Raw genomic sequence first — 144,179 nt, forward strand, 5'->3', positions numbered from 1 at the left:
GATCTGGCCTGGTTTCTTAGGGTGGTATACTCCGAACATGGGTAGGAACCAGCATTCTTCAGAGTCTTTGAGAGTGGGAGCTAGTTCTGTGTGACGGTTTTCAAAAATCTTTGACATGAAAGAAAAAAAGTGATCTTTCATCTCTGGTTTCTTTTGCAGATTACGTTTGAGAGAGGAGAAACGTTGTAATGCCTGATTTCTGTTGTTCGGTAGACGTGGTCTGTGGGTTTTGAAGGGAAGAGGTGCGACCCAGCTGTTGGTCTCATCTTTAACGAGTCCCTTGTCCATTACCTCTAAGAACAACTTGTCCTCTACTGACATTGCCACTTGGTTGTCCTGCTTAGTTCTCTGGAAGACTGTGCCCCCTAACTGATCCTCATAGCTTCCCGACACTATACTGCTGTCGTGAGTAAAGTCTATTAAATGATCAGGTAGTTGGATGCTGTGTGGCAGTTCCCTGACATGGAACTCATTGTTACAAGGTTGAAACAGAGATGGACGTCCTTTCTCCAATGTATTTGTCAGCATGCTTGTCACAGAAGATGGGGCGTGCATGCATCCCAAGCATACGTTGCCAATTATGACCCATCCTAGGTCTAGCCTTTGGGCATAGGGAGCATTGTGGAGTCCGTTGATATGACGTCTCACTTTATGAACCTGTAGGATATCTCTCCCCAACAGCAGAATTATCTGGGCCTGATGGTCGAGTTCCGGTATGAGGTGTGATATTTGTTTTAAGTGAGCGTTATGGATTGCTACATCTGGCGTAGGGATTTCAGATCTGTTGTCTGGGATCTGGTTACATTCGATGATCGTAGGTAGTGGTAGGCAGAATTGTCCGTCTAAAGACTCGATCTGGTAGTCAGTAGCTTTCCTGCCTGCTGTTGTCACAGTACCTGCACACGTCTTTAAGGAGTAGGGAGTGCTTGGCCCTTTGATGTTGAATAGGTCAAAGAACGTTGATCTAGCCAAGGATCGATTACTTTGATCAACCAAGATAGCATACAGTCTTACAGCTTGGTCTCTATGGCCCTTCGGGTATACTTTGACGAGGCATATTTTTGAACAGGACCTACTGTCTGTTGTCCCTTTGCAGACCTCGGTACATTGTGAAGTGATCTCCGGCATAGCTGTATCAGTGTTCCTTTCCTCCCCGCCATGCTCACTGTCAGCTGGCGTGTTTTGTGTACTCCATGGAGCTGGGCCAGGGTGTAGAGCGGTGTTATGATCTGTTGTGCCACATTCTGTGCATTTTACACTGACCTTGCAATCCTTGGCGAGATGAGCTGTGGACGAGCAGCACTTGTAGCAGATACCGTTTTCTTTCAGGAAGCTTCTGCGATCTGGCATAGATTTTCCTCTGAAGGCTCTGCATTTCAGGAGAGGATGAGGCTTCTGATGAAGTGGGCACTGCTTGTCAGGGTCCTGCACCTTTGTCTCTGATTGGGAGCAGCCAGCAGACCTGTAATTAGAACCTGGAGAAGAAACATAAGTCTTGTGTACTTCCACAGATGTTCTGCGTGGATTTGCAGGTGGTGACGGTGTGGCATATGGTATTGCAAAGTCAAAGCTGGGATCGTTTCTAATTCTTGCTTGTTGGTGTATGAAGTCAACAAAAACGGAGAAGGGAGGGAATGGAACGCTGTGTTTGTATTTGTACGTGGAACCATGTGTGAGCCACCTCTCCTGTAGATTGTAGGGCAACTTCTGGACTATAGGGTTAACACCTCTGGCTGTGTCGAGAAATGCAAGTCCCTGTAGGTCGTCCTCGTATTTGGCAACTTGGACTTCCTTTAGCAAGTCGCTTAACTCTCTAAGTTTCTGGAGACCTTTGTTAGATATTTTAGGAAAGTCATCGATTCTTTTGAACAAGGCTCTTTCTATTACTTCTGCTGAGCCGTAACACTCATCCAGCCTTTTCCAGATCTCTTTGAGGCCAGTCTCAGGGCGGTTTATATTAATGTCTCTGATCCTTACTGCGTGTTTGACTGACTCTTCTCCCAGGTATTTGACTAACAGGTCTATCTCTTCCCTGTGTTGTAGCCCCAAGTCTCTAATGACATTTTGGAAGGAAGCTTTCCAAGCTCTGTAACCTTCAGCTCGGTCAGTGAATTTCATGAGTCCCTTGGCAACCAGTTCACGTCGTGTGAAGAACTTGGCAAATTCTGTCGTGAACCGGTTGTCAGCAGAGTATACTGGTGATGGGTCGCCCTGATAGTGATGTGAGGTGCGTTCGTACCTGCTAGTGTCCTCATGGTGGCGCCAGCCGGTGTCGTATTGCTTCGGCCTGATGTACGGTGCGTCAGCAGGGTGATCCACGTTGGTTACCTGATGAGGGGCAAGGTAGTCATTAGCAGAGTTGTTTTGCCTCACATTTTCGAGTTTGTTTCTGTCCTGAGCCTCGTGACGACTCTCGCTCACTTCGCTGGAGGTGTCGTATTCTGGTTTTGGTACTGGTTCAGGGTTATAGTTTGGATCAGGAAGGTCATTAACATACTGAAATGTGCGTTGTGGTGAGTCTTGCAGTGGAAACTCCAGACTCGATGTACTGCTTTGGCTATGCAGCTTGGGATTTTGCGCGGCTTCTAGCGATTCTGCTTCGGCGAGGGCTGCGGCAGCTTCCCTTTTTGCTGCTAGGCTTTCTAAGGCGGCATCCACACGTGCCTTCTCTAACTGCGTTCTTCTCTCTTGGTCGGCTCTCTCTAAGCGTGACCTTCTCTCTTGCTCGTCTCTCTCTAAGCGCGACCTTCTCTCTTGCTCGTCTCTCTCTAAGAGTGACCTCTCTTCGTCATCTAGGCGTGCTTTTTCTAATTTAAGTTGCATCTCTTGGTCAGCAAAGCTCGCTCGTATTTTGGCGGCTTCAGCATTTGCGCGGGCAATGGCGACCGCGCTGCTGATGGATGTTGTCTTTGAGGAGACGGAAGTAACAGATCTTGTTCTATGTGATTTGTGAGACATGGTGTCTTGGGAGAGTGCTTGGCTGTGCAGAGATTGCTGCAGCTGTATTCAGTCTCTGTGTAGCCGGTGACTTGAATCCCACTAGTTGGATGGCTGCCGTTTCACTGTTGAATCCCACTAGTTGGATGATTGCCGTTTCACTGTTCTGTCCTCACTAGCTGAGGCAGGCTCATACGTAGCTATACAGTCAGCTAAACCGCTATACCGGGGTCCAACAAGGAGACTGTGGTTGAGTCTGTGCTTTATTAAACGTAGTGGTATATTGATGCGGTGAAACTGTGAACAATGATATACATAGAATCAGTGCATGGCATAGAACAGATACATAATACACATGATATACATTATGCATAACATTTAGAAAGCTAGTGACTAAACTGGGAGTACAACTGGTTAAACTAAGCTAAACTAAGCTAATATAGAGCAGGAATATCTATATGAAGCATAAAGACATACCGGCAATGCAATCGCAAGGGGGATGAAGTGAAGCGTCTTTCCTTGAAGGCAAACTGAAGAAAGTGAAAGGAAAAATGGAGGGAAATGGAGGCTGAGCTACCATAATGCATTGCAAAGGAGGAGGAGTATCAGACATGGATAATACAAAAACAAGATTGAACTGCCAACATAACTCTGACCGCTAGAGGGAGCCAAAGCATCACAGATGAATAAAGGCATGAATATATCAATACTGTATACTGAGGAAACTGCAATTATGCAAGCAAATAATCAGGGTAACAATATTAGATGGCGGAGACAGAACAAAGACACCTATCCATTATTAATCCAATAGTAAGAAAGGGTTAATAAAACACGCACACATTAGGAAAAAAGTGTTTTAATATTCTTCATTTAACCATACTTACCATACTTCAGCGCCTGCAAAAAAGTAAAATAATAAACCGTATACTACCTGTCTGCCGTAGTCCAATTAATAACGAGTGTCCCACGACGATCTCCCCTATAGAACAGTGACATTGGGTAATGCCACTGCTCTATAGGACCCTCAGTGACACACTGACAGGAGACAATGGCTCCTGCAGTGCATCACTGAAGTTCCTAAAGTTCAAAGTCTTACTTTATGGCAATTGCTGCGTGGGAACATGTCTCACCCAGCAATGCCATAAGTCAGACTAGGGACTATTTTTTTACAGCGGCGGAGGAATACCTTCCTCCCGTCATTGTGTTTCTGGGACCCCTGGAGAGCGGTTGCAACAGCTGTTGCTGCCGTTCTCTACGGGAGATCGTTGTGGGACACTCGTGGATTTCTGCGGACAGGGAGTATATTGGTTGTTTTTTATTTTAATCTTTTTTACAGATGACACTGGCTTCGGGGATCAAACAAGTAATGGTGAGTATGAACTCTATGTTTAATGTACTGTATGTCTATATATATGTACTGTATGAGTATGTATGGAGTTTTTTTTTTTTTTTCATTCAACACATTAGCCAGATGATGGGACTACTACTGTCCCATCATTGGCTAATGTGTCAATCACTGTCAGTGTAGCAGGCATCGTCCGATGGGACTTGTATTCCCATCGGGCGATGCCCGCACAGAGCCCCAGCATGCTGCACAGAGACACCCCGCACAGAGACACCCCGCACAGAGACTCCCCGCACAGAGACCCCTCATGCCGCACAGAGACCCCGCACAGACACCCCGCACGCCGCACAGAGACCCCGCACAGAGACACCCTGCATGCCGCACAGAGACCCCGCACAGAGACACCCCGCACGCCGCACAGAAACACCCCGCACAGAGACACCCCGCACAGAGACACTCCGCACAGAGACCCCGCACAGAGACTCCACACAGAGACGCCGCACAGACCCAAGAGAGCCCTGGTAGGCTCATACAGAGCCCCAGCAGGCAGGTATACATCCCTGGTAGGCCCGCACAGACCCCGCCCGCACATGCAGACACTCACAGTGTCCGCCCACGCACCGCCCATGCACCGCCCACACTTCATTATACTGCATAATTGCACTATAGCAACTTCCAATTCCAATTTCCGATATGGCAAAAATATCGGAACTCGGTATCGGAATTCCGATACAGCGAATATCTGCCGATACCTGATATTTGCAGTATCAGAATGTTCAACTCTATTCACAACACCTTACCAGCTCGTGCTGGCGCTACCACAGCTCCTGCTGCAGTTACAAGCTGCCAGTGTATCCGAGTGCTCATTACAAGCTGCTGCTGCTGCAACTGCAGCTCCTGCTGCTGCAGAACCTCTTGCTGTAACTGCAGCTCCTCTTCACAAGGCTCTGCATGGCTCCGAACCACAGACTTCATGGACCCGTAGATCCACAGCAATCTTTGTAACCCCGCCGAGTTACAGCAATTACCTCCACGCGTGCTTCCTGGACCATTGCCCGCAGTCTAGCACCAAATGTGTCATTGCACCTACTGTTTGTGTTGGGGAACACTTGCTTGGCAACGGACTAACGTAGTCAGGCACGGTTTTTCACACAAAACAGTCCATATGGTTTATTTAAGCGTCATAAACTGCACCGTAAGCCATGTTGCACATCACCGGCTTACACATAGTCCATTACTTCATCACATATGGCTTTACAAAGCATTCACTAGTCACACCTGTATCTCTCCAGTCACCGGGCAACTGCACAATTCGGTAACTGTCCTTTGTCAGTGCACATAGTTCTTTCCCCATACCCAGGGTTAACTCTAAAGAACTCCTGCTCCACAGGCTGACTCCTTGTCAGTCCTGGCTTTGCCAACACAGAAGCCATCCCAGGATCTGCAGGTAAGTGGTTTCACCTGGTACTTCCAGGAAGTCTCCATTCTCAGGAGCTTCCAACACAGACCATCCAGGTCCACGGTCTCTCCACGTGCTCTTCAGGAAGTCTCCACTAGCCGGAGCTTCCAACATAGACCTGACCTCTTTCAGGACCAACAACACAGATCATTCAGGTCCAAACACTCTCATCATGTGACTAGATCTCAGTCACATTACTTGGTTGTAACCACCCCCCATGGATGGGCGGTGCATGTTTGGTTAGCCAATTCCCGCCCAGCTCTTTGACTAACCTTAAAAGCCCCCCTTAAAAGTGAACACAACAAACACTTGTGGATCTATAAGTCCCAGCATAACCATATCATTTTTGACTTATAGTGCAGAGAACCTCTGCGACATATACCGGCCATTTACAATAATGCCAGTCCCTAATTCACCATCATAATTATGCCTCCAAGCAAATTGGAATACTTGGGTGAGCAACGAGCCCAATGTAAGTCTAAGGGAAACCTGAGTATTTTTACCGCAATCCCCCCCGGAGTCCTTTTAAGGTCTAAAAACATCAGAAAATTATGGAAACACTGCTCAAATGACACAGGAAAATCATGGGGATCGCCCCTGGAAGCATTTCTAACTCCTAGGTCACAGCTGTAAGCAATGTTGTCAGAGTTTCACACAATTTTTATAGGTGCACCAAAAAACATACAAAAACGTAACCAAGATGGATTTTACTTGGAAATATGTGAAGGTACATCCTTTCCAGGGTAATGACTTGTATATAAGGCAAAATAATTAACCCCAGACCAAAACATTCCTCCACCACTTTGCCTATGTTCACATGCAGCGTTTTTGATGCGTTTTTCAACTTTAACATTGTTTTCAACCAATACAAATGCATTCACTGGGAAATTTCATTGTAACATTTAACAACCCTAGCTGGCCATGAGGTGTGTGACACATAAGGAGGCATATCTTGTTTCATTTATGAAGAAGGAACTCTTAAAGTCACAAAGCCTTTTTTTATAGGGGCATCAAGCAGCATTAATATTCTTAAAGGGCCATTATTAAGCAGTGGGTCTCCTATGCTGTTATTGCCTATGCAGTGAGTAGCTGGGCTGCCAAGATTTACAATGCACCCCAATACCCCTTTCACTAGAGGTACAGGAGGGCCTCCTGAAAAAATGTTGCATTGAATGAAAGGCCTGCCCTGCTATCAAGTCATACGCACCCCATTAAGCCTTCAAACCCAGATACTGGATGGCCACAGGAAAATTTACTTCACATTCTTCAGTTCGTCCTGCCATACAGTTTCCTTATGCATTGAATACAAGGGCCGCATTGACCCAAATTTGCATGCACTCCATTCCCCCCTCGGAAGAAACATGGAGGAGGGCCTCCTAAAAAACTTGTCCCATTGCAAAGGAGTGTGTCTCCTAGACTTGTAATGCCCATACATGAAGTGCATGGGCTGACAAACATTGCCCCATGGGGGTACATTTTTAAAAAATATTTTATGGGCATCAGAGACACCCTTGCCAAAAATTGGACTGGCAGTAGCAGCACAGAACACATTAACCCTGGTGATCTAGTTGCAAAGAATGAGGACACATTGTCGAAGGTCTCTTTAAAAACTAGGCCCAATGTAAAGGAGCAGGTCCCCTAGACTTGAAATTCCCGCACACGAAGTGCATGGGCTGACAAACATTTCCCCATGGGGGTACATTTAAAAAAAAATATTTTATGGGCATCATAGACACCCTTACCAAAAATTGGACTGGCTCTAGCAGCACAGAAGACATTAACCCTGGTGATCTAGTGGCGGATAATGAGGAGACATTGATGAAGGCCTCATTAAAAACTAAGCCCAATGTAAAAGGAGTGTGTCTCCTAGACTTGTAATGCCCATACACGGAGTGCATGGGGTGACAAACATTTCCCCATAGGGGTATATTTTTGAAAAATATTTTATGGGCATCATAGACACCCTTGCTTAAAACTGGACTGGCTGTAGCAACACAGAACACGTTAACCCTGGTGATCTAGTGGCGGAGAATGAGGAGACATTGATGAAGGCTTTCATTAAAAACTAAGCCCGATGTAAAGGAGCATGTCTCCTAGACTTTTCTGTTATACTTTTCTTCTAATTGTTCCACTCCTGGTTTTGGCTTACAAATACTGATGTGAAATACTGACCAAATACTGCTAGTGTGACGACAGCCTTAGATTTGCACGCTCCTGTATTGTAATGACCTGGCTGTAGTCTGCAGCGTGACCAAGCAAATAAATGTAGAAAAAAGAGGGCTATGGATTGCTTTATAATAAAATGAGCAGTAATAAACTGAAAAAAAAAACTACCATTGATAACTGCAGCTAGTTATATATAAAATAAGCAGCAGACAGTAATGGAGCTTTTTGAGGTATGCAGTGAGATCTATGTACTCACATACAGTGCCTGCAGGCCTTGCACTGATGTGGATATGTGCACATAGACTCCCCTGCCTACCTAGCGCTGCAATCTATGTACCCCCGAATTAGAAAGAAGGAATATAAATGAGCTCACCCGTGGTGCATAAACCAATCTTCAGGAGCAAGGACCCGCTGTGTCCAAGCGTATAAAGTCCAAAAAAGAAGAGAATGTCCAGCTTCACTGAATCCGTAAAAAAGACCAAGGGATCATGATTAAGGGAGCTTAGTCTCCAGAAACGCATTGAGTTTCTTACCCATATGGTTTGTGCTGAAGTCTGTATCCTCTATGTTTAAAGTTTGTGAATAAAGAAAACTCTTTTTTACGGATTCTGTGAAGCTGGACATTCTCTTCTTTTTTGGACCCCCGAATTAGCCCTAAAAAGGACTGTTGGTTTATCAGGATTTTGTGGATTAAACACTAGTAGACCCACACTAACTAGTAAAAGAAGGAATCTGACCCTATCTCAGCAGCAGCTCTCCGTACACTAGCTGAGTCCAGAGCAGAATGCGCCGAGCAGGACGGTGCCACGTCTCTTATAGACCGGATGATGCTGTGTGGTCAGCCAATCACTGTAATACCACAACAAAGATGGTTGCGGCATTACAGTGCATGGCAGACAATCCCTGCATGGTCAAGAGTGCAAAAAATTGCAGGGCGGAGACCCGAGCTCCTGTCGAATAATCCCGGAAATACTCGGTGCTCGCCGAGTACTACAAGAATAGTGATACTCGGGCAAGTACCGAGTAGTGGTGAGCACGTTCACTCATCACTATACCTGAGAAATTGAGAACCAAAATTCAGAGATTTTGATGTTCCTTTTGTCCACTTTGCACAACATAATTAAGAAGTTTACAAACCATGGCACATTTTACTTAGTTACAGCAGGTTTTTTGCTCATTTTTTCTCTTTTAGGTTTTATATGTTTTATGGCCAATGTAAATTTGTGTTTAAGTGCTGCATGTGTTTTGGGTTTTTTTAAACCACGGCACTGTAGCTAATCTTCCTGGAAGTGGACGGCAGAGAAAAATTGATGAAGGGTTGCAATGCAGGATAGTCCGAGTGGTGAATAAGGAGCCCCAATCAAGTTCCAACAAAATTCATGCTGTCCTGCAGGCTCAGGGTGCATTACTGTCAGTGCAAACTATCCGTCGAAATGAAACAATATGGCTGGAGACTGAGGCGGACCCACTGCTGACACAGAGTTATAAAAAAGCTAGACTGCAGTTTGCCAAAATGTACATGAATAAGTCAAAATCTTTCTGGAAAGCATCTCATGGACAGATCAAACCAAAATAGAGCTTTTTGGTAAAGCGCATCATTCTACAGTTTACTAAAACTAGAATGAAAAGAACACAGCACCTACAGTCAAATATGATGGAGGTTCAAAGATGTTTGGGGTTGTTTTGCTGCTTCAGATACTGGCAATGAAATTTGAAGATTACCAAAGTATGTTGGGTTACAATGTAGAGCCCAGTGTCAGAAAGCTGGGTTTATCCATCAAGAAGCACCCAGAAATGGATGGATACAAATTGCTGGAGAGATATGAAGAGGCCAGGAAAGAGCTCAGTTCTAAATCCCATTGAATACCTGTGGAGAGATCTTAAAATTGCTGTTGGGAGAAGGCACTCTTCAAATATGAGAGACCTGGAGCAGTTTGCAAAAGAAGAGTGGTCCAAAATTCCAGTTGAGAGGTGTAAGAAGCTTGTTGATGGTTATAAGAAGCGATTTAATGCAGTTTTTTATTCAAAAGGGTGTGAAACCAAATATTAAGTTTATGGTATTTTATCTCACCCATTTTTGAGGTTTTGTGTGAAATGATGTCCTATTTGCCATTTTTTCTAGTTTTTTGTGTTGTTGAAATACAGACAAAGGAACTTCATTTTCTGGAACAATTTCAATGGTGCCATCATTTTTAGCCATGACTGTATATAAAGAAATGTGTTTCCTGTTGATCTGCAGATTATTCAATTTTTATTAATTTTCTATTACATTAGGAATATTTGAACTATACTGTTTCTTACTCTTATGATAAGATGTTAATGTAAATGTATATTAGGCTTAAGCAGGTTTATGAAACAAAGAAGGAAATTTGAAGATAATACAATGATGGAGATGATTCCAATGACTGGCGTAAATGGAGCAGCTTTGCAGTACAAAGCTACATTCCAACAATGAGGTTTTTGGTGAGTTTTTGATGTTGCATAGTTTCTGCACTATTTCTGTACCCATTAAGTAAGATATGTTATTTACATTTTTTCAAAAATAAGCAGCATAATAGACTAACCAAAAACCCATGTTGGAAACAAAGCCCAATAATTTATGAACAGTCAGAGGAAAAGTATAATAGAAACACGTCAAAACTTCTGCATTTTTTTTCCACTCCTGGCTTTGGCTTACAAATACTGAGGTAAAAAATTCATAAAATACTCAACGTGTGCACATGGCCTTAAGCTACGTTCCCACTATGAGTTTTTGGTGAATTTTTACACTGCATATTTTCGAAAAAATGCATGTAACCTCTTTTACTTAATTGGTATAGAAATGGAACAGAAAATCTGCAACATCAAAAACTCATCAAAGGCTTATAATGAGAAAATACCAATAGGCCGGCATCACACTACTGTAAAATATGGGAGAGTGTTATATGATAAAGCATTGCATAGCCTTCGGCCCAGTGTTAATCCATGGGGCAGCTCACATCATCGTTTATTTTCTCGGGCGTATTCAGCGTGCATGTAAAGTCGCAGCATGCTGCGATTGTAACCGAGACAAGTATTTGATCCCTCTAGCAAGCAAGGCTTAATACTTGGTGACCCTTGTTGGCAAGCATAGCAGTCAGATGTTTTTTGTAGTTGATGATGAGGTTTGCGCTCATGTCAGGAGGAATTTTGGTCCACTCCTCTTTTCAGATCGTCTCTAAATCATTAAGAATTCGAGGCTGTCGCTTGGCAACTTGGAACATCAACTCCCTCTATAAGTTTTCTATGGGATTAAGGTCTGGAGACTGGCTAGGCCACTCCATGACCTTAACCCCTTTCAGACATCGTCGTACATTTACGCAGATGTCAGACTCCCACCTTTTAATGTTTGCTCCAGCGGTGAGCCCACATATTTCCCGGTACATGTCCGTTGTTTTGAACAGCTGATATGTGCCCGGAACAGCCTCGGGTGGAATCTCGATCCACCTGCGGATATTAACCCATTAAATGCCGCTGTCAAATGCAGACAGCGGCATTTAACTCAGGACATCAGGCCAGAAATCCGCCCACCGGTGACCATCGTCACGTGATCGCGGGTCACTGGTACATTGGCATGACAACCAGAGGTCTCATGGAGAATTACTTTTTTTTGATCGACGCATAACTGGCGATCAAAAGATCGTATCTGCATCAAAATGGTATAATTAAAAATGTGAGCTGGGCATGCAAAAAAATTAGCCCTCATCCAACCCAAGATCAAGAAAAATGGAGATGCTACGGGTATTGGAAAATGGCGCAATTTTTTTTTAAAACAAAGTTTGAATTTTCTTTCACCACTTAGATAAAAAAGAACCTAGCCATGATTGGTGTCTATGAACTCGCAATGACCTGGAGAATCATAATGGCAGGTCAGTTTCAGCATTTAGTAAACCTAGTAAACAAGCCAAGCAAAAAACAATCTCACCACACTGGGAATTTTTTTTACCATTTTCTAGTACACGACATGGTAAGACCAATAGTGTTGTTCAAAAGTACAACTTGTCCCACAAAAATCAAGACCTCACATGGCCATTTTGACCAAAAAAATAAAAAAGTTATGGCTCTGGGAAGAAGAGGAGCAAAAAAGAAAATGAAAAACCAAATGTGCTTCTTTTTGAGCAACTCCTTTGTTAAGTTGGCTGTATGTTTTGGATCATTGTCTTGCTAGAAGACCCAGCCACTACCCATTGTTATTGTGCTGGCAGAGGGAAGGAGGTTGTCATTCAGGATTTTACGGTACATGGCTCCATCCATTCTCCCATTGATGCTGTGAAATAATCCTGCATCCTTAGCAGAGAAACACCCCCAAAACATAATGTTTCCACCTCCATGCTTGACAGTGAGGACGGTGTTTTTTGGGTCACAGGCAGCATTTCTCTTCCTTCAAACACGGTGATTTGACTTAATGTCAAAGACCTCAGTTTTTGTCTCATCTGACCAGAGCACCTTCTCCCAATCCATCACAGAATCATCCAGGCGTTCATTGACAAACTTCAGATGGCCTGCACATGTGCCTTCTTGAGCAGAGGGACCTTGCAGGCACTGCAGGATTTGAAACCTTTATGGCGTAATATGTTACCAATGGTTTTCTTGGTGATTGTGGTCCCAGCTGCTTTGAAATCATTAAAAAGATCCTCCTGTGTAGTTTTAGGCTGCTCTCCCACCTTCCTCATGATCAAGGATACCCCACGAGGTGAGATTTTGCATGGTGCCCCAGATCAATTGATTGACAGTCATTTTGTATTTCTTCCATTTTCAAACCATTTCACCAACAGTTGTCTCCTTCTCACCCAGCATCCTGCTAATGGTTTTGCAGCCCATTCCAATTTTGTGCAGGTCTATGATCTTGTCCCTGACATCCTTAGAAAGCTCTTTGGTCTTGCCCAAGTTGTTGAGGTTAGAGTCTGACTGATTAATTGAATCTGTGGACAGGAGTCTTTTTATAAGGCCGGTGTCACACTTGTGAGTTCAATGCAAGAAACTCGCGAGAGTCTCTCGCATCAATACCTGGCACTGCCACTGGCACTCAGACTGGAGCAAGCGGCTGCATGTATTTCTATGCAGTCGCACACTCCGGTCCGAGTGCCGGCAGCAGGGTATTGATGCGAGAGACTCACGTGAGTTTCTTGCATTACACTCGCAAGTGTGACCCCGGACTAAAGGTGACTATGTAAGACAGCTGTCTTTAATGCAGGCAACAAGTTGATCAGGAGCATCTAATTTATCTGTAGGAGCCAGAACTCTTAATGATTGTCAGGGGGTCACATACTTATTTCTAACTGCAAAATGCAAATAAATTTATGTAGTTTATACAATCTGATTTTCTGGATTTTATTTATGTATTCTATCTCTTAATGTTAAAATTAGGCTACCCTTAAAATTATAGACTGTTCATGTCTTTGTCAGTGGGCAAACTTACAAAATCAGCAAGGGATCAAATACTTATTCCCCTACTGTGTATGTATTTATATTACATAGATAGCAGAAAAACCAGCAAATCATCTGCTGTCTACTGTAAAATCACTGCAGGAGCCTACACCATAAAGGAGATGGATTACATACAGTATATACACATAGAATAGATAGTTATACAGATGTCATTGACAAATACAATTAGTACAATGTGTGTGCAGCTTACTGTACATGTATTTAAAAGATTATTTTTTGGAAAAAATGGCATGGGTTCCCGCGCAATTTTTGTAAACAGCAGAGGGAAAGTTGATGGCTGAGGGCCGATGTTTATAGCCTGGGAAGGGGGTAATACCCATAGAGATTCCCAGGCTACTAATAACAACTCACAACTGTATACTTACCCTTTACTGGCTATGAAAATGGGGGACAGTAAAAAAAATGGCCTTGGGGCCCCCTATAAATAATATCCAGCAAAGGCTATGCAGACAGCTGCAGGCTGATATTAATAGCCTAGAAAGGGGACATAAATACTGGCCCTCCACGCTAAAAACATCAGTATGCATTCCTCCTGGAATGGGTCCCTCAACCAAACAGTGTACATAGAACTAAAGTACCTGTCCCAATACAGTCCATCACCTATTCCTAAAGAACACACACAAAGTTCATTCCCTCGTATTGGCCAGCAGTCTACATGTCATGACAGTTTACAGAAAAATATACCATTTTTACAGCAATATCAATTTTATATTAAAAAAAATCAAAACTTACTATAGTTTTGTCCTCCATACAGCCACATATCCTCTTGCGTGAGTATTCTAGCATGATACAATCTTGTGATCAATTGTGAAATTTCTGGAAAAAACAGACATAGTATTAATACATTAAAATCAGAAATTTTTTCAAAAAAACATTTTTTTTTTATCCCTAAATAAAGATAAAAACAAGTATTATAAGGGTACTTAAACCTCATAACTATACCCATGTGAACGGGACTTTCTAATAGTAGGCAACCAATTTTATATAATTGAGTGAATTTTGAAGTCCACATTTAACCCCATCTGTTTCAATGTTTTCAGTTCAAAGATGCATTTTAATTCCATTTCCTTAAGGAGTCGTATCCTATCCTCCCCTCTTTTTTGTACCGGTATTGTATCAATAATGCTAAATTGTAACTGTTTCTCCGTATGGTTGAATTCAGTAAAATGTTTAGAAACAGGGAGGTCCAACCTTTTCTTCTTAATAGTATGCCTTTGATGATTTAGTCACGTTTTAAATTCACACGTAGTTTCCCCAACATATCATAGAATACAGGGGCATTGGAGGAGATAAACGACAAAATCAGAGTTACACGTTAAGAAGTGGTTAACAGTATACATTTTTGAAGAATGTGGATGTTGAAAGCTAGACCCTTTGATCATGAGAGGACAATTCACACACATTGGACAGTGATAACAGCCTTTTCTTTCCTTACCCGTCAGTGAGGCTTGCAATGATTTCTTAATTGGACCCTGTGAGGTAGTGATCCCTGTTACAGCTAGGGGACGCTGTTTGTACTCCCCAGGTTGTGCATGCAGACGGATGAAGTCTATAGGTGTGCATGGGAGTCACGGATTTCCGATCTGGGTTTTCCATATGGCTGAAGGCCACAGGTTTGTGTGTGTTAAAAGCCATGCAGTAAAAGGTAAGGGTGTGTCAGGTGTCTGGTGTGTGAGGTGCACGTCAGTGTCAGTCTGGTGTGTGCTGGTGTGCAGAGCAGATGCCTGCAGAGCGCTGGCTGAGTGCATGGAGGCACAGGCCAGGGGAGCCAGCACCCAGGGCTGCTGAAAAGCATGGCACCCACAGCATATACAGTGATGCAAGTCGTCCATGGTACTGGTCTCGAATGTGGACAGTCCTGTGCCCGAAGGAGTCAGATGTGGACAGTCCTGTGCCTGGAGGTGGCTGTCCTGTGCCCGAAAGAGACGGATGTGGACAGTCCTGTGCTAGAGGTGGATGTCCTGTGCCTGAAAGAGGACTAGCATGTGTAACGATTGCAAACAGGTGGATATAGTGCCCAGCTGCTATCCGGAGGATATCCTGGGCTGTGTACGGCTGTGTGAGTAAAGAGACTGTAAGAGACTGTGATACAGTGATGCATGGACACCCGCGGGAACTAGTTGGAGGGGGCTGGCATGTGTAGTGTCGGCAATGTATGAGGCTGTGTATATGGAGATTGTAATATGGCGTGCGGTCGCTCGGGGAAACTGGACAAGGGAAGTCTGGCCTGTTTAGGGACTGTAAATCTAAAGCCATTTGATTTATGTTGCTATGAACTGGTGTGAAATGAACACTGATAATATACACTGAAGTTATATGCATTTGTGTGAATTGGACTTTAATGCTGTGAGGAAACACATTAAAGAGACTTTTGTGTTGGAACTTTGTGGGTCACTGCCTCTTCACTGCGTGCGATGCTACTACAATCTTACAACCCATAGTATATCGTTCTGGATATCGTTTCAACTACTAGTAAAAACAGTATATTTGGACCCTAATGAGGTTTGAGGGTCCTTATATCTATGGAGGTCACTCAGATTAGGGTACTAATATACTGCAGACTCAGGTCTTATTGAGTATTGATGTATTAAGTACTGGAGTTTGACTACTCTAATTTGTGGAGGTGGCACCCAAGTGGCATGATCCTGGATTGACATTCCCTTGTTATCCTGTTCCATGAAGTGATTTTCTATATCGAATACCAGTGAATCACAGAGCCAACTGGCAAGAAGAGGCTTTAGACCTCAGGAACTATTTTTTTGGGGACGTACTTACCCCACTGTTATAGTGCCTACCCCACATAAATTTTTACTGTCATCTGTCTTATGCACCTTGCACTTTCTGTAGTTGTGTGTTGTCGTATTTACTGTTTTTACTAGTAGTTGAAATAAAGATTGATTTTTTATCCAGAACGATATACTATTTACTAGCAGTTTGGATTCCACTACTTGCTGAACTTAATCTTACAACCCATATCTGATTTAACTAAAAGGTCTTTAACGTTTCTGTTTCTCCTATATGACAGGAGAGGTGGGTTCTTATATCCTATTATTTTAGGTAGACATTTAGTAATGGACAACACATGTAAAGTGTTTAAATTAACAACCATGTACTGTGGAAAATCTGTTAATGATGGTGTTTTTGTAATTTAAATATATTATGAATGGCCACACAAAGCATGAGTTACTACCCGGAGCAGTTTCACAGTTTCAATTACATTCTAGCAAATGTCCCGATGTCACTTGAGGTACGGTTTGATAACTTTTAAGCAAGAATAAAATAAGCATTTCAACATAATTTACACCTCATCTGAGCAGAAAATTTGCTACGTTCTCACTAGTGTTCTCTCTGAAAAATGTTTGAAGATGAAAACCATTAGAAACAAATTATTCTGATTGTTTTCCTGATCTGAAGCAAATGCTCTGACAGTCTAGCTTCTGAATCGAGCAGTTATACTGTATTCCATTTATATTTATGTCTACTCCTCTTATATCTATATTATTTTTCTGTAGTAGGGTGTCTGCCTTCACTCTTTGGTAGACATAATGTTCTGGTCTTTTGGCTGATAAAGCTCCCCCTACTGCCTGATCTATTAAATCTTTCCACAGCTGCTTAGAGCAATTACATTTATCTACTATATAAAGCTGAATGTGTGTATGTGTGTATGTGTGTATGTATGTCCGGGATTGGCATTTGCACCGTCGCAGCTACAGCCACAAAATTTTGCACAGTCACACGTCTGGACCCCGAGAGCGTCATAGGCTATATTGTGAGGCGAAATTTTAACCCCGCGCATTCCAATTCACCAAACAATTTTGCCCCTATCTACATAATGGGGAAAAAAGTGAAAGGAAAAGTGTTGGAAGCGTCACAGCTACAGCAACAAAATTTTGCACAGTCACACGTCTGGACCCTGAGAGCATCATAGGCTATGTTGTGAGGTGAAATTTTAACCCCGCGCGTTCCAATTCACCAAACAATTTTGCCCCTATCTACATAATGGGGAAAAAGTGAAATGAAAAGTGTTGGAGGCGTCGCAGCTACAGCCACAAAATTTTGCACAGTCACACGTCTGGACCCTGAGAGCGTCATAGGCTATGTTGTGAGGTGAAATTTTAACCCCGTGCTTTCCAATTCACCAAACTATTTTTCCCCTATCTACATAATGGGGAAAAGTGAAAGGAAAAGTGTTGGAGGCAAATTGACAGCTGCCAGATGTGAACAAGGGGGACTTAAAGAATGAGAGCGATGGCGCCAAAGAGTATATACCGTACAAGTGCTAAGGTGGGGCCCCGACATGAGATACTCACCACACATGGGGATATGAACACACACACAAAATGCGCCACACACTACCACGTGCTTGAACACATATACCACCCTCAGCACACATTTCACCACACATACACCAACCTCGCCACATAAAAGTCAAAACACAAAAGTCGCCGCTCAAAACTCACCACGCGCAAAACTCGCCACATGCAAAAACTAGGCTCAGGCAGAACTCGCCACATGTGCAAAACTCACCTCATGGAAAACTCGCCACACGCAAAACTTGCACACGGGGAAAAATTGCCACATGCACAAAATTTGCAACACATGCAAAAGTTGCCTCACACAAAACTTGCACATACTCAAAAGGCACCAGACATAAAACTCACCACGCGCAAAACTCGCCATGCGCAAAACTTGCTGCACACAACTTGCTACACTAACCTGTCACATGCAACTTGACACAAAAAGTTGCTACACGCATGTTGCCACACAAAACTCATCTCACAAAAGTCGCTACATGCATGTCGCCACACACAACTAAACACACCCAACTTGACAGACGAAACTCGCCCTAAAACACACACAAGTCTGGTATTAGCCTTCAAAAATAAAAATCTGATTAATAAGCAGACAAACTACAAGAGCAACAAATGTACCATATAGGAAATACAGCAGCTGTCAGTCACATGACCTGTCTATTATGTGTATGTGTGAGCTAATATATACTGCCAGGGGGAGGGCTTCCTGTTGGCTGGGGATTTATCAGGCTGCCAATTTATCTTACAAATACTGAGGTAAAAATACTGAGCAAATAACGTGTTAACGAGGTCTATACATACTATATACAGGAGGAGATGACATACAGGTATATACTATATACAGGAGGATATGACACACAGGTATATACTATATACAGGAGCAGATTACCTACAGGTATATACTATATACAGGAGGAGATGACATACAGGTAAATGCTATATATAGAAGATGACATACAGGTATATACTATACACAGGAGGAGATGACACACAGATATATACTATATACAGGGGAGATGACACACAGGCATATACTATATACAGGAGGAGATGGCATACAGGTATATACTATATATAGGAGGAGATGACATACAGGTATATACTATATATAGGAGGAGATGACATACAGGTATATACTATATATAGGAGGAGATGACATACAGGTATATACTATATATAGGAGGAGATGACATACAGGTATATACTATATACAGGGGAGTTGACACACAGCAGGTATATACTATATACAGGGGAGATGCCATACAGGTGTATACTATATACAGGAGATGACATACAGGTGTATACTATATATAAGGGAGATGACAAACATGTATATACTGAGGTGAAAATGAGAGGTGTGAGGTGAAAATGAAAAGGTGTGAGTGCAAAATGAGAGGAGTGAGGGAAAATAGTGTAGTGATCGGAAAATGACAGATGTGAGGTCGAAATGACAAGTGTTAGGCGGGAATGAGAGGAGTGAGGGAGAAAATGAGTGGAGTGAGGGAGAAAATGAGAGATGTGAGGGGGGAAAATGAGAGATGTGATGGGGAAAATTAGAGATATGAGGGGGAAAATGAAAGATGTGATTGGGAAAATGAGAGGCGTGATGGGAAAATAAGAGATATGAGGTGCTATAACTAACCACAGATATTTACTATGCCCAGGCAACGCCGGGCTCTTCAGCTAGTACATTACATATAGGAAAAATATGTCTTTGTACTGTATTAGCCAGTAGATAAAGGTATAAAACACAGAGGATTCTCAAAGTTTAATATATTTCTACATTACAAATGCGATTTCATTCCTTAATACCATAGGATAGTCAAGGCTGTTACTATAAGACCACTATTTTCTGTTCAGCTCTGTAGCGTTTTGACAGGAAGAATAGCACATAGTGTTGAGCGATACCGTCCGATATTTGAAAGTATCAGTATCGGATGGTATCGGCCGATATTCGAAAAATATCGGATATCGCCGATACCGATATCCGATACCAATACAAGTCAATGGGACACAAATATCGGAAGGTATCCATAATGGTTCCCAGGGTCTGAAGGAGAGGAAACTCTCCTTCAGGCCCTGGGATCCATATTAATGTGTAAAATAAAGAATAAAAATAAAAAATATTGATATACTTACCCTCGGACGGGCCCTGGTTGTCAACCGCTGCAATTGCCATGCTTTTCTTCCTAAGAATGAGCGCTTTAATGACCTTCGATGACGTCGCGGCTTGTGATTGGTCGCTAAGCGGTCATGTGACCGCTCACGCGACCAATCACAAGCTGCGACGTCATCGAAGGTCCTTAACGCACTCATTCTTTGAGCGCGTTAAGGACTTTCGATGACGTCGCGGCTTGTGATTGGTCGCGTGAGCGGTCACATGACCGCTCAGCGACCAATCACAAGCCGCGACGTCATCGAAGGTACTTAACAAGCTCATTCATAGGAAGGAAAACATGGTGATTGCAGCGGTGACAACCAGGGACCGTCCGAGGGTAAGTATATCAATATTTTTTATTTTTATTCTTTATTTTACACATTAATCTAAATCCCGATACCGATTCCCGATATTACAAAAATATCGGAACTCGGTATCGGAATTCTGATACCGCAACTATCGGCCGATACCCGATACTTGCGGTATTGGAATGCTCAACACTAATAGCACATTCTAAGCCCCTATAAAATGGAAATCTGATAAAAACTTAACAGAACCATTGTAATTCCATGGAATTTTGCAAGTATCATTAGGATCTAATTTTATATGAACAGGTCTTAGAAAAGGCATTTAAATACTTCCTAAAATGTCAAAGGAGGCAGCTTTCCTATTCTTATCCAACAAAAGACTTAATTAATATTAACCCTTTTACCTCCAAGCCTGTTTTCACCTTCATGATACTTAGGCCGGAGTCACACTCAACATATAAAAAATCGGTCCGATTTTGATGGCCGAGAATCGCACTAATGTTCTCCGTATGGTGATCCATGTGTAATCTGTTTTAAATGCGATGATGCGATTTCCTCGCATCTACGTAGTATCCATGTGACATCCATATGCAATCCGTATGCAATGCGATTTTTAACATGAGCTTCTACATACAGCATTTCTCTGTCATTGACACATCATTTTAAAATGAAAAATTCTTCAGAACATATATATACAGTATGTGCTGCTGTGGCCGCTATACAGACAAAGAGTGTTTTTTTGGAGCGATTTGTCAGAGAGATAGGTTTAGGGAGTCGGTAGGAGTCGGGACTAGTTGTAATATCTGCCCTTTTCAGGGTAGGTTACAGCAGTTCATAGCACTGTTTGCCAGGCAGGTCTGTGCCAGTGCTGTGCAAGTGTTTGTCACAGCATTTGGTGTAATCTAGCTCAGTCAATTCTTTTGGCCTAGTAGCATTGTCTGATAGTCATTTGAGTAGCCTGCCTGTGAAACTAACTACACCGCCTGCGTATCTCTATTTTCACTGCATCTAATCCAGTTAATAGTTTATGGCCTAGGAGCAGTGTCTGCACGTCAGCAGAGTAGCCCGCCTGTGAAACAAACTATACCGCCTGTGTATCTCTATTTTCACTGCATCTAATCCAGTTAATAGTTTTGGGCCTAGGATATTATGACCTGGTGGTTAAGAGGCCACACTGATATGACCTGGTGGCTAAAACGCAACATGGAGCGAGCTCTGAGAAGGTGGTATCTCTACTGACCGCAGTCCCTAATCCTAACAACAACACTAGAAATAGCCGTGGGATGTTCCTGACTCTCCCTAGACACCTCTTCACAGCCTAAGAAATAACTACCCCTAAAGAAGGAAATAGAAAGCTATCTTGCCTCAGAGAAAACCCCCAAAAGGAAAGATAGCCCCCCACAAATATTGACTGTGAATGGAGAGGGAAATGACATACACAGAAATGAAATCAGAATTCAGCAAAGGAGGCCAATACTAAACTAGATAGACAGAGAGAAAAGGATACTGTGCGGTCAGTATAAAAAACTACACAATCCACGCAGAGTTTACAAAAAATGAACTCCACACTGACTCACGGTGTGGAGGGGCAAATCTGCTTTCCCAGAGCTTCCAGCTAGCCTGAGTAAGACATAGTGACAAGCTGGACAAAAAGAGACATATTTGCAAAGCAAAAGAGTCCAAACAAATGGACAAACAAAAACTAGCAAAAACTTATCTTTTGCAGACAAGGACTGGCCATAAGAAAATTCCAAGGAGAGAACCATATCCAACCAAGAACATTGACAGCAAGCATGGACTAAAGCCCAGAGCAGGTTTAAATAACAAACCCAGGCAAGGCGATTAGTGAAGGCAGCTGCTACAGCTACCTAAAGGAGCAGCAGTTCCACTCGAAACCACCAGAGGAAGCCCAAGGGCAGAACTCACAATAATACCATTAGCAACCACAGGAGGGAGCTCCAGAACGGAATTCACAACACTAGGAGCAGTGTCTGCACGTCAGCAGAATAGCCCACCTGTGAAACACTCTACCGCCTGTGTATCTCTATTTTCACTGCATCTAATCCAGTTATTAGTTTAGGGCCTAGGAGCAGCGTCTGCACGTCAGCAGAGTAGCCCGCCTGTGAAACAAACTATACCGCCTGTGCATCTCTATTTTCACTGCATCTGATCCAGTTATTAGTTTTGGGCCTAGGAGCAGTGTCTGCACGTCAGCAGAGTAGCCTGCCTGTGAAACAAACTATACCACCTGTGTATCTCTACTTTCACTGCATTTAATCCAGTTATTAGTTTTGCGCCTAGTACCACAGTTTGGCCACTCAGTTCAGCTCGGTTTTCATCCATCGGTTATTGTGCCAACAACTACAGATACAGAGTTGCCAATTAGTTAAGCACTAAAATGAGTGGCAAAAGGCCTGCTGCTGATGGAAAGGGGAATAGGCGTGTTGGAAAGGGAAAAATGGTTGTGTCCGTGGGGTAGGTGGTAAAGCAACAGTAACATCTGCAGAAGAAAGACCATCTTCCAGCCAAAGTAAGATGTCTACTTCTTTTCGTGGACAATCTGATATGATCCCTTTCTTACGACCATCGCTACAAGCATCGCCAAAAATTCCAGATGAGGCACAAAAACAGCAGGTGCTTGAACGGATATCAAGTGCTCGTTCAAGTGGGCTCTCCTCATTGTCAACTTAAACATCACAACTACTCCAGTCCTCAGAGTTGTCACCCCAATCGCACTTGCTTCCTCACAGCTCCCAAGTCTCCAGCCGCCCGTCTGAGCATGGGGTAACACACGGTTGAGTCTGTAGAGCTGTTTACGCATACTATAGCCTGGGAATCAGAGGTCTGCTCCAGAGCTTCTGTGAATCCAGATGAGGAAATGATCTGCACTGATGCCCAGAATCTTTGTGAGTCGGATTCAGGCCCAGATGAAGAAGGTTCTGAGCATAATGTAGACCCTTGTTCCCAAACTGTAACTGCTGTTGATGGAGACAATGAGGAAGATGATGATGAGACTGAGAAACCTGATTGGAACGAAAACTTGACTTTTCGGTCAGGGCAAGAAGAGGTTGGCTCTGAGGACGACGGGTGTGAGAACACACAGGATGATGATGACGAGGTTGTAGACCCCATTTACTGTCAACCCCCAGTCCGCCAGTCCATGAGGTCAGCAGAGGAGGTGCAGGAGGATGCTAGTGACGAGTCTGACGACAAGGTAACGGTGCGCCTTACTGGACAGAGACGGAGTACTGGAAGCACGTCAACAACTGCATCCTCAACCCCAACTGTGCCTCCGACCAGAAGTTGTGGTGGCTCTTCAGGTCGCACGGGCTCTAAGCCTTGCAAAGCCTGGGCATTTTTTTACATCGTAAAGGATGACCCAACTCATGTTGTCTGTAAGATTTGTCAACAAAATCTCAGTAGAGGCCAAAAAATCACTAGCTTGAGTACTTCATGCATCAACCATCACATGGATATGAGGCATAAGTTGTAGTGGGAAGCTCACTGTGCCACAATGCGGCCTAGTGGGCTGGGTCAACCACCATCTGCCCCATCAAGTGCATCCGCATCCTCTTCATCCTCTGTGACTGTGGGGACAGCAGTCGCACATCGTTTTGAATGCAGACCTTCCACCTCTTTACCCGCAACAGCCAGTGTGATTGGCAGGTCATCAGGACATTTGCAAGTGGAAACTCCTGCTGGTGTTGAGCGCTCTCCGACATCGACACCAAATTTTGATCAAGGCAACATAACCTCTCCGCCTGCACCTTCCTCATAGACCAGCAGTTTGCCGGCCATCCCTCAGTCCCTCAGATGTGTACAAGTAAAAGACCATTTCCTCCTAGCCATGACAAAGCTAAGAAGTTGACTTCCTCCTTCAGCAAGCTGTTGGCTACAGAAATGCTGCCTTTCCGCCAGGTGGACACAGAGGATTTTCGAGACCTTATGTCCATCACAGAGCCTCAGTACCAGATGCCCAGTCACCACTACTTCTCAAAGAAATCTGTGCCTGCGCTACACCAGCATGTCGCACACAACATCAGCACTTCCTTGAGAAACTCTGTGTGTGATGGGGTACATTTCACCACAGACACTTGGACGAGTAAACATGGACAGGGGTGTTACATGTCAGTGACTGGGCACTGGGTAACTACGGCGACATCAGGGGAAGGGGCTGCTGTCCAAGTCTTGCCATCGCCAAGAGTTGCTCGTCGATCCTCTGTATCTAGAAGCTCCTCCACTGCTTCTGCCTCCTCAACCTCCTCTCGGTCCTCCTCCTGCACCCAAAGCCTGTCTGGTAATGCCACCCACGTTGTAACTGCGCAGAAAGAATCCTGCACACCTCCTCACTATGCTGTCACCAGGGCTCAATGGCATCAGGCAGTGTTTACATTGAAATGTCTGGGAAATGTGAGTCACACAGCAGAGGAGTTGTGGTCAGCTCTGAAGACCGAGTTCCATCAATGGTTGTCTCCACTCAACCTGCAGCCAGGGAAGGCTGTGTGCAACAATGCTGCAAACCTGGGTGCGGCCCTTCGCTGGGGGAGTGTCACACATGTGCCTTGTATGGCTCACATTTTGAACCTGGTTGTCCAGCTATTTTTATCCCACTATCCCGGACTAGATGGGCTTATGCAGAGGGCATGGTCGCTGTGTGCTCCCTTCCGCCATTCACATCCCGCAGCTCGATGACTTGCATCTCTACAGAAGTCGTTGGGCCTGCCAGTTCACCGGCTGAAATGCGATGTGCCCACACGGTGGAATTCAACTCTGCACATGTTGCAGCGACTGTGGCAGCACTGACAAGCCCTGGTGCAATACGTTATGACGTATAGCCTGGGCCAACGAGATCAAGAGGTGGGGCAAATCACGCTGCAGGAGTGGTCTCAGATCAAGGACCTATGCACCCTTCTGCACCGTTTTGAAATAGCGACGAAGAAGTTTAGTGCTGATGATGCCATTATCAGCATGACCATTCTGGTGATTTACATGCTGAAGCACACCTTACACAGTGTTCGGAGTCAGGTGGTGGAAAAAGAGGAGGAGGAGGAGGAACAGGAAGAGTCGTATGTGGAAGGGATCATATCTCCAAGGTCAAGAAGGTTGGCAGCACCAAGGCAGCTGGCATTGGAGGCTGGGGGAGAGGGGTTACCGAGGGCGCATGGTAGCAGCCAAACTGTTGAGGAAGGTGCAGGAGGCGAGGAAGAAGTGGAGGATGAACTGGCACTGGCCATGGAAGACTCATCAGATGAGGGAGACCTTGATCAAATTTCTGTTGTGTGAGGTTGGGGGGAGAGGGCAGACAAAGGAAGCATGATTCTCACCTTGCCACCACTAAGACAACAAGGACTTGGTCCTCCTGGATGCGCAAGACACATCAGTGCCTTCTTGCTGCACTACTTGCAACATGACCCTCGGATTGTCAGAATCCGAAGTAATGCCGACTACTGGGTTGCCACACTCTTAGATTCCCGGTACAAAAGCAAATTTAGCTAAATAATTCCTGCCGTAGAAAGGGATTCACGCATGCAGGAGTATCAGCAGAGACTGTTACAGAATCTATCATCTGCTTTTCCACAAAACACAAGTGGTGCACGTAGTGAATCTCTGAGTTCTAACTTGCCAACCGTGGGACTATCGAGTCATCACTCAAACCGTAACAGTAACATTGCATCTGGTGGTAACAGCAATTTTTTCCAATCGTTTCAAAATTTTTTTAGACCATCCTTTGCAAGGCCACAGGAGAAAAGAAGTCTGACGCACAGCTAACGCCTAGAGAGGATAATACAAGAGTATCTCCATGTTAACATCGATACCATGACTGTGGAACTGGCCCCTTGCTCATTTTGGGCTTCCAATCTTGAAAAATGGCCTGAGCTCGCCACTCACACCTTGGAGATCTTGTCGTGCCCCGCAGCCAGTGTTCACTCTGAACGTGTGTACAGCGCAGCTGGTGGTGTGCTGACAGATAAGCGCACGCGGCTGTCCAGTGACAATGTAGACAGACTAATGTTCATCAAGATGAACAAATCCTGGATCCGCAAGGACTTTTCTACGCCTGTGTCATCTTGGGGAGACTAAAAGCTTGATGATTTTTGAAAATCACCTCACCAACCGTTTTAAAAAACTCTGGCGAAATTGATGCCACTTAAGTGGTGTTTGTGGCCGAATTTTTGGAAAAAATGGAGACTCTTTTATTTAGTCCCCTTGCTGAGTTTTACATGACGTTGCCATCGTCAATTCCAGGTGGGTGGGGTCGTCTGCAGAGTTGTTTCCTCATACTATGGCCTAGGATTCAGAGGTCTGCTCCAAAGCTTCAGTGTCTGCTAGTCAGCAGAGTAGCCCAGCCATCCACCGCCTGTTTAACTAAGTACTATTTTTAACGGCATGTAGCCCAGGAAATCCTTTTGGGCCTAATAGATTTTGGTGCTACTCAGCAGCGTACTTCACCCATGAAGCAAGCTACCCCGCCTGTTTACCTAAAAACTATTTTTTAATGGCATCTAGCCCAGGTAATCCATTTGGGCCTAGTAGAATTTAGTGATACTCAGCAGCGCACCCCACTCATGAAGCAAGCTACACCGCCTATTTACCTAACTACTATTTTGTAACGGCTAGGGTTGAGCGAAACGGATCAGACAAATTCAAAAATCGTTGTCTTTTGGCAACAATAATATTGTTATAAAGCAAATTAAGTTTGTCATGCTTAAGTAATAAGAATTGATGTTTTTGGCATTAAAATAGGCACTGTAGGTGTTTTCCTGTCCTCCACTCATTGCCAACTTTGATTCCCAATTGACTTGCATTGGGTTTCGTGTTTCGGTCGGCCCCCGACTTTTCGAAATAATCGGCCGATTTCACCCAACCCGACTAGGGTTCCGGAAACCCGACTATCTCAAAAGTCGAGTCGAGTGAAATCGGCCAATTATCGTGAAAAGTCGGGGATCGACCGAAACACGAAACCCAATGCAAGTCAATGGGGAAATATAGTCGGCAGTGAGTGGAGCCAGGAAAACACCTACAGTGCCCATTTTAATGGCAAAAACATCCATTCTTGTTACTGAAGTTTGTCAATCTTAATTTACCTTATAATAATAGTTAGGCATTGGAAATTGGGGGTCATTTGGCTAAAGTTGTGGGGGGTATGTGTTGTGAATTCTGTTATCGAACTCCCTCCTGTGGTCATGAATGGTACTTCGGCGAGTTCTGTCCATGGACTCCCTCTGGTGGCTGTGAGTGGAGTTGCTGGTTCTGAGGTTCCTTCCACAGGTGACCTAGGTTATTCTTAGGCTGGCTTCTCTATTTAACTCCACTCAGATCGTTACTCCATGCCAGCTGTCAATGTTCCTGTACTGGTTCAGTGCGCTCTTGGATCTTTCTGGTGACCTGTCTCTTCCTGCAAGAAGCTAAGTCCCCGATTGTTATTTTCTGTTCTTTGTTTCCTTGTCCAGCTTGCTTTCATGATTTTGTCTTGCTAGCTGGAAGCTCTGGGATGCAGAGTGGCACCTCCGCACCGTCAGTCGGTGCGGGGGTCTTTTTGCACACTCTGCGTGGTCTTTTGTAGTTTTTTGTGCTGACCGCAAAGATACCTTTCCTATCCTCTGTCTATTTAGTTAGTCTGGCCTCCCTTTGCTAAAACCTGTTTCATTTCTGTGTTTGTGACTTTCATCTTAACTCACAGTTAATATTTGTGGGGGGCTGCCTTTTCCTTTGGGGAAATTTCTCTGAGGCAAGGTAGGCTTTATTTTCTATCTCTAGGGCTAGCTAGATCTTAGGCTGTGACGAGGCATCTAGGTCATGTCAGGTACGCTCCACGGCTATTTCTAGTGTGTGTGATAGAATTAGGGATTGTGGTCAGCAGAGTTCCCACTTCCCAGAGCTTGTCCTGTATCGGTTTAATCATCAGGTCATTTCGGGTGCTCCTAACCACCAGGTCATAACAGTACAGCTGGCCCAAAGTATTAATGCATCTCAATAGAGGGATAAGAGAAGTTCTGAGACCATTTTTTTTTCTCTCTGCAGTGTGTTTTGTCTTTCTTTTCCCCTTAATCTCTGGGTGGTTCAGGACACAGGTGTAGATATGGACATTCAAGGTCTGTCCTCTTGTGTGGATCATCTCACTGCAAGGGTACAAAGCATTCAAGATTTTGTAGTTCGGAATCCGATGTTAGAACCTAGAATTCAAATTCCTGATTTGTTTTCTGGGGTTTAGATCTAGGTTTCTGAATTTCAAAAATAATTGTAAACTGTTTCTTGCTTTGAAACCCCGCTCCTCTGGTGATCCCGTTCAACAAGTGAAAATTATTATTTCTTTCTTGCGTGGCGATCCTCAAGACTGGGCATTTTCCCTTGCGCCAGGAGATCCTGCATTGCGTGATGTTGATGCGTTTTTTCTGGCGCTTGGATTGCTTTATGATGAACCAAATTCAGTGGATCAGGCAGAGAAAGTCTTGCTGGCTTTGTGTGAGGGTCAGGATGAAGCGGAGGTATATTGTCAGAAGTTTAGAAGGTGGTCTGTGCTTACTCAGTGGAATGAGTGTGCCCTGGCGGCAATTTTCAGAAAGGGTCTTTCGGAAACCCTTAAGGATACTATGGTGGGATTTCCCACACCTGCTGGTCTGAATGAGTCTATGTCCTTGGCCATTCAGATCGATCGGCGTTTGCGTGAGCGTAAAGCTGTGCACCATTTGGCGGTACTCTCTGAGCATAGGCCTGAGCCCATGCAATGCGATAGGACTTTGACCAGAGCTGAACGGCAGGAACACAGACGTCAGAATGGGCTGTGTTTTTACTGTGGTGACTCCACTCATGCTATTTCCAATTGTCCTAAGCGCAATAGGCGGTTCGCTAGGTCTGCCACCATTGGTACTGTACAGTCTAAATTTCTTTTGTCCGTTACTCTGATTTGCTCTTTGTCGTCCTATTCTGTTATGGCATTTGTGGATTCAGGCGCTGCCCTGAATTTGATGGACTTAGAGTTTGCCAGGCGCTGTGGTTTTTTCTTGGAGCCCTTGCAGTATCCTATTCCTTTGAGAGGAATTGATGCTACGCCTTTGGCCAAGAATAAGCCTCAGTACTGGACTCATTTGACCATGTGCATGGCTCCTGCACATCAGGAGGATATTCGCTTTTTGGTGTTGCATAATCTGCATGATGTGGTCGTTTTGGGGTTGCCATGGCTACAGGTCCACAACCCAGTATTGGATTGGAAATCAATGTCTGTGTCCAGCTGGGGTTGTCAAGGGGTACATGGTTATGTTCCATTGCTGTCAATTTCGTCTTCCACTCCTTCTGAAGTCCCTGAGTTTTTGTCTGATTACCGGGATGTATTTGATGAGCCCAAATCCGATGCCCTACCTCCTCATAGGGATTGTGATTGTGCTATTGATTTGATTCCTGGTAGCAAGTTTCCTAAGGGCCGACTGTTCAATTTATCTGTGCCAGAACACGCCGCTGGGTAAATCTGACAGGGAGAAGGACTTGGGGATCCTAGTTAATGATAAACTTACCTGGAGCAGCCAGTGCCAGGCAGCATCTGCCAAGGCAAACAGGATCATGGGGTGCATTAAAAGAGGTCTGGATACACATGATGAGAGCATTATACTGCCTCTGTACAAATCCCTAGTTAGACCGCACATGGAGTACTGTGTCCAGTTTTGGGCACCGGTGCTCAGGAAGGATATAATGGAACTAGAGAGAGTACAAAGGAGGGCAACAAAATTAATAAAGGGGATGGGAGAACTACAATACCCAGATAGATTAGCGAAATTAGGATTATTTAGTCTAGAAAAAAGACGACTGAGGGGCGATCTAATAACCATGTATAAGTATATAAGGGGACAATACAAATATCTCGCTGAGGATCTGTTTATACCAAGGAAGGTGACGGGCACAAGGGGGCATTCTTTGCGTCTGGAGGAGAGAAGGTTTTTCCACCAACATAGAAGAGGATTCTTTACTGTTAGGGCAGTGAGAATCTGGAATTGCTTGCCTGAGGAGGTGGTGATGGCGAACTCAGTCGAGGGGTTCAAGAGAGGCCTGGATGTCTTCCTGGAGCAGAACAATATTGTATCATACAATTAGGTTCTGTAGAAGGACGTAGATCTGGGGATTTATTATGATGGAATATAGGCTGAACTGGATGGACAAATGTCTTTTTTCGGCCTTACTAACTATGTTACTATGTTACTATGTTATATAAAGGAGTCCTTGGAGAAAGGGCATATTCGCCCGTCGTCATCACCGTTGGGAGCAGGGTTCTTTTTTGTGGCCAAGAAGGATGGTTCTTTGAGACCTTGTATTGATTACCGCCTTCTTAATAAGATCACGGTTAAATTTCAGTACCCTTTGCCGCTACTGTCTGATTTGTTTGCTCGGATTAAGGGGGCTAGTTGGTTCACCAAGATAGATCTCCGAGGGGCGTATAATCTTGTGCGTATTAAACAGGGCGATGAATGGAAAACAGCATTTAATACGCCTGAGGGCCATTTTGAGTACCTGGTGATGCCATTCGGGCTTTCTAATGCTCCATCTGTGTTTCAGTCCTTTATGCATGACATCTTCCGAAAGTACCTGGATAGATTCATGATTATATATTTGGATGATATTTTGGTCTTTTCGGATGATTGGGAATCTCATGTGAAGCAGGTCAGAATGGTGTTCCAGGTCCTTCGTGCGAATTCCTTGTTTGTGAAGGGGTCTAAATGTCTCTTTGGTGTTCAGAAGGTTTCATTTTTGGGTTTCATTTTTTCCCCTTCTACTATCGAGATGGACCCTGTTAAAGTTCAGGCCATTTACGATTGGACTCAGCCTACATCTGTGAAGAGCCTGCAGAAGTTCCTGGGCTTTGCTAATTTTTACCGTCGCTTCATCGCTAATTTTTCTAGTGTTGTTAAACCGTTGACTGATTTGACCAAGAAAGGTGCTGATGTGGTCAATTGGTCAACTGCGGCCGTTGAGGCCTTTCAGGAGTTGAAGCGTCATTTTTCTACTGCCCCTGTGTTGTGTCAGCCAGATGTTTCGCTCCCGTTTCAGGTCGAGGTTGATGCTTCTGAGATTGGAGCAGGGGCTGTTTTGTCTCAAAGAAGTTCGGATGGCTCGGTGATGAAACCATGTGCTTTCTTTTCTAGAAAGTTCTCGCCTGCTGAGCGCAATTATGATGTTGGCAATCGAGAGTTGTTGGCTATGAAGTGGGCATTCGAGGAGTGGCGACATTGGCTTGAAGGAGCCAAGCATCGCGTGGTGGTCTTGACGGATCACAAGAATTTGACTTATCTCGAGTCTGCCAAACGGTTGAATCCTAGACAGGCTCGATGGTCACTGTTTTTCTCCCGTTTCGATTTTGTGGTTTCATACCTTCCAGGCTCTAAGAATGTGAAGGCTGATGCCCTTTCAAGGAGCTTTGTGCCTGACTCTCCGGATGTTCCTGAGCCGGCGGGTATTCTCAAAGAGGGGGTAATTTTGTCTGCCATCTCCCCTGATTTGCGGCGGGTGCTGCAGAAGTTTCAGGCTGATAGACCTGACCGTTGTCCAGCGGAGAAACTGTTTGTCCCTGATAGATGGACTAGTAGAGTTATCTCTGAGGTTCATTGTTCGGTGTTAGCTGGTCATCCTGGAATCTTAGGTACCAGAGATTTGGTGGCTAGATCCTGTTGGTGGCCTTCCTTGTCACGGGATGTGCGTTCTTTTGTGCAGTCCTGTGGGATTTGTGCTCGGGCTAAGCCCTGCTGTTCTCGTGCCAGTGGGTTGCTTTTGCCCTTGCCGGTCCCGAAGAGGCCCTGGACGCATATTTCCATGGATTTTATTTCAGATCTCCCTGTCTCTCAAAGGATGTTGGTCATCTGGGTGGTTTGTGATCGCTTCTCTAAGATGGTCCATTTGGTACCCTTGTCTAAGTTGCCTTCCTCCTCCGATTTGGTGCCATTGTTTTTCCAGCATGTGGTTCGTTTGCATGGCATTCCGGAGAACATCGTCTCGGACAGAGGTTCCCAGTTTGTTTCAAGGTTTTGGCGGTCCTTTTGTGCTAAGATGGGCATTGATTTGTCTTTTTCTTCGGCCTTCCATCCTCAGACAAATGGCCAAACCGAACGAACCAATCAGACTTTGGAAACATATCTGAGATGTTTTGTTTCTGCTGATCAGGATGATTGGGTGTCCTTCTTGGCTTTGGCTGAGTTCGCCCTTAATAATCGGGCCAGCTCGGCTACTTTGGTTTCGCCTTTTTTTTGTAATTCTGGTTTCCATCCTCGTTTTTCTTCAGGGCAGGTTGAGCCTTCGGACTGTCCTGGTGTAGATTCTGTGGTGGACAGGTTGCAGCAAATTTGGACTCACGTAGTGGACAATTTGACATTGTCCCAGGAGAAGGCTCAACGTTTCGCTAACCGCCGTCGCTGTGTGGGTCCCCGACTTCATGCTGGGGATTTGGTTTGGTTGTCGTCTCGTTATGTTCCTATGAAGGTTTCCTCTCCTAAATTTAAGCCTCGTTTCATTGGCCCTTATAGGATTTCTGAAGTTCTCAATCCTGTGTCATTTCGTTTGGCCTTTCCAGCTTCTTTTGCCATCCATAATGTGTTCCATAGGTCATTGTTGCGGAGATATGTGGCGCCTATGGTTCCCTCCGTTGACCCTCCTGCCCCGGTGTTGGTCGAGGGGGAGTTGGAGTATGTGGTGGAGAAGATTTTGGATTCTCATATTTCGAGACGGAAACTCCAGTACCTGGTCAAGTGGAAGGGTTATGGTCAGGAAGATAATTCCTGGGTTGTTGCCTCTGATGTTCATGCTGCCGATCTGGTTCGTGCCTTTCATTTGGCTCGTCCTGATCGGCCTGGGGGTTCTGGTGAGGGTTCGGTGACCCCTCCTCAAGGGGGGGTACTGTTGTCAATTCTGTTATCGAACTCCCTCCTGTGGTCATGAATGGTACTTCGGCGAGTTCTGTCCATGGACTCCCTCTGGTGGCTGTGAGTGGAGATGCTGGTTCTGAGGTTCCTTCCACAGGTGACCTAGGTTATTCTTAGGCTGGCTTCTCTATTTAACTCCACTCAGATCATTACTCCATGCCAGCTGTCAATGTTCCTGTACTGGTTCAGTTCGCTCTTGGATCTTTCTGGTGACCTGTCTCTTCCTGCAAGAAGCTAAGTCCCCGATTGTTATTTTCTGTTCTTTGTTCCCTTGTCCAGCTTGCTTTCATGATTTTGTCTTGCTAGCTGGAAGCTCTGGGATGCAGAGTGGCACCTCCGCACCGTCAGTCGGTGCGGGGGTCTTTTTGCACACTCTGCGTGGTCTTTTGTAGTTTTTTGTGCTGACCACAAAGATACCTTTCCTATCCTCTGTCTATTTAGTTAGTCTGGCCTCCCTTTGCTAAAACCTGTTTCATTTCTGTGTTTGTGACTTTCATCTTAACTCACAGTTAATATTTGTGGGGGGCTGCCTTTTCCTTTGGGGAAATTTCTCTGAGGCAAGGTAGGCTTTATTTTCTATCTCTAGGGCTAGCTAGATCTTAGGCTGTGACGAGGCATCTAGGTCATGTCAGGTACGCTCCACGGCTATTTCTAGTGTGTGTGATAGGATTAGGGATTGCGGTCAGCAGAGTTCCCACTTCCCAGAGCTTAACCATCAGGTCATTTCGGGTGCTCCTAACCACCAGGTCATAACAGGTATGGCTGGTTCAAGTATTTAGTGGGCCCAGGAAACGTGGACCACGTCATGGCAGTGGAGCAGGGAGAAGTAAGTATTTCAACTTTGCAAGTGCTGTGATCCTGAGCAAGCAGGGGGGGCCCACACGTTCGCATTGGCACTGGCACGGGGCCCCTCAAAGTACGGCGGTGTGTTTGCACGGCGGGGGCGCCTCCCACCGGCAGCGACACTTTTGCGTACTATGAGGGGCCCTGTGCCAGTGAGTATTTCCCCCCCCCCACCTGATGAGTGAACCTGCACTTTCATCTGCACCTTCCTCTTTGTCCCCGTGTAAGGTGATATAGTATGCGGGAAGAGGAAACTGACTTTCAGCAGGGTCAGATTCTGGCTGTGTAGCATGCAAGGGAAATGTAGTGGTCTGGGTCAATGTACCAGCAGACTCATCTAGCACTGGCTGGGCAATGGGCAGGATGAGGAGGAAACACAGATATAGGCCCAAATAATAAAGTGGGCTAAATGCATTTCAAAATTGGTAACAGGACTAACCAGGCGGCATTGCTTTGTTCAGTGGAGGACAACTGTAATGAGAGGCTGACACAGTGAGTAGGCCCAAATCAGTAAGCAGGCTAAATGCAGTTCAAAATTAGTAACAGTAGTAAACAGGCGGCACTGCTTTGTTCAGTGGAGGAGAACAGCAAGGAGCGGCAGACACCGTTAGTAGGCCCCAACCAAACTAGTAGGCCAAAAGCAGTGTAATATTAAAACTACTTAATGAAAGCCTGAAGATAGAAGCTCAGGAAAGGAAACCAGGAGAAAACCTTGGAGCGGCAGACACCGGTAGTAGGCCCCAACCAAACTAGTAGGCCAAATGCAGTGAAATCTAAAAACTACTTAATGAAAGCCTGAAGACAGAAGCTTGGAACACCTTGGAGCGGCAGACACCGTTAGTAGGCTGGAGTGTACGGGCGAACGGCGGATGTGCGAGCAAAGTCTGCGCACCTTCAGGAACAGGTCGGGTAACCCCAGATAACAATTCAGGAAGCACTGCACCACCAGGTTCAAGGTGTGAGCCAGGCAAGGAATGTGTTTCAGTTGTGAAAGGGCTATGGCAGCCAAAAAATTCCTTCCGTTACCACTCACTACCTTGCCTGCCTCAAGATGTACACTGTCCAGCCATGACTGAGTTTCTTGCTGCAAGAACTCAGACAGAACTTCCACGGTGTGTCTGTTGTCGCCCAAACACTTCATTTCCAACACAGCCTGCTGACGCTTGCCACTAGCTGTTCCATAATGGGACACCTCGTGTGCAACAGTGGCAGCTGCGGATGGAGTGGTCTTGCGACTGCGGTCTGTGGACGGGCTCTCGCTTCTGCTGGAGGACGAGGAGGAGGAGGGCACACGCCTACAGCCAACTGTTTCCTAGACCGTGGGCTAGGCAGAACTGTCCCAATATGGCTGTCCCCTGTGGGCCCTGCATCCACCACATTAACCCAGTGTGCTGTGATGGACACATAACGTCCTTGGCCATGCCTACTGGTCCATGTATCTGTTGTGAGGTGCACCTTTCTACTGACAGATTGCCTGAGTGCATGGACAATGCGGTCTTTTACATGCTGGTGGAGGGCTGGGATGGCTTTTCTCGCAAAGATGTGTCGACTGGGTAGGTCGTAGCGTGGTACTGCATAGTCCATCAGGGCTTTGAAAGCTTTGCTTTCAGCTAACCGGTAGGGCATCATCTCTAACGAGATTAGTCTAGCAATGTGGGCATTCAAACCCTGTGTACGCGGATGAGAGGATGAGTACTTCCTTTTCCTAACGAGAGTCTCTTGTAGGGTGAGCTGGACTGTAGAGCTGCATATGGTGGAACTAGCCGATGGTGGACATGGCAGACTGAGAGAGGGTTGGTGATGGTATTCTTGCAGTGGGCCTACATACAGTGTTTCCTACCACGAACCTGGTGATTCCCTGACTGCTTTGGCCTTTGCGATGAAACCTCCACATTTGCTGCAGATGGTGTCGTAGACGGTGGGCTTACAGTGAGGGAAGGAATGTAGCATTGCTGACTAGCTTCATTGTGAGAGGGTGCAACAATGTTACGGGACGTTTGGTAGTTAGTCCAGGCTTGCAAGTGCATGGTGGTTAAATGTCTACGCATGCAAGTTGTATTTAGATTTTTCACAATCTGACCTCTGCTGAAGGTCCTTGAGCATTTCTTACAGATGACTTTGCTCTGATCATTTGGATCTTGGTTAAAAAATTGCCAGACTGCACTCTTCCTACTATCGAATACCTTTTCAGGCATTGCACACTGAGCTACTTTAACCGGATGGCCACGGTGTCCTACAACTGTTTTTGGTTTTGACACACGTTGTTGGCCAGATACCGGCCTGCCAGTTGAAAGCTGTTGCGATGTTGATGCCTGCTGCGGCTCCTCCTCCTCCGCTTCAGAGCTACTGCCGGCGGCACCCTGTTCACCCAATGGCTGCCAATCGGGGTCAACAACTGGGTCATCTATCACCTCCCCTTCTATGTCCTGTCAACCTTCCTCTGTGTCACCGTGTAAGTCGGTGTTAGGTGCTATAGCGTTCGGGACGGGGCACCATAGTCTCATCAGGGTCAGATTCTGGCTCAGTACACTGCGAAGGCAATGTTGTGATCTGAGTCAATGGAACAGCATAATAATCTAGCTGTGGCTGTGCATCTGTGCACTCCATGTCCGATTCATCTTGTAATGGGCATGGCCTGTTAACAATTTCCCTTTCTAACCCAGGCACTGTATGTGTAAAGAGCTCCATGGAGTAACCTGTTGTGTCGCCTGACGCATCCTTCTCTGTTGCTCTGGGTGAAGGACACAAGGATGCAACTTGTTCCTGACCGGGAGCATCCACTGACGACGCGCTGCTTTTAAATTTTGCACTTTCCGAAGAGGAGGCGAAAGAGCTAGAGGCTCTTTCCGAAGAGGAAGGCTCTTTCCAAAGAGGAGGCGAAAGAGCTAGAGGCAGAGTCAGCAAGGAAAGCCAAAACTTGGTCCTGCTGCTCCGGCTTTAAATGCGGTTTTCCTATTCCCAGAAAAGGGAGCGTTCGAGGCCTTGTGTAGCTAGACAATGACGCTGGCTCAACAACTCGAGACTTAGGTGCTATATTGCTTTTCCCATGACCACCTGATGCTCCACCACCACTACCATAATTACCAGCTGGCAATGACCTCTTCCACCAAACTTCCTCATTCTTGGAAAAATGTAACCAAACTAACAAACGTTATATGGTACTGTAAAACCAGTTAGAAGATGTACTTAAACTTGTTGTGAGTTTAAATCTCCCTTAATAGGTGTGTGAGACTGCTAGGAAAATCAGGCCCACTGTATTACACTACACAGTTTGAGTGGCAGAAAGTGGATGACAGATGCCACAAACAGGACTGACGCAGATGAACTCAATGGCAATATAAATCTCCCTTTTTATGTGTGGGAGAATGCAGGAAAAAATCAGGCCCACTGTATTACACTACACAGTTTGAGTGGCAGAAAGTGGATGACAGATGCCACAAACAGGACTGACGCAGATGCACTCAGTGGCAATATAAATCTCCCTTTTTTATGTGTGGGAGAATGCAGGAAAAAATCAGGCCCACTGTATTACACTACACAGTTTGAGTGGCAGAAAGTGGTTGACAGATATATCAAAAAATACAAGGGCTGTAGTAGAATTTCAATCTCCCTACAATGATCAAAGGACACGTATGGCAGCAATAAAAAGGACTGCTGCACACAAGAATGTGGACAAAGAAACAAGAGAACTGTGCAGAAAAGAAGGAGCAGCAGGATTTTTGCTTTGAAAAAAGCAGTTGGTTTGCACAGCGGCGTACAAACAGCAATGCAGCTATCAGGAAGCCTTATAAGCTACAGACCTGATGCACAGAAATCTAGCCTCCACTGTCCCTGCAAAGAGAAGGTGGTGTTGGACAGTGGAAATCGATACAGCACAAGCGGTTTGGGGGTTAATATTCACTTCCTAACAATATCCCTGCTTCAGACGAAGCTACAGCAAACATTCCCTATGCTCAGATCGGCAGAAGTAAGATGGCGGTCGGCGTGCACGCCCCTTTAAAGCCCCTGTGACGCAGCAGAAAGCAAGCCAATCACTGTAATGCCCTTCTCTAAGATGGTGGGGATTGAGACCTATGTCATCACGCTGCCGACACTCTGCGTCTACCTTCATTGGCTGAGAAATGGCGCTGAACGCATCATATGAAACGCGACTTTGGCGCGAAGATCGCCGACCGCGTGGCCGATCCCACACTGGGATCGGCTCGGGTTTCACAAAATCCGTTTCTCTCAACCCTAGACCCGACTTTTGACAAAGTCAGGTTTAGCGAAACCCGACTCGATCCTAAAAAAGTAAAAGTCGCTCAACTCTAATCCCCAGTACTTTGACAGAGGTTGCTGTACTTGGCAAGTGTAAATACAGGCTGATTTTATTACAGAGCTAATGGTGTGTAGAAAGGGGAAGGAGCAAACTCTGTTAACAATAGTAAGTACAGCAGGAAATACCTTGTAAAACAATTCTGTACAGAGAAGAAATAAAACAAATGTAAAGGTATTTTGTTGATGCGATACATTTTCAGACTGTGGTAGCAATTATCAAAAAATACTTTATAATTGAGGTACAGATTATCTACTGTTACGAAAAGAGTGAAGTCTGCTTAATTGTTAATTAAAGTGAGATTATGCAATCAAATAAATGTGTCTTTCGTCACTTATTAACAAATTGAGCGCTGTTTGGTGAATAAACCATCTAGCTTCATAAAAATCAAGTAAACTGTTTGCAGATCCTTGTGCAAATGTGAGTTTCTTATTATTCAATTATTATATTGCAGTCATCTTTTACAGTTTTTTTTAATAAAGCAACAGAAATCTGGCATGTCAAGCTTGAGTAATCAGCTGCCTTCTGCAGTCAATTGGGCCGCCCGCAACACACCCTAGCAAAGCTATCAGCTTACTGCTGCAGCTATAGCTTAATCTACTCTAGTTCAGTCCATGTGAACTCTTGCTTCTGCTTGCTTTTTTATCTTCCTGTTATCTGATCGTGGCCCATGTCTTGACTGTTCTATTACATCCTTATTTTGTGCCTTGGCGCTGATTTTGTACCTTACCTTGCAGAATGGGCAAATCAAAAAATGGAACAGGAGCCTCAGTTTATACAAACAATATTTTCAGTGATGAGTAGTGTTGAGCGATACCTTCCGATATCGGAAAGTATCGGAATCGGATTGGATCGGCCGATATTCAAAAAATATCGGATATCGCCGATACCGATACCCGATCCCAATGCAAGTCAATGGGACCAAAATATCGGAATTAAAATAAACCCTTTCTTTCCTTGTAGGTTCATTCTACATGAAGGAAAACAACTAAGAATAATGCAGGATGTATTTGGGGAGTTGGCGGAGACATTAAAGTCATAGAGGTTTAGCCCAATCAAATAGAATAGCATATTTTTTTTTTTTTTTTTAAAGACGTTCGGAGTGACAAAGATATTGACTATGTAATTTTTTTTTTTTTTTGTCAGATATTGATGTTTCACTATTCCACGCCCCTCCCCTTCTTTTTTTTTTACTTTTCCCACACTTTCATCTTCTTCATCATCAGCATCTTTGACATCAACTTCTTCACCTTATTCATCTTCTTCTTCATCTTCTACCTATTTTCTTTTTATTACATTCTTCATATTCATTTTATTCAACTATTATTATTCTTCCTATTCTACTTCTTCATCATATTCTCATTTGTGACAGGCATTCCCGTAGTTGTTATCTATAAAAGTTTGAAGATTACACCTTCCGTTCTGCCAGTTAGGCCGGCTTCACACTCAGCGTATGAAAATACGGTCCGTATATTACGGCCGTAATACGCTGAAAAGTCCCGAAAATAGTGGTCCATAGCTCCTCCGTAGGCAGGGTGTGTCAGCGTTTTTTGTGCATGGCATCCTCCGTATGTAATCCGTATGGCATCCGTACTGCGTGGTTTTCTCGCAGGCTTGCAAAACCAACATACCGCTATAGAAGTGATCCATGTGTCCCAAAAAGAAAAAAATATATATATATATACTGTCTATATATATATATATATATATATATATATATATATATATATATATATATATATATAGTCAGTAGACACATATATGTATATATATTAATATTTTTTCCAGCGCTATACAGCTTGAAAGCCGGTAATTCAATTACCGGCTTTTTCTTTCTCCTTCCTAAAACCCGACATGATTTGAGACATGGTTTACATACAGTAAACCATGTCTTCTCTCCATTTTTTTTTGCAGATTCCACACTACTAATGTCAGTAGTGTGTATCTGCAAAATTTGGCCGTTCTAGCTCTTAAAATAAAGGGTTAAATGGCGGAAAAAATTGGCGTGGGCTCCCGCGCAATTTTCTCCGCCAGAGTAGTAAAGCCAGTGACTGAGGGCAGATATTAATAGCCTGGAGAGGGTCCACGGTTATTGGCCCCCCCCTGGTTAAAAATATCTGCCCCCAGCCACCCCAGAAAAGGCACATCTGTAAGATGCGCCTATTCTGGCACTTGGCCACTCTCTTCCCATTCCCATGTAGCCGTGGGATATGGGGTAATGAAGGGTTAATGCCAACTTGCTATTGTAAGGTGACATTAAGCCTAATTAATAATGGAGAGGCGTCAATTATGACACCTATCCATTATTAATCCAATTGTAGTAAAAGGTTAAATAAAACACAAACACATTATTTAAAATTATTTTAATGAAATAAAAACAATGGCTGTTTGAGTATTTTATTCTACGCCCAATCCAGTCACTGAAGACCCTCGTTCTGTAAGTGAAAAAACATAATAAACCAACAATATACTTACCCTCCGCAGATCTGTAACGTCCAACGATGTAAATCCTTCTGAAGGGGTTAAAACATTTTGCAGCAAGGAGTTCCGCTAATGCAGGCTGCTCCTTGCTGCAAAACCCCGGGGAATGAGGCTAAATATAGGTCAATGATCTATATTTAGCTTCATTTGCGGTGAGGCGCCCTCTGCTGGATGTTCATAGATCGTGGGAACTTTCCTAGAAAGCCTGCTGCAAAATGTTTTAACCCCTTCAGAAGGATTTACATCGTTGGACGTTACAGATCTGCGGAGGGTAAGTATATTGTTGGTTTATTATGCTTGAGACATGATCTCTGCCCGCTCGTCATCACCCCACCCTCGCTGTACACACTGACCACTGGACAATTGTGTCGCTCCCTCCTCTGGACGGAGCTCTTCCTCCTCCATTGACTCCTCCTCATCCTCCTCACAAAGTGGCCCCGGCGTAACCCTTTGTGAGGAACCACGTGGAGCTGACTCTCCAGAAGCTGATGGAAAAGGTGACTCCTCATCCTCCACCTCTTCCACAACATCATCCCTTAACGCTTGCAAAGTTTGTTGAAGCAGGCAGATAAGGGGGACAGTCATGCTGACTAGTGCATCATCTGCACTTGCCATCCGCGTGGAATAATCGAAAGGACGCAAAACCTGGCAGACGTCCTTCATAGTGGCCCACTCTGTGGTTGTGAAGTCTGATCGGCGCTGACTGCGACTTTTTAGTGCCTGATGCAGCTGGTACTCCATTACTGCTTGCTGCTGCTCACACAACCGCTCCAACATATGTAACGTGGAATTCCACCTGGTAGGTAGGTCACATATGATACGGTGTTCCGGAAGGCGGAATCGGCGCTGCAGAGCAGCAATGCGGGATCTTGCCAAGCTGGAACACCGCAAGTGAGCACACTCTAGACGGACCTTGTGCAGCAGTGCATCAAGATCCGGATAGTCCCTCAGAAAACTCTGCACAACCAAATTGAGCACATGTGCCAGACATGGGATGTGAGTGAGGTTGCCAATGGCCAAAGCTGCCACCAGATTTCGGCCATTGTCACACACTACCATGCCTGGCTGGAGATTCGCTGGCACTAACCACACATCGCTCTCCTGCTTGATGGCATTCCAGAGCTCCTGCGCTGTGTGGCTTCGATTCCCCAAAGAAACTAGTTTCAAGACGGCCTGTTGACGTTTGGCCACGGCTGTGCTCATGTCAGTCGTAACAGGTAAAAGTTCACGGGTCCATGTGGAGGTGGACTGTGACGGCTCCTGCAGCGATGATTCTGAGGAACTTGTGTATGAGGAGGAGTCAATGCGTACAGACTGGATTCCTGCAATCCTTGGAGTGGGCAGGACACGTCCTGCGCCACTCGCACAATCTGTACCTGGTTCAACAACATTAACCCAATGGGCAGTGAGGGAAATGTATCGCCCCTGTCCGTGTTGACTGGTCCACGCATTGGTGGTGAGGTGGACCTTGCTACTGACAGCATTCAGTAGCGCGTGTTTTATGTGTCCCTCCACATGCTTGTGCAGGGCAGGGACAGCTTGCCTGCTGAAGTAAAAGCGGCTGGGCACCTTGTACTATGGGACTGCCAATGCCATCAAGTCACGGAAGCTGTCAGTCTCCACCAGCCTGAATGAGAGCATTTCCAGTGACAGAAGTTTGGCAATGCCTGCATTCAGAGCCTGTGCTCGGGGGTGGTTGGCCGAGAATGCCCGCCTTTTCTCCCATGCCTGTACTACCGATGGCTGTAGAGTAGACTGGGAGTGGGAGGATGACTGGGAATGTGGTGCTGTGGGTGGAATTACACTAGGTCTCTGGACAACAGTCCCAGAGGTTCTTCCATGGCGATCCTGGGAGGAAGCCAAACCAGCTGTGTGTGAGCTGGAGGAAGAGGCAACACGAGCTGAAGAGGTGGTAGCTGCCGCTGTTGGTTGGCCTAGGTCTTCAGTGTGTTTTTGTAACTCCACCGCGTGCCTGGTCCGCACATGTTTCCACATATTTGTGGTATTGAGGTTGCTGACACTTTTACCTCTTTTGACTTTCTGATGACACAGCTTGCATTTGACAAAACAAATGTCATCTGCAACTGTGTCAAAAAAGGACCAGGCACTGCAAGTCTTGGGAGCGCCCTTTTTGGCTTTTGAAAGAGACAGGCTCCCAACGGGTGCCAAAGTGGAGGCTACAGGCTCTGCAGTCTTCCCCCTCCCTCTCCCTCTTTGGCCCGTTAGGGGAATCTCTTCCTCAGAGCTGCTCCCACCACCTTCTGTTATGATAGGCAATTCAGTAACACAATGTACATAGCGATCAGAGCACATACAGTGATCTGACAATAACCCAAAATAATAGAACGAGCTCTGAGACGTGGAAACTCTGTAGACCGCAATTCCTGATCCTCTCCAAACACAACTAGAGGCAGCTGTGGATTGCGCCTAGCGCGCCCTATGCAACTCGGCACAGCCTGAGAAACTAACTAGCCTGAAGATAGAAAAATAAGCCTACCTTGCCTCAGAGAAATACCCCAAAGGAAAAGGCAGCCCCCCACATATAATGACTGTGAGTAAGATGAAAAGACAAACGTAGGGATGAAATAGATTCAGCAAAGTGAGGACCGATATTCTAGACAGAACGAGGATAGGAAAGATAACTTTGCGGTCTACACAAAACCCTAAAGAAAACCACGCAAAGGGGGCAAAAAGACCCTCCGTACCGAACTAACGGCACGGAGGTACACCCTTTGCGTCCTAGAGCTTCCAGCAAAACAAATAGACAAGCTGGACAGAAAAAATAGCAACAAATAGCAAAGAAGCACTTAGCTATGCAGAGCAGCAGGCCACAGGAATGATCCAGAGAAACACAAGTCCAACACTGGAACATTGACAGGAAGCATGGATCAAAGCATCAGGTGGAGTTAAGTAGAGAAGCAGCTAACGACCTCACCAGATCACCTGAGGGAGGAAACTCAGAAGCTGCAGTACCACTTTCCTCCACAAACGGAAGCTCCCAGAGAGAATCAGCCGAATTACCACTTGTGACCACAGGAGTGAACTCTGCCACAGAATTCACAACAGTACCCCCCCCTTGAGGAGGGGTCACCGAACCCTCACCAGAGCCCCCAGGCCGACCAGGATGAGCGACATGAAAGGCACGAACAAGATCGGGAGCATGGACATCAGAGGCAAAAACCCAGGAATTATCTTCCTGAGCATAACCCTTCCATTTAACCAGATACTGGAGTTTCCGTCTTGAAACACGAGAATCCAAAATCTTCTCCACAATATACTCCAATTCCCCCTCCACCAAAACTGGGGCAGGAGGCTCAACAGATGGGACCATAGGTGCCACGTATCTCCGCAACAATGACCTATGGAATACGTTATGTATGGAAAAAGAATCTGGAAGGGTCAGACGAAAAGACACAGGATTAAGAACCTCAGAAATCCTATACGGACCAATAAAACGAGGTTTAAACTTAGGAGAGGAAACCTTCATAGGAATATGACGAGAAGATAACCAAACCAGATCCCCAACACGAAGTCGGGGACCCACACGGCATCTGCGATTAGCGAAAAGTTGAGCCTTCTCCTGGGACAAGGTCAAATTGTCCTCTACCTGAGTCCAAATCTGCTGCAACCTGTCCACCACAGTATCCACACCAGGACAGTCCGAAGACTCAACCTGTCCTGAAGAGAAACGAGGATGGAACCCAGAATTGCAGAAAAACGGCGAAACCAAGGTAGCCGAGCTGGCCCGATTATTAAGGGCGAACTCAGCCAAAGGCAAAAAGGACACCCAGTCATCCTGATCAGCAGAAACAAAGCATCTCAGATATGTTTCCAAGGTCTGATTGGTTCGTTCGGTCTGGCCATTAGTCTGAGGATGGAAAGCCGAGGAAAAAGAAAAGTCAATGCCCATCCTACCACAAAAGGCTCGCCAAAACCTCGAAACAAACTGGGAACCTCTGTCAGAAACAATATTCTCTGGAATGCCATGCAAACGAACCACATACTGGAAGAACAAAGGCACCAAATCAGAGGAGGAAGGCAATTTAGACAAGGGTACCAGATGGACCATCATAGAAAAGCGATGACAGACCACCTAAATGACTGACATCTTTTGAGAAACGGGAAGGTCAGAAATAAAATCCATAGAGATATGTGTCCAAGGCCTCTTCGGGACCGGCAAGGGCAAAAGCAACCCACTGGCACGAGAACAGCAGGGCTTAGCCCGAGCACAAATCCCACAGGACTGCACAAAAGTACGCACATCCCGCGACAGAGAGGGCCACCAAAAGGATCTAGCCACTAACTCTCTGGTACCAAAGATTCCAGGATGACCAGCCAACACCGAACAATGAAGTTCAGAGATAACTCTATTCGTCCACCTATCAGGGACAAACAGTTTCTCCGCTGGGCAACGATCAGGTTTATTAGCCTGAAATTTTTGCAGCACCCGCCGCAAATCAGGGGAGATGGCAGACACAATTACTCCTTCCTTGAGGATACCCGCCGGCTCAGATAAACCCGGAGAGTCGGGCACAAAACTCCTAGACAGAGCATCCGCCTTCACATTTTTAGAGCCCGGAAGGTACGAAATCACAAAGTCAAAACGGGCAAAAAACAACGACCAACGAGCTTGTCTAGGATTCAAGCGTTAGGCAGACTCGAGATAAGTCAAGTTCTTATGATCAGTCAATACCACCACGCGATGCTTAGCTCCTTCAAGCCAATGACGCCACTCCTCGAATGCCCACTTCATGGCCAGCAACTCTCGGTTGCCCACATCATAATTTCGCTCAGCAGGCGAAAACTTCCTGGAAAAGAAAGCGCATGGTTTCATCACTGAGCAACCAGAACCTCTCTGTGACAAAACAGCCCCTGCTCCAATCTCAGAAGCATCAACCTCGACCTGGAACGGAAGAGAAACATCTGGTTGACACAACACAGGGGCAGAAGAAAAACGACGCTTCAACTCTTGAAAAGCTTCCACAGCAGCAGAAGACCAATTGACCAAATCAGCACCCTTCTTGGTCAAATCGGTCAATGGTTTAACAACACTAGAAAAATTGCAGATGAAGCGACGATAAAAATTAGCAAAGCCCAGGAACTTTTGCAGACTTTTCAGAGATGTCGGCTGAGTCCAATCATGGATGGCTTGGACCTTAACCGGATCCATCTCAATAGTAGAAGGGGAAAAGATGAACCCCAAAAATGAAACCTTCTGCACACCAAATAGACACTTTGATCCCTTCACAAACAAAGAATTAGCACGCAGGACCTGAAAAACCGTTCTGACCTGCTTCACATGAGACTCCCAATCATCCGAGAAGATCAAAATGTCATCCAAGTACACAATCAGGAATTTATCCAGGTACTCACGGAAGATGTCATGCATAAAGGATTGAAACACTGATGGAGCATTGGCAAGTCCGAACGGCATCACTAGATACTCAAAATGACCCTCGGGCATATTAAATGCAGTTTTCCATTCAACGCCTTGCCTGATTCTCACCAGATTATACGCACCACGAAGATCTATCTTAGAACCCTGCTCCTAATGGCGACGATGACGGGCGAATATGCCCCTTCTCCAGGGATTCCTTCACATAACTGCGCATAGCGGTGTGCTCAGGCACGGAGAAATTAAACAGTCGACCTTTTGGGAATTTACTACCAGGAATCAAATTGATAGCACAATCACAATCCCTATGCGGAGGCAGGGCATCGGACTTGGGCTCATCAAATACATCCCGGTAATCAGACAAGAACTCTGGAACCTCAGAAGGGGTGGATGACGAAATTGACAGAAATGGAACATCACCATGTACCCCCTGACAACCCCAGCTGGACACCAACATGGAATTCCAATTCAATACTGGATTATGGGCTTGTAGCCATGGCAACCCCAACATGACCACATCATGCAGATTATGCAACACCAGAAAGCGAATAACCTCCTGATGTGCAGGAGCCATGCACATGGTCAGCTGGGTCCAGTATTGAGGCTTATTCTTGGCCAAAGGTGTAGCATCAATTCCTCTCAATGGAATAGGACACTGCAAGGGCTCCAATAAAAACCCACAACGTTTAGCATAATCCAAGTCCATTAAATTCACGGCAGCGCCTGAATCCACAAATGCCATGACAGAATACGACGACAAGGAGCATATCAAGGTAACGGACAGAAGAAATTTTGACTGTACAGTACCAATGGCGGCAGACCTAGCGAACCGCTTAGTGCGCTTAGGACAATCAGAGATAGCATGAGTGGAATCACCACAGTAGAAACACAGCCCATTCAGACGTCTGTGTTCTTGCCGTTCAACTCTGGTCATAGTCCTATCGCACTGCATAGGCTCAGGTTTAATCTCAGGTAATACCGCCAAATGGTACACAGATTTACGCTCACGCAAGCGTCGACCGATCTGAATGGCCAAAGACATAGACTCATTCAAACCAGCGGGCATAGGAAATCCCACCATGACATCCTTAATGGCTTCAGAGAGACCCTTTCTGAAAATGGCTGCAAGCGCAGATTCATTCCATTGAGTGAGCACGGACCATTTTCTAAATTTCTGGCAATATAGCTCTATCTCATCCTGAGCCTGACAAAGAGCCAGCAAATTTTTTTCTGCCTGATCTACTGAATTAGGCTCATCGTACAGCAATCCAAGCGCCAGGAAAAACGCATCGATATCACTCAATGCAGGATCTCCTGACGCAAGAGAAAATGCCCAGTCCTGAGGGTCGCCACGCAAAAAAGAAATGACGATCCTAACCTGTTGCGCTGGGTCACCAGAGGAGCGAGGTTTCAAAGCCAGAAACAGTTTACAATTACTCTTGAAACTCAGAAATTTAGTTCTATCTCCAAAAAACAAATCTGGAATAGGAATTCTCAGTTCTAACAAAGAATTCTGAACCACAAAATTTTGAATATCTTGAACTCTTGCCGTGAGCTGATCTACACATGAAGACAGACCTTTAATGTCCATTGTAACACCTGTGTCCTGAACCACCCAAATGTCTAGGGGAAAAAAAAGACAAATCACAGTGCAAAGGAAAAAAAATGGTCTCAGAACTTCTTTTTTCCCTCTATTGAGAATCATTAGTACTTTTGGCTTCCTGTACTGTTATGATAGGCAATTCAGTAACACAATGTACATAGCGATCAGAGCACATACAGTGATCTGACAATAACCCAAAATAATAGAACGAGCTCTGAGACGTGGAAACTCTGTAGACCGCAATTCCTGATCCTCTCCAAACACAACTAGAGGCAGCTGTGGATTGCGCCTAACGCTCCCTATGCAACTCGGCACAGCCTGAGAAACTAACTAGCCTGAAGATAGAAAAATAAGCCTACCTTGCCTCAGAGAAATACCCCAAAGGAAAAGGCAGCCCCCCACATATAATGACTGTGAGTAAGATGAAAAGACAAACGTAGGGATGAAATAGATTCAGCAAAGTGAGGGCCGATATTCTAGACAGAACGAGGATAGGAAAGATAACTTTGCGGTCTACACAAAACCCTAAAGAAAACCACGCAAAGGGGGCAAAAAGACCCTCCGTACCGAACTAACGGCACGGAGGTACACCCTTTGCGTCCCAGAGCTTCCAGCAAAACAAATAGACAAGCTGGACAGAAAAAATAGCAACAAATAGCAAAGAAGCACTTAGCTATGCAGAGCAGCAGGCCACAGGAATGATCCAGAGAAACACAAGTCCAACACTGGAACATTGACAGGAAGCATGGATCAAAGCATCAGGTGGAGTTAAGTAGAGAAGCAGCTAACGACCTCACCAGATCACCTGAGGGAGGAAACTCAGAAGCTGCAGTACCACTTTCCTCCACAAACGGAAGCTCCCAGAGAGAATCAGCCGAAGTACCACTTGTGACCACAGGAGTGAACTCTGCCACAGAATTCACAACAACCTTCCTGTTCCTCACGCCACGATGGGTCAAGGACCTCATCATCTCCACTACCCTCTGCCACCAACTGCTCCTCCTGGGTAGTCTCGGCAGCACAGTACGCACCAGAAAGCGGCACCTGAGTTTCATCATCAGATGCGTACTGCGCTGTGGTCACCGCAGGTACTGGCCCACCCGCCTCTTCAGAGTCAGAGAGACAAAGCTGTTGGGCATCACTGAACACTGCCTCTTCTTCCATTTCTCCAATGCTGCTTGGCTGGCCCCCTGTTTCCAAGCCAAGAGATTCAGAGAACAGAAGTAGAGACGGCTCCTGTCCTGGGCTCTCTGACTGCCTGGCCAATTTGGCAGGTGGTGAAGAGACAGATGGCTGCTCTCCAGTGGTCTGTGCCTGGGAGGATGTGGCACTAATTGAAGTCGATGCTGATGCGTTAGCTGCCATCCATCCGACAACGGCTTCAATTTGATCTTCACGCAGCAGCGGTGCACGGCGCTCTCCGACAAAGCTGCGCATGAAGGACTGTTCCCTGCTGAAACTGAGTGATGATGAGTCACCGGTGCCCGCAGCAGGCACAGAATCACCACGTCCTCTCCCTGCTCCTCTCCCTGCTCCGCGCCCACGCCCACGTGCCTTACTCCCTGCCCTCTTCATCTTGGTTGACAGATAAAGATAAGCAGAAAAGTACTAGGGCCTTAGTGTGCTTATTCCTGAAATGCTCCTCCTAACAGGTGTAAGAAACACTAATGTTGTAAGGTGTGGACTAGATTTTATTATTGATAAAATGTGGCCTACACAAGTGTTAAGTGGTGTTTGGTGAACTTAACTTTTTTTTTTTCTGCAGATCGGGCTACAGAGCGACTTTAACTCACACGGGGACCGTGCAGTCAGCCGTATGTAGTGTTTTTCCACTATTTAGCTGGAGACGGGTGGAAAGACACTAATAGGAAATTTTTAAAAAACTTTTCAACAGGCTGCACTATTTCAAAAAAAGGACAAGTTATTTAATGGTATGAGGCAGTAACGCACCCTGAGCTGAATACAACCGGCTGTGGCTGCACACAGACTACAGGGCGAGCTGCGCTCACACGGAGACCGTGCAGACAGCCGTAAACGGCGCTGCAAGGCCCAAAAACCCTCCTCTAGGTTATCCCATGTAGTGTTTTTCCACTATTTAGCTGGATACGGGTGGAAAGACACTAATAGGAAATTTTTAAACAAATTTTCAACAGGCTGCACTATTTCAAAAAAAGGACAAGTTATTTAACGGTATGAGGCAGTAACGCACCCTGAGCTGAATACAACCGGCTGTGGCTGCACACACACTACAGGGCGAGCTGCGCTCACACGGAGACCGTGCAGACAGCCGTAAACGGCGCTGCAAGGCCCAAAAACCCCACTCTAGGTTATCCTATGTAGTGTTTTTCCACAATTTAGCTGGAGACGGGTGGAAAGACACTAATAGGAAATTTTTGTAAAAATTTTCAGCAGGCTGCACTATTTGAAAAAAAGGAAAAGTTTTTTCACGGTATGAGGCAGTGACGCACCCTGAGCTGAATACAACCGGCTGTGGCTGCACACAGACTACAGGGCGAGCTGCGCTCACACGGAGACCGTGCAGACAGCCGTAAACGGCGCTGCAAGGCCCAAAAAAAACCCTCTAGGTTATCCTATGTAGTGTTTTTCCACAATTTAGCTGGAGACGGGTGGAAAAACACTAATAGGAAATTTTAGAAAAAATGTGCAGCAGGCTGCACTATGAGCAAAAAACGACAATGGATAGAACTGTATGAGGCAGTGTGAACCCCCCATGAGCTGAATACAACCGGGTATATGGCTGCACACAGACTACAGAGTGAGCTGCACACACACACACAGAGAGACCTTGCAGAACGCTGTTAAAACAGCGCTGCAAGGCAAGAGCAAGGTGAACAGTGAACAACACACAGCGTTTGCTAAATTAGCCTTGGAAAAGCAAAATAAAGCAATTAGCTATCTCTACTGGCCCTCAGTTAGAACACAGCGTCCTGTCCCTAACTGAAATCACAGCAGAATGAGCGCAAAATGGCGGCAGCGTTTTTTATAGTACATGGTGACATCATTTCAGCAGCCAATCACAGCCTTGCCAGTAGTTACATGCCCACCATGCTAAACAGGTTGTGCCCACACTTCCATTCATTCCTCATTGGCTGCTGCGTGCAGTTTGAATTCTGGGAACTTCCGATTCCGGTATCCGATACGCGGGAAGTATCGGAATTCGGTATCGGAATTCCAATACCGCAAATATCGGCCGATACCCGATACTTGCGGTATCGGAATGCTCAACACTAGTGATGAGGCAAACTTTTTTGGGTGGGCCATTTATATGGATACACCTAAATAACATGGGAATGGTTACAGTTTTCTTGCATAGGGTGTCTTGCATTGAAATCTGCTGAAGTGACCCGGGTACTGCGTTCACCAGACATCAACGCAATTTCTATCGGCTCCTCACATGTTAACCTCTGCGGCATGCCAATAGCTGTAAACAAAGAAAAACTTGTCAATAACTCATGAAAGAATAAAGCCAAGCACACCATTGTTTTTCTTGTGAAATTCTGAATAAGTTTGATGTGTCACATGACCCTCATCCCATTGGAAAAAATTAAGTTGAATCCCAAATGGCCAACTTCAAAATAGCCGCCATGGTCACCACCCATCTTGAAAAGTTTCCCCCCTCTCATATACTAATGTGCCACACACAGGAAGTTGATATCACAAACTGTTTCCATTTTATTTAGGTGTATCCACATACATGGCCCACCCTGTACTCAAAAAAATTGTTCAAAAATGTTTTGTCGCACCAAAACAGTTAAATCAAGGAAAAATTAAACCAGAATAGTGAACATATAATCCCTTTAAAAACAGCTTTAATAATGATTTAAAAAAAAAAAACTACTCAGTGAAAAAAATGGTAAATACCATCAATGAAAAAATTGGCCACACACCTACAAAATACCCTGCAGTACACCTGTCTTGCACCTGCCTTACTGCCTTGGCCTTATATTGATACACTGTTTATGATATTTTTTTCAACTCTGTTCTATCATAACATAGTTTCCCCACCTAATATTAATAGGGAATTAACAGGGGAGTGAGGTACAGTCCTCGTTGAGTGGGGGCACCAAAATTCGCTCTTATTAGGGTGTCAACCTCCACAGTTAGGAAGGTACAAGACAGGTGTACTGCAGGGTATTTTGTATGTGTGTGGTCGATTTATTCATTGATGGCATTTACCATTTTTTTTCACTGCGTAGGTGCTTTATTAAAAATTTCATTATTAAAGCTGTTTTGTAAAGGTATTATATGATCACTTTTCAAAAGTTTTTTGCCATTATATTGCTCAACCATAGAGTATTACATGTTGTGTAGTACATTTTGGTAGTATATAGCAGAGGTCCCCAACTCCAGTCCTCAAGGCCCACCAACATGTCATGTTTTCAGGATTTCCTTAGTCTTGCCCAGGTAATAATTGCATCACCTGTGCAATGCAAAGGAAATCCTGAAAACATGACCTGTTGGTGGGCCTTGAGGACTGGAGTTGGGGACCTCTGGTATATAGGGTTGAGCGACCTTGACCTTTTTAGAGTCGAGTCGTGTTTCGCGAAACCCGACTATCTTAGAAGTCGAGTCGAGTGGAATCGGCCGATTATGGCGAAAAGTCGGGTATCGCCCGAAACACAAAACCCAATGCAAGTCAATGGGGGAGCATAGTCGGCAGTGAGTGGAGGCCAGGAAAACACCTACACTGCCCATTTTAATGGCAAAAACATCCATTCTTGTTACAGAAGCTTGTCAATCGTAATTTAGCTTATAATAATTGGAAGGCATTTTAAATTGGGGGTCATTTGGCTAAAGTTGTGGGGGGTAGGGCTGGTTCAAGTAATTAGTGGGCCCAGTAAATCTGGACCACGTCACGGCAGTGGAGCAGGGAGAGGTAAGTATTTCAGCTTTGCAAGTGCTGTGATCCTGAGCAAGCAGGGGGGGCCCACTCGTTGGCATTGGCACTGGCACAGGGCCCCTCAAAGTACAGCGGTGTGTTTGCAAGGCGGGGGCGCCTCCCACCGGCAGCAACACTTTTGCGTACTATGAGAGGCCCTGTGCCAGTGACGTCGCCAACTAGTATTCCTCCCCCACCTGATGAAGGAACCTGCACTTTCATCTGCACCTTCCTCTTTGTCCCCGTGTAAGGTGGTATGGTATGCGGGAAGAGGAACCTGACTTTCAGCAGGGTCACAATCTTGCTGTGTAGCGTGCACGGGGAATTTTGCGTTATGGGTCAATGTACCAGCAGACTCATCTATCACTGGCTGGGCAATGGGCAGGATGAGGAAGAAACACAGATATAGGCCCAAAGAATAAAGTTGGCTAAATTCAGTTCAAAATTGGTAACACAGGACTAACCAGGGGGCATTGCAGTGGAGGACAACTGGAATGAGAGGCTGACACAGAGAGTAGGCCCAAATCAGTAAGTAGTCGAAATGCAGTTCAAAATTGGCAACCGTAGTAAACAGGCGGCACAGCTTTGTTCAGTGGAGGAGAACAGCAAGGAGTGGCAGACACCGATAGTAGGCCCCAACCCAACTAGTAGGCCAAATGCAGTCTAACATTAACAACTACTTAACGAGAGCCTGAAAATGGAATTTCAGGACAGGAAACCAGGAGAACAGCAAGGAGTGGCAGACACCGATAGTAGGCCCCAAACCAACTAGTACGCCAAATGCAGTTGTTCCATTTAACCACAATTTAATGAGAGCCTGAAGATAGAAGTTCAGGAAAGGCAACCTGGAGAACACCTTGGAGTGTAACAAACCATCTCTCTACACCCCATACCCAATTTGTAGGCCTAATGCAGCGTAGTTTCCAACAACTACTAAACGAGAGCCGGAAGATCGAAGCTCAGGAAAGGCAACCTGGAGAACACCTTGGAGTGGAACACACCATCTCTCTACACCCCATACCCAATTTGTAGGCCTAATGCAGTGTAGTTTCCAAGAACTACTAAACGAGAGCCGGAAGATCGAAGCTCAGGAAAGGCAACCTGGAGAACACCTTGGAGTGGAACACACCATCTCTCTACACCCCATACCCAATTTGTAGGCCTAATGCAGCGTAGTTTCCAACAACTACTAAACGAGAGCCGGAAGATTGAAGCTCAGGAAAGGCAACCTGGAGAACACCTTGGAGTGGAACACACCATCTCTCTACACCCCATACCCAATTTGTAGGCCTAATGCAGTGTAGTTTCCAAGAACTACTAAACGAGAGCCGGAAGATCGAAGCTCAGGAAAGGCAACCTGGAGAACACCTTGGAGTGGAACACACCATCTCTCTACACCCCATACCCAATTTGTAGGCCTAATGCAGTGTAGTTTCCAACAACTACTAAACGAGAGCATGAAGATCGAAGCATTGGCGAGGAAACCTGGGGAACACCTTGGAGTGGAACACACCATCTCTCTACACCCCATACCCAATTTGTAGGCCTAATGCAGCGTAGTTTCCAACAACTACTAAACGAGAGCCGGAAGATCGAAGCTCAGGAAAGGCAACCTGGAGAACACCTTGGAGTGGAACACACCATCTCTCTACACCCCATACCCAATTTGTAGGCCTAATGCAGTGTAGTTTCCAAGAACTACTAAACGAGAGCCGGAAGATCGAAGCTCAGGAAAGGCAACCTGGAGAACACCTTGGAGAGGAACACACCATCTCTCTACACCCCATACCCAATTTGTAGGCCTAATGCAGTGTAGTTTCCAACAACTACTAAACGAGAGCCGGAAGATCGAAGCTCAGGAAAGGCAACCTGGAGAACACCTTGGAGTGGAACACACCATCTCTCTACACCCCATACCCAATTTGTAGGTCTAATGCAGCGTAGTTTCCAACAACTACTAAACGATAGCATGAAGATCGAAGCTCAGGAAAGGCAACCTGGAGAACACCTTGGAGTGGAACACACCATCTCTCTACACCCCATACCCAATTTGTAGGCCTAATGCAGTGTAGTTTCCAAGAACTACTAAACGAGAGCCGGAAGATCGAAGCTCAGGAAAGGCAACCTGGAGAACACCTTGGAGTGGAACACACCATCTCTCTACACCCCATACCCAATTTGTAGGCCTAATGCAGTGTAGTTTCCAAGAACTACTAAACGAGAGCCGGAAGATTGAAGCTCAGGAAAGGCAACCTGGAGAACACCTTGGAGTGGAACACACCATCTCTCTACACCCCATACCCAATTTGTAGGTCTAATGCAGCGTAGTTTCCAACAACTACTAAACGATAGCATGAAGATCGAAGCAATGGAGAGGAAACCTGGGGAACACCTTGGAGTGGAACACACCATCTCTCTACACCCCATACCCAATTTGTAGGCCTAATGCAGTGTAGTTTCCAAGAACTACTAAACGAGAGCCGGAAGATCGAAGCTCAGGAAAGGCAACCTGGAGAACACCTTGGAGTGGAACACACCATCTCTCTACACCCCATACCCAATTTGTAGGCCTAATGCAGTGTAGTTTCCAACAACTACTAAACGAGAGCCGGAAAATTGAAGCTCAGGAAAGGCAACCTGGAGAACACCTTGGAGTGGAACACACCATCTCTCTACACCCCATACCCAATTTGTAGGCCTAATACAGTGTAGTTTCCAAGAACTACTAAACGAGAGCCGGAAGATCGAAGCTCAGGAAAGGCAACCTGGAGAACACCTTGGAGTGGAACACACCATCTCTCTACACCCCATACCCAATTTGTAGGCCTAATGCAGTGTAGTTTCCAAGAACTACTAAACGAGAGCCGGAAGATTGAAGCTCAGGAAAGGCAACCTGGAGAACACCTTGGAGTGGAACACACCATCTCTCTACACCCCATACCCAATTTGTAGGTCTAATGCAGCGTAGTTTCCAACAACTACTAAACGAGAGCATGAAGATCGAAGCAATGGAGAGGAAACCTGGGGAACACCTTGGAGTGGAACACACCATCTCTCTTCACCCCATACCCAATTTGTAGGCCTAATGCAGCGTAGTTTCCAACAACTACTAAACGGGAGCATGAAGATCGAAGCAATGGAGAGGAAACCTGGGGAACACCTTGGAGTGGAACACACCATCTCTCTACACCCCATACCCAATTTGTAGGCCTAATGCAGTGTAGTTTCCAAGAACTACTAAGCGAGAGCCAGAAGATTGAAGCTCAGGAAAGGCAACCTGGAGAACACCTTGGAGTGGAACACACCATCTCTCTACACCCCATACCCAATTTGTAGGCCTAATGCAGTGTAGTTTCCAAGAACTACTAAACGAGAGCCGGAAGATCGAAGCTCAGGAAAGGCAACCTGGAGAACACCTTGGAGTGGAACACACCATCTCTCTACACCCCATACCCAATGTGTAGGTCTAATGCAGCGTAGTTTCCAACAACTACTAAACGAGAGCATGAAGATCGAAGCAATGGAGAGGAACCCTGGGGAACACCTTGGAGTGGAACACACCATCTCTCTACACCCCATACCCAATTTGTAGGCCTAATGCAGTGTAGTTTACAAGAACTACTAAACGAGAGCCGGAAGATCGAAGCTCAGGAAAGGCAAGCTGGAGAACACCTTGGAGTGGAACACACCATCTCTCTACACCCCATACCCAATTTGTAGGCCTAATGCAGTGTAGTTTCCAACAACTACTAAACGAGAGCATGAAGATCGAAGCATTGGCGAGGAAACCTGGGGAACACCTTGGAGTGGAACACACCATCTCTCTACACCCCATACCCAATTTGTAGGCCTAATACAGTGTAGTTTCCAACAACTACTAAACGAGAGCCGGAAGATCGAAGCTCAGGAAACGCAAACTGGAGAACACCTTGGAGTCGAACACACCATCTCTCTACACCCCATACCCAATTTGTAGGCCTAATGCAGTGTAGTTTCCAAGAACTACTAAACGAGAGCCGGAAGATCGAAGCTCAGGAAAGGCAACCTGGGGAACACCTTGGAGTGGAACACACCATCTCTCTACACCCCATACCCAATTTGTAGGCCTAATGCAGTGTAGTTTCCAAGAACTACTAAACGAGAGCCGGAAGATCGAAGCTCAGGAAAGGCAACCTGGAGAACACCTTGGAGTGGAACACACCATCTCTCTACACCCCATACCCAATTTGTAGGTCTAATGCAGCGTAGTTTCCAACAACTACTAAACGAGAGCATGAAGATCGAAGCAATGGAGAGGAAACCTGGGGAACACCTTGGAGTGGAACACACCATCTCTCTACACCCCATACCCAATTTGTAGGCCTAATGCAGTGTAGTTTCCAACAACTACTAAACGAGAGCCGGTAGATCGAAGCTCAGGAAAGGCAACCTGGAGAACACCTTGGAGTGGAACACACCATCTCTCTACACCCCATACCCAATTTGTAGGCCTAATGCAGTGTAGTTTCCAACAACTACTAAACGAGAGCATGAAGATCGAAGCATTGGCGAGGAAACCTGGGGAACACCTTGGAGTGGAACACACCATCTCTCTACACCCCATACCCAATTTGTAGGTCTAATGCAGCGTAGTTTCCAACAACTACTAAACGAGAGCATGAAGATCGAAGCAATGGAGAGGAAACCTGGGGAACACCTTGGAGTGGAACACACCATCTCTCTACACCCCATACCCAATTTGTAGGCCTAATGCAGTGTAGTTTCCAACAACTACTAAACGAGAGCCGGTAGATCGAAGCTCAGGAAAGGCAACCTGGAGAACACCTTGGAGTGGAACACACCATCTCTCTACACCCCATACCCAATTTGTAGGCCTAATGCAGTGTAGTTTCCAACAACTACTAAACGAGAGCATGAAGATCGAAGCATTGGCGAGGAAACCTGGGGAACACCTTGGAGTGGAACACACCATCTCTCTACACCCCATACCCAATTTGTAGGCCTAATACAGTGTAGTTTCCAACAACTACTAAACGAGAGCCGGAAGATCGAAGCTCAGGAAAGGCAAACTGGAGAACACCTTGGAGTGGAACACACCATCTCTCTACACCCCATACCCAATTTGTAGGCCTAATGCAGTGTAGTTTCCAAGAACTACTAAACGAGAGCCGGAAGATCGAAGCTCAGGAAAGGCAACCTGGGGAACACCTTGGAGTGGAACACACCATCTCTCTACACCCCATACCCAATTTGTAGGCCTAATGCAGTGTAGTTTCCAACAACTACTAAACGAGAGCCGGAAGATTGAAGCTCAGGAAAGGCAACCTGGAGAACACCTTGGAGTGGAACACACCATCTCTCTACACCCCATACCCAATTTGTAGGTCTAATGCAGCGTAGTTTCCAACAACTACTAAACGATAGAATGAAGATCGAAGCAATGGAGAGGAAACCTGGGGAACACCTTGGAGTGGAACACACCATCTCTCTACACCCCATACCCAATTTGTAGGCCTAATGCAGCGTAGTTTCCAACAACTACTAAACGAGAGCCGGAAGATCGAAGCTCAGGAAAGGCAACCTGGAGAACACCTTGGAGTGGAACACACCATCTCTCTACACCCCATACCCAATTTGTAGGCCTAATGCAGTGTAGTTTCCAAGAACTACTAAACGAGAGCCGGAAGATCGAAGCTCAGGAAAGGCAACCTGGAGAACACCTTGGAGTGGAACACACCATCTCTCTACACCCCATACCCAATTTGTAGGCCTAATGCAGTGTAGTTTCCAAGAACTACTAAACGAGAGCCGGAAGATTGAAGCTCAGGAAAGGCAACCTGGAGAACACCTTGGAGTGGAACACACCATCTCTCTACACCCCATACCCAATTTGTAGGCCTAATGCAGTGCAGTTTCCAAGAACTACTAAACGAGAGCCGGAAGATCGAAGCTCAGGAAAGGCAACCTGGAGAACACCTTGGAGTGGAACACACCATCTCTCTACACCCCATACCCAATTTGTAGGTCTAATGCAGCGTAGTTTCCAACAACTACTAAACGAGAGCATGAAGATCGAAGCAATGGAGAGGAAACCTGGGGAACACCTTGGAGTGGAACACACCATCTCTCTACACCCCATACCCAATTTGTAGGCCTAATGCAGTGTAGTTTCCAACAACTACTAAACGAGAGCCGGTAGATCGAAGCTCAGGAAAGGCAACCTGGAGAACACCTTGGAGTGGAACACACCATCTCTCTACACCCCATACCCAATTTGTAGGCCTAATGCAGTGTAGTTTCCAACAACTACTAAACGAGAGCATGAAGATCGAAGCATTGGCGAGGAAACCTGGGGAACACCTTGGAGTGGAACACACCATCTCTCTACACCCCATACCCAATTTGTAGGCCTAATACAGTGTAGTTTCCAACAACTACTAAACGAGAGCCGGAAGATCGAAGCTCAGGAAAGGCAAACTGGAGAACACCTTGGAGTGGAACACACCATCTCTCTACACCCCATACCCAATTTGTAGGCCTAATGCAGTGTAGTTTCCAAGAACTACTAAACGAGAGCCGGAAGATCGAAGCTCAGGAAAGGCAACCTGGGGAACACCTTGGAGTGGAACACACCATCTCTCTACACCCCATACCCAATTTGTAGGCCTAATGCAGTGTAGTTTCCAACAACTACTAAACGAGAGCCGGAAGATTGAAGCTCAGGAAAGGCAACCTGGAGAACACCTTGGAGTGGAACACACCATCTCTCTACACCCCATACCCAATTTGTAGGTCTAATGCAGCGTAGTTTCCAACAACTACTAAACGATAGAATGAAGATCGAAGCAATGGAGAGGAAACCTGGGGAACACCTTGGAGTGGAACACACCATCTCTCTACACCCCATACCCAATTTGTAGGCCTAATGCAGCGTAGTTTCCAACAACTACTAAACGAGAGCCGGAAGATCGAAGCTCAGGAAAGGCAACCTGGAGAACACCTTGGAGTGGAACACACCATCTCTCTACACCCCATACCCAATTTGTAGGCCTAATGCAGTGTAGTTTCCAAGAACTACTAAACGAGAGCCGGAAGATTGAAGCTCAGGAAAGGCAACCTGGAGAACACCTTGGAGTGGAACACACCATCTCTCTACACCCCATACCCAATTTGTAGGCCTAATGCAGTGCAGTTTCCAAGAACTACTAAACGAGAGCCGGAAGATCGAAGCTCAGGAAAGGCAACCTGGAGAACACCTTGGAGTGGAACACACCATCTCTCTACACCCCATACCCAATTTGTAGGCCTAATGCAGTGTAGTTTCCAAGAACTACTAAACGAGAGCCGGAAGATCGAAGCTCAGGAAACGCAAACTGGAGAACACCTTGGAGTCGAACACACCATCTCTCTACACCCCATACCCAATTTGTAGGCCTAATGCAGTGTAGTTTCCAAGAACTACTAAACGAGAGCCGGAAGATCGAAGCTCAGGAAAGGCAACCTGGGGAACACCTTGGAGTGGAACACACCATCTCTCTACACCCCATACCCAATTTGTAGGCCTAATGCAGTGTAGTTTCCAAGAACTACTAAACGAGAGCCGGAAGATCGAAGCTCAGGAAAGGCAACCTGGAGAACACCTTGGAGTGGAACACACCATCTCTCTACACCCCATACCCAATTTGTAGGTCTAATGCAGCGTAGTTTCCAACAACTACTAAACGAGAGCATGAAGATCGAAGCAATGGAGAGGAAACCTGGGGAACACCTTGGAGTGGAACACAACATCTCTCTACACCCCATACCCAATTTGTAGGCCTAATGCAGTGTAGTTTCCAACAACTACTAAACGAGAGTCGGAAGATCGAAGCTCAGGAAAGGCAACCTGGAGAACACCTTGGAGTGGAACACACCATCTCTCTACACCCCATACCCAATTTGTAGGCCTAATGCAGTGTAGTTTCCAAGAACTACTAAACGAGAGCCGGAAGATCGAAGCATTGGCGAGGAAACCTGGGGAACACCTTGGAGTGGAACACACCATCTCTCTACACCCCATACCCAATTTGTAGGCCTAATACAGTGTAGTTTCCAACAACTACTAAACGAGAGCCGGAAGATCGAAGCTCAGGAAAGGCAAACTGGAGAACACCTTGGAGTGGAACACACCATCTCTCTACACCCCATACCCAATTTGTAGGCCTAATGCAGTGTAGTTTCCAAGAACTACTAAACGAGAGCCGGAAGATCGAAGCTCAGGAAAGGCAACCTGGGGAACACCTTGGAGTGGAACACACCATCTCTCTACACCCCATACCCAATTTGTAGGCCTAATGCAGTGTAGTTTCCAACAACTACTAAACGAGAGCCGGAAGATTGAAGCTCAGGAAAGGCAACCTGGAGAACACCTTGGAGTGGAACACACCATCTCTCTACACCCCATACCCAATTTGTAGGTCTAATGCAGCGTAGTTTCCAACAACTACTAAACGATAGAATGAAGATCGAAGCAATGGAGAGGAAACCTGGCGAACACCTTGGAGTGGAACACACCATCTCTCTACACCCCATACCCAATTTGTAGGCCTAATGCAGCGTAGTTTCCAACAACTACTAAACGAGAGCCGGAAGATCGAAGCTCAGGAAAGGCAACCTGGAGAACACCTTGGAGTGGAACACACCATCTCTCTACACCCCATACCCAATTTGTAGGCCTAATGCAGTGTAGTTTCCAAGAACTACTAAACGAGAGCCGGAAGATCGAAGCTCAGGAAAGGCAACCTGGAGAACACCTTGGAGTGGAACACACCATCTCTCTACACCCCATACCCAATTTGTAGGCCTAATGCAGTGTAGTTTCCAAGAACTACTAAACGAGAGCCGGAAGATTGAAGCTCAGGAAAGGCAACCTGGAGAACACCTTGGAGTGGAACACACCATCTCTCTACACCCCATACCCAATTTGTAGGCCTAATGCAGTGCAGTTTCCAAGAACTACTAAACGAGAGCCGGAAGATCGAAGCTCAGGAAAGGCAACCTGGAGAACACCTTGGAGTGGAACACACCATCTCTCTACACCCCATACCCAATTTGTAGGCCTAATGCAGTGTAGTTTCCAAGAACTACTAAACGAGAGCCGGAAGATCGAAGCTCAGGAAAGGCAACCTGGAGAACACCTTGGAGTGGAACACACCATCTCTATACACCCCATACCCAATTTGTAGGCCTAATGCAGCGTAGTTTCCAACAACTACTAAAAGGGAGCATGAAGATCGAAGCAATGGAGAGGAAACCTGGGGAACACCTTGGAGTGGAGCACACCATCTCTCTACACCCCATACCCAATTTGTAGGCCTAATGCAATGTAGTTTCCAAGAACTACTAAACGAGAGCCGGAAGATTGAAGCTCAGGAAAGGCAACCTGGAGAACACCTTGGAGTGGAACACACCATCTCTCTACACCCCATACCCAATTTGTAGGCCTAATGCAGTGTAGTTTCCAAGAACTACTAAACGAGAGCCGGAAGATCGAAGCTCAGGAAAGGCAACCTGGAGAACACCTTGGAGTGGAACACACCATCTCTCTACACCCCATGCCCAATTTGTAGGTCTAATGCAGCGTAGTTTCCAACAACTACTAAACGAGAGCATGAAGATCGAAGCAATGGAGAGGAAACCTGGGGAACACCTTGGAGTGGAACACACCATCTCTCTACACCCCATACCCAATTTGTAGGCCTAATGCAGTGTAGTTTCCAACAACTACTAAACGAGAGCCGGAAGATCGAAGCTCAGGAAAGGCAACCTGGAGAACACCTTGGAGTGGAACACACCATCTCTCTACACCCCATACCCAATTTGTAGGCCTAATGCAGTGTAGTTTCCAACAGCTACTAAACGAGAGCATGAAGATCGAAGCATTGGCGAGGAAACCTGGGGAACACCTTGGAGTGGAACACACCATCTCTCTACACCCCATACCCAATTTGTAGGCCTAATACAGTGTAGTTTCCAACAACTACTAAACGAGAGCCGGAAGATCGAAGCTCAGGAAAGGCAACCTGGAGAACACCTTGGAGTGGAACACACCATCTCTCTACACCCCATACCCAATTTGTAGGCCTAATGCAGTGCAGTTTCCAAGAACTACTAAACGAGAGCCGGAAGATCGAAGCTCAGGAAAGGCAACCTGGAGAACACCTTGGAGTGGAACACACCATCTCTCTACACCCCATACCCAATTTGTAGGCCTAATGCAGTGTAGTTTCCAAGAACTACTAAACGAGAGCCGGAAGATCGAAGCTCAGGAAAGGCAACCTGGAGAACACCTTGGAGTGGAACACACCATCTCTATACACCCCATACCCAATTTGTAGGCCTAATGCAGCGTAGTTTCCAACAACTACTAAACGGGAGCATGAAGATCGAAGCAATGGAGAGGAAACCTGGGGAACACCTTGGAGTGGAACACACCATCTCTCTACACCCCATACCCAATTTGTAGGCCTAATGCAGTGTAGTTTCCAACAACTACTAAACGAGAGCATGAAGATCGAAGCATTGGCGAGGAAACCTGGGGAACACCTTGGAGTGGAACACACCATCTCTCTACACCCCATACCCAATTTGTAGGCCTAATGCAGCGTAGTTTCCAACAACTACTAAACGAGAGCCGGAAGATCGAAGCTCAGGAAAGGCAACCTGGAGAACACCTTGGAGTGGAACACACCATCTCTCTACACCCCATACCCAATTTGTAGGCCTAATGCAGTGTAGTTTCCAAGAACTACTAAACGAGAGCCGGAAGATCGAAGCTCAGGAAAGGCAACCTGGAGAACATCTTGGAGTGGAACACACCATCTCTCTACACCCCATACCCAATTTGTAGGCCTAATGCAGTGTAGTTTCCAACAACTACTAAACGAGAGCTGGAAGATCGAAGCTCAGGAAAGGCAACCTGGAGAACACCTTGGAGTGGAACACACCATCTCTCTACACCCCATACCCAATTTGTAGGTCTAATGCAGCGTAGTTTCCAACAACTACTAAACGATAGCATGAAGATCGAAGCAATGGAGAGGAAACCTGGGGAACACCTTGGAGTGGAACACACCATCTCTCTACACCCCATACCCAATTTGTAGGCCTAATGCAGCGTAGTTTCCAACAACTACTAAACGAGAGCCGGAAGATCGAAGCTCAGGAAAGGCAACCTGGAGAACACCTTGGAGTGGAACACACCATCTCTCTACACCCCATACCCAATTTGTAAGCCTAATGCAGTGTAGTTTCCAAGAACTACTAAACGAGAGCCGGAAGATCGAAGCTCAGGAAAGGCAACCTGGAGAACACCTTGGAGTGGAACACACCATCTCTCTACACCCCATACCCAATTTGTAGGCCTAATGCAGTGTAGTTTCCAAGAACTACTAAACGAGAGCCGGAAGATTGAAGCTCAGGAAAGGCAACCTGGAGAACACCTTGGAGTGGAACACACCATCTCTCTACACCCCATACCCAATTTGTAGGCCTAATGCAGTGTAGTTTCCAAGAACTACTAAACGAGAGCCGGAAGATCGAAGCTCAGGAAAGGCAACCTGGAGAACACCTTGGAGTGGAACACACCATCTCTCTACACCCCATACCCAATTTGTAGGCCTAATGCAGCGTAGTTTCCAACAACTACTAAACGAGAGCATGAAGATCGAAGCAATGGAGAGGAAACCTGGGGAACACCTTGGAGTGGAACACACCATCTCTCTACACCCCATACCCAATTTGTAGGCCTAATGCAGTGTAGTTTCCAAGAACTACTAAACGAGAGCCGGAAGATCGAAGCTCAGGAAAGGCAACCTGGAGAACACCTTGGAGTGGAACACACCATCTCTCTACACCCCATACCCAATTTGTAGACCTAATGCAGTGTAGTTTCCAACAACTACTAAACGAGAGCATGAAGATCGAAGCATTGGCGAGGAAACCTGGGGAACACCTTGGAGTGGAACACACCATCTCTCTACACCCCATACCCAATTTGTAGGCCTAATACAGTGTAGTTTCCAACAACTACTAAACGAGAGCCGGAAGATCGAAGCTCAGGAAAGGCAAACTGGAGAACACCTTGGAGTGGAACACACCATCTCTCTACACCCCATACCCAATTTGTAGGCCTAATGCAGTGTAGTTTCCAAGAACTACTAAACGAGAGCCGGAAGATCGAAGCTCAGGAAAGGCAACCTGGGGAACACCTTGGAGTGGAACACACCATCTCTCTACACCCCATACCCAATTTGTAGGCCTAATGCAGTGTAGTTTCCAACAACTACTAAACGAGAGCATGAAGATCGAAGCATTGGCGAGGAAACCTGGGGAACACCTTGGAGTGGAACACACCATCTCTCTACACCCCATACCCAATTTGTAGGCCTAATGCAGCGTAGTTTCCAACAACTTCTAAACGAGAGTCGGAAGATCGAAGCTCAGGAAAGGCAACCTGGAGAACACCTTGGAGTGGAACACACCATCTCTCTACACCCCATACCCAATTTGTAGGCCTAATGCAGTGCAGTTTCCAAGAACTACTAAACGAGAGCCGGAAGATCGAAGCTCAGGAAAGGCAACCTGGAGAACACCTTGGAGTGGAACACACCATCTCTCTACACCCCATACCCAATTTGTAGGCCTAATGCAGTGTAGTTTCCAAGAACTACTAAACGAGAGCCGGAAGATCGAAGCTCAGGAAAGGCAACCTGGAGAACACCTTGGAGTGGAACACAACATCTCTATACACCCCATACCCAATTTGTAGGCCTAATGCAGCGTAGTTTCCAACAACTACTAAACGGGAGCATGAAGATCGAAGCAATGGAGAGGAAACCTGGGGAACACTTTGGAGTGGAACACACCATCTCTCTACACCCCATACCCAATTTGTAGGCCTAATGCAGTGCAGTTTCCAAGAACTACTAAACGAGAGCCGGAAGATCGAAGCTCAGGAAAGGCAACCTGGAGAACACCTTGGAGTGGAACACACCATCTCTCTACACCCCATACCCAATTTGTAGGCCTAATGCAGTGTAGTTTCCAAGAACTACTAAACGAGAGCCGGAAGATCGAAGCTCAGGAAAGGCAACCTGGAGAACACCTTGGAGTGGAACACAACATCTCTATACACCCCATACCCAATTTGTAGGCCTAATGCAGCGTAGTTTCCAACAACTACTAAACGGGAGCATGAAGATCGAAGCAATGGAGAGGAAACCTGGGGAACACCTTGGAGTGGAACACACCATCTCTCTACACCCCATACCCAATTTGTAGGCCTAATGCAGTGTAGTTTCCAAGAACTACTAAACGAGAGCCGGAAGATTGAAGCTCAGGAAAGGCAACCTGGAGAACACCTTGGAGTGGAACACACCATCTCTCTACACCCCATACCCAATTTGTAGGCCTAATGCACTGTAGTTTCCAAGAACTACTAAATGAGAGCCGGAAGATCGAAGCTCAGGAAAGGCAACCTGGAGAACACCTTGGAGTGGAACACACCATCTCTCTACACCCCATACCCAATTTGTAGGTCTAATGCAGCGTAGTTTCCAACAACTACTAAACGAGAGCATGAAGATCGAAGCAATGGAGAGGAAACCTGGGGAACACCTTGGAGTGGAACACACCATCTCTCTACACCCCATACCCAATTTGTAGGCCTAATGCAGTGTAGTTTCCAACAACTACTAAACGAGAGCCGGAAGATCGAAGCTCAGGAAAGGCAACCTGGAGAACACCTTGGAGTGGAACACACCATCTCTCTACACCCCATACCCAATTTGTAGGCCTAATGCAGTGTAGTTTCCAACAACTACTAAACGAGAGCATGAAGATCGCAGCATTGGCGAGGAAACCTGGGGAACACCTTGGAGTGGAACACACCATCTCTATACACCCCATACCCAATTTGTAGGCCTAATACAGTGTAGTTTCCAACAACTACTAAACGAGAGCCGGAAGATCGAAGCTCAGGAAAGGCAACCTGGAGAACACCTTGGAGTGGAACACACCATCTCTCTACACCCCATACCCAATTTGTAGGCCTAATGCAGTGCAGTTTCCAAGAACTACTAAACGAGAGCCGGAAGATCGAAGCTCAGGAAAGGCAACCTGGAGAACACCTTGGAGTGGAACACACCATCTCTCTACACCCCATACCCAATTTGTAGGCCTAATGCAGTGTAGTTTCCAAGAACTACTAAACGAGAGCCGGAAGATCGAAGCTCAGGAAAGGCAACCTGGAGAACACCTTGGAGTGGAACACACCATCTCTATACACCCCATACCCAATTTGTAGGCCTAATGCAGCGTAGTTTCCAACAACTACTAAACGGGAGCATGAAGATCGAAGCAATGGAGAGGAAACCTGGGGAACACCTTGGAGTGGAACACACCATCTCTCTACACCCCATACCCAATTTGTAGGCCTAATGCAGTGTAGTTTCCAAGAACTACTAAACGAGAGCCGGAAGATTGAAGCTCAGGAAAGGCAACCTGGAGAACACCTTGGAGTGGAACACACCATCTCTCTACACCCCATACCCAATTTGTAGGCCTAATGCAGTGTAGTTTCCAACAACTACTAAACGAGAGCATGAAGATCGAAGCATTGGCGAGGAAACCTGGGGAACACCTTGGAGTGGAACACACCATCTCTCTACACCCCATACCCAATTTGTAGGCCTAATACAGTGTAGTTTCCAACAACTACTAAACGAGAGCCGGAAGATCGAAGCTCAGGAAAGGCAAACTGGAGAACAAATTGGAGTGGAACACACCATCTCTCTACACCCCATACCCAATTTGTAGGCCTAATGCAGTGTAGTTTCCAAGAACTACTAAACGAGAGCCGGAAGATCGAAGCTCAGGAAAGGCAACCTGGAGAACACCTTGGAGTGGAACACACCATCTCTCTACACCCCATACCCAATTTGTAGGCCTAATGCAGTGTAGTTTCCAACAACTACTAAACGAGAGCCGGAAGATCGAAGCTCAGGAAAGGCAACCTGGAGAACACCTTGGAGTGGAACACACCATCTCTCTACACCCCATACCCAATTTGTAGGCCTAATGCAGTGTAGTTTCCAACAACTACTAAACGAGAGCATGAAGATCGAAGCTCAGGAAAGGCAACCTGGAGAACACCTTGGAGTGGAACACACCATCTCTCTACACCCCATACCCAATTTGTAGGTCTAATGCAGCGTAGTTTCCAACAACTACTAAACGATAGCATGAAGATCGAAGCAATGGAGAGGAAACCTGGGGAACACCTTGGAGTGGAACACACCATCTCTCTACACCCCATACCCAATTTGTAGGCCTAATGCAGTGTAGTTTCCAACAACTACTAAACGAGAGCATGAAGATCGAAGCATTGGCGAGGAAACCTGGGGAACACCTTGGAGTGGAACACACCATCTCTCTACACCCCATACCCAATTTGTAGGCCTAATGCAGCGTAGTTTCCAACAACTACTAAACGAGAGCCGGAAGATCGAAGCTCAGGAAAGGCAACCTGGAGAACACCTTGGAGTGGAACACACCATCTCTCTACACCCCATACCCAATTTGTAGGCCTAATGCAGTGTAGTTTCCAAGAACTACTAAACGAGAGCCGGAAGATCGAAGCTCAGGAAAGGCAACCTGGAGAACACCTTGGAGTGGAACACACCATCTCTCTACACCCCATACCCAATTTGTAGGCCTAATGCAGTGTAGTTTCCAAGAACTACTAAACGAGAGCCGGAAGATTGAAGCTCAGGAAAGGCAACCTGGAGAACACCTTGGAGTGGAACACACCATCTCTCTACACCCCATACCCAATTTGTAGGCCTAATGCAGTGTAGTTTCCAAGAACTACTAAACGAGAGCCGGAAGATCGAAGCTCAGGAAAGGCAACCTGGAGAACACCTTGGAGTGGAACACACCATCTCTCTACACCCCATACCCAATTTGTAGGCCTAATGCAGCGTAGTTTCCAACAACTACTAAACGAGAGCATGAAGATCGAAGCAATGGAGAGGAAACCTGGGGAACACCTTGGAGTGGAGCACACCATCTCTCTACACCCCATACCCAATTTGTAGGCCTAATGCAGTGTAGTTTCCAACAACTACTAAACGAGAGCAGGAAGATCGAAGCTCAGGAAAGGCAACCTGGAGAACACCTTGGAGTGGAACACACCATCTCTCTACACCCCATACCCAATTTGTAGGCCTAATGCAGTGTAGTTTCCAACAACTACTAAACGAGAGCATGAAGATCGAAGCATTGGCGAGGAAACCTGGGGAACACCTTGGAGTGGAGCACACCATCTCTCTACACCCCATACCCAATTTGTAGGCCTAATGCAGTGTAGTTTCCAAGAACTACTAAACGAGAGCCGGAAGATCGAAGCTCAGGAAAGGCAACCTGGAGAACACCTTGGAGTGGAACACAACATCTCTATACACCCCATACCCAATTTGTAGGCCTAATGCAGCGTAGTTTCCAACAACTACTAAACGGGAGCATGAAGATCGAAGCAATGGAGAGGAAACCTGGGGAACACTTTGGAGTGGAACACACCATCTCTCTACACCCCATACCCAATTTGTAGGCCTAATGCAGTGCAGTTTCCAAGAACTACTAAACGAGAGCCGGAAGATCGAAGCTCAGGAAAGGCAACCTGGAGAACACCTTGGAGTGGAACACACCATCTCTCTACACCCCATACCCAATTTGTAGGCCTAATGCAGTGTAGTTTCCAAGAACTACTAAACGAGAGCCGGAAGATCGAAGCTCAGGAAAGGCAACCTGGAGAACACCTTGGAGTGGAACACAACATCTCTATACACCCCATACCCAATTTGTAGGCCTAATGCAGCGTAGTTTCCAACAACTACTAAACGGGAGCATGAAGATCGAAGCAATGGAGAGGAAACCTGGGGAACACCTTGGAGTGGAACACACCATCTCTCTACACCCCATACCCAATATGTAGGCCTAATGCAGTGTAGTTTCCAAGAACTACTAAACGAGAGCCGGAAGATTGAAGCTCAGGAAAGGCAACCTGGAGAACACCTTGGAGTGGAACACACCATCTCTCTACACCCCATACCCAATTTGTAGGCCTAATGCACTGTAGTTTCCAAGAACTACTAAATGAGAGCCGGAAGATCGAAGCTCAGGAAAGGCAACCTGGAGAACACCTTGGAGTGGAACACACCATCTCTCTACACCCCATACCCAATTTGTAGGTCTAATGCAGCGTAGTTTCCAACAACTACTAAACGAGAGCATGAAGATCGAAGCAATGGAGAGGAAACCTGGGGAACACCTTGGAGTGGAACACACCATCTCTCTACACCCCATACCCAATTTGTAGGCCTAATGCAGTGTAGTTTCCAACAACTACTAAACGAGAGCATGAAGATCGAAGCATTGGCGAGGAAACCTGGGGAACACCTTGGAGTGGAACACACCATCTCTCTACACCCCATACCCAATTTGTAGGCCTAATGCAGCGTAGTTTCCAACAACTACTAAACGAGAGCCGGAAGATCGAAGCTCAGGAAAGGCAACCTGGAGAACACCTTGGAGTGGAACACACCATCTCTCTACACCCCATACCCAATTTGTAGGCCTAATGCAGTGTAGTTTCCAAGAACTACTAAACGAGAGCCGGAAGATCGAAGCTCAGGAAAGGCAACCTGGAGAACACCTTGGAGTGGAACACACCATCTCTCTACACCCCATACCCAATTTGTAGGCCTAATGCAGTGTAGTTTCCAAGAACTACTAAACGAGAGCCGGAAGATTGAAGCTCAGGAAAGGCAACCTGGAGAACACCTTGGAGTGGAACACACCATCTCTCTACACCCCATACCCAATTTGTAGGCCTAATGCAGTGTAGTTTCCAAGAACTACTAAACGAGAGCCGGAAGATCGAAGCTCAGGAAAGGCAACCTGGAGAACACCTTGGAGTGGAACACACCATCTCTCTACACCCCATACCCAATTTGTAGGCCTAATGCAGCGTAGTTTCCAACAACTACTAAACGAGAGCATGAAGATCGAAGCAATGGAGAGGAAACCTGGGGAACACCTTGGAGTGGAGCACACCATCTCTCTACACCCCATACCCAATTTGTAGGCCTAATGCAGTGTAGTTTCCAACAACTACTAAACGAGAGCAGGAAGATCGAAGCTCAGGAAAGGCAACCTGGAGAACACCTTGGAGTGGAACACACCATCTCTCTACACCCCATACCCAATTTGTAGGCCTAATGCAGTGTAGTTTCCAACAACTACTAAACGAGAGCATGAAGATCGAAGCATTGGCGAGGAAACCTGGGGAACACCTTGGAGTGGAGCACACCATCTCTCTACACCCCATACCCAATTTGTAGGCCTAATGCAGTGTAGTTTCCAAGAACTACTAAACGAGAGCCGGAAGATCGAAGCTCAGGAAAGGCAACCTGGAGAACACCTTGGAGTGGAACACAACATCTCTATACACCCCATACCCAATTTGTAGGCCTAATGCAGCGTAGTTTCCAACAACTACTAAACGGGAGCATGAAGATCGAAGCAATGGAGAGGAAACCTGGGGAACACTTTGGAGTGGAACACACCATCTCTCTACACCCCATACCCAATTTGTAGGCCTAATGCAGTGCAGTTTCCAAGAACTACTAAACGAGAGCCGGAAGATCGAAGCTCAGGAAAGGCAACCTGGAGAACACCTTGGAGTGGAACACACCATCTCTCTACACCCCATACCCAATTTGTAGGCCTAATGCAGTGTAGTTTCCAAGAACTACTAAACGAGAGCCGGAAGATCGAAGCTCAGGAAAGGCAACCTGGAGAACACCTTGGAGTGGAACACAACATCTCTATACACCCCATACCCAATTTGTAGGCCTAATGCAGCGTAGTTTCCAACAACTACTAAACGGGAGCATGAAGATCGAAGCAATGGAGAGGAAACCTGGGGAACACCTTGGAGTGGAACACACCATCTCTCTACACCCCATACCCAATATGTAGGCCTAATGCAGTGTAGTTTCCAAGAACTACTAAACGAGAGCCGGAAGATTGAAGCTCAGGAAAGGCAACCTGGAGAACACCTTGGAGTGGAACACACCATCTCTCTACACCCCATACCCAATTTGTAGGCCTAATGCACTGTAGTTTCCAAGAACTACTAAATGAGAGCCGGAAGATCGAAGCTCAGGAAAGGCAACCTGGAGAACACCTTGGAGTGGAACACACCATCTCTCTACACCCCATACCCAATTTGTAGGTCTAATGCAGCGTAGTTTCCAACAACTACTAAACGAGAGCATGAAGATCGAAGCAATGGAGAGGAAACCTGGGGAACACCTTGGAGTGGAACACACCATCTCTCTACACCCCATACCCAATTTGTAGGCCTAATGCAGTGTAGTTTCCAACAACTACTAAACGAGAGCGGGAAGATCGAAGCTCAGGAAAGGCAACCTGGAGAACACCTTGGAGTGGAACACACCATCTCTCTACACCCCATACCCAATTTGTAGGCCTAATGCAGTGTAGTTTCCAACAACTACTAAACGAGAGCATGAAGATCGCAGCATTGGCGAGGAAACCTGGGGAACACCTTGGAGTGGAACACACCATCTCTCTACACCCCATACCCAATTTGTAGGCCTAATACAGTGTAGTTTCCAACAACTACTAAACGAGAGCCGGAAGATCGAAGCTCAGGAAAGGCAACCTGGAGAACACCTTGGAGTGGAACACACCATCTCTCTACACCCCATACCCAATTTGTAGGCCTAATGCAGTGTAGTTTCCAAGAACTACTAAACGAGAGCCGGAAGATCGAAGCTCAGGAAAGGCAACCTGGAGAACACCTTGGAGTGGAACACAACATCTCTATACACCCCATACCCAATTTGTAGGCCTAATGCAGCGTAGTTTCCAACAACTACTAAACGGGAGCATGAAGATCGAAGCAATGGAGAGGAAACCTGGGGAACACTTTGGAGTGGAACACACCATCTCTCTACACCCCATACCCAATTTGTAGGCCTAATGCAGTGCAGTTTCCAAGAACTACTAAACGAGAGCCGGAAGATCGAAGCTCAGGAAAGGCAACCTGGAGAACACCTTGGAGTGGAACACACCATCTCTCTACACCCCATACCCAATTTGTAGGCCTAATGCAGTGTAGTTTCCAAGAACTACTAAACGAGAGCCGGAAGATCGAAGCTCAGGAAAGGCAACCTGGAGAACACCTTGGAGTGGAACACAACATCTCTATACACCCCATACCCAATTTGTAGGCCTAATGCAGCGTAGTTTCCAACAACTACTAAACGGGAGCATGAAGATCGAAGCAATGGAGAGGAAACCTGGGGAACACCTTGGAGTGGAACACACCATCTCTCTACACCCCATACCCAATTTGTAGGCCTAATGCAGTGTAGTTTCCAAGAACTACTAAACGAGAGCCGGAAGATTGAAGCTCAGGAAAGGCAACCTGGAGAACACCTTGGAGTGGAACACACCATCTCTCTACACCCCATACCCAATTTGTAGGCCTAATGCACTGTAGTTTCCAAGAACTACTAAATGAGAGCCGGAAGATCGAAGCTCAGGAAAGGCAACCTGGAGAACACCTTGGAGTGGAACACACCATCTCTCTACACCCCATACCCAATTTGTAGGTCTAATGCAGCGTAGTTTCCAACAACTACTAAACGAGAGCATGAAGATCGAAGCAATGGAGAGGAAACCTGGGGAACACCTTGGAGTGGAACACACCATCTCTCTACACCCCATACCCAATTTGTAGGCCTAATGCAGTGTAGTTTCCAACAACTACTAAACGAGAGCCGGAAGATCGAAGCTCAGGAAAGGCAACCTGGAGAACACCTTGGAGTGGAACACACCATCTCTCTACACCCCATACCCAATTTGTAGGCCTAATGCAGTGTAGTTTCCAACAACTACTAAACGAGAGCATGAAGATCGCAGCATTGGCGAGGAAACCTGGGGAACACCTTGGAGTGGAACACACCATCTCTCTACACCCCATACCCAATTTGTAGGCCTAATACAGTGTAGTTTCCAACAACTACTAAACGAGAGCCGGAAGATCGAAGCTCAGGAAAGGCAACCTGGAGAACACCTTGGAGTGGAACACACCATCTCTCTACACCCCATACCCAATTTGTAGGCCTAATGCAGTGCAGTTTCCAAGAACTACTAAACGAGAGCCGGAAGATCGAAGCTCAGGAAAGGCAACCTGGAGAACACCTTGGAGTGGAACACACCATCTCTCTACACCCCATACCCAATTTGTAGGCCTAATGCAGTGTAGTTTCCAAGAACTACTAAACGAGAGCCGGAAGATCGAAGCTCAGGAAAGGCAACCTGGAGAACACCTTGGAGTGGAACACACCATCTCTATACACCCCATACCCAATTTGTAGGCCTAATGCAGCGTAGTTTCCAACAACTACTAAACGGGAGCATGAAGATCGAAGCAATGGAGAGGAAACCTGGGGAACACCTTGGAGTGGAACACACCATCTCTCTACACCCCATACCCAATTTGTAGGCCTAATGCAGTGTAGTTTCCAAGAACTACTAAACGAGAGCCGGAAGATTGAAGCTCAGGAAAGGCAACCTGGAGAACACCTTGGAGTGGAACACACCATCTCTCTACACCCCATACCCAATTTGTAGGCCTAATGCAGTGTAGTTTCCAACAACTACTAAACGAGAGCATGAAGATCGAAGCATTGGCGAGGAAACCTGGGGAACACCTTGGAGTGGAACACACCATCTCTCTACACCCCATACCCAATTTGTAGGCCTAATACAGTGTAGTTTCCAACAACTACTAAACGAGAGCCGGAAGATCGAAGCTCAGGAAAGGCAAACTGGAGAACAAATTGGAGTGGAACACACCATCTCTCTACACCCCATACCCAATTTGTAGGCCTAATGCAGTGTAGTTTCCAAGAACTACTAAACGAGAGCCGGAAGATCGAAGCTCAGGAAAGGCAACCTGGAGAACACCTTGGAGTGGAACACACCATCTCTCTACACCCCATACCCAATTTGTAGGCCTAATGCAGTGTAGTTTCCAACAACTACTAAACGAGAGCCGGAAGATCGAAGCTCAGGAAAGGCAACCTGGAGAACACCTTGGAGTGGAACACACCATCTCTCTACACCCCATACCCAATTTGTAGGCCTAATGCAGTGTAGTTTCCAACAACTACTAAACGAGAGCATGAAGATCGAAGCTCAGGAAAGGCAACCTGGAGAACACCTTGGAGTGGAACACACCATCTCTCTACACCCCATACCCAATTTGTAGGTCTAATGCAGCGTAGTTTCCAACAACTACTAAACGATAGCATGAAGATCGAAGCAATGGAGAGGAAACCTGGGGAACACCTTGGAGTGGAACACACCATCTCTCTACACCCCATACCCAATTTGTAGGCCTAATGCAGTGTAGTTTCCAACAACTACTAAACGAGAGCATGAAGATCGAAGCATTGGCGAGGAAACCTGGGGAACACCTTGGAGTGGAACACACCATCTCTCTACACCCCATACCCAATTTGTAGGCCTAATGCAGCGTAGTTTCCAACAACTACTAAACGAGAGCCGGAAGATCGAAGCTCAGGAAAGGCAACCTGGAGAACACCTTGGAGTGGAACACACCATCTCTCTACACCCCATACCCAATTTGTAGGCCTAATGCAGTGTAGTTTCCAAGAACTACTAAACGAGAGCCGGAAGATCGAAGCTCAGGAAAGGCAACCTGGAGAACACCTTGGAGTGGAACACACCATCTCTCTACACCCCATACCCAATTTGTAGGCCTAATGCAGTGTAGTTTCCAAGAACTACTAAACGAGAGCCGGAAGATTGAAGCTCAGGAAAGGCAACCTGGAGAACACCTTGGAGTGGAACACACCATCTCTCTACACCCCATACCCAATTTGTAGGCCTAATGCAGTGTAGTTTCCAAGAACTACTAAACGAGAGCCGGAAGATCGAAGCTCAGGAAAGGCAACCTGGAGAACACCTTGGAGTGGAACACACCATCTCTCTACACCCCATACCCAATTTGTAGGCCTAATGCAGCGTAGTTTCCAACAACTACTAAACGAGAGCATGAAGATCGAAGCAATGGAGAGGAAACCTGGGGAACACCTTGGAGTGGAGCACACCATCTCTCTACACCCCATACCCAATTTGTAGGCCTAATGCAGTGTAGTTTCCAACAACTACTAAACGAGAGCAGGAAGATCGAAGCTCAGGAAAGGCAACCTGGAGAACACCTTGGAGTGGAACACACCATCTCTCTACACCCCATACCCAATTTGTAGGCCTAATGCAGTGTAGTTTCCAACAACTACTAAACGAGAGCATGAAGATCGAAGCATTGGCGAGGAAACCTGGGGAACACCTTGGAGTGGAGCACACCATCTCTCTACACCCCATACCCAATTTGTAGGCCTAATGCAGTGTAGTTTCCAAGAACTACTAAACGAGAGCCGGAAGATCGAAGCTCAGGAAAGGCAACCTGGAGAACACCTTGGAGTGGAACACAACATCTCTATACACCCCATACCCAATTTGTAGGCCTAATGCAGCGTAGTTTCCAACAACTACTAAACGGGAGCATGAAGATCGAAGCAATGGAGAGGAAACCTGGGGAACACTTTGGAGTGGAACACACCATCTCTCTACACCCCATACCCAATTTGTAGGCCTAATGCAGTGCAGTTTCCAAGAACTACTAAACGAGAGCCGGAAGATCGAAGCTCAGGAAAGGCAACCTGGAGAACACCTTGGAGTGGAACACACCATCTCTCTACACCCCATACCCAATTTGTAGGCCTAATGCAGTGTAGTTTCCAAGAACTACTAAACGAGAGCCGGAAGATCGAAGCTCAGGAAAGGCAACCTGGAGAACACCTTGGAGTGGAACACAACATCTCTATACACCCCATACCCAATTTGTAGGCCTAATGCAGCGTAGTTTCCAACAACTACTAAACGGGAGCATGAAGATCGAAGCAATGGAGAGGAAACCTGGGGAACACCTTGGAGTGGAACACACCATCTCTCTACACCCCATACCCAATATGTAGGCCTAATGCAGTGTAGTTTCCAAGAACTACTAAACGAGAGCCGGAAGATTGAAGCTCAGGAAAGGCAACCTGGAGAACACCTTGGAGTGGAACACACCATCTCTCTACACCCCATACCCAATTTGTAGGCCTAATGCACTGTAGTTTCCAAGAACTACTAAATGAGAGCCGGAAGATCGAAGCTCAGGAAAGGCAACCTGGAGAACACCTTGGAGTGGAACACACCATCTCTCTACACCCCATACCCAATTTGTAGGTCTAATGCAGCGTAGTTTCCAACAACTACTAAACGAGAGCATGAAGATCGAAGCAATGGAGAGGAAACCTGGGGAACACCTTGGAGTGGAACACACCATCTCTCTACACCCCATACCCAATTTGTAGGCCTAATGCAGTGTAGTTTCCAACAACTACTAAACGAGAGCCGGAAGATCGAAGCTCAGGAAAGGCAACCTGGAGAACACCTTGGAGTGGAACACACCATCTCTCTACACCCCATACCCAATTTGTAGGCCTAATGCAGTGTAGTTTCCAACAACTACTAAACGAGAGCATGAAGATCGCAGCATTGGCGAGGAAACCTGGGGAACACCTTGGAGTGGAACACACCATCTCTCTACACCCCATACCCAATTTGTAGGCCTAATACAGTGTAGTTTCCAACAACTACTAAACGAGAGCCGGAAGATCGAAGCTCAGGAAAGGCAACCTGGAGAACACCTTGGAGTGGAACACACCATCTCTCTACACCCCATACCCAATTTGTAGGCCTAATGCAGTGCAGTTTCCAAGAACTACTAAACGAGAGCCGGAAGATCGAAGCTCAGGAAAGGCAACCTGGAGAACACCTTGGAGTGGAACACACCATCTCTCTACACCCCATACCCAATTTGTAGGCCTAATGCAGTGTAGTTTCCAAGAACTACTAAACGAGAGCCGGAAGATCGAAGCTCAGGAAAGGCAACCTGGAGAACACCTTGGAGTGGAACACACCATCTCTATACACCCCATACCCAATTTGTAGGCCTAATGCAGCGTAGTTTCCAACAACTACTAAACGGGAGCATGAAGATCGAAGCAATGGAGAGGAAACCTGGGGAACACCTTGGAGTGGAACACACCATCTCTCTACACCCCATACCCAATTTGTAGGCCTAATGCAGTGTAGTTTCCAAGAACTACTAAACGAGAGCCGGAAGATTGAAGCTCAGGAAAGGCAACCTGGAGAACACCTTGGAGTGGAACACACCATCTCTCTACACCCCATACCCAATTTGTAGGCCTAATGCAGTGTAGTTTCCAAGAACTACTAAACGAGAGCCGGAAGATCGAAGCTCAGGAAAGGCAACCTGGAGAACACCTTGGAGTGGAACACACCATCTCTCTACACCCCATACCCAATTTGTAGGTCTAATGCAGTGTAGTTTCCAACAACTACTAAACGAGAGCATGAAGATCGAAGCAATGGAGAGGAAACCTGGGGAACACCTTGGAGTGGAACACACCATCTCTCTACACCCCATACCCAATTTGTAGGCCTAATGCAGTGTAGTTTCCAACAACTACTAAACGAGAGCCGGAAGATCGAAGCTCAGGAAAGGCTACCTGGAGAACACCTTGGAGTGGAACACACCATCTCTCTACACCCCATACCCAATTTGTAGGCCTAATGCAGTGTAGTTTCCAAGAACTACTAAACGAGAGCCGGAAGATCGAAGCTCAGGAAAGGCTACCTGGAGAACACCTTGGAGTGGAACACACCATCTCTCTACACCCCATACCCAATTTGTAGGCCTAATGCAGTGTAGTTTCCAACAACTACTAAACGAGAGCATGAAGATCGAAGCATTGGCGAGGAAACCTGGGGAACACCTTGGAGTGGAACACACCATCTCTCTACACCCCATACCCAATTTGTAGGCCTAATACAGTGTAGTTTCCAACAACTACTAAACGAGAGCCGGAAGATCGAAGCTCAGGAAAGGCAAACTGGAGAACAAATTGGAGTGGAACACACCATCTCTCTACACCCCATACCCAATTTGTAGGCCTAATGCAGTGTAGTTTCCAAGAACTACTAAACGAGAGCCGGAAGATCGAAGCTCAGGAAAGGCAACCTGGAGAACACCTTGGAGTGGAACACACCATCTCTCTACACCCCATACCCAATTTGTAGGCCTAATGCAGTGTAGTTTCCAACAACTACTAAACGAGAGCCGGAAGATCGAAGCTCAGGAAAGGCAACCTGGAGAACACCTTGGAGTGGAACACACCATCTCTCTACACCCCATACCCAATTTGTAGGCCTAATGCAGTGTAGTTTCCAAAAACTACTAAACGAGAGCATGAAGATCGAAGCTCAGGAAAGGCAACCTGGAGAACACCTTGGAGTGGAACACACCATCTCTCTACACCCCATACCCAATTTGTAGGTCTAATGCAGCGTAGTTTCCAACAACTACTAAACGATAGCATGAAGATCGAAGCAATGGAGAGGAAACCTGGGGAACACCTTGGAGTGGAACACACCATCTCTCTACACCCCATACCCAATTTGTAGGCCTAATGCAGTGTAGTTTCCAACAACTACTAAACGAGAGCATGAAGATCGAAGCATTGGCGAGGAAACCTGGGGAACACCTTGGAGTGGAACACACCATCTCTCTACACCCCATACCCAATTTGTAGGCCTAATGCAGCGTAGTTTCCAACAACTACTAAACGAGAGCCGGAAGATCGAAGCTCAGGAAAGGCAACCTGGAGAACACCTTGGAGTGGAACACACCATCTCTCTACACCCCATACCCAATTTGTAGGCCTAATGCAGTGTAGTTTCCAAGAACTACTAAACGAGAGCCGGAAGATCGAAGCTCAGGAAAGGCAACCTGGAGAACACCTTGGAGTGGAACACACCATCTCTCTACACCCCATACCCAATTTGTAGGCCTAATGCAGTGTAGTTTCCAAGAACTACTAAACGAGAGCCGGAAGATTGAAGCTCAGGAAAGGCAACCTGGAGAACACCTTGGAGTGGAACACACCATCTCTCTACACCCCATACCCAATTTGTAGGCCTAATGCAGTGTAGTTTCCAAGAACTACTAAACGAGAGCCGGAAGATCGAAGCTCAGGAAAGGCAACCTGGAGAACACCTTGGAGTGGAACACACCATCTCTCTACACCCCATACCCAATTTGTAGGCCTAATGCAGCGTAGTTTCCAACAACTACTAAACGAGAGCATGAAGATCGAAGCAATGGAGAGGAAACCTGGGGAACACCTTGGAGTGGAGCACACCATCTCTCTACACCCCATACCCAATTTGTAGGCCTAATGCAGTGTAGTTTCCAACAACTACTAAACGAGAGCAGGAAGATCGAAGCTCAGGAAAGGCAACCTGGAGAACACCTTGGAGTGGAACACACCATCTCTCTACACCCCATACCCAATTTGTAGGCCTAATGCAGTGTAGTTTCCAACAACTACTAAACGAGAGCATGAAGATCGAAGCATTGGCGAGGAAACCTGGGGAACACCTTGGAGTGGAACACACCATCTCTCTACACCCCATACCCAATTTGTAGGCCTAATACAGTGTAGTTTCCAACAACTACTAAACGAGAGCCGGAAGATCGAAGCTCAGGAAAGGCAAACTGGAGAACACCTTGGAGTGGAACACACCATCTCTCTACACCCCATACCCAATTTGTAGGCCTAATGCAGTGTAGTTTCCAAGAACTACTAAACGAGAGCCGGAAGATCGAAGCTCAGGAAAGGCAACCTGGAGAACACCTTGGAGTGGAACACACCATCTCTCTACACCCCATACCCAATTTGTAGGCCTAATGCAGTGTAGTTTCCAACAACTACTAAACGAGAGCATGAAGATCGAAGCATTGGCGAGGAAACCTGGGGAACACCTTGGAGTGGAACACACCATCTCTCTACACCCCATACCCAATTTGTAGGCCTAATGCAGCGTAGTTTCCAACAACTACTAAACGAGAGTCGGAAGATCGAAGCTCAGGAAAGGCAACCTGGAGAACACCTTGGAGTGGAACACACCATCTCTCTACACCCCATACCCAATTTGTAGGCCTAATGCAGTGTAGTTTCCAACAACTACTAAACGAGAGCATTAAGATCGAAGCAATGGCGAGGAAACCTGGGGCACACCTTGGGGAGGCAGACACCGTTAGTCGGCCCTACCAAAGTTGTACCCCCAATGCAGTTTTAAAATTTCTAGAGGCTGAAAACAAGACTATTGATGCTCAGCTTTTTTCAAAGGAACACAGCTGAATTGAGTGGCGCAGACAGACACAGGTAGTAGGACTTAAACCAAAAATGTGGCTCACTGCAGCTTAAAAAAGTTACAGGGGTACACAAGCAGCAGTGCTCTGGGCAGTGGAGGACAATTTCAATAGTGGACCGCAGATAGACTTTGTACGCCTACTATTAAAAAAAAGGATGCTCTATGCAATTAAAAATAGGTTCCAGGGGTCCACGGGCAGCAGTGGTGTGGTCAGTGGACGAGTATTGGAAGGAGGGACCGCAGACAGGCGTAGTAGGCCTAACATAACAAAATTAGGCTGTAGACACTGTAAAATTGGTTCCAGGGGTACACGGGCAGCAGTGGTGTGGTCAGCGGAGGAAAATTGGAATTAGGGACTGCAGACAGACTTTGTAGGCTGTCCCCTGTGGACCATGCATCCAACACATTAACCCAGTGCGCCGTAATGGACACGTAACTTTTTGTGGACATGCCTACTGGTCCATGCGTCTCGTGTCAGGTGCACCTTTCTACTGTTTGATTGCCTGAGTGCTATGACAATGCAGACTTTTTCATGCCGGTGGAGGGCTGGGATGGCTTTTCTCGCAAAGAAATGTCGACTGGGTAGCTTGAACCGTTGCACAGCGTAGTTCATCTGGGCTTTCTAAATATACAACAAAGAAAAAAAGGAGGCTACATGCACTTTCAGCTGGGTTCCAGGGGTACAAGGCCAGCATTGGTCTGGTCAGTGGAGAACTATTGGAAGGAAGGACCGCAGACACGCTTCGAAGGCCTAACATAATAACAGATGGCTGTAGGCAATTTTAAATTGGTTCCAGGGGTACACGGGCAGCAGTGGTGTGGTCAGTGGAGGCCTAGTGGAAGGAGGGACCGCAGACAGGAATCGAAGGCCTAACATAATAACACATTGCTGTTGGCAATTTTAAATTGGTTCCAGGGGAACACGGGCAGCAGTGGCCTGGTCAGTGTAGTAGTAGTAGAAAGAACGGACCGCAGACAGGCATCGAAGGCCTAAAATAAAAAAATTGGGCTGGCTGTAGGCAATTTTAAATTGGTTCCAGGGGTACACGGGCAGCAGTGGTGTGGTCAGTGGAGGCCTAGTGGAAGGAGTGACCGCAGACAGGCATCGAAGGCCTAACATAATAACACATGGCTGTAGGCAATTTAAAATTGGTTCCGTGGGTACACGGGCAGCAGTGGTGTGGTCAGTGGAGGCCTAGTGGAAGGAGGGACCGCAGACAGGCATCGAAGGCCTAACATAATAACACATTGCTGTTGGCAATTTTAAATTGGTTCCAGGGGTACACGGGCAGCAGTGGTGTGGTCAGTGGAGGCCTAGTGGAAGGAGTGACCGCAGACAGGCATCGAAGGCCTAACATAATAACACATTGCTGTTGGCAATTTTAAATTGGTTCCAGGGGAACACGGGCAGCAGTGGCCTGGTCAGTGTAGTAGTAGTAGAAAGAACGGACCGCAGACAGGCATCGAAGGCCTAAAATAAAAAAATTGGGCTGGCTGTAGGCAATTTTAAATTGGTTCCAGGGGTACACGGGCAGCAGTGGTGTGGTCAGTGGAGGCCTAGTGGAAGGAGTGACCGCAGACAGGCATCGAAGGCCTAACATAATAACACATGGCTGTAGGCAATTTTAAATTGGTTCCGTGGGTACACGGGCAGCAGTGGTGTGGTCAGTGGAGGCCTAGTGGAAGGAGGGACCGCAGACAGGCATCGAAGGCCTAACATAATAACACATTGCTGTTGGCAATTTTAAATTGGTTCCAGGGGAACACGGGCAGCAGTGGCCTGGTCAGTGTAGTAGTAGTAGAAAGAACGGACCGCAGACAGGCATCGAAGGCCTAAAATAAAAAAATTGGGCTGGCTGTAGGCAATTTTAAATTGGTTCCAGGGGTACACGGGCAGCAGTAGTGTGGTCAGTGGAGGCCTAGTGGAAGGAGTGACCGCAGACAGGCATCGAAGGCCTAACATAATAACACATGGCTGTAGGCAATTTAAAATTGGTTCCGTGGGTACACGGGCAGCAGTGGTGTGGTCAGTGGAGGCCTAGTGGAAGGAGTGACCGCAGACAGGCATCGAAGGCCTAACATAATAACACATTGCTGTTGGCAATTTTAAATTGGTTCCAGGGGAACACGGGCAGCAGTGGCCTGGTCAGTGTAGTAGTAGTAGAAAGAACGGACCGCAGACAGGCATCGAAGGCCTAAAATAAAAAAATTGGGCTGGCTGTAGGCAATTTTAAATTGGTTCCAGGGGTACACGGGCAGCAGTGGTGTGGTCAGTGGAGGCCTAGTGGAAGGAGTGACCGCAGACAGGCATCGAAGGCCTAACATAATAACACATGGCTGTAGGCAATTTTAAATTGGTTCCGTGGGTACACGGGCAGCAGTGGTGTGGTCAGTGGAGGCCTAGTGGAAGGAGGGACCGCAGACAGGCATCGAAGGCCTAACATAATAACACATTGCTGTTGGCAATTTTAAATTGGTTCCAGGGGAACACGGGCAGCAGTGGCCTGGTCAGTGTAGTAGTAGTAGAAAGAACGGACCGCAGACAGGCATCGAAGGCCTAAAATAAAAAAATTGGGCTGGCTGTAGGCAATTTTAAATTGGTTCCAGGGGTACACGGGCAGCAGTAGTGTGGTCAGTGGAGGCCTAGTGGAAGGAGTGACCGCAGACAGGCATCGAAGGCCTAACATAATAACACATGGCTGTAGGCAATTTAAAATTGGTTCCGTGGGTACACGGGCAGCAGTGGTGTGGTCAGTGGAGGCCTAGTGGAAGGAGGGACCGCAGACAGGCATCGAAGGCCTAACATAATAACACATTGCTGTTGGCAATTTTAAATTGGTTCCAGGGGTACACGGGCAGCAGTGGTGTGGTCAGTGGAGGCCTAGTGGAAGGAGTGACCGCAGACAGGCATCGAAGGCCTAACATAATAACACATTGCTGTTGGCAATTTTAAATTGGTTCCAGGGGAACACGGGCAGCAGTGGCCTGGTCAGTGTAGTAGTAGTAGAAAGAACGGACCGCAGACAGGCATCGAAGGCCTAAAATAAAAAAATTGGGCTGGCTGTAGGCAATTTTAAATTGGTTCCAGGAGTACACGGGCAGCAGTGGTGTGGTCAGTGGAGGCCTAGTGGAAGGAGTGACCGCAGACAGGCATCGAAGGCCTAACATAATAACACATGGCTGTAGGCAATATAAAATTGGTTCCGTGGGTACACGGGCAGCAGTGGTGTGGTCAGTGGAGGCCTAGTGGAAAGAGGGACCGCAGACAGGCATCGAAGGCCTAACATAATAACACATTGCTGTTGGCAATTTTAAATTGGTTCCAGGGGTACACGGGCAGCAGTTGTGTGGTCAGTGGAGGCCTAGTGGAAGGAGTGACCGCAGACAGGCATCGAAGGCCTAACATAATAACACATTGCTGTTGGCAATTTTAAATTGGTTCCAGGGGAACACGGGCAGCAGTGGCCTGGTCAGTGTAGTAGTAGTAGAAAGAACGGACCGCAGACAGGCATCGAAGGCCTAAAATAAAAAAATTGGGCTGGCTGTAGGCAATTTAAAATTGGTTCCGTGGGTACACGGGCAGCAGTGGTGTGGTCAGTGGAGGCCTAGTGGAAGGAGGGACCGCAGACAGGCATCGAAGGCCTAACATAATAACACATTGCTGTTGGCAATTTTAAATTGGTTCCAGGGGTACACGGGCAGCAGTGGTGTGGTCAGTGGAGGCCTAGTGGAAGGAGTGACCGCAGACAGGCATCGAAGGCCTAACATAATAACACATTGCTGTTGGCAATTTTAAATTGGTTCCAGGGGAACACGGGCAGCAGTGGCCTGGTCAGTGTAGTAGTAGTAGAAAGAACGGACCGCAGACAGGCATCGAAGGCCTAAAATAAAAAAATTGGGCTGGCTGTAGGCAATTTTAAATTGGTTCCAGGGGTACACGGGCAGCAGTGGTGTGGTCAGTGGAGGCCTAGTGGAAGGAGTGACCGCAGACAGGCATCGAAGGCCTAACATAATAACACATGGCTGTAGGCAATTTTAAATTGGTTCCGTGGGTACACGGGCAGCAGTGGTGTGGTCAGTGGAGGCCTAGTGGAAGGAGGGACCGAAGACAGGCTTCGAAGGCCTAACATAAAAAAATAGGGCTGTTGGCAATTTAAAATTGGTTCCAGGGGTACACGGGCAGCAGTGGTGTGGTCAGTGTAGTAGTAGTAGAAAGAAGGGACTGCAGACAGGCTTCGAAGGCCTAACATAACAAAATTGGGCTGTTGGCAATTTAAAATTGGTTCCAGGGGTACACGGGCAGCAGTACAATGGTCAGTGGAGGTCTAGTGGAAGGAGGGACCGCAGACAGACTTCGAAGGCCTAACATAACAAAAATGTCAATACAATGGCATTGTCAGTGCCAGGCATTGAAGGATGTCAGCGCATAGACTAAACATTGGTGGAGCTGTGAGAGATAATTTTGCAAGTGGTAGAGCACTGTTTGAGCTGGGGGGGGGAACTGTCTTGTGGCCGGCGGTACTGGCCCAGGGCCCCTCATATTACAACGGTGTGTCTGAAGTTGGGTGCGCACCACCACCGCCAGAGACACTTTATTGTACTATGAGGGACCCAGTGGCAGTGCCGTCGACCAAAAGCGGGCACACCCACCTCTGCAGAAAAAAAACAGCACTCTCACGGGTGCTGGCGCCAAGTGGCGATACCACGGCCCCGTGTGGGGAGTTTGGCCATTTAGGGAGGTGTAAACATGTCGTATGCTGGACAATCAGGTGCAGCAAATTACAATATTGGAAAAGTCATTCATAATAGTCCACAGGCAAGACCTTTTCATAGGAAAGCTAGGTGTCAGCCGGGCAAGGTGGGGCAAAAGATTTCGAAATCCAGTTGTGGTTCATTTTAATGAAGGTTAGATCATCTACATTTTGGGTACCCAGACGAGTCCTTTTTTCTGTTAGTATTGAACCTGCAGCACTGAATACTCTTTCTGATAGGACACTAGCTGCCGGGCAAGCAAGCTCCTGCAATGCATATTCTGCCAATTCTGGCCAGGTGTCTAATTTGGATGCCCAGTAATCAAATGGGAATGACGGTTGAGGGAGAACGTCGATAAGGGATGAAAAATAGTTTGTAACCATACTGGACAAATGTTGTCTCCTGTCACTTTGAATTGATGCTGCAGTACCTGTCCTGTCTGCGGTCATAGCAAAATCACTCCACAACCTGGTCAGAAAACCCCTCTGGCCAACGCCACTTCTGATTTCTGCCCCTCTAACACCTCTGGTCTGCTGGTCCCTGGAGCTCGTGTGAGAACGATCACGGGCGCTGTGTGCAGGGAATGCCAGAAGCAAACGGTCAACAAGAGTTGATTATTTTGTTGCTAATATTAGTTCCAAGTTCTCATGTGGCATAATATTTTGCAATTTGCCTTTATAGCGAGGATCAAGGAGGCAGGCCAACCAGTAATCGTCATCGTTCATCATTTTTGTAATGCGTGTGTCCCTTTTGAGGATACGCAAGGCATAATCCGCCATGTGGGCCAAAGTTCCAGTTGTCAAATCTGCGGTTGTGCTTGGTTGAGGGGCAGTTTCAGGCAAATCCACGTCACTTGTGTCCCTCCAAAAACCAGAACCCGGCCTTGCCGCGCCAACAATTTCCAGTGGCCCCGGAAAAGCTTCCTCATTAAAAATATAATCATCCCCATCATCCTCCTCGTCCTCCTCCTCCTCTTCGCCCGCTACCTCGTCCTGTACACTGCCCTGGCCAGACAATGGCTGACTGTCATCAAGGCTTTCCTCTTCCTCAGCTGCAGACGCCTGATCCTTTATGTGCGTCAAACTTTGCATCAGCAGACGCATTAGGGGGATGCTCATGCTTATTATGGCGTTGTCTGCACTAACCAGCCGTGTGCATTCCTCAAAACACTGAAGGACTTGACACATGTCTTGAATCTTCGACCACTGCACACCTGACAACTCCATGTCTGCCATCCTACTGCCTGCCCGTGTATGTGTATCCTCCCACAAAAACATAACAGCCCGCCTCTGTTCGCACAGTCTCTGAAGCATGTGCAGTGTTGAGTTCCACCTTGTTGCAACGTCTATGATTAGGCGATGCTGGGGAAGGTTCAAAGAACGCTGATAGGTCTGCATACGGCTGGAGTGTACGGGCGAACAGCGGATATGTGAGCAAAGTCCACGCACTTTGAGGAGCAGGTCGGATAACCCCGGATAACTTTTCAGGAAGCACTGCACCACCAGGTTTAAGGTGTGAGCCAGGCACGGAATGTGTTTCAGTTGGGAAAGGGAGATGGCAGCCATGAAATTCCTTCCGTTATCACTCACTACCTTGCCTGCCTCAAGATCTACAGTGCCCAGCCACGACTGCGTTTCTTTCTGCAAGAACTCGGACAGAACTTCCGCGGTGTGTCTGTTGTCGCCCAAACACTTCATAGCCAATACAGCCTGCTGACGTTTGCCAGTAGCTGCCCCATAATGGGAGACCTGGTGTGCAACAGTGGCAGCTGCGGATGGAGTGGTTGTGCGACTGCGGTCTGTGGACGAGCTCTCGCTTCTGCAGGAGGACGAGGAGGAGGAGGAGGAGGGGGTGCGAACGGCTACAACCAACTGTTTCCTAGACCGTGGGCTAGGCAGAACTGTCCCAAACTTGCTGTCCCCTGTGGACCCTGCATCCACAACATTCACCCAGTGTGCCGTGATGGACACGTAACGTCCCTGGCCATGCCTACTGGTCCATGCATCTGTTGTCAGGTGCACCTTTGTGCTCACAGATTGCCTGAGTGCATGGACGATGCGCTCTTTAACATGCTGGTGGAGGGCTGGGATGGCTTTTCTGGAAAAAAAGTGTCGACTGGGTAGCTCGTAGCGTGGTACAGCGTAGTCCATCAGGGCTTTGAAAGCTTTGCTTTCAACTAACCGGTAGGGCATCATCTCTAACGAGATTAGTCTAGCTATGTGGGCGTTCAAACCCTGTGTACGCGGATGCGAGGCTAAGTACTTCCTTTTTCTAACCATAGTCTCATGTAGGGTGAGCTGGACTGGAGAGCTGGAGATCGTGGAACTAGCGGGGGTGCCGGTGGACATGGCAGACTGAGAGACGGTGGGAGATGGTATTGTTGCCACCGGTGCCCTAGATGCAGTGTTTCCTACTACGAAACTGGTGATTCCCTGACCCTGACTGCTTTGGCCTGGCAAAGAAACCTGCACAGATACTGCAGGTGGTGCGGAAAATGGTGGCCCTACACTGCCGGAAGGGATGTTGCGTTGATGACTAGCTTCATTGGCCGAGGGTGCTACAACCTTAAGGGACGTTTGGTAGTTAGTCCAAGCTTGCAAATGCATGGTGGTTAAATGTCTATGCATGCAACTTGTATTGAGACTTTTCAGATTCTGCCCTCTGCTTAAGGTAGTTGAACATTTTTGACAGATGACTTTGCGCTGATCAATTGGATGTTGTTTAAAAAAATGCCAGACTGCACTCTTTCTAGCATCGGATACCTTTTCAGGCATTGCAGACTGAGCTTTAACCGGATGGCCACGCTGTCCTCCAACAGGTTTTGGCTTTGCCACGCGTTTTGGGCAAGATACGGGCCCGGCAGATGGAACCTGTTGCGATGTTGATGCCTGCTGCGGCCCCTCCTCCTCCGCTTCAGAACTGCTTCCGCCTGCACCCTGTTCCCCCAATGGCTGCCAATCGGGGTCAAGAACTGGGTCATCTATTACCTCTTCTTGTAGCTCGTGTGCAACTTCGTCTGTGTCACCGTGTCGGTCGGTGGTATAGCGTTCGTGATGGGGCAACATAGTCTCATCAGGGTCTGATTCTTGATCATTACCCTGCGAGGGCAATGTTGTGGTCTGAGTCAAAGGACCAGCATAGTAGTCTGGCTGTGGCTGTGCATCAGTGCACTCCATGTCAGATTCAACTTGTAATGGGCATGGACTGTTAACTGCTTCACTTTCTAAGCCAGGGACGGTATGTGTAAAGAGCTCCATGGAGTAACCCATTGTGTCGCCTGCTGCATTCTTCTCTGTTGTTGTTTTTGCTGAAGAGGACAAGGAAGCGACTTGTCCCTGACTGTGAACATCCACTAACGACACGCTGCTTTTACATTTACCAGTTTCACGAGAGGAGGCAAAAGAGCTAGAGGCTGAGTCAGCAAGATAAGCCAAAACTTGCTCTTGCTGCTCCGGCTTTAAAAGCGGTTTTCCTACTCCCAGAAAAGGGAGCGTTCGAGGCCTTGTGTAGCCAGACGACGAACCTGGCTCCACAGCTCCAGACTTAGGTGCAATATTTTTTTTCCCACGACCACCTGATGCTCCACCGCTACCACTACCCTCATTACCAGCTGACAATGAACGCCCCCGGCCACGACCTCTTCCACCAGACTTCCTCATTGTTTTAAAAACGTAACTAAACTAACGGTATTTGTTGCTGTCACACAACTTACACGGTGAGCTATAACTTCAGTATGATTTAGCTACCCCTTTACAGGTGGGTGAGACCACAACGAAAATCAGGCACAATGTTACACACTCTGTTTTTGGTGGCAACAAATGAGAGATGCCACACACGCAGGACTGTCACTGAAGCACAAATGTAAATATTAATCTCCCACTGATTTTTTTTTTTTTTTTTTTTTCAGGGAGACTTTAGAAAAAAAATAATAGAATAAAATGATTTTTTAAGGAAGAATTTAGAAACCAAATAAAATAAAATGATTTCTTCAGGGAGAATTTAGAAAACAAATAAAACAAAAAATAGGCTTTCTATGGCCCACTGAGTGAGAGATGACGCACACAAGAGTCAGGAGTGGCACACAAGCCCAGAGGCCAATATTGTTCTCCCAATGATTGATGTAGTGATTTTTTCAGGTAGATTTTGGAACCCAAATCAAGCAAAAAAAATAATAGGCTTTCTATGGCCCACAATTGGAGAGAGAGAGAGAGATGCCACACCCAGGAGTCAAGACTGGCACGCAAGCAGAAAGGGCAATATTAATCTCCCACTGATTTGTTTTTTGTTTTTTTTTTTTCAGGAAGACTTTAGAAGAAAAAAAATAATTTAAAAAAATGATTTTTTCAGGAAGAATTTAGAAACCAAATAAAATAAAATGTTTTTTTCAGGGAGAATTTAGAAAAGAAATAAAACAAAAAATAGACTTTCTATGGCCCACTGAGTGAGAGATGACGCACACAGGAGTCAGGAGTGGCACACAAGCCCAGAGGCCAATATTTATCTCCCACTGATTGATTTAGTGATTTTTTCAGGTAGATTTTGGAACCCAAATCAAGCAAAAAAAAAAATAGGCTTTCTATGGCCCACAATTGGAGAGAGAGAGAGAGATGGCACACCCAGGAGTCAAGACTGGCACACAAGCAGAAAGGGCAATATTAATCTCCCACTGATTTGTTTTTTTTGGGGGTTTTTTCAGGGAGACTTTAGAAAAAAAAATAATAAAAAAAAATGATTTTTTCAGGAAGAATTTAGAAACCAAATAAAATAAAATGATTTTTTCAGGGAGAATTTAGAAAACAAATAAAACAAAAAATAGGCTTTCTATGGCCCACTGAGTGAGAGATGACGCACACAGGAGTCAGGAGTGGCACACAAGCCCAGAGGCCAATATTGTTCTCCCAATGATTGATGTAGTGATTTTTTCAGGTAGATTTTGAAACCCAAATCAAGCAAAAAAAATAATAGGCTTTCTATGGCCCACAATTGGAGAGAGAGAGAGAGATGGCACACCCAGGAGTCAAGACTGGCACACAAGCAGAAAGGGCAATATTAATCTCCCACTGATTTTATTTATTAATTCTTTTTCAGGGAGACTTTAGAAAAAAAAAATAATAAAAAAAATGATTTTTTCAGGAAGAATTTAGAAACCAAATAAAATAAAATGATTTTTTCAGGGAGAATTTAGAAAACAAATAAAACAAAAAATAGGCTTTCTATGGCCCACTGAGTGAGAGATGACGCACACAGGAGTCAGGAGTGGCACACAAGCCCAGAGGCCAATATTTATCTCCCACTAATTGATTTATTGATTTTTTCAGGTAGAATTTAGAACCCAAATCAACCAAAAAAATAAATAGGCTTTCTATGGCCCACTATTTGTGAGAGAGATGGCACGCTCAGGACTGGCACACAAGCCCAGAGGCCAATATTAATCTCCCACTTTTTTTTTTTTTTTTCAGGGAAAATTTATAAACCCAACAAAATAAATAATAAATAGGCTTTCTATGGCCCACTATCTGAGAGAGAGAGATGGCACGCTTAGGACTGGCACACAAGCCCAAAGGCCAATATTAATCTCCCTTTTTTTTTCAGGGAGAATTTATAAAACCAAAAAAAAAAAATAAATAGGCTTTCTATGGCCCACTATTTGTGAGAGAGATGGCACGCTCAGGACTGGCACACAAGCCTAGAGGCCAATATTAATCTCCCACTTTTTTTTTTTTTTTTTCAGGGAAAATTTATAAACCCAATAAAAAAAATAATAAATAGGCTTTCTATGGCCCACTATCTGAGAGAGAGAGATGGCACGCTTAGGACTGGCACACAAGCCCAAAGGCCAATATTAATCTCCCTTTTTTTTTTTCAGGGAGAATTTATAAAACCAAAAAATAAAAAATAAATAGGCTTTCTATGGCCCACTATTTGTGAGAGAGATGGCACGCTCAGGACTGGCACACAAGCCCAGAGGCCAATATTAATCTCCCACTTTTTTTTTTTTTTTTCAGGGAAAATGTATAAACCCAATAAAATAAATAAATAGGCTTTCTATGGCCCACTATCTCCAATATGGCCAATATTAATCTCCCACTGATTGATTTATTGATTTTTTCAGGTAGAATTTAGAACCCAAATAAAGCAAAAAAAAAAAATAGGCTTTCTATGGCCCACTGAGTGAGTGATGATGCACACAGGAGTCAGGAGTGGCACACTAGCCCTGAGGCCAATATTTTTCTCCCACTGATTGATGTAGTGATTTTTTCAGGTAGATTTTGGAACCCAAATCAAGCAAAAAAATAAATAGGCTTTGTATGGCCCACTGAGTGAGAGATGGCACACACAGGAGTCAGGAGCGGCACACAAGCCCTGAGGCCAATATTTTTCTCCCACTGATTGATATAGTGATTTTTTCAGGTAGATTTTAGAACCCAAATCAAGCAAAAAAATAAATAGGCTTTCTATGGCCCACTGAGTGAGAGATGGCACAGACAGGGATGGCACTCTAGCAGAAATGCCAATCTTAATCTCCCACAAAAAAAAAAAAAAAAAAAAAAAAAAGGAACTGTCCTTCAATTACTATCTCCCTGCAGTAATCTCAGCCAGGTATGGCAGGCAGCAATAAGGAGTGGACTGATGCACAAATTAAATAAAAAGTGTGGACAAACAAACAAGATAGCTGTGCAGAAAGGAAGGAACAAGAGGATTTGTGCTTTGAAAAAAGCAGTTGGTTTGCACAGCGGCGTACACACAGCAATGCAGCTATCAGGGAGCCTTCTAGGGCAGCCCAATGAGCTACAGCGCTGAGGAAAAAAAAAATGTAGCTTCCACTGTCCCTGCACACCGAAGGTGGTGTTGGACAGTGGAAATCGCTACAGCACAAGCGGTTTGGTGGTTAATGGACCCTGCCTAACGCTATCCCTGCTTCTGACGAAGCGGCAGCAACCTCTCCCTAAGCTCAGATCAGCAGCAGTAACATGGCGGTCGGTGGGAACGCCCCTTTATAGCCCCTGTGACGCCGCAGACAGCAAGCCAATCACTGCAATGCCCTTCTCTAAGATGGTGGGGACCAGGACCTATGTCATCAAGCTGCCCACACTCTGCGTTTACCTTCATTGGCTGAGAAATGGCGCTTTTCGCGTCATTGAAACGCGACTTTGGCGCGAAAGTCGCGTACCGCATGGCCGACCCCGCACAGGGGTCGGATCGGGTTTCATGAAACCCGACTTTGCCAAAAGTCGGCGACTTTTGAAAATGAACGACCCGTTTCGCTCAACCCTAGTAGTATATAACCCTCAAAAAAATTGTTCAAAAATGTATTGGTATTAGATTGCTTATCTATAGAGTTTTATGTGTTCTGGGGTCTATTTTGGTGGTATATAACCCTCCAATTAGGCGTTGAAAAATTGTTCTGTTTTCACTTACTCATCCATAAATTATTCCTTGCTCATGGTAGATGTTTGTGACATATAAGACTCCAAAAAAGCAGTGAAAAAATGTTCTGGATTAAATTAATCATCCATAAAATATTACATGCATTGCTGTTACATTTCGTTGGTATATAATACTCCAAAAAAGTGTTCAACATTTTTTTCTGTATTCAATTACTCATAGAGTATTACATGGTTTGTGGTAGTAATAATAATAATAATCTTTATTTTTATATAGAGCTAAAATATTCCACAGCGCTTTACAGTTTGCACATATTATCATCACTGTCCACCATGGAGCTCACAATCTAAATTCCCTATCAGTATGTCTTTAGAATGTGGGAGGAAACCCACGCAAACACGGAGAGAACATACAAACTCTTCGCAGATGTTGTCCTGGGTGGGGTTTGAACCCAGGACTCCAGCGCTGCTGTGCTAACCACTGCGCCACCGTGCCGCCCATACATTTATGGTACATTTATGTGGTATATAGAACTCCAAAAAAGAGTTAAAGTGTAATATACTTAGTGGGTTACAAGGCAACAAAAATGGCAGAATCCCGTGAGACTCTCAAGGGAGCGACAGGAGGAATATCTGAGCCCTACAAAGCTGGCACAACAGCGGAAATGGCAGTAGCCTGTGGTCTGGAACCGGATGCTTTCCCAGAACTACCAAAAACTGAACCCAGGCCGTAGCCTTCACAGTTGGGGTTCTTGTGGACTGCAGACAGGAGAGCCAGGAACCAGCAACTAGTGAGTGGACTGCGAGGCCTAGACTGGTCTGAAAAGAGGAGGTGAGCCAGGACCAGGGCTGGAGAAATGCTACAACAGTTGGCATCCCAGGGAGGTCATTATATATGACCTGCAATGGAGAAGGGGGTCCATAAAAGAGTTTGGGACCAGTCATCACATCTCGTTCAACCAGAGGGCAGTAGAGACGAAACATTTGCCTCAAAGGCTGCAAGAGCTGACTGCTGGAACCAGGGTCACATTCCTCAAAATGAAGGGTCAACATTATTGGTATGCATTGGGTGTGATCCCAGAAGGAAGGCTCCCCTGAGAGATCGTACTGTCCTTGTGGCTCCCCGCCTCCTATACGGGAGCAGGCGATGGTTTAGGTGACACAGCGAGTTATCGCCCATTTCTACATGTTGGGGGATCAGGCACAACCAGAAGCTGGGTCACTTAAAGCTCAGGCACCTGGGAATCATGCTCCAGGAAGCAGGTTGATGCAGTCCTACCAGTCTCCCGAGGATGAAGAAGTGGACACCTGAAGAGGATTACTGTATTACCCTCCTTTATAATTTCCACCTGTTTTTGCACTTTCTGCAAAGCGTTTATGAGCATAGGAGTACATGAAGAAAGCAAAATATTTGCACAAAAAAATTGCTGGATTCAATTAGCTATCCATACAGTTTAACGTGGTCATTGTTACATTATGGTGGCATTAAAAAAATCCCCATAAAAGTAGGTTTACATTTTTAAAACTGCTTAGCCTGGTACAGTTCACAAGATATTTTTGTTCCAAAAATTGACTATTGTCATATATAATGTAGAAACTGCTTTGTGTGAACTTTCTTTATTTGAAATAAAAGCAAAAATTGGCCTGCTGCAGGTGTAGAAATTTGGTTGTTCAAATATTGACTTACCATCAAGTTTTTTTTTTTTTGTTTTTTTTTAACAACAAAAAAATATTTTATCACACAGTTTTCTTTTAATTAACAATATTTTCTGTAAAAGATTTTTCATTCCTTGAAAATTGTACAGTTTTAAAAAAGGATTAAAATAATGGAGAATAAAGATGGTTTACTTGTCATATACGTATACTGTAGAACTTGGTTTGTGTGAAATTTTGCTGGTTTGAAATAAAAAACAATATTGGCCTGCTACAGGTGTAGAAATTTGGTTGTTCAAAAATTGACTATTGTCACATACTCTAGAACTTGGTATGCATGACATTTCGTTGGTTTGAAATAAAAAAACAAAATTGGCCTGCTACAGGTGTACAAATTTTGTCCCTTGGTAATCGGTCTCCAGCTGCCACTAATTCTCCCGTCGTGGCATCACCACCTTGTACCAGCATGTGTCCTATCCTTACCAATGCAGTTACTGGGATTGTCTACTTAATGACTGACACGTGTACAAGAACCTGTGACTAGAATGCTATATTTCCCTGACAGCGCACTGGGTGAACATTGTGGAAACCGGGGGCTGAGACGGACCCTGGCACCACACATGTCCTACCAACACCGAGGATTCCTGGCTCTCCTTCTGTAATGGTTTCCTCCACTTCCTTCACCAGTTCCTGTACCCCCTCCTGCTCATCCTCCATCTTCGATGTGCTGTGTCAGAGACCGTCGTCCATATCAGTCAGAAGCAGAAAGTTCTGCAGCACTGTCTCAGCGAAGAGGCAACAAGCCTGTATCTAATTTGTCTAGGAGACAAACCACCCGCTGTGGCAGAGTTATTGATAGGAATAACTGACCAGACAGATCTGTGGCTCTTGCCACTGAACCTCCAACCAGGCATGGTCGTGTGTGATAATGGACATAGTTTGGTGGTGGCTGTGAAGATTGGCAAGCTCACACACTTGCCATGCTAGGCCCACATGCACAACTTGGTAGTTCAGCAATTTCTGAAATCCTTCCCTGATTTGCCAGAGCTTTTAGTCAACGTAAGCCATGTCAGCGCCATTTATACAAGTCAACTACAGCAGCCACCGCTTTAGCAATGCTGCAGCAGCGCAAGCAAGTGACAGCTCACTGACTGGTGTGCGACATGACCACGCGCTGCAACTCCACACTGCATATGCTGGTAGGGCTTTATGAGCAGCAGATGCCAGTTGTTAAATACCAGCTCCAGCACGCTCGTCAGTATTCTGGTCAGCCTCCGCACATAACAACTCAAGAGTGAGCATGGATATCTGACATTTATGTGGTTCTCCAAGACTTCACAAAGATGGTGAGTGGCAATGGTGCCATCATCAGTCCAACAATCTCACTTCTGTGTCTACTAAAGCAATCGCTGCTGACAATGAAACATGAAGCTTTGCATGCAGACCAGGTGGAGACAGAGGAAGACATCAGGTGCAGCCCAGCCTCATCTCATGTGATCAGCACAGATTGGGTAACAATGAGGACGTGGAGGCTCAGAAAGAAGAGGAGCTGGCTGATGCAAATGAGACTAGTACCCACAAACGTTTTGTCCCGTCTCTCCTATGTGGATGGGCTGAGAAGGGGAATCAAGAGGAAGAGATGAGAGTAGTCATCATGGTGGAGACAGGGAAGGGTTGGCTGTAGGGACCTTGGTACATATGGCAGACTTTATGCACCGCTGCCTTTCCCGTGACCCTTGTGTTACATTCACCTTGGCTTTAAAAGTACTGGCTGTTCACCCTGCTAAATCCAAGCTACAAGGAGAACTTTGCATCTTTTCTTCCTGAGGGGCAGAGGTCTTCTAAAATAGTGCTATACTAGTAGGCCATTGTCAAAAATATGTTGAAAATATTCCCATCAGACAATGCTAGTAACAAGGGGCAAGCTTCTTTACCCAAACAAGGAAAACCTTGCCCAAACTTGTCGAAAACCTAGGCCAATTTCATGACACCCTCTCAAAATCCATTCCCTGAAGATTGGGTATTTTTAACAAGGAGGGAAAAGTTTTTAAAGATGATCAAGAAATACCTGGCTGACCAAACCAGCATACTCCCTAATTCCTCTGTGACCTTCATTCAGCTTTTGGGTCTCAAAGCTGGACACCCGGTATGAGATGTCCCTCTGTGCCTTGGAGGTGTTGTGCTGCATTGCCACTAGCATTTTGTCTGAGTGGGTACTTAGTACCACCGGGAGGGGTGATAACAGACAGGTGCTTTTGCCTGTCAACAAAGTGCTGACAGGCTCACTCTGATGACAGTGAACAAAGCGTGGATAAGACCTAACTTTTCCACACCACCTGATGACAGCAGCATATAAAGAGTTTTTAATGTTAATATTTGAATGAGACCCGAAAGTTGTTACCTTCTAGAGTCTATGTATGATTGGTTGACCCTACTTAACTTTTTCCTGGTATCACAGTATGATTCTTCAACTGTACTCCCCACATTTCCAATTTCTTTTATAAACAAAATCATTTTTGGTTTATTTAACCCCTTAATGACCACCAATACGTCTTTTAACTGACTTGAGATAAAAGAGAATAGCCTCCCCATACAGGAGACAATCCAGCAGCTGTCGGCTGTACACTATAGCTGACAACTTGCTGCATCAGCCACAATCACTGTTTGCATCGTCCAAATCTTTTTAACCCCTTAGATTCTGCTGCCAATAATGACTATATCATGTAAATGGTTAACAGAGTGTGGGGGCTTCCTCTTTATCCCAATTGGTGCCCTCAGATCATGATTGTGTGGTCCTGATGTTTTTCATGGCAATTTATGACCAAATAGCGGCCTTACAGTCTGCCTGATGTTGTAACCAGTTCAGAAGTTAGCAACATTTAGACGGTTTAAATACACATTTTCATTTCTGTCATGCCACTTTGCATTAATTCCTGAAAATTACCTGAAGAGTTAATAAACTCCCTGACTGTAGTTTTCAATGTCAGGGGGTGCTGTTTTTAAAATGGTATCACTTTGGGGGGTTTCCCAATATGTGGGACCCCTAAAGGCACTTCAAACATGGATAGGTCCCTAAAAAAATAAATTTTGTGAATTTCCTAGGAAAAATTAAAAATTGCTGCTACATTTTTAAACCTCCCAAAATGCTAACAAAATAAAAGAACATTTTACAAATTGTGCTGATGTAAAGCCGACATGTGGGAAATGTTATTTGTTAATGTTTTGCTGTGGTATGACTATCTAGCTTAAAGGGATAATCATTCAAAGTTTGAAAATTGCAAAATTTTTTCAATTTTTCTCGAATTTGGATATTTTTTTTATAAATAAGCACAAAACATATCGACCTAAACTTACTATTATCATAAAGCATAATGTGTCACGAAAAAACAATCTGAAAATCACTGGGATTTGTTGAAGCGTTCCAGAGTTATTACCAAATAAAGTGACACTGGTCAGATTAAAAAAATTTGGCTCTGTCAGTAAGGGGTTAAATTATATTTTTATATAGGTAAAAATGCTTCTTAACATGATTTTTCCTGTAAACTCTAATTTCTTGTCAATTTTGAATGTTTAATTGTCAGTTCTTAAAGTGGAGTAAAAGTGTGACACCATTGCTCTCAGCAATCAGGGAACCTCCGCCATGTTTGACTGTAGGGGCCGTGTTCTTTTCTTTGAATGCCTCTTTTTTTGTCCTGTAAACTCTATGTTGATGCCTTTGCCCAAAAAGCTCTACTTTTGTCTCATCTGACCAGAGAACATTCTTCCAAAACGTTTTAGGCTTTTTTCAGGTAAGTTTTGGCAAACTCCAGCCTGGCTTTTTTATGTCTCGGGGTAAGAAGTGGGGTCTTCCTGGGTCTCCTACCATACAGTCCCTTTCCATTCAGATGCCGACGGAAAGTACTGGTTGACACTGTTGTACCCTCGGACTGCAGGGCAGCTTGAACTAGTTTGGATGTTAGTCGAGGTTCTTTATCCAACATCCGCACAATCTTGCATTGAAATCTCTTGTCAATTTTTATTTTCCATCCACATCTAGGGAGGTTAGCCACAGTGCCATGGGCTTTAAACTTTTTGATGACACTGGGCACGGTAGACACAGGAACATTCAGGTCTTTGGAGATGGACTTGTAGCCTTGAGATTGCTCATGCTTCCTCACAATTTGGTTTCTCAAGTCCTCAGACAGTTGTTTGTTCTTCTTTCTTTTCTCCATGCTCAATGTGGCACACACAAGGACACAGGACAGAGGTTGAGTCAACTTTAATCTATGTCAACTGGATGCAAGTGTGATTTAGTTATTGCCAACACCTGTTAGGTGCCACAGGTAAGTTACAGGTGCTGTTAATTACACAAATTAGAGAAGCATCACATGATTTTTCGAATAGTGCCAATACTTTTGTCCACCCCCTTTTTTATGTTTGGTGTGGAATAATATCCAATTTGGCTTTAGGACAATTCTTTTTGTGTTTTTTCATTTAAGACAAATTAAATGAAGGTAATAATACCAAATAATTTGCATTTGCAATCATTTTCAGGAAGAAAATGAGTATTATCTGACAGAATTGCAGGGGTGTCAATACTTTTGGCCATGACTGCTATCAGAGGTTTTATCTTACATATTGATTTCACCTCCACCCCCCCCCCCCCCTCGGCTTTTGGCTCACCTGCTGTTCTGAGTTAAGGTACTGTCACATTCAGCGATGCTGCAGCGATATAGACAACGAGCCGATCGCTGGAGCGTCGCTGTTTAGGTCGCTGTAGAGACGTCAAACACAGCAACTCCAGAACGATGCAGGAGCGATCCTGTGACATAATGGCGACTCACTTATCATTGTAGCTGGTTGTTAGCTCCATGTAAAACATTGCTGGCATCGTTGCTTTTGCTGTCAAACACGACGATACATGCCGACCTGACGACCAAATAAAGTTCTGGACTTCTAACTCCAACCAGCGATATCACAGCGGGATCCAGATCGCTGCTGCATGTCAAACGTAACGAGATCGCTATCCAGGACGCTGCAACATCACAGATCGTTGTCATTCTCGTTGTAAAGTTGCTGAGTGTGAAGGTACCTTTAGTAATGCAATAACACCAGCCCCAAGCATCGGTATTCTCCAGAGCAGTTCTAATCACTGCTTGCATGAGCCATGTGCTTCTTCAAAGATACCATTATCAGTAGAAGCAAATATAGTGATATCCATGTAGAACAAACACTTACAACTAGAGTTGAGCGACCTTGACCTTTTTAGAGTCGAGCCGGGTTTTGCGAAACCCGACTATGTCCAAAGTCGGGTCGAGTGAAATCGGCCGATTATGACGTAAAGTCGGGATCGACCGAAACACGAAACCCAATGCAAGTCAATGGGGCAGCATAGTCGGCAGTGAGTGGGGGCCAGGAAAACACCTAGAGTGGCCATTTTAATGTCAAAACCATCCATTCTTCTTAATGAAGCTTGTCAAGCGTAATTTACCTTATAATAATTGGAAGGCATTTGAAATTGGGGGTCATTTGGCTAAAGTTGTGGGGGGTAGGGCTGGTTCAAGTAATTAGTGGGCCCAGGAAATCTGGACCACGTCACGGCAGTGGAGCAGGGAGAGGTAAGTATTTCAACTTTGCAAGTGCTGTGAACCTGAGCAAGCAGGGGGGGCCCACTCGTTGGCATTGGCACTGGCACAGGGCCCCTCAAAGTACAGCGGTGTGTTTGCACGGCGGGGGCGCCTCCCACCGGCAGCAACACTTTTGCGTACTATGAGAGGCCCTGTGCCAGTGACGTCGCCAACTAGTATTCCTCCCCCCACCTGATGAAGGAACCTGCACTTTCATCTGCACCTTCCTCTTTGTCCCCGTGTAAGGTGGTATGGTATGCGGGAAGAGCAACCTGACTTTCAGCAGGGTCACAATGTTGTTGTGTAGCGTGCACGGGGAATGTTGCGTTATGGGTCAATGTACCAGCAGACTCATCTATCACTGGCTGGGCAATGGGCACGATGAAGTGGAAACACAGATATAGGCCCAAAGAAGAAAGTGGGCTAAATGCAGTTCAAAATTGGTAACACAGGAATAACCAGGGGGCATTGCAGTGGAGGACAACTGGAATGAGAGGCTGACACAGAGAGTAGGGCCAAATCAGTAAGTAGTCGAAATGCAGTTCAAAATTGGCAACCGTAGTAAACAGGCGGCACAGCTTTGTTCAGTGGAGGAGAACAGCAAGGAGTGGCAGACACCGATAGTAGGCCCCAAACCAACTAGTACGCCAAATGCAGTTGTTCCATTTAACCACAATTTAATGAGAGCCTGAAGATAGAAGCTCAGGAAAGGCAACCTGGGGAACACCTTGGAGTGTAACACACCATCTCTCTCCACCCCATACCCATTTTGTATGGCCTAATGCAGTGTACTTTTCTACAACTACTAAACGAGAGTCGGAAGACCGAAGCAATGGCAAGGAAACCTGGGGAACACCTTAGAGTGTAACACACCCTCTCTCTACACCCCATACCCAATTTGAAGGCCTAATGCAGTGTAGTTTCCAAGAACTACTAAACGAGAGCCGGAAGATCGAAGCTCAGGAAAGGCAACCTGGGGAACACCTTGGAGTGTAACACACCCTCTCGCTACACCCCATACCCAATTTGAAGGCCTAATGCAGCGTAGTTTCCAACAACTACTAAACGAGAGCCGGAAGATCGAAGCTCAGGAAAGGCAACCTGGGGAACACCTTGGAGTGTAACACACCCTCTCTCTACACCCCATACCCAATTTGAAGGCCTAATGCAGTGTAGTTTCCAAGAACTACTAAACGAGAGCCGGAAGATCGAAGCTCAGGAAAGGCAACCTGGGGAACACCTTGGAGTGTAACACACCCTCTCGCTACACCCCATACCCAATTTGAAGGCCTAATGCAGCGTAGTTTCCAACAACTACTAAACGAGAGCCGGAAGATCGAAGCTCAGGAAAGGCAACCTGGGGAACACCTTGGAGTGGAACACACCATCTCTCTACACCCCATACCCAATTTGAAGGCCTAATGCAGAGTAGTTTCCAAGAACTACTAAACGAGAGCCGGAAGATCGAAGCTCAGGAAAGGCAACCTGGGGAACACCTTGGAGTGTAACACAACGTCTCTCTACACGACGGAAGGGCTGATTCTTAGGAAGGAAGGCTGTTGGAAATAAGCATTGCGCGTCCGAGGGTGATTATATTCTTATTAGGTATATACTCACCCTCGGACGCGCCCTGCTTCTTTATTTGGAATGAATGTTTATTTGCAATGTGGTGTTGACTTTCTCTATTATTTTGGTAATTAATGATTTTATTATTTTCATTATTTTGCATCTTCTCGGCAATAATATAAAGAAGACGCGACAGGACAACACTCGGTGGATGCCATATGTGTGTTTTCAATTTAAAAAAACTTTCAGTTAACTACTTGCAGGAGAAAGTAATTGTAGCTGGTGGCCATTTTTAGTACTGTACCAGATTAGAGTTGTGTGTTTGTTTTTAATGTTAAAATGTCTGCATTTGATATCTCACCAGTATTTTCTTTTTTATAAGCAAAATACTTATTTTTATATTTTCTGATGTTGGTTCCAGGGGTACACGGCCAGCAGTGCCCTGGTCAGTGTAGTAGTAGTTGAAAGAATGGACCGCAGACAGGCATCGAAGGCCTAAAATAATAACACATGGCTGTAGGCAATTTTAAATTGGTTCCAGGGGTACACGGACAGCAGTGGTGTGGTCAGTGGAGGCCTAGTGGAAGGAGTGACCGCAGACAGGCATCGAAGGCCTAAAATAATAACACATGGCTGTAGGCAATTTTAAATTGGTTCCAGGGGTACACGGACAGCAGTGGTGTGGTCAGTGGAGGCCTAGTGGAAGGAGTGACCGCAGACAGGCATCGAAGGCCTAAAATAATAACACATGGCTGTAGGCAATTTTAAATTGGTTCCAGGGGTACACGGGCAGCAGTGACCTGGTCAGTGTAGTAGTAGTTGAAAGAATGGACCGCAGACAGGCATCGAAGGCCTAAAATAAAAAAATTGGGCTGGCTGTAGGCAATTTTAAATTGGTTCCAGGGGTACACGGGCAGCAGTGACCTGGTCAGTGTAGTAGTAGTTGAAAGAATGGACCGCAGACAGGCATCGAAGGCCTAAAATAAAAAAATTGGGCTGGCTGTAGGCAATTTTAAATTGGTTCCAGGGGTACACGGGCAGCAGTGGTGTGGTCAGTGGAGGCCTAGTGGAAGGAGTGACCGCAGACAGGCATCGAAGGCCTAAAATAATAACACATGGCTGTAGGCAATTTTAAATTGGTTCCAGGGGTACACGGGCAGCAGTGACCTGGTCAGTGTAGTAGTAGTTGAAAGAATGGACCGCAGACAGGCATCGAAGGCCTAAAATAAAAAAATTGGGCTGGCTGTAGGCAATTTTAAATTGGTTCCAGGGGTACACGGGCAGCAGTGACCTGGTCAGTGTAGTAGTAGTTGAAAGAATGGACCGCAGACAGGCATCGAAGGCCTAACATAACAAACTTGGGCTGGCTGTAGGCACTTTTAAATTGGTTCCAGGGGTACACGGGCAGCAGTGGTCTGGTCAGTGGAAGTCTAGTGGAAGGAGTGACCGCAGACAGGCATCGAAGGCCTAAAATAATAACACATGGCTGTAGGCAATTTTAAATTGGTTCCAGGGGTACACGGACAGCAGTGGTGTGGTCAGTGGAGGCCTAGTGGAAGGAGTGACCGCAGACAGGCATCGAAGGCCTAAAATAATAACACATGGCTGTAGGCAATTTTAAATTGGTTCCAGGGGTACACGGGCAGCAGTGACCTGGTCAGTGTAGTAGTAGTTGAAAGAATGGACCGCAGACAGGCATCGAAGGCCTAAAATAAAAAAATTGGGCTGGCTGTAGGCAATTTTAAATTGGTTCCAGGGGTACACGGGCAGCAGTGACCTGGTCAGTGTAGTAGTAGTTGAAAGAATGGACCGCAGACAGGCATCGAAGGCCTAAAATAAAAAAATTGGGCTGGCTGTAGGCAATTTTAAATTGGTTCCAGGGGTACACGGGCAGCAGTGACCTGGTCAGTGTAGTAGTAGTTGAAAGAATGGACCGCAGACAGGCATCGAAGGCCTAAAATAAAAAAATTGGGCTGGCTGTAGGCAATTTTAAATTGGTTCCAGGGGTACACGGGCAGCAGTGGTGTGGTCAGTGGAGGCCTAGTGGAAGGAGTGACCGCAGACAGGCATCGAAGGCCTAAAATAATAACACATGGCTGTAGGCACTTTTAAATTGGTTCCAGGGGTACACGGGCAGCAGTGGTCTGGTCAGTGGAAGTCTAGTGGAAGGAGTGACCGCAGACAGGCTTCGAAGGCCTAACATAACAAAATTGGGCTGGCTGTAGGCACTTTAAATTGGTTCCAGGGGTACATGGGCAGCAGTGTATGGTCAGTGGAAGTCTAGTGGAAGGAGTGACGGCAGACAGTCTTCGAAGGCCTAACATAACAAAATTGGGCTGACTGTAGGCACTTTTAAATTGGTTCCAGGGTAACACGGCCAGCAGTGGCCTGGTCAGTGTAGTAGTTGTAGAAAGAAGGGACCGCAGACAGGCTTCGAAGGCCTAACATAACAAAAATGTCAAAACAATGGTATTGTCAGTGCCAGGCATTGAAGGATGTCAGCGGCTAGACTACACATTGGTGAAGCTGTGAGAGATAATTTTGCTAGTGGTAGAGCACTGTTTGAGCTGGGGGGGGGAACTGTCTTGTGGCCGGCGGTACAGGCACAGGGCCCCTCATATTACAACGGTGTGTCTGACGTTGGGTGCGCACCACCACCGCCAGAGACACTTTATTGTACTATGAGGGACCCAGTGGCAGTGCCGTCGACCAAAAGCGGCCACACCCACCTCTTCAGACAAACAGCACTCTCAAGGGTCCAAGCGCAAAGTGGCGATAGCACGGCCCCGTGTGGGGAGTTTGGCCATTTCGTGAGGTGGAAACATGTCGTATGCTGGACAATCAGGTGAAGAAAATTACGAGATTGGAAAAGTCATTCAGAATAGTCCACAGGCAAGACCTTTTCATAGGAAAGCTAGGTGTCAGCCGGGCAGGGTGGGGCAAAAGATTTTGAAATCCAGTTGTGGTTCATTTTAATGAAGGTTAGATCATCTACATTTTGGGTAGCCAGACGAGTCCTTTTTTCTGTTAGTATTGAACCTGCAGCACTGAATACTCTTTCTGATAGGACACTAGCTGCCGGGCAAGCAAGCTCCTGCAATGCATATTCTGCCAATTCTGGCCAGGTGTCTAATTTGGATGCCCAGTAATCAAATGGGAATGACGGTTGAGGGAGAACGTCGATAAGGGATGAAAAATAGTTTGTAACCATACTGGACAAATGTTGTCTCCTGTCACTTTGAATTGATGCTGCAGTACCTGTCCTGTCTGCGGTCATAGAAAAATCACTCCACAACCTGGTCAGAAAACCCCTCTGTCCAACGCCACTTCTGATTTCTGCCCCTCTAACACCTCTGGTCTGCTGGCCCCTGGAGCTCGTGTGAGAACGATCACGGGCGCTGTGTGCAGGGAATGCCAGAAGCAAACGGTCAACAAGAGTTGATTGTTTTGTTGCTAATATTAGTTCCAAGTTCTCATGTGGCATAATATTTTGCAATTTGCCTTTATAGCGAGGATCAAGGAGGCAGGCCAACCAGTAATCGTCATCGTTCATCATTTTTGTAATGCGTGTGTCCCTTTTGAGGATACGCAAGGCATAATCCGCCATGTGGGCCAAAGTTCCCGTTGTCAAATCTGCGGTTGTGCTTGGTTGAGGGGCAGTTGCAGGCAAATCTACGTCACTTGTGTCCCTCAAAAAACCAGAACCCGGCCTTGCCACGCCACCAATTTCCCGTGCCCCCGGGAAAGCTTCCTCATTAAAAATATACTCATCCCCATCATCCTCCTCATCCTCCACCTCCTCTTCGCCCGGTACCTCGTCATGTACACTGCCCTGACCAGACAATCGCTGACTGTCATCAAGGCTTTCCTCTTCCTCTGGTGCAGACGCCTGATCCTTTATGTGCGTCAAACTTTGCATCAGCAGACGCATTAGGGGGATGCTCATGCTTATTATGGCGTTGTCTGCACTAACCAGCCGTGTGCATTCCTCAAAACACTGAAGGACTTGACACATGTCTTGAATCTTCGACCACTGCACACCTGACAACTCCATGTCTGCCATCCTACTGCCTGCCCGTGTATGTGTATCCTCCCACAAAAACATAACAGCCCGCCTCTGTTCGCACAGTCTCTGAAGCATGTGCAGTGTTGAGTTCCACCTTGTTGCAACGTCTATGATTAGGCGATGCTGGGGAAGGTTCAAAGAACGCTGATAGGTCTGCATACGGCTGGAGTGTACAGGCGAACGGCGGATATGTGCGCAAAGTCCACGCACTTTGAGGAGCAGGTCGGATAACCCCGGATAACTTTTCAGGAAGCACTGCACCACCAGGTTTAAGGTGTGAGCCAGGCAAGGAATGTGTTTCAGTTGGGAAAGGGAGATGGCAGCCATGAAATTCCTTCCGTTATCACTCACTACCTTGCCTGCCTCAAGATCTACAGTGCCCAGCCACGACTGCGTTTCTTGCTGCAAGAACTCGGACAGAACTTCCGCGGTGTGTCTATTGTCGCCCAAACACTTCATAGCCAATACAGCCTGCTGACGTATGCCAGTAGCTGCCCCATAATGGGAGACCTGGTGTGCAACAGTGGCAGGTGCGGATGGAGTGTTTGTGCGACTGCGGTCTGTGGACGAGCTCTTGCTTCTGCAGGAGGACGAGGAGGAGGAGGAGGAGGGGGTGCGAACGGCTACAGACAACTGTTTACTAGACCGTGGGCTAGGCAGAACTGTCCCAAACTTGCTGTCCCCTGTGGACCCTGAATCCACCACATTTACCCAGTGTGCCGTGATGGACACGTAACGTCCCTGGCCATGCCTACTGGTCCATGCATCTGTTGTCAGGTGCACCTTTGTGCTCACAGATTGCCTGAGTGCATGGACGATGCGCTCTTTAACATGCTGGTGGAGGGCTGGGATGGCTTTTCTGGAAAAAAAGTGTCGACTGGGTAGCTCGTAGCGTGGTACAGCGTAGTCCATCAGGTCTTTGAAAGCTTCGCTTTCAACTAACCGGTAGGGCATCATCTCTAACGAGATTAGTCTAGCTATGTGGGCGTTCAAACCCTGTGTACGCGGATGCGAGGCTAAGTATTTCCTTTTTCTAACCATAGTCTCATGTAGGGTGAGCTGGACTGGAGAGCTGGAGATCGTGGAACTAGCGGGGGTGCCGGTGGACATGGCAGACTGAGAGACGGTGGGAGATGGTATTGTTGCCGCCGGTGCCCTAGATGCAGTGTTTCCTACTACGAAACTGGTGATTCCCTGACCCTGACTGCTTTGGCCTGGCAAAGATACCTGCACAGATACAGCAGGTGGTGCGCTAAATGGTGGTCCTACACTGCCGGAAGGGATGTTGCGTTGATGACTAGCTTCATTGGCCGAGGGTGCAACAACCTTAAGGGACGTTTGGTAGTTAGTCCAAGCTTTCAAATGCATGGTGGTTAAATGTCTATGCATGCAACTAGTATTGAGACTTTTCAGATTCTGACCTCTGCTTAAGGAAGTAGAACATTTTTGACAGATGACTTTGCGCTGATCAATTGGATGTTGTTTAAAAAAATGCCAGACTGCACTCTTTCTAGCATCGGATACCTTTTCAGGCATTGCAGACTGAGCTTTAACCGGATGGCCACGCTGTCCTCCACCAGGTTTTGGCTTTGCCACGCGTTTTGGGCAAGATACGGGCCCGGCAGATGGAACCTGTGGCGATGTTGATGCCTGCTGCGGCCCCTCCTCCTCCTCTGCTTCAGAACTGCTGCCGCCTGCACCCTGTTCCCCCAATGGCTGCCAATCGGGGTCAAGAACTGGGTCATCTAATAACTCTTCTTGTACCTCCTGCGCAACTTCGTCTGTGTCACCGTGTCGTTCGGTGGTATAGCGTTCGTGATGGGGCAACATAGTCTCATCAGGGTCTGATTCTTGATCAGCACCCTGCGAGGGCAATGTTGTGGTCTGAGTCAAAGGACCAGCATAGTAGTCTGGCTGTGGCTGTGCGTCAGTGCACTCCATGTCAGATTCAATTTGTAATGGGCATGGACTGTTAACTGCTTCACTTTCTAAGCCAGGGACGGTATGTGTAAAGAGCTCCATGGAGTAACCCGTTGTGTCGCCTGCTGCATTCTTCTCTGTTGTTGTTTTTGCTGAAGAGGACAAGGAAGTGACTTGTCCCTGACCGTGAACATCCACTAACGACGCGCTGCTTTTACTTTTACCAGTTTCACGAGATGAGGCAAAAGAGCTAGAGGCTGAGTCAGCAAGATAAGCCAAAACTTGCTCTTGCTGCTCCGGCTTTAAAAGCGGTTTTCCTAATCCCAGAAAAGGGAGCGTTCGAGGCCTTGTGTAGCCGGACGACGAACCTGGCTCCACAGCTCCAGACTTAGGTGCAATATTTTTTCCCCCACGACCACCTGATGCTCCACCACTACCACTACCCTCATTACCAGCTGACAATGAACGCCCCCGGCCACGACCTCTTCCACTAGACTTCCTCATTGTTTTAAAAACGTAACCAAACTAACGTTATTTGTTGCAGTCACACAACTTACACGGTGAGCTATAACTTCTGTATGATTTAGCTACCCCTTTACAGGTTGGTGAGACCACAGCGAAAATCAGGCCCAATGTTACACACTCTTTTTTTGGTGGCTGCAAATTAGAGAGATGCCCCACACGCAGGACTGTCACTGAAGCACAAATGTTAATATTAATGTCACACTATTATTTTTTTTTTATTTTTATTTTTTTCAGGAACACTTTAGAAACCCCCCAAAAAAAAAAAAATAGATTTTTGCAGGGAGAATTTAGAAAACAAATGTAACAAACTATATGCTTTCTATGGGCCACTGAGTGAGAGATGACGCACACAGGAATCAGGAGTGGCACACAAGCCCAGAGGCCAATATTTTTCTACCAATGATTGATGGAGTTATTTTCTCTGGTAGATTTTGGAACCCAAATCAAGGAAAAAAAATGTAGGCTTTCTATGGACCACAATTGGAGAGAGAGAGAGAGAGAGATGGCACACCCAGGAGTCAAGACTGGCACACAAGCAGAAAGGCCAATATTAATCTCCCACTGTTTTTTTTGGTTGTTTTTTTTTTTTTTTTTTTCAGGGAGACTTTAGAAAAAAAAATAATAAAAAAAATATGATTTTATCAGGAAGAATTTAGAAACCAAATAAAATAAAATGATTTTTTCAGGGAGAATTTAGAAAACAAATAAAACCAAAAATAGGCGTTCTATGGCCCACTGACTGAGAGATGACGCACCCAGGAGTCAAGACTGGCACACAAGCAGAAAGGCCAATATTAATCTCCCACTGTTTTTTTTGGTTGTTTTTTTTTTTTTTTTTTTCAGGGAGACTTTAGAAAAAAAAATAATAAAAAAAATATGATTTTATCAGGAAGAATTTAGAAACCAAATAAAATAAAATGATTTTTTCAGGGAGAATTTAGAAAACAAATAAAACCAAAAATAGGCGTTCTATGGCCCACTGACTGAGAGATGACGCACCCAGGAGTCAAGACTGGCACACAAGCAGAAAGGCCAATATTAATCTCCCACTGTTTTTTTGGTTGTTTTTTTTTTTTTTTTTTCAGGGAGACTTTAGAAAAAAAAATAATAAAAAAAATATGATTTTATCAGGAAGAATTTAGAAACCAAATAAAATAAAATGATTTTTTCAGGGAGAATTTATAAAACAAATAAAACCAAAAATAGGCGTTCTATGGCCCACTGACTGAGAGATGACGCACCCAGGAGTCAAGACTGGCACACAAGCAGAAAGGCCAATATTAATCTCCCACTGTTTTTTTTGGTTGTTTTTTTTTTTTTTTTTTTCAGGGAGACTTTAGAAAAAAAAATAATAAAAAAAATATGATTTTATCAGGAAGAATTTAGAAACCAAATAAAATAAAATGATTTTTTCAGGGAGAATTTAGAAAACAAATAAAACCAAAAATAGGCGTTCTATGGCCCACTGACTGAGAGATGACGCACCCAGGAGTCAAGACTGGCACACAAGCAGAAAGGCCAATATTAATCTCCCACTGTTTTTTTTGGTTGTTTTTTTTTTTTTTTTTTCAGGGAGACTTTAGAAAAAAAAATAATAAAAAAAATATGATTTTATCAGGAAGAATTTAGAAACCAAATAAAATAAAATGATTTTTTCAGGGAGAATTTATAAAACAAATAAAACCAAAAATAGGCGTTCTATGGCCCACTGACTGAGAGATGACGCACCCAGGAGTCAAGACTGGCACACAAGCAGAAAGGCCAATATTAATCTCCCACTGTTTTTTTTGGTTGTTTTTTTTTTTTTTTTTTTCAGGGAGACTTTAGAAAAAAAAATAATAAAAAAAATATGATTTTATCAGGAAGAATTTAGAAACCAAATAAAATAAAATGATTTTTTCAGGGAGAATTTAGAAAACAAATAAAACCAAAAATAGGCGTTCTATGGCCCACTGACTGAGAGATGACGCACCCAGGAGTCAAGACTGGCACACAAGCAGAAAGGCCAATATTAATCTCCCACTGTTTTTTTTGGTTGTTTTTTTTTTTTTTTTTTTCAGGGAGACTTTAGAAAAAAAAATAATAAAAAAAATATGATTTTATCAGGAAGAATTTAGAAACCAAATAAAATAAAATGATTTTTTCAGGGAGAATTTAGAAAACAAATAAAACCAAAAATAGGCGTTCTATGGCCCACTGACTGAGAGATGACGCACCCAGGAGTCAAGACTGGCACACAAGCAGAAAGGCCAATATTAATCTCCCACTGTTTTTTTGGTTGTTTTTTTTTTTTTTTTTTCAGGGAGACTTTAGAAAAAAAAATAATAAAAAAAATATGATTTTATCAGGAAGAATTTAGAAACCAAATAAAATAAAATGATTTTTTCAGGGAGAATTTATAAAACAAATAAAACCAAAAATAGGCGTTCTATGGCCCACTGACTGAGAGATGACGCACCCAGGAGTCAAGACTGGCACACAAGCAGAAAGGCCAATATTAATCTCCCACTGTTTTTTTTGGTTGTTTTTTTTTTTTTTTTTTTCAGGGAGACTTTAGAAAAAAAAATAATAAAAAAAATATGATTTTATCAGGAAGAATTTAGAAACCAAATAAAATAAAATGATTTTTTCAGGGAGAATTTAGAAAACAAATAAAACCAAAAATAGGCGTTCTATGGCCCACTGACTGAGAGATGACGCACCCAGGAGTCAAGACTGGCACACAAGCAGAAAGGCCAATATTAATCTCCCACTGTTTTTTTTGGTTGTTTTTTTTTTTTTTTTTTCAGGGAGACTTTAGAAAAAAAAATAATAAAAAAAATATGATTTTATCAGGAAGAATTTAGAAACCAAATAAAATAAAATGATTTTTTCAGGGAGAATTTATAAAACAAATAAAACCAAAAATAGGCGTTCTATGGCCCACTGACTGAGAGATGACGCACCCAGGAGTCAAGACTGGCACACAAGCAGAAAGGCCAATATTAATCTCCCACTGTTTTTTTTTTTTTTTTTCAGGGAGACTTTAGAAAAAAAAATAATAAAAAAAATATGATTTTATCAGGAAGAATTTAGAAACCAAATAAAATAAAATAATTTTTTCAGGGAGAATTTAGAAAACAAATAAAACCAAAAATAGGCGTTCTATGGCCCACTGACTGAGAGATGACGCACACAGGAGTCAGGAGTGGCACACAAACCCAGAGGCCAATATTTTTCTACCAATGATTGATGTAGTTATTTTCTCTGGTAGATTTTAGAACCCAAATCAAGGAAAAAAAATATAGGCTTTCTATGGACCACAATTGGAGAGAGAGAGAGAGAGAGAGAGAGAGAGAGAGAGAGAGAGAGATGGCACACCCAGGAGTCAAGACTGGCACACAAGCAGAAAGGCCAATATTAATCTCCCACTGTTTTTTTGGTTGTTTTTTTTTTTTTTTTTTTTCAGGGAGACTTTAGAAATAAAAATAATAAAAAAAATATGATTTTATCAGGAAGAATTTAGAAACCAAATAAAATAAAATGATTTTTTCAGGGAGAATTTAGAAAACAAATAAAACCAAAAATATGCGTTCTATGGCCCACTGACTGAGAGAGAGAGAGAGATGGAACGCTTAGTACTGGCACACAAGCCCAAAGGGCAATATTAATCTCCCTTTTTTTTTCCAGGGAGAATTTCTGAAACCCAAAAAAAAAATAAAATAGGCTTTCTATGGCCCACTATTTGTGAGAGAGATGGGACGCTCAGGACTGGCACAGATGGCACGCTCAGGACTGGCACAGAAGCCCAGAGGCCAATATTAATCTCCCTTTTTTTCTGGGAGAATTTATAAAACCAAAAAAATATTTAAATAGGCTTTCTATGGCCCACTATTTGTGAGAGAGATGGCACGCTCAGGACTGGCACAGATGGCACGCTCACAACTGGCACAGAAGCCCAGAGGCCAATATTAATCTCCCTTTTTTTCTGGGAGAATTTATAAAACCAAAAAAATATTTAAATAGGCTTTCTATGGCCCACTATTTGTGAGAGAGATGGCACGCTCAGGACTGGCACAGATGGCACGCTCACAACTGGCACACAAGCCCAGAGGCCAATATTAATCTCCCTTTTTTCAGGGAAAATTTATAAAACCAAAAAAAAAATTAAATAGGCTTTCTATGGCCCACTATTTGTGAGAGAGATGGCACGCTCAGGACTGGCACAGATGGCACGCTCACAACTGGCACACAAGCCCAGAGGCCAATATTAATCTCCCTTTTTTCAGGGAAAATTTATAAAACCAAAAAAAAAATTAAATAGGCTTTCTATGGCCCACTATTTGTGAGAGAGATGGGACGCTCAGGACTGGCACAGATGGCACGCTCAGGACTGGCACAGAAGCCCAGAGGCCAATATTAATCTCCCTTTTTTTCAGGGAGAATTTATAAAACCCAAAAAAAAATAAAATAGGCTTTCTATGGCCCACTATTTGTGAGAGAGATGGCACACTCAGGACTGGCACACAAGCCCAAAGGCCAATATTAATCTCCCACTGTATTTTTATCAGGGAGAATTTATACACCCCACAAAAAAAAATACAGAAAAATGAAAAGGCTTTCTATGGCCCACTATGTGAGAGAGATGGCACACACAGGGATGGCACTCTAGCAGAAATGCCAAATTGCCAATCTTAATCTCCCACCAAAAAAAAAAAAAAAAAAAAAACAGGGAATGTCCTACAATTACTATCTCCCTGCCTGCAGTAATCTCAGCCAGGTATGGCAGGCAGCTACTATCTCCCTGCCTGCAGTAATCTCAGCCAGGTATGGCAGGCAGCAATAAGGAGTGGACTGATGCACAAATGAAATAAAAAGTGTGGACAAACAAAAAAGATAGCTGTGCAGAAAGGAAGGAACAAGAGGATTTGTGCTTTGAAAAAAGCAGTTGGTTTGCACAGCGGCGTACACACAGCAATGCAGCTATCAGGGAGCCTTCTAGGGCAGCCCAATGAGCTACAGCGCTGAGGGGAAAAAAAAAAAAAAAAAAAATTCCACTGTCCCTGCACACCGAGGGTGGTGTTGGACAGTGCAAATCGCTGCAGCACAAGCGGTTTTGTGGTTAATGGACCCTGCCTAACGCTATCCCTGCTTCTGACAAAGCGGCAGCAACCTCTCCCTAAGCTCAGATCAGCAGCAGTAAGATGGCGGTCGGCGGGAACGCCTCTTTATAGCCCCTGTGACGTCGCAGACAGCAAGCCAATCACTGCAATGCCCTTCTCTAAGATGGTGGGGACCAGGACCTATGTCATCACGCTGCCCACACTCTGCGTTTACCTTCATTGGCTGAGAAATGGCGCTTTTCGCGTCATTGAAACGCGACTTTGGCGCGAAAGTCGCGTACCGCATGGCCGACCCCGCACAGGGGTCGGATCGGGTTTCATGAAACCCCGACTTAGCCAAAAGTCGGCGACTTTTGAAAATGTTCGACCCGTTTCGCTCAACCCTACTTACAACCTTTTTGATTGTGTCACAGAAATAGTTGGATAAAGGAACTAAACTAGAACTGTCACTCAAGGGGTAGCGCCCACTCCCAGAAACAAGGAAGTGAAAGAGACTGAAGAGATGTGTGCTGCTCAAGAGTCAAGACACAACTCGAGAATAATCCTTTGAAGTTGCATATCTTACATCTAAATAAAACTAGCAAAATCCACAAAAATAAGGATGTAAAAAGAAAAAGTAAATGATTTTTACTTTAACAAAAAAAGTTTTTTTTATTTATTTGAAAGCAATAAAATGCAGAAATTCATTTTACTTCTTGAAGGACAAATATAGTAATGCGAACAACAGATTTTTCCACTTTCTACATAAAATTAGTATACACAAAATAAAATATATTGTGAATTAATATGAACAAGTTCACTGTATAAAGCATAAAATTTATTGTTAACACTGTCAGATTTAAAATGTATGGAATTTTTGCTACTAAAAATATTTTCTGACAAATTAAACTTCATTTTGGCTCCTGTCTGCAGATTTGTTTGTCTGCAACTTGTGAACCCTTAGTCAAAACTAGCAACTAAACTAAATTATTTAAATCTGCTAATCTCCCTAAAAGGCTGACTATGTGCTACAATAAACTGTCAACCAATGCAAAAATATGTGAGCTGAAGAGAAACAGTACATAGGGGATTTGCTTCGTTTGCTTGTGAGGTTTATTGTATAGTAAATGGAAGTAGGCCCCAGAAGGAGATGCTGCTTTTTAGCTGTAATAGTTTTAAAATTCTATCATCTCATGCATAGATATTAAACGTATAAGTCTGTAGTGCATAACAAATTCCACACTTCTATTTTCTACCTTAGTATATATTTGCATTTAAAAGCTAGACGGATTACGGTACATCCTGCAATAAGCAATAAATACAACAGGGTGAGACTGTCAGTCCGATATTACTGGCAAATATTATGGAACGGTTTTGTTTGTCATTTTACCCTCTGGCAAACCGACACTATGAGGTTGTTTGCACAGTGCACATTAAAATCCACACAAGGTCCTCAACATTAGGAAATTACAAAAGAGTTAAAGGGGTGATACTGGTAAGGACAAAATTATAGTACACAAATCCTTCTAGAAGACATGAAAATTGCAGCTTTGTGGTGCAGGTTCGCGTAATAACTTTTTGGGCAAAGGCATAATTTTGAATTTCAAGAAAAACTATGCCAAATTTCTACCAGTGCCTCCAACTATCACAAATTGATCTTCTCATGTGTGCCAAATGGATCGTTGCTCCAGGGCCAGAAAAACCTACCACAAATTTGCAGCACAGTTTCCGTGTGGATTTTACGTCTTTTCAAATATGAAAAACTGAAAGAGAAATTCAAAAGCTGTAATACAAATTGACGTGTTGGTGATTTTCAAGACCACAAGGCAGGTAAATTTTCATATGGAAAAATTCTACAACATGAAGATAAGTTCACATCTCATTAACATTGTGATCAGCTGTGGACATTCGGAGAGCAAATCCGTAAGGAAAATTAGCTGCAATTCAATATCATGTAGGCACACCCCAATAAAATACATAGTAAATAGCCAGATGGGGTCTAACTTGGCTGTGTGTAGCTCAGCAACTCTGTCATGGCATTTATGTATGTAATCCTTCAGTCAGAGGGGGAAAATGGCACAAGCGTGCTGCTAGTATAGGGCAGCCTATGAAAAAACAATTAAACTCCTTTTCAAAGGAATGAAGTATAACTTTAATCTCTAAGGCCCTAATGCAAAATCTGTGTAATTTTTAGTAACCCACCTATTCAGTGGAGCAGAAGAACTTTTTAGCTCCCTTTAGGCTTCAAGGTCTGGTTGTGGGTATAGCCTGTGCAATTCTTAAAGCTGCATCTATCAAAACATCAGTTACTTTTTTGCTCATCCACCAAAAAGATTTATGTTTCATCAGTGTTTTCTATCAGTGTTTCATGAGCATTTGGCCAGATTGTCAATTTTTTACCATCAAAGTTTAGGCAGAGTTTCATCAGTATTTCTCAGATTCAAAAAAATTATAGTAAAAAAATATATTCCAGCTTCATAAAAATCCAAGGTTTATTATAACATTTCTAAAAGTTGATTGCAAATAGAAAGTCTGCATGACGACCTACAAAGCAACGTGTTTCAAACTCTCACGGACGTCCTTTTTCAAGGCACCTTTTTTTTACTATATTGACTGCACGTGGGGCCACACGAGTTCCATGCTTCAGCACGCCAAGTGGCAATATAAGTGAGCTGGTATAAAATTCCTTTTTTTTCAATATCAAAAAATTCTGAAGGCTTCTTAACCTTCTCAGATCAGTGTGTGAAAAATGGACAACACACAGATGGCATCCAATTCATTGTTCTCAGCATCACATTGTCCCATCCTCATGAAAGAACCAAAAGAGTCCGCACCACTTAAACACCTGCAGTACTGCCATCCATATCCCTATGTGAGCCGCAGCCGGCAGATGACCTGAAGCCTTTGGTGCTCATCCAGGGCCACAACAGTCCTCCAATATGAAATATAGACAAACAAATGGCACTCACCAGGCTAATTTTTTATACTTTATTGCAGAATCTTCTGTGGGAGAATGGGAACAGTGGTGTGTGACGATCGTTTTGTGCAATGCACAAGTGCGCTTCAACGGATCACATTGTCCCATGTGAACAGGTGATGTGTTGTTGAAAACGATTTCATTGTATGCACACACAACGATGCATAAATCATCGAAAGTGCGCTCTGTCTGCTATAACAGGTTATTAAACAACCGTCAATCAACTTCCAATCAACTACGGATGTCAAACTCAAATACATAATGGGCCAACATTAACCCCTTAAGCCCCAAGGGTGGTTTACACGTTAATGACCGGGCCAATTTTTACAATTCTGACCACTGTCCCTTTATGAGGTTATAACTCTGGAGCGCTTCAATGGATCCTGATGATTCTGACAATGTTTTCTCATGACATATTGTACTTCATGATAGTGGTAAAATTTATTCGATAAGACTTGCGTTTTGTGAAAAAAATAGAATTTTTTTTAAATTTAAAAAATTTTGCAATTTTACAACTTTGAATTTTTATGCCCTTAAATCACAGTGATGTCACACAAAATACTTAATAAGTAACCTACATGTCTACTTTACATCAGCACAATTTTGGAACAAAAACTTTTTTTTGTTAAGGAGTTGTAAGGGTTAAAATTTCACCAGCAATTTCTCATTTTTACAACACCTTTTTTTAAGGACCACATCTCATTTGAAGTCATTTTGAAGGGTCTATATGATCGAAAATAACCAAGTGTGACACCAATCTAAACTTTGCACCCCTCAAGGTGCTCAAAACAACATTCAAGAAGTTTATTAACCCTTCAGGTGTTTCACAGGAATTTTTGGAATGTTTAAATAAAAATGAACATTTACCTTTTTTTCACACAAAATTTAATTCAGCTCCAATTTGATTTATTTTACCAAGGGTAATAGGAGAAAATGGACCACAAAAGTTGTTGTACAATTTGTCTTGAATGCACCGATACCCCATATGTGGGGGTAAACCACTGTTTGGGCACATAGGCACATGGCAGAGCTTGGAAGGGAAGGAGCGCTATTTGACTTTTCAATGCAAAATTGACAGGAATTGAGATGGGACGCCGTGTTGCGTTTGGAGAGCCCCTGATGTGCCTAAACAAGTAGCACCATTTTGGAAAGTAGACCCCCTAAGGAACTTATCTAGATGTGTGGTGAACACTTTGACCAACCAAGTGCTTCACAGAAGTTTATAATGCAGAGCCATAAAAATAAAAAATCATATTTTTTCACAAAAATGATCTTTTCGCCCCCAATTTTTTATTTTCCCAAGGGTAAGAGAAGAAATTGGACCCCAAAAGTTGTTGTGCAATTTGTCCTGAGTATGATGATACCCCATATGTGGGGGTAAATCACTGTTTGGGTGCATGGCAGAGCCACTGATGTGCCTAAACATTGAAACCCCCCAAAAGTGACACAATTTTGGAAAGTAGACCCAACCAAGGAACTTATCTAGATGTGTTTTGAGAGCTTTTAACCCCCAAGTGTTTCACTACAGTTTATAACGCAGAGCCGTGAAAATAAAAATAAAAATTCCCACAAAAATTATTTTTAGCCCCCAGTTTTGTATTTTCCCAAGGGTAACAGGAGAAATTGGACCCCAAAAGTTGTTTTTCAATTTGTCCTGAATACGCTGATACCCCATATATGGGGGGGAACCACCGTTTGGGCGCATGGCAGAGCTCAGAAGGAGCGCGATTTGGAATGCAGACTTAGATGGAATGGTCTGCAGGTGGAACATTGCGTTTGCAGAGCCTCTAATGTACCTAAACAGTAGAAACCCCCCACAAATGACACCATATTGGAAACTAGACCCCAAAGGAACTTATCTAGACGTGTTGTGAGAACTTTGAACACCAAAGTGTTTCACTACAGTTTATAACGCAGAGCCGTGAAAATAAAAAAAAATCATTTTTTTCCCACAAAAAAGTTATTTTAGCCCAAAATTTTTTTTCCCAAGGGTAGCAAGAGAAATTGGACCCCAAAAGTTGTTGTCCAATTTGTCCTGAGTATGCTGATACCCAATATGTTGGGATAAACCCCTGTTTGGGCGCACAGGAGAGTTCGGAAGGGAAGGAGCACTGTTTTACTTTGTCAACGCAGAATTGACTGGAATTGAGATCAGACGCCATGTCGTGTTTGGAGAGCCCCTGATGAGCCTAAACAGTGGAAACCCCCAATTCTAACTGAAACTCTAACCACAACCCTAGTCCTAACCCTAGCCCCAAACCTAGCCCTAACTATAGCCCTAACCCTAGCCCCAACCCTAGCCCCAACCCGAGCCCGAACCCTGGCCCTAAACCTAGCCCTAACTCTAGCCCTAACCCTAGCCCTAAACCTAATGGGAAAATGGAAATAAATACATTTTTTTAATTTTATTGTTTTTCCCTAACTAAGGGGGTGATGAAGGGGGGTTTTAGCGGATTTTTATGATTGACAGCCATCAAAGACTAAAAGACGCTTTTTATTGCAAAAAATAATTTTTGGGTCTCCACATTTTGAGAGCTATAATTTTTCCAAATTGTGGTCCACAGAGTCACGTGAGGTGTTGTTGTTTGCGGGACGAGTTGACGTTTTTATTGGTAACATTTTCGGGCACGTGAAATTTTTTGATGGTTTTTTATTCTGATTTTTGTGAGGCAGAATGGCCAAAAATCAGCTATTCATGATTTTCTTTTTGGGGGGCACTTATACCGTTCCACATTTGGTAAAATTGATAAAGCAGTTTTATTCTTCGGGTCAGTACGGTTACAGCGATACCTCTTTTATATCTTTTTTATGTTTTGGCGCTTTTATACAATAAAAACTCTTTTATAGAAAAAATAATTATTTTTGCATCGCTTTATTCTGAGGACTATAACTTTTTTATTTTTTTGCTGATGATGCTGTATGGTGGCTCATTTTTTGTGGGACAAGATGACATTTTTAGTGGTACCGCGGTTTATTTATACCCGTCTTTTTGATCGAGTGTTATTCCACTTTTTGTTCGGTGTTATGATAATAAAGCATTGTTTTCTGCCTGGTTTTTCTTTGTGTTTTCTACTGCGTTCACTGAAGGGGTTAACTAGAGACACAGTTTTATAGGTGGGGTCATTATGGACGCGGTGATCCTAAATATGTGTACTTTCTTTTTTTATTATTATTTAGATAAAGAAATATATTTATGGGAACAATATTTATTTTTTGGAGTGCAATATAAACGTGACTGATGAGTGACTCATATTCTAGATTGACAAACTCATATTCAAAACTTATTAATAGTGATGAGCGAATTTGTTTGGAAAATGATCGCCAAGCATAAATTTGGCACAAATGTGGCACATTCGGATTTGTGATCAGAAGCATGAGCAAAATTTTAAAGAATTGGTAGCATTCAGTAAAAAGTGCGGGAAAATATTTGCGTTGCCACCAAAGTATTTTCAGCGCTTTAGTAACAATAATGGTGGTGTATCATGAGCATTTGGCACGTTTTTGATGAGGGGAGGGCGTTAGCAGAGCTCAGAGGTGTAACGTTCTTGTAAACAGTAATTTTATTTTTCCTAACTTTATGTGTGCAAATTGCGACTAGCCAATCAGGGCGCAGGAAACACCCACAATGCCCTGACGTGACACAAAGGCCTGTGTCATTAGCTGCTGAAATAACATGTCCCTCTCCATATAAGGAGTGGACATCTTGTTTTAGCACCATTTTGACTCTGTAACAGCGCTGAAAGGCTGCTCCTGACACTGGCACTATTAGCAGCAAGATTTTAGCTAGTTATATAGGCGGTTGTAAATCGGTGAGATAGGATAGCTAGCTAGTGTCCAGTGTGGCTGGTAAATTTGTCTTCCAGCATTCTTTTAGTTTTTGGTCTTTGCTGTGGTCCACAGACAAAGTCAGCAGGGCACATGTCCTACAAATGTGTTGTGCACTGCTTCTATTGTGCCCCATGCATGAGTATAGCATTCTAAATCATATTTTTTCAGTAGCTAAATGTGAAACAGCCTGCCAAATCCCACGTTGTCATTTTGTGGTGTGATATAAACCTGTCTGCCTACCTAACTTGTATTAAAAACCCTGCTGTTGTCTTCGGTCTGGGGAGACCGATTTTGAACTTTGGTATTTTTTGGGGTGTTCAAGATGCGGTTCTGAAACTTGTGGTTGATTGACTTAAATGAGGATGGGTCGGTCGGCCATGGGTTTCAGAGCCGCATCTTGAATATTTTAAAGAATATTGAAGTTCAAGGTCGGTCGTTTTTGACCGAAGACAACAGCAGGGTTAAAAAAACATAATTTGTTCTGTTGATGAATGTGATACAGCCTGCCTTATCCCACGTTGTCATTTTGTGGCGGTGATATGAATCTACCTGCAGACATAACATGCATTAAAAAAATATATATTTTTTTCTGTTGCTGAATGTGATACAGCCAGTTACAGTATATCCTCAGTACATCCGCTACATCCAACCTTTTCATTTAGTGGCATTGAAATTGTTCTGTGTGCAGAGCTGTTGCGCATTAAATTTATTTTGATTTATTTTTTACAAACATGATACAGCAGCCGAGATCTGAGTTTGAAATTCTTTTTAGCCTATCTTTTAGATTATGTGCATCTTTGACATCCAATTTTTTGGATGCCAAAGAAATACATATGTTTAGGGTGGCCTATCACGTTTCCTAATCAAAGTCCTTTTTATATATAGCTTATTCTCTACTTCTCTCAAAATAATTCACCATCAAACTCCACCGTACCCAAAAAGCTCATGCAGCCTTTATCTACCCCCCGATTTGCTCAAGATGGTTGTACCTTCATTTTAAATAAGCACCTGTACTTTGTGTCATTCCCACCTCATTATTTTTGCTTTAATTGTTTATCTTGGTAACTTCTGACTGTTTTATATGAACTGCTGACTTGCAAAGCTATGCAGAATGTGTTTGCGATATATAATTAAAGGTTATTATTATTAATAGATTGAAGATGGTGAAGTTCAAGCTGTTAACTTTTCCATGTGTAGGAGGAAAAAATCTTTTACGTGAGCACAACTGCACACACAAGGGTGGAGTAGGGTGAACACAACAAGCTAATGGCCTGTGAGAGAGGTGCAGGCAGAGATGATACAGTAGATTGAGAAAGATGAGGTGTGCTTGGTATGTAAGATCAGTCAAAAACAACACAATATAAAGTGACTAGCAGACTCCAAGGTGTTGTGATGCAAAAAATTGGGGATTTATTACATACAGTAAATCACAAACGTTTCGGTCGATACAGGACCTTCATCAGTGTACTAGGTATAATTGTATACTTGTATGGCCCCAAATAAATAGAATACTCGGATTTGCATCAATCAGACATGCTGGAAAGAAAGGCAACAAGCCGGGAGGAAACAGAACCAGGCTGGTCAACTGAGTGAGTCAGAATAATAGGTGGCGATGAGGCTTAAAAGAGCCGTCAGTGTGCCGGGACACTAGGGATAGATGCGGTATCCACCACTAATGGATCCACACTCCATTAGCGCATCTATCCCTAGTGCTAGTCACTTTATATTGTATACGTTCAGGTTTGGGCACCTATGACTGTGCACCTCCCCTATTTAGGCTGTGCTTAGCATCTTCTATATTACAGTCAAAAACAACAGGCATATCCAGTTCTGTATCAGCTGACAGGCTCTCAGTCACCCCAACTGTTGGGGTAAGCAATTGGAGGTTCTACAGCCAGAGACCAGTGTGACAACACTTGCAATGGTGAGGGAGGAGGAAGAATCATATGATGCGGCTGATGGGGTGGACGGTGGTTGGCGATGCACACTAGTCTGCATTTTAGCACAATGACATTCCCTGATTAATGTATGTTGATCACACACTTGTCAGTTCATGCATGTAGCACTGAAATTAATTTTTTTTTACTCTACTAGGTTTTTAAAAAAATGTTGACAGCTAATGTGATTTTTTAGATTTTTGTTGGTTTGAAAAAAAGACCCAAGATAAGCAACTGCAGAATCGCGAATGCTGCTGTCCACTGTCAGAGTTGGGGCTCAGGATGCATTGGTTGTCATGGTTGCATAACTCTGTGTCTATGTAACCTCCTTGTTTTCCTCCTCCTCTGCTGAGCTACTCAGCTGCATGCCTCTGGCTTTACACCATGCATGATCTACAACCTCATCATCATCCTCTCTGTTCTCCCACTCCTCACCCTGAGAGTCACCCTCCTCTTCTTCCTGCCTCTTCAGCACAGAACAGTTCCGCGGGTGCCTCAAGTATCTGAGTCTCATCACGAATGGATCACCTTCACCCAGCGGAGTTAGTGTCTGTTGACTAGGGTTTGGTTTATGCTCGGACAAATCTTCATCCAGCCATGGACAATTTGGTACACGTCCTATGCCCATGGCATACAATGTGTGATGAGATCTGCAGACTCAGCCATCTGTGGTTCCCAACAGTCAGATGGGTGCTTGGAGAGTTGTGATGTTTGAGAAAAAAGGGTAATTGGGGTGCCGCCACTGAGGACTGTACTGTGTTTGAAGTTAAGGTGGAGGAAGAGGAGCAGAGGCCACTTGATGAAGTGCTTGCCATCTACTGGAGCATATGTTCATTCTCTCCCTCATCTACAAAGCGTACCGCTGTATGGCTGCCAAAGAATGAGAGTAGAGATGCTCGTCCAGTAACAGACGTTATAAAAATGCTGTGAAACTGCTCACTGCAGCAAAATAAATTGACTTCTTATCTTTCATATCATACCTGTCTCACAACCCTAAACAGCTATTCAGTGCTTTCAGTTCTCTCCTGCATCCACCAGCTCCCCCTCCCTCTCCTCTCATCTCAGCTGAAGACTTTGCCTCACCACCTTGTGAACTTTAAACAGTAACATCCCACCTCATACCAAACTTTACCACAGTTTTCATCACAAGCCTAACCCACCTCTTCAACCTGACACTAACAACTGGTGTCTTCCATCCTTTCACCCCATATCATTTCCTCCCTATGCCTCTAACTACTGGAAAAACACATCCATTTTTAACTGTCCTCCCACCTTCCTCTTGCTCCCTCTTTGACCACTTACAATCTGGCTTCAGACCACACCATTCCACTGAAACTGCCCTGACTAAAGTAAACAACGACATACTAACTGCCAAATGAAAGTGACACAAGTTTGTCCTCCTCCTTCTCCTGGACCTGGCATCTGTCTTTGACACAGTGGACCATTCCCTCTTACTACAGACTTTCTGATCTGTTGACATTACAGACTTGGCCCTTTGTTGGATCTCCACATTCAGTGTCTCCTACTCACGCACCACCTCTTCATCTTGCTCTCTATGTGTTGGTGTCCACCAAGGTTCAGCTGTAGGAACGGGAACTATGCTTAGATGGCGCATGCACGTGCTCCCTCTCTCTTAAAGGGACCACTCTCATCAACCTAAGGTATTCCCAGCCTATAGATGCACGACACCTTCTATTTAAGGCTTCTCCTCCAATATAGAGGTTGTTAGCTATGTTGTTAGTTTGCCCTGCATGCTTGCTATTTGTCAGGTTCCCCAGGTCCGCTTGTCTACCCTGTACCCATCTGCTCTTACTGTCTGTGCTGGTCTACTCATACCTGTCTGTGCTTTTCTGTCCATCAGCTGGTCCAGATTGCACCTACCAGTGATTTTCTGTTCCTCTGCCAGTCCCATCTGCATCCGTGGTTCTAGAGTCCCTACAACCCCTGCCTGCGTTTTTCATCCCTGCCCTTCCTAAGTGGACAGTTTGATTTCACAGAAGTTTGATTTACTTGGAGTTATATTCTGCTGTTTAAGTGTTCACTTTATTTTTTTCAGCAGTGTATATTGCACTGAGGGGAATTAATGCCAATTGGCTGGTACTGTGGAAAGTATAGGTAGTTACTGAATAACAAGTATTAAATAAATAAATAGAACAGTGCCTAATAAAATAATATTGCAACTATGCCCCTAAAACAACAGATTATTAGGTTTAATCCAAAATGGATATGTTTAAAATGCAAAGATAAGAATAAGCCTAGCGGCAGAGTTGAATCAGCACACATATAATTATAAACCAGGTAAGGTGACTAGTAGTGTTGAGCATTCCGATACCGCAAGTATCGGGTATCGGCCGATATATGCGGTATCGGAATTCCGATACCGAGATCCGATACTTTTGTGGTATCGGGTATCGGTATCGGATCAATAGGGATGTGTAAAATAAAGAATTAAAATAAAAAATATTGATATGCTCACCTCTCCGGCGGCCCCTGGACATCACGCTGGTAACCGGCCGGCTTCTTTGTTTAAAATGAGCGCCTTCAGGACCTGCGAATGACGTCGCGGCTTCTGATTGGTCGCGTGCCGCCCATGTGACCGGCACGCGACCAATCAGAAGGCGCGACGTCATTCTCATTCACAAAACTCCTAATTCTAGGAATTAAGGACCTGCGAATGATGTCGCGGCTTCTGATTGGTCGCGTGCCGGTCACATGGGCGGCACGCGACCAATCAGAAGCCGTGATGTCATTCGCAGGTCCTGAAGGCGCTCATTTTAAACAAAGAAGCCGGCCGGTTACCAGCGTGAAGTCCAGGGGCCACCGGAGAGGTGAGCATATCAATATTTTTTATTTTAATTCTTTATTTTACACATCCCTATGGATCCCAGGGCCTGAAGGAGAGTTTCCTCTCCTTCAGACCCTGGGAACCATGAGAATACCTTCCGATACTTGATGTCCCATTGACTTGTATTGGTATCGGATATCGGTATCGGCGATATCCGATATTTTTCGGGTATCGGCCGATACTATCCGATACCGATACTTTCAAGTATCGGACGGTATCGCTCAACACTAGTGACTAGTGCACAGAGAAATAAAATAAAGAGTGCCTGAAGATGATGAAGACTGCTTACTAGGGTTTGGTTTGGACCCTTTTGCATTTTGGTATTCAGAAATGGAAGAATGGCCTGAGCTTGCCTGTCACGCCTTAGAGGTTTTGTTATTACCGGCAGCCAGCATTCTTTCCTAACTTTCATCAAAATGAACAAGTCATGTATCTCCAATGACTTTTACACCCCAGTCCCAGACTGGGCAGATTTGGCAATGGTGTCATTTTTACTGCCATGCATTCATCTCCCGCTATTGTAGTCTGTGCCATTTTTGTGGTGCCTACTGTTCTTGCTGTTGCTACTGCTGCTGATGTTACTAACAATTTTTTGAAATGTGGAGACTCCAAGTTGGGTATCTATCACCTTCCTCTTTATCCCCGCGTAAGGTGAAATAGTATAATAGAGTATTGCCAGTTTCCTACTCCACACTGATGAGGGGCAAATACCCCGAAACAGCTGTCTGTGGACGGATACCATGTTTTGGCATAGGTGGTTTTCCTTTTTGGATGCTGCCCTTCCTGTGGTTGTTCCTTCCCGGTGAAAGACCTGGCTATTTATTGTTTGCATTGAGAAACAGGTGATGGTGTCTCCGTTGCTTTTCTACATGCGTAAGGTGGTATAGTATGCGTGAAGGGGAACCTGACTTTCAGCAGGGTCAGATTCTGGCTGTGTAGAGTGCAAGGGGAATGTAGTGGTCTGGGTCAATGTACCAGCAGACTCATCTAGCAGTGGCTGGGCAATGGGCAGGATGAGGAGGAAACACAGATATAGGCCCAAATAATAAAGTAGGCTAAATGCAGTTCAAAATTAGAAACAGGGCTAAACAGGCGGCATTGCTTTGTTCAGTGGAGGAAAACTGTAATGAGTGGCAGACACAGTTAGTAGGCCCAAATAATAAAGTGGGCTAAATGTCTGCCAAAAAATTGTTCATAAATAAACAGGCGACATTGCTTTGCTCAGCGTCGGAAAATTGTAATGAGTAGCTGACTAAGTTAGTAGGCCCAAATTATACAGTGGGCTAAATGTCTGCCAAAACATTGTTCATAAATAAACAGGTGGCATAGCTAGGTACAGAGGTGGGCTCCTATGCTGAGTAGCAGATAGTGGTAGTAAGCGCAAAGTATTAACTGGTCTAAATGGAGGCCAGGGCCCTTGTATATTTTAACTATCATCTATCATTTCAACAAATTTGTATTGGCAGTGCCATTGAAGGATTTAACAGGACAGACTACACAATGGTGGAGCAGGGAGAGGTAAGTATTGTAAGTGGTAGAGCACTGTTCAAGCTGGGGGAACACTCTCTTGTGGGCGGCGGTACTCGCACAGGGCCCTTCATATTACGACGGTGTGTCTGACGTTGGTTGTGCACCACCACAGTCAGAGACACTTCATTGTACTATGAGGGACCCTGTGCCAGTGCCGTCGCCCAAGAGTGGGCCCACCCACCTGTCCAGGCAAACGGCACTCACACGGGTGCTTGCGCCAGGTGTTGACCACGGCCCTGTGGGGGGAGTCAGCCCATTTAGGGAGGTTTAAAAATGGCCTATGGTGGACATTCAGCAGCTGCAAATGGAGGAATTGGAGAAGTCAGTAAGAGGAGGCCAAAAGCAAGATATTTTTCAGGCAAGCTACGTGTCAGCAGGGGAAAGTGGGGCAAAATAATTTGAAATCCATGATTGGTTAATTTTAATGAAGGTTAGATCATCCGGCTTTAAAAGCTGTTTTCCTACTCCCAGATAAGGGAGTCTTCGAGGCCTTGTGTAGCCAGACGATGATGCTGGCTCAACACCGCCAGCCTTAGGTGCTATTGTGCTTTTGCCACTACCACCAGATGCACCACCACCACCACCACCATCAGTACCAGCTGGCAACCACCGCCCACGGGCTCTTCCACCAGACTTCCTCATTTTTCAGAAAATCTAACCAAAATAACAACCGTTATATGGTACTGTAAAACAAGGTAGAAGGTATATAAACTTGTTGAGAATTTGAATCTCCCTTTTTTTTTGGAGACTGAACCAAAACTCAGGCCCTGTGCATAAAACAACACAATGTAAGTGGCAGAAAGTGGCTGGCTGATATACGACAAACTAACAGGATTGAAGTATATCCACTTTGTGAGAATTTGAATCTCACTTTTTGGGGGGGAGACTGAACCAAAACTCAGGCCCTGTGCATAAAACAACACAATGTAAGTGGCAGAAAGTGGCTGGCTTATATACGACAAACTAACAGGACTAAAGTATATCCACTTTGTGAGAATTTGAATCTCACTTTTTTGGGGGGAGACTGAACCAAAACTCAGGCCCTGTGCATAAAACAACACAATGTAAGTGGCAGAAAGTGGCTGGAAGATATATGAAAAAATACAAGGACTGTAGTACAATTTCAATCTTACAATGATCTCAGGACAAGTATGGCAGCAATACAAAGGACTGCTGCACACAAAAGTGTGGACAAATAAGCAAGATAACTGTGCAGAAAGGAGCAACAGGATTTTTGCTTTTAAAAAAGCAGTTGGTTTGCACAGCGGCGTGCAAACAGCAATGCAGCTATCAGGGAGCCTTATAAGGCAGCCTAATAAGCTACAGAGCTGATGCACAAAAATATAGCCTCCACTGTCCCTGCAAAGAAATGGTGGTTTTGGACAGTGGAAATCGCTACAGCACAAGCAATTTGGGGGTTAATCTTCCCTCCCTAACTATGTCCCTTCTTATGATGAAGCTGCAGCAACCTCTCCCTATGCGAAGATCGTCAGAAGTAGGGTTGAGCGAAACGGGTCGAACATTTTCAAAAGTCGCCGACTTTTGGCTAAGTCGGGGTTTCATGAAACCCGATCCGACCCCTGTGCGGGGTCGGCCATGCGGTACGCGACTTTCGCGCCAAAGTCGCGTTTCAATGACGCGAAAAGCGCCATTTCTCAGCCAATGAAGGTAAACGCAGAGTGTGGGCAGCGTGATGACATAGGTCCTGGTCCCCACCATCTTAGAGAAGGGCATTGCAGTGATTGGCTTGCTGTCTGCGACGTCACAGGGGCTATAAAGAGGCGTTCCCGCCGACCGCCATCTTACTGCTGCTGATCTGAGCTTAGGGAGAGGTTGCTGCCGCTTTGTCAGAAGCAGGGATAGCGTTAGGCAGGGTCCATTAACCACAAAACCGCTTGTGCTGCAGCGATTTGCACTGTCCAACACCACCCTCGGTGTGCAGGGACAGTGGAATTTTTTTTTTTTTTTTTTTTCCCCTCAGCGCTGTAGCTCATTGGGCTGCCCTAGAAGGCTCCCTGATAGCTGCATTGCTGTGTGTACGCCGCTGTGCAAACCAACTGCTTTTTTCAAAGCACAAATCCTCTTGTTCCTTCCTTTCTGCACAGCTATCTTTTTTGTTTGTCCACACTTTTTATTTCATTTGTGCATCAGTCCACTCCTTATTGCTGCCTGCCATACCTGGCTGAGATTACTGCAGGCAGGGAGATAGTAGCTGCCTGCCATACCTGGCTGAGATTACTGCAGGCAGGGAGATAGTAATTGTAGGACATTCCCTGTTTTTTTTTTTTTTTTTTTTTTGGTGGGAGATTAAGATTGGCAATTTGGCATTTCTGCTAGAGTGCCATCCCTGTGTGTGCCATCTCTCTCACATAGTGGGCCATAGAAAGCCTTTTCATTTTTCTGTATTTTTTTTTGTGGGGTGTATAAATTCTCCCTGATAAAAATACAGTGGGAGATTAATATTGGCCTTTGGGCTTGTGTGCCAGTCCTGAGTGTGCCATCTCTCTCACAAATAGTGGGCCATAGAAAGCCTATTTTATTTTTTTTTGGGTTTTATAAATTCTCCCTGAAAAAAAGGGAGATTAATATTGGCCTCTGGGCTTCTGTGCCAGTCCTGAGCGTGCCATCTGTGCCAGTCCTGAGCGTCCCATCTCTCTCACAAATAGTGGGCCATAGAAAGCCTATTTAATTTTTTTTTTGGTTTTATAAATTTTCCCTGAAAAAAGGGAGATTAATATTGGCCTCTGGGCTTGTGTGCCAGTTGTGAGCGTGCCATCTGTGCCAGTCCTGAGCGTGCCATCTCTCTCACAAATAGTGGGCCATAGAAAGCCTATTTAATTTTTTTTTTGGTTTTATAAATTTTCCCTGAAAAAAGGGAGATTAATATTGGCCTCTGGGCTTGTGTGCCAGTTGTGAGCGTGCCATCTGTGCCAGTCCTGAGCGTGCCATCTCTCTCACAAATAGTGGGCCATAGAAAGCCTATTTAAATATTTTTTTGGTTTTATAAATTCTCCCAGAAAAAAAGGGAGATTAATATTGGCCTCTGGGCTTCTGTGCCAGTTGTGAGCGTGCCATCTGTGCCAGTCCTGAGCGTGCCATCTCTCTCACAAATAGTGGGCCATAGAAAGCCTATTTAAATATTTTTTTGGTTTTATAAATTCTCCCAGAAAAAAAGGGAGATTAATATTGGCCTCTGGGCTTCTGTGCCAGTCCTGAGCGTGCCATCTGTGCCAGTCCTGAGCGTCCCATCTCTCTCACAAATAGTGGGCCATAGAAAGCCTATTTTATTTTTTTTTTGGGTTTCAGAAATTCTCCCTGGAAAAAAAAAGGGAGATTAATATTGCCCTTTGGGCTTGTGTGCCAGTACTAAGCGTTCCATCTCTCTCTCTCTCTCAGTCAGTGGGCCATAGAACGCATATTTTTGGTTTTATTTGTTTTCTAAATTCTCCCTGAAAAAATCATTTTATTTTATTTGGTTTCTAAATTCTTCCTGATAAAATCATATTTTTTTTATTATTTTTATTTCTAAAGTCTCCCTGAAAAAAAAAAAAAAAAAAAACAACCAAAAAAACAGTGGGAGATTAATATTGGCCTTTCTGCTTGTGTGCCAGTCTTGACTCCTGGGTGTGCCATCTCTCTCTCTCTCTCTCTCTCTCTCTCTCTCTCTCTCTCTCTCTCCAATTGTGGTCCATAGAAAGCCTATATTTTTTTTCCTTGATTTGGGTTCTAAAATCTACCAGAGAAAATAACTACATCAATCATTGGTAGAAAAATATTGGCCTCTGGGTTTGTGTGCCACTCCTGACTCCTGTGTGCGTCATCTCTCAGTCAGTGGGCCATAGAACGCCTATTTTTGGTTTTATTTGTTTTCTAAATTCTCCCTGAAAAAATTATTTTATTTTATTTGGTTTCTAAATTCTTCCTGATAAAATCATATTTTTTTTATTATTTTTTTTTCTAAAGTCTCCCTGAAAAAAAAAAAAAAAAACAGTGGGAGATTAATATTGGCCTTTCTGCTTGTGTGCCAGTCTTGACTCCTGGGTGCGTCATCTCTCAGTCAGTGGGCCATAGAACGCCTATTTTTGGTTTTATTTGTTTTATAAATTCTCCCTGAAAAAATCATTTTATTTTATTTGGTTTCTAAATTCTTCCTGATAAAATCATATTTTTTTTATTATTTTTTTTTCTAAAGTCTCCCTGAAAAAAAAAAAAAAAAAACAACCAAAAAAAACAGTGGGAGATTAATATTGGCCTTTCTGCTTGTGTGCCAGTCTTGACTCCTGGGTGCGTCATCTCTCAGTCAGTGGGCCATAGAACGCCTATTTTTGGTTTTATTTGTTTTCTAAATTCTCCCTGAAAAAATCATTTTATTTTATTTGGTTTCTAAATTCTTCCTGATAAAATCATATTTTTTTTATTATTTTTTTTTCTAAAGTCTCCCTGAAAAAAAAAAAAAAAAACAGTGGGAGATTAATATTGGCCTTTCTGCTTGTGTGCCAGTCTTGACTCCTGGGTGCGTCATCTCTCAGTCAGTGGGCCATAGAACGCCTATTTTTGGTTTTATTTGTTTTCTAAATTCTCCCTGAAAAAATCATTTTATTTTATTTGGTTTCTAAATTCTTCCTGATAAAATCATATTTTTTTTATTATTTTTTTTTCTAAAGTCTCCCTGAAAAAAAAAAAAAAAAAAACAACCAAAAAAAACAGTGGGAGATTAATATTGGCCTTTCTGCTTGTGTGCCAGTCTTGACTCCTGGGTGTGCCATCTCTCTCTCTCTCTCTCTCCAATTGTGGTCCATAGAAAGCCTACATTTTTTTTCCTTGATTTGGGTTCCAAAATCTACCAGAGAAAATAACTCCATCAATCATTGGTAGAAAAATATTGGCCTCTGGGCTTGTGTGCCACTCCTGATTCCTGTGTGCGTCATCTCTCACTCAGTGGCCCATAGAAAGCATATAGTTTGTTACATTTGTTTTCTAAATTCTCCCTGCAAAAATCTATTTTTTTTTTTTTGGGGGGTTTCTAAAGTGTTCCTGAAAAAAATAAAAATAAAAAAAAAATAATAGTGTGACATTAATATTAACATTTGTGCTTCAGTGACAGTCCTGCGTGTGGGGCATCTCTCTAATTTGCAGCCACCAAAAAAAGAGTGTGTAACATTGGGCCTGATTTTCGCTGTGGTCTCACCAACCTGTAAAGGGGTAGCTAAATCATACAGAAGTTATAGCTCACCGTGTAAGTTGTGTGACTGCAACAAATAACGTTAGTTTGGTTACGTTTTTAAAACAATGAGGAAGTCTAGTGGAAGAGGTCGTGGCCGGGGGCGTTCATTGTCAGCTGGTAATGAGGGTAGTGGTAGTGGTGGAGCATCAGGTGGTCGTGGGGGAAAAAATATTGCACCTAAGTCTGGAGCTGTGGAGCCAGGTTCGTCGTCCGGCTACACAAGGCCTCGAACGCTCCCTTTTCTGGGATTAGGAAAACCGCTTTTAAAGCCGGAGCAGCAAGAGCAAGTTTTGGCTTATCTTGCTGACTCAGCCTCTAGCTCTTTTGCCTCATCTCGTGAAACTGGTAAAAGTAAAAGCAGCGCGTCGTTAGTGGATGTTCACGGTCAGGGACAAGTCACTTCCTTGTCCTCTTCAGCAAAAACAACAACAGAGAAGAATGCAGCAGGCGACACAACGGGTTACTCCATGGAGCTCTTTACACATACCGTCCCTGGCTTAGAAAGTGAAGCAGTTAACAGTCCATGCCCATTACAAATTGAATCTGACATGGAGTGCACTGACGCACAGCCACAGCCAGACTACTATGCTGGTCCTTTGACTCAGACCACAACATTGCCCTCGCAGGGTGCTGATCAAGAATCAGACCCTGATGAGACTATGTTGCCCCATCACGAACGCTATACCACCGAACGACACGGTGACACAGACGAAGTTGCGCAGGAGGTACAAGAAGAGTTATTAGATGACCCAGTTCTTGACCCCGATTGGCAGCCATTGGGGGAACAGGGTGCAGGCGGCAGCAGTTCTGAAGCAGAGGAGGAGGAGGGGCCGCAGCAGGCATCAACATCGCCACAGGTTCCATCTGCCGGGCCCGTATCTTGCCCAAAACGCGTGGCAAAGCCAAAACCTGGTGGAGGACAGCGTGGCCATCCGGTTAAAGCTCAGTCTGCAATGCCTGAAAAGGTATCCGATGCTAGAAAGAGTGCAGTCTGGCATTTTTTTAAACAACATCCAATTGATCAGCGCAAAGTCATCTGTCAAAAATGTTCTACTTCCTTAAGCAGAGGTCAGAATCTGAAAAGTCTCAATACTAGTTGCATGCATAGACATTTAACCACCATGCATTTGAAAGCTTGGACTAACTACCAAACGTCCCTTAAGGTTGTTGCACCCTCGGCCAATGAAGCTAGTCATCAACGCAACATCCCTTCCGGCAGTGTAGGACCACCATTTAGCGCACCACCTGCTGTATCTGTGCAGGTATCTTTGCCAGGCCAAAGCAGTCAGGGTCAGGGAATCACCAGTTTCGTAGTAGGAAACACTGCATCTAGGGCACCGGCGGCAACAATACCATCTCCCACCGTCTCTCAGTCTGCCATGTCCACCGGCACCCCCGCTAGTTCCACGATCTCCAGCTCTCCAGTCCAGCTCACCCTACATGAGACTATGGTTAGAAAAAGGAAATACTTAGCCTCGCATCCGCGTACACAGGGTTTGAACGCCCACATAGCTAGACTAATCTCGTTAGAGATGATGCCCTACCGGTTAGTTGAAAGCGAAGCTTTCAAAGACCTGATGGACTACGCTGTACCACGCTACGAGCTACCCAGTCGACACTTTTTTTCCAGAAAAGCCATCCCAGCCCTCCACCAGCATGTTAAAGAGCGCATCGTCCATGCACTCAGGCAATCTGTGAGCACAAAGGTGCACCTGACAACAGATGCATGGACCAGTAGGCATGGCCAGGGACGTTACGTGTCCATCACGGCACACTGGGTAAATGTGGTGGATTCAGGGTCCACAGGGGACAGCAAGTTTGGGACAGTTCTGCCTAGCCCACGGTCTAGTAAACAGTTGTCTGTAGCCGTTCGCACCCCCTCCTCCTCCTCCTCCTCGTCCTCCTGCAGAAGCAAGAGCTCGTCCACAGACCGCAGTCGCACAAACACTCCATCCGCACCTGCCACTGTTGCACACCAGGTCTCCCATTATGGGGCAGCTACTGGCATACGTCAGCAGGCTGTATTGGCTATGAAGTGTTTGGGCGACAATAGACACACCGCGGAAGTTCTGTCCGAGTTCTTGCAGCAAGAAACGCAGTCGTGGCTGGGCACTGTAGATCTTGAGGCAGGCAAGGTAGTGAGTGATAACGGAAGGAATTTCATGGCTGCCATCTCCCTTTCCCAACTGAAACACATTCCTTGCCTGGCTCACACCTTAAACCTGGTGGTGCAGTGCTTCCTGAAAAGTTATCCGGGGTTATCCGACCTGCTCCTCAAAGTGCGTGGACTTTGCGCACATATCCGCCGTTCGCCTGTACACTCCAGCCGTATGCAGACCTATCAGCGTTCTTTGAACCTTCCCCAGCATCGCCTAATCATAGACGTTGCAACAAGGTGGAACTCAACACTGCACATGCTTCAGAGACTGTGCGAACAGAGGCGGGCTGTTATGTTTTTGTGGGAGGATACACATACACGGGCAGGCAGTAGGATGGCAGACATGGAGTTGTCAGGTGTGCAGTGGTCGAAGATTCAAGACATGTGTCAAGTCCTTCAGTGTTTTGAGGAATGCACACGGCTGGTTAGTGCAGACAACGCCATAATAAGCATGAGCATCCCCCTAATGCGTCTGCTGATGCAAAGTTTGACGCACATAAAGGATCAGGCGTCTGCACCAGAGGAAGAGGAAAGCCTTGATGACAGTCAGCGATTGTCTGGTCAGGGCAGTGTACATGACGAGGTACCGGGCGAAGAGGAGGTGGAGGATGAGGAGGATGATGGGGATGAGTATATTTTTAATGAGGAAGCTTTCCCGGGGGCACGGGAAATTGGTGGCGTGGCAAGGCCGGGTTCTGGTTTTTTGAGGGACACAAGTGACGTAGATTTGCCTGCAACTGCCCCTCAACCAAGCACAACCGCAGATTTGACAACGGGAACTTTGGCCCACATGGCGGATTATGCCTTGCGTATCCTCAAAAGGGACACACGCATTACAAAAATGATGAACGATGACGATTACTGGTTGGCCTGCCTCCTTGATCCTCGCTATAAAGGCAAATTGCAAAATATTATGCCACATGAGAACTTGGAACTAATATTAGCAACAAAACAATCAACTCTTGTTGACCGTTTGCTTCTGGCATTCCCTGCACACAGCGCCCGTGATCGTTCTCACACGAGCTCCAGGGGCCAGCAGACCAGAGGTGTTAGAGGGGCAGAAATCAGAAGTGGCGTTGGACAGAGGGGTTTTCTGACCAGGTTGTGGAGTGATTTTTCTATGACCGCAGACAGGACAGGTACTGCAGCATCAATTCAAAGTGACAGGAGACAACATTTGTCCAGTATGGTTACAAACTATTTTTCATCCCTTATCGACGTTCTCCCTCAACCGTCATTCCCATTTGATTACTGGGCATCCAAATTAGACACCTGGCCAGAATTGGCAGAATATGCATTGCAGGAGCTTGCTTGCCCGGCAGCTAGTGTCCTATCAGAAAGAGTATTCAGTGCTGCAGGTTCAATACTAACAGAAAAAAGGACTCGTCTGGCTACCCAAAATGTAGATGATCTAACCTTCATTAAAATGAACCACAACTGGATTTCAAAATCTTTTGCCCCACCCTGCCCGGCTGACACCTAGCTTTCCTATGAAAAGGTCTTGCCTGTGGACTATTCTGAATGACTTTTCCAATCTCGTAATTTTCTTCACCTGATTGTCCAGCATACGACATGTTTCCACCTCACGAAATGGCCAAACTCCCCACACGGGGCCGTGCTATCGCCACTTTGCGCTTGGACCCTTGAGAGTGCTGTTTGTCTGAAGAGGTGGGTGTGGCCGCTTTTGGTCGACGGCACTGCCACTGGGTCCCTCATAGTACAATAAAGTGTCTCTGGCGGTGGTGGTGCGCACCCAACGTCAGACACACCGTTGTAATATGAGGGGCCCTGTGCCTGTACCGCCGGCCACAAGACAGTTCCCCCCCCCAGCTCAAACAGTGCTCTACCACTAGCAAAATTATCTCTCACAGCTTCACCAATGTGTAGTCTAGCCGCTGACATCCTTCAATGCCTGGCACTGACAATACCATTGTTTTGACATTTTTGTTATGTTAGGCCTTCGAAGCCTGTCTGCGGTCCCTTCTTTCTACAACTACTACACTGACCAGGCCACTGCTGGCCGTGTTACCCTGGAACCAATTTAAAAGTGCCTACAGTCAGCCCAATTTTGTTATGTTAGGCCTTCGAAGACTGTCTGCCGTCACTCCTTCCACTAGACTTCCACTGACCATACACTGCTGCCCATGTACCCCTGGAACCAATTTAAAGTGCCTACAGCCAGCCCAATTTTGTTATGTTAGGCCTTCGAAGCCTGTCTGCGGTCACTCCTTCCACTAGACTTCCACTGACCAGACCACTGCTGCCCGTGTACCCCTGGAACCAATTTAAAAGTGCCTACAGCCATGTGTTATTATTTTAGGCCTTCGATGCCTGTCTGCGGTCACTCCTTCCACTAGGCCTCCACTGACCACACCACTGCTGCCCGTGTACCCCTGGAACCAATTTAAAATTGCCTACAGCCAGCCCAATTTTTTTATTTTAGGCCTTCGATGCCTGTCTGCGGTCCATTCTTTCAACTACTACTACACTGACCAGGTCACTGCTGCCCGTGTACCCCTGGAACCAATTTAAAATTGCCTACAGCCATGTGTTATTATTTTAGGCCTTCGATGCCTGTCTGCGGTCCATTCTTTCAACTACTACTACACTGACCAGGGCACTGCTGGCCGTGTACCCCTGGAACCAACATCAGAAAATATAAAAATAAGTATTTTGCTTATAAAAAAGAAAATACTGGTGAGATATCAAATGCAGACATTTTAACATTAAAAACAAACACACAACTCTAATCTGGTACAGTACTAAAAATGGCCACCAGCTACAATTACTTTCTCCTGCAAGTAGTTAACTGAAAGTTTTTTTAAATTGAAAACACACATATGGCATCCACCGAGTGTTGTCCTGTCGCGTCTTCTTTATATTATTGCCGAGAAGATGCAAAATAATGAAAATAATAAAATCATTAATTACCAAAATAATAGAGAAAGTCAACACCACATTGCAAATAAACATTCATTCCAAATAAAGAAGCAGGGCGCGTCCGAGGGTGAGTATATACCTAATAAGAATATAATCACCCTCGGACGCGCAATGCTTATTTCCAACAGCCTTCCTTCCTAAGAATCAGCCCTTCCGTCGTGTAGAGAGACGTTGTGTTACACTCCAAGGTGTTCCCCAGGTTGCCTTTCCTGAGCTTCGATCTTCCGGCTCTCGTTTAGTAGTTCTTGGAAACTACTCTGCATTAGGCCTTCAAATTGGGTATGGGGTGTAGAGAGATGGTGTGTTCCACTCCAAGGTGTTCCCCAGGTTGCCTTTCCTGAGCTTCGATCTTCCGGCTCTCGTTTAGTAGTTGTTGGAAACTACGCTGCATTAGGCCTTCAAATTGGGTATGGGGTGTAGCGAGAGGGTGTGTTACACTCCAAGGTGTTCCCCAGGTTGCCTTTCCTGAGCTTCGATCTTCCGGCTCTCGTTTAGTAGTTCTTGGAAACTACACTGCATTAGGCCTTCAAATTGGGTATGGGGTGTAGAGAGAGGGTGTGTTACACTCCAAGGTGTTCCCCAGGTTGCCTTTCCTGAGCTTCGATCTTCCGGCTCTCGTTTAGTAGTTGTTGGAAACTACGCTGCATTAGGCCTTCAAATTGGGTATGGGGTGTAGCGAGAGGGTGTGTTACACTCCAAGGTGTTCCCCAGGTTGCCTTTCCTGAGCTTCGATCTTCCGGCTCTCGTTTAGTAGTTCTTGGAAACTACACTGCATTAGGCCTTCAAATTGGGTATGGGGTGTAGAGAGAGGGTGTGTTACACTCTAAGGTGTTCCCCAGGTTTCCTTGCCATTGCTTCGGTCTTCCGACTCTCGTTTAGTAGTTGTAGAAAAGTACACTGCATTAGGCCATACAAAATGGGTATGGGGTGGAGAGAGATGGTGTGTTACACTCCAAGGTGTTCCCCAGGTTGCCTTTCCTGAGCTTCTATCTTCAGGCTCTCATTAAATTGTGGTTAAATGGAACAACTGCATTTGGCGTACTAGTTGGTTTGGGGCCTACTATCGGTGTCTGCCACTCCTTGCTGTTCTCCTCCACTGAACAAAGCTGTGCCGCCTGTTTACTACGGTTGCCAATTTTGAACTGCATTTCGACTACTTACTGATTTGGCCCTACTCTCTGTGTCAGCCTCTCATTCCAGTTGTCCTCCACTGCAATGCCCCCTGGTTATTCCTGTGTTACCAATTTTGAACTGCATTTAGCCCACTTTCTTCTTTGGGCCTATATCTGTGTTTCCACTTCATCGTGCCCATTGCCCAGCCAGTGATAGATGAGTCTGCTGGTACATTGACCCATAACGCAACATTCCCCGTGCACGCTACACAACAACATTGTGACCCTGCTGAAAGTCAGGTTGCTCTTCCCGCATACCATACCACCTTACACGGGGACAAAGAGGAAGGTGCAGATGAAAGTGCAGGTTCCTTCATCAGGTGGGGGGAGGAATACTAGTTGGCGACGTCACTGGCACAGGGCCTCTCATAGTACGCAAAAGTGTTGCTGCCGGTGGGAGGCGCCCCCGCCGTGCAAACACACCGCTGTACTTTGAGGGGCCCTGTGCCAGTGCCAATGCCAACGAGTGGGCCCCCCCTGCTTGCTCAGGTTCACAGCACTTGCAAAGTTGAAATACTTACCTCTCCCTGCTCCACTGCCGTGACGTGGTCCAGATTTCCTGGGCCCACTAATTACTTGAACCAGCCCTACCCCCCACAACTTTAGCCAAATGACCCCCAATTTCAAATGCCTTCCAATTATTATAAGGTAAATTACGCTTGACAAGCTTCATTAAGAAGAATGGATGGTTTTGACATTAAAATGGCCACTCTAGGTGTTTTCCTGGCCCCCACTCACTGCCGACTATGCTGCCCCATTGACTTGCATTGGGTTTCGTGTTTCGGTCGATCCCGACTTTACGTCATAATCGGCCGATTTCACTCGACCCGACTTTGGACATAGTCGGGTTTCGCAAAACCCGGCTCGACTCTAAAAAGGTCAAGGTCGCTCAACTCTAGTCAGAAGTAAGATGGCGGTCGGCGTGCATGCCCCTTTATAGCCCCTGTGATGCTGCAGAAAGCAAGCCAATCACTGCCATGCCCTTCTCTAAGATGGTGGGGACTGAGACCTATGTCATGACGCTGCCCACACTCTGCACCCTCCTTCATTGGCTGAAAAATGGCGCTGAAAGCGTCATATGAAACGCAACTTTGGCACGAAGATTGCCGACCTCATGGCCGATCCCACACTAGGATTGGGTCGGGTTTTATGAAACCTGACTTTGCTGAAAGTCGGCGATTTTTTAATTTGTCCGATCCGTTTCGCTCAACCCTAGTGGAGACTACAAGTTGGGTCTCTATCTGGTGGGTTGCCTGTGTAAGCAGGGCTCCCACACAGGCAGGCCTGCACTCACTTTCAGTCAACTACCTGTGTTACTTTTCTTACATTTTTCTACCAATAGTACTGTATGAAACTGATGTTTTGCCATCTGAGTGTGACTGAGAAAAAAAATTGGAGGTTTACAACGTTCCCTTGGCCACCACATCTTAATTGAAACTTCAATTCAAAGATCTAAATTCTGGCCCAAACCCTGATACATCATTCATGCCACATGTCTGACTTCTGCTGTGCCATTATCAAATTTCTACTGTAAGTAAATTGATGCCACGTTTCCTGTTGTCTGCCCCTAATTTTTAAAAATATTTGTACTCCAAATTGGGTCTCCTTCATGTGTGGTGCTTGTTGCATTATGACTCCCGGACTGGCAGGCCTGCACTTACTTTTAGTCAACTACCTGTGTTACTATCCTTACATATTTCTAACATTAGTGCTCTACCAAGCTGATATCTGTGCCACCTGAGTCTGGCTGTCAAAAAAAAATTAACTGTTGCATGAGGTATCAGGGATCCAAGCAAAGACAGCTTACACCACTCCCTTAGCCACTACGTCTTAAGTGAAACTTCAATTCCTCGCTTTAAATGCTGGCCCAGACCTTGATACGACATGCATGGCCTATTGCTGACTGTTGCTGTGCCATTCTAAAATTTCTACTTTGGGTGAATTGATCAGTCAACTACCAGTGTTACTATCCTTACATTTTTCGACCAATAGCAGTCTTTGAAAATGATGTTTGTGCCACCTGAGTGTGGCTAGGAAACTAAAAAAAATTGAGCTGTTGTATGGGACATTACTGACATAGCACAAGGTTAGAGGGCAAACACAGCACCGCATAATACATCAGGAACAATGCAAATATTACATTACAATGTAAATACAGCATAATGACACATGAAACATACAGGTGCATCATATGTTGGTATACAGTTAGGGCCAGAAATATTTGGACAGTGACACAAGTTTTGTTATTTTAGCTGTTTACAAAAACATGTTCAGAAATAAAATTATATATGTAATATGGGCTGAAAGTGCACACTCCCAGCTGCAATATGATAGTTTCCACATCCAAATCGGAGAAAGGGTTTAGGAATCATAGCTCTGTAATGCATAGCGTCCTCTTTTTCAAGGGACCAAAAGTAATTGGACAATGGACTCTAAGGGCTGCAATTAACTCTGAAGTCGTCTCCCTCGTTAACCTGTAATCAATGAAGTAGTTAAAAGGTCAGGGGTGGATTCCAGGTGTGTGGTTTTGCATTTGGAAGCTGTTGCTGTGAGCAGACAACATGCGGTCAAAGGAACTCTCAATTGAGGTGAAGCAGAACATCCTGAGGCTGAAAAAAAAGAAAAAATCCATCAGAGAGATAGCAGACATGCTTGGAGTAGCAAAATCAACAGTTGGGTACATTCTGAGAAAAAAGGAATTGACTGGTGAGCTTGGGAACTCAAAAAGGCCTGGGCGTCCACGGATGACAACAGTGGTGGATGATCGCCGCATACTTAATTTGGTGAAGAAGAACCCGTTCACAACATCAACTGAAGTCCAGAACACTCTCAGTGAAGTAGGTGTATCTGTCTCTAAGTCAACAGTAAAGAGAAGACTCCATGACAGTAAATACAAAGGGTTCACATCTAGATGCAAACCATTCATCAATAACAAAAATAGACAGGCCAGAGTTAAATTTGCAGAAAAACACCTCAAGAAGCCAGCTCAGTTCTGGAAAAGTATTCTATGGAGAGATGAGACAAAGATCAACCTGTACCAGAATGATGGGAAGAAAAAAAGTTTGGAGAAGAAAGGGAACGGCACATGATCCAAGGCACACCACATCCTCTGTAAAACATGGTGGAGGCAACGTGATGGCATGGGCATGCATGGCTTTCAATGGCACTGGGTCACTTGTGTTTATTGATGACATAAGAGCAGACAAGAGTAGCCGGATGAATTCTGAAGTGTACCGGGATATACTTTCAGCCCAGATTCAGCCAAATGCTGCAAAGTTGATTGGACGGCGCTTCATAGTACAGATGGACAATGACCCCAAGCATACAGCCAAAGCTACCCAGGAGTTCATGAGTGCCAAAAAGTGGAACATTCTGCAATGGCCAAGTCAATCTCCAGATCTAAACCCAGTTGAGCATGCATTTCACTTGCTCAAATCCAGACTTAAGACGGAAAGACCCACAAACAAGCAAGACCTGAAGGCTGCAGCTGTAAAGGCCTGGCAAAGCATTAAGAAGGAGGAAACCCAGCGTTTGGTGATGTCCATGGGTTCCAGACTTAAGGCAGTGATTGCCTCCAAAGGATTTGCAACAAAATATTGAAAATAAAAATATTTTGTTTGGGTTATGTTTATTTGTCCAATCACTTTTGACCTCCTAAAATGTGGAGTGTTTGTAAAGAAATGTGTACAATTCCTACATTTTCTATCAGATATTTTTGTTCAACCCTTCAAATTAAACGTTACAATCTGCACTTGAATTCTGTTGTAGAGGTTTCATTTCAAATCCAATGTGGTGGCATGCAGAGCCCAACTCGCGAAAATTGTGTCACTGTCCAAATATTTCTGGCCCTAACTGTACAGGGTACATCACATACATTGCAATACACATATATGAATGTTATACCTTGAATGAATATAGCTATATCATGTGCACAGGAGGTCACAAGGAAGGTGGAGAGGGCACTACTGAGGGGACCGGCCACCTCCTTACACTCCCCCTCCTTCAACATAGCTATCTCCGGCCATGGCAACTTGGGCAAAATGCACAAAGAACACAGTTTGTAAGGCACACGTAGTCCTATACTGGCAGGTCATCCCTTTAACATGGGCTGCCACAGTCTTTCAAGTGGGCCGCTTTCAAACCCAACAGTCCTTCTCCTGTGTAGGGGTCCACATGACTCTGGTCCTTCTGACAACAGTCTCGCCCTCCCTCCTTTCAGCAGACCACAGGCCCTTTTGACAGTGGTGTTCTGCGTTTAAACATAGGGCCAGTCCAAGGGTAAGAATGGGGTCAGGAACAGGCAGTCCGACAGCCACATCCTGAGTCCACCGTCATTAACCCCCATGGGTTCTTGATCCCGTGATCCAGTAAGGGAGGCACCAGCGGGTGCAAATAAAACTGGAAGGAGGGGGAATCAAAGAATGAACAAACACTTGTGGCTGTAAACAGGTGGCCACGCCAGACGCCATTGTCTTTAAGCGCCATGCAGGGCTGGATGCTCTCTTAGAGACGGGGAACAATCCCTGAGTATGGCTCTATAGAGTGCAACAGTCACCAACCACAAGTTTTGAAGGGGCCACTTAGTCTGTAGGCAGCCACTGGGTTGCATAATGGGCTGCATGAGGGCCCTGGACAACCACTTAAACATTAGATGTGGACCTTACATTCAGATTGACTTTGGCTCCAGTTTCAAACTCCTGCAGGAAGCTGTAGCCCCCGTAGATCAAGGTACCTGACAAGGCCTTGGGTCATCCGGCCTGCTGCTGTTCCTTCGCCCGGGCACGGTATTTCCTTTTGGATGCGGCGCTCCTGCCGTCTTTTCTCCCGGATCACTTTGTGTTTCCACTCAGCCTCCGTAGGCACATTGGGCTCCTCTGCAGCTGCATGGGGTTCTTCCACTCCTTTGCCATGGGTGTCGGCCAGAGTGGGTGCTGCCTGAGGAAGCGCTGGGGCCTGTGCCACCGAAGTCGATGACGAGGACTCGTGGGACAGCTCCGATGAGGACAGTGGGGCCATGGGAGGCAGGTAAGCAGCGGGCGAAATGACAGGAAAGCTATATGGAGAGCTTTTACTCACCACTGTGCCTGATGGTAGTCCTCCAGCGCAGCCGCTGATTTCAGCCATCGCAGCTGCCACAATACCTCGCAGGGCCACCTCAAAGGTCTTTTTCTCGCCTGCAGCCTCTCGGCGGGATGTCGCTGGTCCTCCATCCTCTTCATAGTCCTCGGCCTTTGTGGATAGCAGTGGCAGCCATTGGAAAAAGGACCGCTCTTCCAGGTCTTCAGACCACTAGGCCTCGTACTGCAGGCCCCCCTTCACCTGGACCTTGGATCACCTCCAATCTTGGTGGGCCATACCGCCGCGGTGTGACATGTTGTGTCCCTCTCTGTCAACAGATAATGGTGCCTTGATCAACGGCAAGTAGTTTGTCTTTTCTGGGTTCCACCCATTCATGGGTGGTGTCATCTTCTGCCGCTCCACCCGTTTCTCCTGTTCAGACTGTAAGGGTGTCAGCTCCTCCTTCGACCATACCCATTTAAGGCGGGCATCTTCCACAATGGGGTGCGGCCTTCTCTCTTCTGGCACCAAATATTCTGTATGATGCTCACGAATGGCGTCAATTTCCCCATTTTTCGTGCCAACGGCCACCATCTCCTCCATAGCATTTGGCGCCATTTGTAAATCATCAACATCTGCCATCTTTACTTCTTTTGCAGCGATCTACTGCTCAAAGTCTCTATCACGCTCCTGCAATGCTGTAACGGCTGGCATCAAAGCACAAGTCCCAAAATCACAGTCATCAATCTCCAAATCGCTGTCAGCTGACAACTCCATTTCTTCCAGCTCAGGCAGCATATCACACATTTCAGATTCATAGTCCCGGTCAGCCACCATCTCTAATCCTTCAATGGCGGTC

This window comes from Ranitomeya imitator, chromosome 1, assembly GCF_032444005.1.
Source record: "Ranitomeya imitator isolate aRanImi1 chromosome 1, aRanImi1.pri, whole genome shotgun sequence".
Classification (NCBI taxonomy): domain Eukaryota; kingdom Metazoa; phylum Chordata; class Amphibia; order Anura; family Dendrobatidae; genus Ranitomeya; species Ranitomeya imitator.